The sequence below is a fragment of the Loxodonta africana genome, chromosome 19 (genome assembly GCF_030014295.1).
Source record: "Loxodonta africana isolate mLoxAfr1 chromosome 19, mLoxAfr1.hap2, whole genome shotgun sequence".
Classification (NCBI taxonomy): domain Eukaryota; kingdom Metazoa; phylum Chordata; class Mammalia; order Proboscidea; family Elephantidae; genus Loxodonta; species Loxodonta africana.
In genome coordinates this window covers 1,281,581-1,423,991 of record NC_087360.1, presented here as the reverse complement: position 1 = coordinate 1,423,991, position 142,411 = coordinate 1,281,581, and the positions used below count along the sequence as shown (strand labels likewise).

The 142,411-nt window shown below is 50.5% G+C and overlaps 1 protein-coding gene and 1 long non-coding RNA gene across 8 annotated transcripts; one reads left to right on the top strand and one right to left on the bottom strand.

Annotated features, from left to right (window-relative positions):
* The first annotated feature begins 28,334 nt into the window (after window positions 1–28,334).
* ADGRD1 (adhesion G protein-coupled receptor D1) lies at window positions 28,335–136,800 on the top strand. 7 transcript variants are annotated; one of them, XM_023540413.2, is made up of 27 exons: window positions 28,337–29,050; window positions 29,854–30,556; window positions 30,651–30,687; window positions 38,344–38,427; window positions 40,730–40,825; window positions 44,492–44,614; window positions 56,470–56,649; window positions 59,633–59,887; window positions 62,497–62,561; window positions 63,692–63,847; window positions 69,044–69,103; window positions 71,577–71,694; window positions 73,249–73,359; window positions 73,777–73,852; window positions 75,522–75,663; window positions 100,253–100,326; window positions 104,219–104,342; window positions 110,622–110,725; window positions 111,540–111,651; window positions 112,973–113,126; window positions 116,825–116,891; window positions 121,341–121,407; window positions 124,237–124,328; window positions 128,458–128,584; window positions 129,220–129,261; window positions 131,813–131,905; window positions 133,499–136,799. In XM_023540413.2, the coding sequence occupies exons 2-27, from the start codon at window positions 30,500–30,502 to the stop codon at window positions 133,592–133,594; spliced, it is 2,712 nt and encodes a 903-aa protein (XP_023396181.2). In that variant the 5' UTR covers window positions 28,337–29,050; window positions 29,854–30,499; the 3' UTR covers window positions 133,595–136,799. The 7 variants fall into 7 exon arrangements, with proteins under 7 accessions (XP_064128106.1, XP_064128101.1, XP_064128102.1 ...); XM_064272036.1 differs by lacking the exon at window positions 56,470–56,649 and having other exon boundaries at window positions 28,335–29,050; window positions 133,499–136,800; XM_064272031.1 differs by lacking the exon at window positions 129,220–129,261 and having other exon boundaries at window positions 28,335–29,050; window positions 133,499–136,800.
* On the bottom strand, window positions 52,739–58,273 carry LOC135228213 (uncharacterized). The gene is made up of 3 exons (XR_010318541.1): window positions 58,153–58,273; window positions 53,881–54,013; window positions 52,739–53,193 (listed from the first exon to the last, which is right to left on the bottom strand). It is a non-coding gene; the product is annotated as an uncharacterized LOC135228213 (long non-coding RNA).
* Window positions 136,801–142,411: the final 5,611 nt, after the last annotated feature.

The window sequence follows — 142,411 nt, the reverse complement described above, 5'->3', positions numbered from 1 at the left end:
CTTTGGACTAGTATTTTCCTTGTGTCTTTGTTTTTTTTCATTCTCCTTTACTCTGGACAGGATGGGATCAATAGATGTATCTTATATGGCCGCTTGCAAGCTTTTAAGATCCCAGACACTACTCATCAAGGCTGTAATCTTTACAGAAGCAGACCGCCACATTGTTCTGCCTTGGAGTGGCTAATGGGTTTGAACCACTGACGTTTTATTAGCAGCCAAGCTCTTTAACCACTGCACCACCAGGGCTCCTCTCTCTGGCTGATAGAGGGACCGAAGTCAGCGGAGGAGCACACTAGCACCTCCTCCACAAGGGGGCAGCAGACCAGAGGGCATGAAAAAACCAGAAAACCCAGTGCCGTTGAGTTGATTCCGACTCATAGCGACCCTATAGGACAGATTCGAACTGCACCATAGAGTTTCCAAGAAGTGCCTGGTGGATTCGCACTGCTGACCTCTTGGTTAGCGGCCGTAGCACTTAACCACTATGCCACCAGGGTTTCCAAGCGCCTGTAAAGCTGCCAAAGAAAAGTTTTTGTTGTAGAATTCTGGAACTGGTAGTCCTGCAGACAGAATTCTAAATATTTTGGGTCTTCTAGATACCCAGATAGAAGTTTCACACCCAGGGGCAGACTACCCAATAAGTAAGGTAAGCACGACTCACTTGTGTTTACTTACTAATCTGCAGCGAACAATTCCGCATGGGTGTGAGATAGTGAAAAACATGTGAAACTGTTCACTACAGATTAGTAAGTAAGCACAAGTAAGCCCGTGCTTACCTTGCCTTCTGGGTAATCTGACGTTGTGGACACCGTAACCAACAGCCCACGCCTACCTATTCATTCCAGTTGTCCCATTTCGACTCCATCAGGGTGGTTGGTTTCCAGGTGAAAATGATACGTTGAAAGAGTCTGAGTCACACCTCCTCCCTTGGATTATGTTGAATTTCATCAGAAACACACACACACGATGTCTCCCTGTGGAGCATAACTCCCATCCAGCTGTGTTGCAGGGCCCTGGGGACATACGGGTGATTTGCCGTCAGGATTGGAGGAAGATCCATTAACCACCTGTGACATGCAGGTGACACAAGTTTGCTTGCTGAAGGTAAAGAGGACTTGAAGCACTTACTGATGAAGATCAAAGACTACAGCCTTCAGTATAAATTACACCTTAACATAACAAAAATCCTCATAACTGCACCAGTAAGCAACGTGATGATAAACAGAGAAAAGAGTGGTGCTGTCAAGGATTTCACTTTACTTGGGATCCACAATCAACGCCCATGGAAGCAGCAGTCAGGAAATCACATGATGTTATTTCTTTGGGAAAATACGTAGAAGACCTCTTTCAAGCATCGCAAAGCAAAGATGTCACTTGCGTCTGACCCAAGCCTGGGTATTTTCGGCTGCCTCACATGCACGCAAAAGCTGGACAGTGAATAAGGAAGACTGAAGAGAATTGATGCCTTTGAATTGTAGTGTCGGCAAAGAATGCTGAATATACCATGGACTGCCGGAAAAATGAACAGATCTGTCTGGGGAGAAGTACAGCCAGAATTCTCCTTAGAGATGAGGATGGTGAGACTTCATCTCATGTACTTTGGACACATTCTCAGGAGGGATTGGTCCTGGGAGGGTCATTGAAAAAGAGGAAGACCCTTAATGAGATGGCTTGACACAGTGGCTGCAATGACGGACTTAAGCATAACAACGATTGTGAGGATGGCGAGGGACCAGGCAGTGTTTCGTTCTGTTGTTCACTGGGTCAGAGTCGGAACTGACTCAAAGGCATCTGTCATGGGTTGAATTGTGTCCCCCCAAAATATGTGTATCAACTTGGCTAGGCCATGATTCCCAGTATTGTGTGATTGTCCCCCGTTTTGTCATCTGAGGTGATTTTCCTGTGTGTTGTAAATCCTACCTCTCTGATGTTAGTGAGGGGGGATAGCTGGCAGTTATGTTAATGAGGCAGGACAGTCTACAAGATTGGAATGTGTCTTGAACAATTTCTTTTGGGATATAAAAGAGAGAAGTTAGCAGAGAGACGGGGGGCCTTATACTCCCAAGAAAGCAGTGCCGGGAACAGAGCGTGTCCGTTGGACCCGGGGTTCCTTCGAGGAGAAGCTCCTAGTCCAGCGGAAGATTGATGACAAGGACCTTCCTCCAGCGCTGACAGAGAAACCCTTCCCCTGGAGCTGACACCATGAATTTGGACTTGTAGCCTACTAGACTATGAGAGAATGAACTTCGGTTTGTTAATGCTATCCTCTTTGGTATTTCTGTTATAGCAGCACTAGATAACCAAGACAGCACCTAACAACAAACAATGGCCATGATGAAACCTGAATCGCCTACGGGGGATAGGGAGAGGACTCTGTTGGGGACAGGTGGCCACGTTTATCGCATGTGCTCTGGCCTCATCTTACCTTCTCGGCATTCGGTTGGTGGTCCTGGGCTCTGAGATGTTCCGTCCGTCCTACACTGGGGGCGGGAGTTACGGCAAACAGACCTGAGTTTAACAAGCCATCGCATTTCCTCCCCAGAGTGGAAGGAAATAACTTTCAGGTGTGAGGACTTAATACCAATAATCTATCTTAGAATTGTAAAGGGAGCTATTGGAGTCCAGCATGAGTGCGATTACTTTCTTTCCTTTTGTGAATTCGTTTGCTTCAGGAGAAGGGGGAGAGACAGAGGCAGCAGCGAGGCTAAGGTTGCCCCAAGCAGAGAAGGTGTCCAGTTTCCAGAACGTCATGGAACAGCCCTGCTGCACCTTGTCTTGGTCCCTGAACAACCACACCCTTCCAGTTCCCTGTGCTGAAATTGGGGTGGCCAGCTGGGGTCACAACTCCCACAGCTTGCCTGGACCTGGGCTCCCAGGAGTGGACCAGGAGGCCCATGGAAACACCAGTGTGTCAGGAGCACGTTTGACTTGACAGTTGGGGGTGGGATGACTGCTGACTGGCGGGTTGCACACTTCCAGCCTGGGGACCTGCTCTGCAGCCGTGTGGCAGGGAGTTGCTGCTCACCACCTGTTTCCTCTTCCTCCTGGGCACGTGTTCGTCTAATACCCTGGCTCACTGAGCAGGCAGTGTGGCCAGTGGAATGGGAGCAGCAGTGATGTGTGACATTTCCAGTCCTGACCCCTAACTACCTCCCGGTCTCCATCAGCCACTTCCCGTCTCTTTCCACGGCCTGAGGTGGGATGGCCTGGCAGCCTTGATGAACAACAAACAGTGCTGTCGAGTTGTTTCTGACTCGTGGTGCCCCCATGTGTGTCAGAGTAGACCTGTGCTCCATAGGGTGTTTCCTTCTGTTCTTTTAATAAATATTTTACTGTGCTTTAGGTGAAAGTTTACAGAGCAAATTAGTTTCTCTTTCAAAAATCTATACACAAATTGCTTTCTGACATCGATTGCAATCCCTGCTCCACAGAGTTTTCAGTGGTTGATTTTTCGGAAGTAGATCACCAGGCTTTTCTTCTGAAGTGCTTGCGTGGACTCAAACCTCCAACCTTTCTGTTGGCAGCTAAGCGCATGAACTGTCTGCACCCCCAGGAACTCCAACCCAGCTGCTGCCGAGTCGACTCCGACTCATGGCACCCCCATGCGTTTCAGAGCAGAACTGTGCTCCATGAGGTTTTCAGTGGCTGACTTTTCAGAAGTAGATCACCAGCCTTTTCTTCCAAGTCACCGCTGCGTGGACTTGAACCTCCAAGCTTTCAGTTAGCAGTCAAGTGCTTTAACCGTGCATACCACCTAGGGATAGCCATGTGATAAAAACGGAGCCACAGGATGGAAGGATCCTGGGTCCCTGAGTCACCACCTGGAGGACGTTTGCCGGCTGACTAGGAGCCCCGTTGGACTTTGTGTGTACACCCGTCCCGCCTGAGGTGTGTGTGTGTGTGTGGCTCGTTCACGCCAGAAGTGGGCACTGCCTCGCTTCACCACAGATTAGGGTTTCTTGTGGTTTCAGGGGCAGCAGTACGGGTAGAATGAAGCGGTCAGGCGAAGTCGTCTGGTGCTCTGGCATTGGCAGTCCCTCAGCGGGGCTCAGTTGATGTGACGCTGCCCCCTGAGAGCTCCCTCCTGTAGGCTCCCCTGCTGCCCTGCCCTCTCCAGGGTGGAGGTGGAGGTGCCTGCTCGGCCCTTCTGAAGGGAGAGCTTCTCTGACTTTATCACTGCCTCTCAGGAATCTGGGTTTGCTCTTAGAATTCAGCACAGCCTTCACAGTTTCCCTGCCATGGATATTTTATGGCCAAAGGATGACCAGGACTAACTGTTCAACTGCTGTAAATCCGTAAGACATGTTCACGGAACCTGGCCAAGGGCGTGGCCCCTTATATCAGGCCTAGCTGTGGGGGAGCAGCTTGGCCGAGAACACACTAAGTGTGAGTAAACAATTCTTGCCCTGGCGACATCCAGAATGTTAGTCAGGGAACTGGCTTTCTTATGCAAAAAGGGAATTTTTGAAAGAAATCTGAGGTTCACAGAACCACAGGGGTGGGGCTGGAGGGTCCGACTTGGAAAAGAGGAGCAGCCCAGGTGGCCTTGAAGGGCTGTGCAGACGGCAGGGACCACAACCAGGGTCACGGCATAAGCACAGATTGTATATTACCAGTTTAAGACTTGACATCACTGGGGAGAGGGGCATGCTTACCACACCTGAGTCAGGCCCTGGAGTGGGGTGTGGGATCTCACCCCTTCAGCCTCCAGGGTAGGGGGTAGCTGTTGCCTCTGATGAAGCCTATGTCCAACGGCAAATTTCCCCAAACTGTTCAGGGCCTTAACACCATAGGAGCTCATTTCTCTTCCATGTGACAGTCTGATGTGCTGTGCTGGTGGACGACCTTCCACACAGTGATTCCAGGACCCAGGCCCTTCCAATGTGGGGCTCTGCCATGTCTCAGAGTCCTTCAGGTGGGCGAGGACAGAGAGAGCGACCTGGGGCTTTGCCATGTCTCAGAGTCCTTCAGGTGAACAAGGACAGAGAGAGCGACCGGGGGCTGTGCCGTGTCTCAGGGTCCTTCAGGTGGTCAGGGACAGAGAGAGTGACCTGGGGCTGTGCCGTGTCTCAGAGTCCTTCAGGTGGTCAAGGACAGAGAGAGTGACCTGGGGCGGATGATGTGCATCACCTCTGCTCACATTCACATTCCCAGAGCCAGTCAGGTGGCGAACTAACTGCAAAGGATGCTGGGAGACACAGAGGAGTAGCGGGTGCTGGTGAGCCCCGAGGTTCTGTGCAGGGTGGGTGGCTCCTGAGCAGCCAAGAGAGGAGTCAGCTCCTGCTCCAGGGCACCTTGGGGGACAGTCCTTTCTCAAGCTCTGAGGACAAGGCTGTGGGGAAGAATGTCTGTTAAACGCTTTCTAAATGCCATCTCCTCTAACCCTGAGCACAGCCCCAGGGTAAAGTACTCTTCTTTCCAATTTACAAATGAGGAAACTCAGTTCATGAGTGGCAGAGGGGGTTGTCCAAGGTGACTCAGTTAGCAAGGGGCTGAGTGAGGCCTCACATCGTGTTGTTGTCTTTGCCGATGGTGTTGGCTGCTGTCGAGTTGGCCTTCACCCATGGTGGCCCTGTGCACCAGAGAACAGAATGGAACACTGTCCGGTCCTGTGCCACAACATACATTGGGGACCAGACTGCTGTGATCCACAGGACTTTCATTGGCTGATTTTTGGAAGTAGATTGCCAGGCCTTTCTTCCTAGTCCATCTTAGTCTGGAAGCTTCACTGAAGCCTGTCCAGCATCATAGCAACACACGAGCTTCCACTGACAGTTGGGTGGTGAATGCATGTGAGGTGCACTGGCCGGGAATTGAACCCGGCTCTCCCACATAGAAGGCAGGAACTCTACCACTGATCCACACCTCGTTCCGGTCTGTTCCAGAGCCCTTGTGCGCTTTCCATTTACCACCCAACTTAAGGCTAGCTGGACTCCAGCCGAGACGTGAAATATACTTTACTCTGTGCCGGGAGGCCTTGGAGTCAGACTCTACACATGAGATCAAGACAGCCTGCAGGCGCTCAGGGTATTGGGCAGGGCTCCGAAGTGGAATTCTGCCCCTCCAGAGGCAATTCTGGAAAAAGCTGGATGGGTTGGAGGGGCTGAGAAAGGGAAAGGAATAACCTGGTTCAATGTGAGCAGTTATCATCATCGAATATTTCCCTAATTGCAAAAATATTACAGGGCGGAGAGAGGCCAAGAAAATAAATCAGAAGTGTGCTAGGCGTTGGCCTTTCTGGCAAAGCAAACTTGTCTGCAATCACTTTTAAAAAGATATAAAAGGAATTACCTCACACAATGTAATCACTTAAGCCTGGCTTTTTTCTGTTTCTTCAGAAAAACATTTCATTTTGAAGGGAACCGTATTAGATGGTAAATTCGTCTGTTAACTGCTTTCCATTATAAATCTAAGCAACATTTACTGCCACCAGGGAATGCAAGATCCTCAGGAGAGCTAAAAGTAGAAGTAGGTTTTTTCTGAGTCAAAGTTCTGTTTTCCTTCCTAGTTGAAAATGAATGTCTTAAGGCTCCCAGAACGCCCATGTTGAGCCGCTCCGGCAGGGTTCTGGAGCAGTGATTACGAAGGTCCGGAAATCCTTCCTGGTTACCAGGTTTTATAAGAAGAACCTGAGGCTGACCGACTGACCCGCAGTGACGCCCAGCAATTTCGCCCCAATGGAAACGATTCAATCGTGATTAATAACAAGCCATCAGCTGCGATGGGCCTGGCCAGTTTGGCTCTATTTCCTTCGCCAAATCCTGTAAAGTTGGTCAGTACCTGTCTCCATGGGGATTGCCAGCTGGTAGCCCTCAGGGCTTCTTTGTCCCCGTGTAGATCTTTCCAGAGTATTTGTTTTACACACAAGGCTAGGTTTCCAAGTTCTTAAAAACCCACAAAAATCAGAAGGTCTTGCAAACCCGAGCCTTCGTTTCTTCCTAGCAGAAAGGACTGTATCCCCCAAATCCCTTCACACATTTTTTATCCTCTACAGCAAAATTGATTACTTTCTGGCCGTCCAGGAGCCAATCGCAGATGCTGCTGGCGATCCCCAACCCGCCTGCCCCACTCCCAGCAACGGGTGAGGGCTCAGATGGCGCGGCACCCTCGCCGACACTTGGGGCTGTTGGTCTGTAGTTGTATCCATCCTGGGGTGTGTGTGTGTGTGTATGTGTGAGTGACACTGTGTGTGTGAGTGTGTGCGAGTGTGTGTGTGTGCGAGTGTGTGTGTGAATCCACCTGGCGTGTGTGTGTGAGAGTTGTGTGTGTGAGTGAGAGTATGTGAGTGTGTGAGAGTGAGTGTGTGTGTGAATCCACCCTGGCGTGTGTGTGAGAGAGTTTGAGTGTGAAAGTATGTGTGTGTGATTGTGCCTGAGTGTGTGCGTGTGAATTCTCTATGGGGTGTGTGTGTGAGAGTGTGTGTGTGTGTGTGAATCCACCCTGGGGTGTGAGTGTGTGTGTGTGAGTGTGTGTAGTGGGTATCCCTGTCGCTCTGATTTGCATTTCCCTGATGACTAACGATGTTGAGAAATTGTCCAGGGGCACATTCTCTGTTTGCATCTCTTCTTTTGGGAAGAGTCCTTGCCCCAGAAGTGGCTCCCCACCCTGAGTTTCTCAGCCTCTTCCTGCACCCCACAACCAGCCTCATTACACCCTCCTCAGAGACATCGGCATCAGCTGGGAAGCGCCTCTCCTTGGAGGTCTGAGCCCCAGCCCCTGGGGAACCCAACCAGGGGCCCCGTTGGAGGCCATCTGAGGCCAGCCACACAGAGCAGGGCGGAAGGCGGCACCAAGCATTGGAGCCTTCGTTTTGTTTTGTTTTTTCATCAAGTGACTCCCAGCTCTGCGTCTGGGCTGGGTGCAGGGAGCCTGTGCCAGACAGCAGAGGTGGCGGGGAGAGATGGACAGCCTGTAAATAAGTACGTCACAATGTTACCCTGTTGCTGGGCTCATTGGCCATTTGTATATCGTCTCTGAGGAAATGTGTATTCAAATCCTTTGCTCACTTTTTAATTGTTTGTCTTAATTTTGCTGAGTTGTAGGAGTTCTTATTTTGTTGTTGAGAGTTGCCGTCCAGCCAGCTCTAACTCACAGTGACCTTACGTACAGCAGAATGAGATATCCCCCGGTCCTGCGCCACCTTCGTGATTGGTGGTGCGTCTGAGTTCATGGTTGTGACTGTTACGTCAATCCATCCCATGAAATGTTTCCCTTGTTTTCGCTGACCCTCCACTTTACCACCCATGATGTCCGTTTCTAGCGATCGGTCTTTCCTAACGACATGTCCAAAGTCAGCCAGCCAAGGTCATCATGGATATTACACCCTTACAACATACATGATTACCAAATATTTCCTCCCATTCTGTAGGTCGTCTTTTTGCTTTCTTGATAATGTTCTTTGATGCACTAAAATTTTTGATTTTGATGAACTTTGGGAACATTATGCTAAGTGACATAAAGCAGACACAAAAGGACAAATATTATATGATCCCACTTACACGGATAACCCGGAAAAGGCGAATGCACGAAAGCAGAAAGCGGTAGTTAGCGGGGCCTGGAGGTAGGGTCAGCGGAGAGTTACTGCTTAGCGGGTACAGAGCTCCTGTTTGGGGTGATGAAAGTTTTAGGGGCAGATAGTGATGATGGTTGCAAAAAGAAAAGAAAAAGAAAATTAGCCTACCATAGTATTGGGGCTCTTGTTCAATGAAATTCTCCAGGGAACTCTAACCAGAAGGCAAATAAAAATACTCATTGCCGATGCCTGTACCATCATAGCCTCCTCTCCCCTACAGATAACTGATAGTCAGGGAGAGATGTTCTCGAGCTGACAGAGAGCCATCTGCAGCTGCTAATTTACATGCCGTTCTTGCACGCTTTACTCTAGTTCCATGCCTGTTTATTCGGTCTCCCCAGCACGATGAGAACCCCCGGGTCGGGGGACCGTTTGTTGTACTAATCTGCGTTCCATCTAGCCCCCCACAGACCTGCACGCTGTGCCTGCCACTTTCTGATGGATAGCTGATGCCAGCAAGTGCCAACCAGGCGGTGAAAAGGAAGGGCCTTGGGGCCTTCCAAACACAGGCTAGCTCCCTCCTCTAGCAAAGGCGGACACTCCGGCAGGTCAGCTGCAGCTTTACCAAACAAGTAGTTATTCCCAGCATCTGAGGAGCCTCACGCTAAGTATAGCACTAAATAGAGGTCAGGAGTTTTAAGAACATGTGGCATTCTTTCTTCTGCTATTTTAAAGTCTTTAAAGTGGTCAAGAATATTCTTTGTTTTCTGATTCTCAGAGAAAGTAAGGGGAGGCGTGGTTTGCCTGGCGGTTCCGGAGGAAAGGGTGTTTCTATGCACTGCTCTCACTCAGATTCTCGAAAGCCGCTAAGGTGGATCACACACGTTGGAAAAACAACACGTGTGTGAAGAATTGAGTATGTAAAAAGAGCGGGACAACAAGCTGAGTTCTTAAAACAAGAAGCCCCAACATGTGCTCCAAGCTTTTATAGAACAGGATTTTACTTACATCCGTCATTAAGCGGGCACGCTCTGATGAGAACTGAAAACACTACGGTCAAGGCTAGAAGCGTCTCTGACTTCTGGTCCCTCTCTCCCTTCTCTTGAGGTGTGTCCTCTTCTGAATTTGCTGCCCATCTTTCCAGAACTTTCCTTATGCCTTTATATACGTGTGTATTTATGAGTTGCCATTAAGTCCGTCTCAATTTATAGCGACCCCACGTGTGCCAGAGCAGAACTGTGCCCCACAGGGTCTTCAATACCTGATTTTCCAGAAGTAGTCACCAGGCCTTTCTTCCAAGGCACCTCTGGGTGGACTCGAACCTCCAACTCTTTGGTTAGCAGTAGAGCATGTTAACTGTTGGCACCACTCAGGGACCCTGTAGAGTAAAGCCACAGTATGGGTGTGTGTGTTTTACATACATGATGTTATATTAATGTATCTGTAACTTGCTTTTTTCATGCAACATGTCTCAGAGATCTTTCCATGTTAGTACCTGTAAATCTTATTCACTCTTTTAAGTACTGCACAGTACTGCAAATTATGAGTGTACAACAATTTATTTAGCCACTTCTAAAGCTTTTGGGGATTTCTGGAGCCTCTAAAATTCATACAACTTGACAACTTGCTTCTATTACCTGGGATAAATGATCTTGGATCTCTTTAAGCTTCCTAAAGTAACCCCTGTTCTTTTAAGGAGTTTCCCCTAAATATTAGCAGTAATTCAGGGTTCCTTTTTGGAGCAATGGTTGAATTCTTCCCTGTGTGGCTCTCTGTTTTCTCCTATGTATTCATTTTCCTGAGTTAATCAGTTGCTATTCTCTATCCCCATAGGAGCTCTGGTGGCACGTGGTTAAAGCGCTCAGATGCCAACCGAAAGTTCAGCGGTTTGAGCCCACCAGCCACTCTGTGGGAGAAAGATGTGGCAGCCTGCTTCTTTAAGGGCTGGAAACCCTATGGGACAGTTCTACTCTGTCCTATAGGGTCGCTATGAGTTGGAATTATGTTAATAGCAGTGGGTTTGCTTTTTGTGGGTTTTTTTTTGTTTGTTTTTCCTCTATCTCATTCTTTGACAAAAAGGACCACAGTTTCTCTGATTCTTATCAGACTTCTTTGCTGGCGTACTTCAGTGGGCTAGAGAGGCATTCTAGGCCTGAAGCTGCTAGCACCTTTCCAGGATGGGAGAGAGTCTAAGAATACGGCTGACATGGGGGAGGGCAGACCTGAACATTCGAGTCTCTGGGTTCAGCTGTGCCTCCAGCCAGAAATCACCCCCGGCCTTTTCCTTCCACAGACCAACCCGTTTTCTTTTTGCTCACATGAGCTGGGCTGGGCTGGTCCTCACCAATGGAGCCCCCCTGCTGGATCTCACCCTGCCTTCCTGTAGCTCTGCGAACTTCTCTTTTTCCCTCTTGGATGCCTTGTCTCTCTTCACTTTTATTCTGACCTTGAAAAAACAAAACAAACAAAAAATCAGCCATCTGCGTACCTACAACTTAAACCATTGCTCGTTTGGCGGCATTAATGGTTACTTACTATGTGTGCTTATGTATTAGTTCATATTTGGCTTAGATAATATGACAAAAAACAAAAAAGACCTAGCAAGAATTCTTTTCTATGCAGCTATAGAAATAGCGTAAGCTATTTGGCAACACATTTTACGACCATTTTAACACAAATGTACTGGAAAAGTAACATATGGAGAAATTCTGCTTTGTCCTCATTACATTTATGTTTTCCTGTCTGCATTCGTCATCCCTGAGTCCCTGCCAAAAGTTTACGTCTAATTGCCCCTACTTCATCACTTTTCCGCCTCAAATAGCAACCCCCCTGTGCCCTATAAGCTGTTATAAATGCTTTCATTGCACAGTGATTTTGTTTTCTCATTCCACATGGACTCACAAATCTGAAATTCCTCATAAGGCCCCTTGGACTCTCTATTAGGCAAAGCAAAATGTGAGTGGTCCTATTTCTCTCTTAATGAGAACACTGCTGGGTATGTTGGCCATCCAGTCCCATTCTTCATTGTCGTGGTAAACAAGAGAGAAGGAACATCAAAACGTTCAAGCAAAGATGGAACAGCGAGAGGTTTTCTCATCAGCTGAAGAGAGGATCAGTCACTTGACAGGAAGATGCTCTCAGGCTGAAAAGGTTTCCAAAGTGTTTGAATTGTCACTCGTGAAATTATTAGAAAGACTTCGAAAGAGTGCTTTTAGCAGTGTGTGTGAACGTGAGCTGTGTGTATCTCTGAGATTATGTATGAGAGAAAATGGAATTGAAGGCAATCACAAATTGTGTGCTTGCTGGCAAATTTATAATTGTGCATCAATAGAATACAATAACAAGGGAATCAGGAGCTTGAAAATGTACATTTCATTTTTTTATTGTGGTGAAAAACTATATAGGAAAACATTTGCCAGTTCAGCAATTTTCCGTGCGTAATTCAGTGACGTTGGTGACGTTCATCACCCTGTGCGGCTGTCATCACTGTCCTTTTCCCAGTCGTTCCACCACCATTAGCAGAAGCTCAGAGCCTCCCAGCAAGGACCCCTCTTCCTCCTCCCTCCCATCCCTGGAGACCGTCGTAAGTTTTGGTCTCTGTATGTTTGCCTTTTTTATGTAAGTGGGATCAGACGGTATTTGTCCTTCTGTGACTGCCTTATTTCACTCAGCATAGTGTTTACAAGGTTCGTCCATGCTGTAGCAGGTAACAGGGCTTCCTTTCTCTTTATGGCTGAGTTAATATTCCATCGTATTACTTCCACTGTATGGAATATCCCATTTTGTTTATCCGTTCATCTGTTGATGGACATTTAGGTTGTTTCCACCTTTTGGTTATTGTGAATAGTGCTGCAGTGAACATTGATGTACAGTGTATGTTCCGTCTTTATGAAATACTTTACTTTTGGAATATTTACACCATACAGAGGCTGTATGGTGTAGTGGTTAAGAAGTTGGGTGCTGCAGTAAGACTCATGGGTTTGAATCTTGATTCCTCCACTCACGAACTAGTTGACCTTGAAAAACTTACTTCAGTTCTCTGGGCCTCAGTTTCCTCATCTGCAAAGCAGTGATTAAAAATAGCATATACAGTGAAACCTGTGAGAGCCGGAACTCAACGGGACTGCCTCTTTTTTTTTTTCCAGACCTCACAAGTTTTCTACCTTTGTCAGGGTGCAGTTGTAGCACTTTTCTATTGATCTCTGTTAGAGGAAAATGCTTGCATTTTCCTTCCCTGACAGGTTTCCACCTTACACAGGTTTTGGCTTCTGCAGGTTTTACTGTTCATTAGAGTTGTCATAAGGGTTCAGTGAGTTACTACATGTAAGCACTTAGGACAAGGTCTGCACGTGGTGAGTGCTCTATAAATATTGCTTTCATGACGATGATGATGGTAATGATGACTATGGTGGTGATGATGGTGATGCGGATGGTGATGATGATGATGGTGATGATGACAATGATGATGGTGATGATGGTGGTGATGGCAATGATGGTGATGAAGATGATGGTGGTGATGGCGATGATGGTGATGGTGATGGTGATGATAGTGGTGATGCTGATGGTGATGATGGTGGTGATGATGATGGTGATGGCGATGATGGTGATGAAGATGATGGTGATGATGATAATGATGATGGTGATGGCGATGATGGTGATGATGATGGTGATGGTGATGATGGCGATGGTGATGATGATGATGGTGATGAAGATGATGGTGATGGTGGTGATGATAATGATGATGGTGATGATGATGATGGTGATGATGATAATGATGATGGAGGTGATGGTGATGATGATGATGATGGTGATAATGGTAGAAATGATGGGTGATGATGGTGATGATGATGGTGATGGTGATGATGGTGGAGATGATGGGTGATGATGATGAGGATGATGATAATGATAATGGTGGTGGTGAGGATGATGGTGGTGGTGATGATGATGATGATGGTGATGGTGATGCTGATGGTGATGATGGTGATGATGGGTGATGATGATGATGGTGATGGTGGTGATGCTGATGGTGATGATGGTGGAGATGATGGTGATGACGATGAAGGTGATGATGGTGATGATGATGGGGATGATGCTGAGGGTGGTGGTGATGATGATGGTGATGATGAAGGTGACTACAAAGTACAGAATGTTGACTGAACCTACTTTTGCCGAAAATTTGCATTATCTGATAGTCTGCCTGATCGAGGAGTCTCTCATTATGAGTTCCCAGACAAAAATAAACTTCTTATTAAGAATCTGAACAGGACCCTGGTTTCAGGTATGTTTTCTCACCTGACAGAGTGAATTAGAGCCTCATTACTCTGACACCTTCTCTGTGGCACTGAGAGACCATGGGCTTTGCTTTCTCCGGTATTCAGTTCAGCAGCTGCACCGATTTGAGGTCATTTTCCTACTCACAGGAAGACAAGTTCTGTGGCAGGAGCAGTACTACTTTGGGAGTGAGGCTACATGCAAGGATTTTCCCTCCACCTGTTTAACGGCGGGCCCAGTAGGTCTGAATAACATGTGGCCTTCTCTACATCAAATTCTCATTTGCTTTGCTGGTTTATAATCAATGATTCATTCTTTTTTCTCTTTTTTGTGCAACATTCTTCCCAGCGCTTCATACTTCTTGTTGTCGTTTGTTACAGGAGAGTTGATTCTGGCCCAACCCTATATTCCAACTCAGAGTAGAACAGTGCTCCATAGTTTTCAAGGCTGTGACCTTTTGGAAGCAGATTGCCAGGCCTTACTTCTGAGGTGCCCCAGGTGGGTTTAAACCACCAACTGTTCAGTTAGTAGTCCAGGGCTTAGCCATTTGTGCCACCCAGGGGCTCCTTGTGTTCTTAGAAGTATTTTATTCTGATCCTTATAAATGATTTTGGTGGACAGATGGGGGAACGTTTTGCCCAAGGTTACACACCAGTTCTCAAAAGGACTTTGGCCAACCTTCCGTGCTCTTCTGCAGGATGTGGTTTGGAACGTCAAGCAAGTGCTCTCAGAAGACTACGCTGCTCGACACGTCATTAATCCAGATAGATTAGGAACGGTGACCTTTTCTACGTTTATAGCTATTACCTGGCATATTCCTTGTCTAGTAATCTCTAAATGTCCAAACACATGTACTAGGGAAATAAGGAAAGGGGCAGTTCCTGCCATTTTAGCAATAACCTGATAAAGGGACAGGAAGGGAGTAGGGCGAGAACCCCCGTAGCCCTGAAGCCAGCATGTTAACGTTAACAACAGCAGTCTGTAGTCACACCGCACTTTGGGTTCTGTTGTACGGAGGCCGCCATGAGTTGGAGTGACTCTGTGCCAGCTAACAACAACAGTTAAGGGTTCAAAGTAGCACGTCAGAGGCTGTGCTCGGGATTCAGGAAGGATGGCCCTCAGTGAGCTCGTTAATGGCATTGTGCTTGGGATTCAGGAAAGACGACCCTCAGTGAGCTCGTTAATGGCACTGTGCTCGGGATTCAGGAAAGACGGCCCTCAGTGAGCTCGTTAATGGCATTTTTTTTTCAGTGATGTGGGACAGACTTGGAACTGGTAAGTGGGAGGCAAACGGATGAGTTCAGAGCATAAAAACTTCATATTTCCGAAATTCTTCACATTCTGAGTTAGGCGATTTCCTAAGTGTGGTTTATAGACACCCAGAAAATAGAGTCAAAAAAAAAAAAGAAAAATTGAGAACAAGAAACAGTAACTATTTAGGTATTTCAGCTCCATCACCCAGATGATCAAATTCTGTGGAAAATATTTTTTAAAAATCCAATAATTAACATTAATCATCCCTTCACATATGTTTTCTGCTTTCCGTCTCCCCCCCTAAAGCTAGGGTGTTGAGCACTATTTCCAAAGTACGACTTGAGCATCTTCATCCTTACATCATTCTTCTTTCCCTCACCCCCTCTCCCCTTTACCCCATTTTTTTTTTAGCTTTGAGAGCCTTTGGTCCTTTGAACCTCTCCCCTAAAAACACCCTCATCAGCAAACTCATTCCAATGACAGCATCTTTCTTCATTCCCGTTTTAATGAGAGAAGAGTCAGAGACGTTAAACGGTTACTAGCATTTGTTGCTTTATTTTAGAAACTGTATGAAGTGAGATAACTAATCTACCCTGGAACTCTTAGTGGGCTGTTGATCTTTATGGGAAGTGAGGCAGAGCAGGAATAAAACCTCACAGCTGGGACGTGCTCAGAGTCTGTTTAAACTATTTTCTCCCAGGATTTACTAAAGATTTTAAGGCCAGAGAGGCATAGTGATCTCTTAGCCATATTATCAACTAAATTCCAAATAAAATAGTCTTTTTTTCCTTTTTAGAACTGTGGATTCTCTATCTTCCTAGGAATCAAGAGAATGAAAACAACCCTGATAGAGGTTTTGATAAATTCACTCCCCTCCCCTTTCAGTGCATCCACTAGCCAAAATAATATCTCATCTAATTGACTTCCAAGTGGTGTCATTAGAAAAGAAAGGGTTTGACTGGGTTTTGAGTGCTCCAAGCATGATTTTGGGTGTGATTGTGCTCCAGGGACTCAGAGGCAGGAGTGTGCCTTTATTCTGGAAAGATTGGTAGGAGCCGAGAAAGGAAGAGAAAAAAGAGGGTGCTTCCTACTCCATGTTTGCGGAGTTACTTTCAAGAGTTGGCTGTACCGCTGGCAGCCTCCTTCCACGTCTGTTCCAGCTGAATTGGCAAGAGAGGCACATTCCAGGGACACTTAGCAAAATACATGGAAAACAAATAAATACGGGTGAGCCCCAGAAAGAAGACACGAGGGAGGTGTTTGAGGGGCAGCGAGGGCTGCTTTTGTTAACTCCTGGGACTGGTAGCCAGGGAAGGTCACTACAGCCCCCAACTCAAGACAGAAGAGAGACTGAGGAGATACACACCTGATGAAGCCAACTGTCACTGGGTGCCATTGAGTCAATTCCGACTCACAGCGACCCCATGTGACAGAGTAGAACTGCCCTGTAGAGTATTCTAGGCTATAATCTTTATGGGAGCAGATTGCCAGTTCTTTCTCCCCCAGAGCTGCTGGGGGACGGTTTGAACAGCCAACATTTTGGTTAGCAGCCAAGCACTTAACCACTGAGCCACAAGGGCTCCTGGAGGAAGCTAACTGAGTGGTGGTAGGCCCAGCCCCTCGAAACTACAAGGAGCCTTTGGGTAGTGTAAACCGTGAATGCGTTAGCTGCTAACTGAAAGGTTGGAGGTTGGGGTCCATCCAGAGATGCCTGGGTAGAAAGGCCTCCAGTCTACTTCCGAAAGATTAGCCACTGAGAACCCTATGGAGCCTAGTTCTACTATGACACACACGGGATTATCATGAGTTTGGGTCGACTCATGGCAAGTAGTTTTTTTTAAAAAATTACCACCCAGAAAGTAAACAAGGGCATATTTGGTTATGAACTGCTCCTGAAGCGGTTCTTGTGGGTAACATGTAAGGTGTGAAGAAGTTTGCCACCCAGTCAGGTGGATAGATCAGGGAACCGTAAGATGAGGCTTTGACCTTGAGATGGGGCGACTGTGGGTGGGGGGTCCCTGCCCCTGCCATATAGCAGAACCGCCCTTGGATCTCAGGCGTTAAGCCTGTGCCCAGTGGGCTTCCAGGCTTTTTGTTTTGTTTTGCTTAGTTTTAGTTCTGGTAAATATATATGTAACAAAACACTTGCCTTTTCATATATACAGTTTAGTGACATTAACTGTGTCCACTCTGTTCTTCAGTCAGCTCCCTCATCCACTCCCAGATTTACCATCACCCTTAATGGAAGCCACGAGTCCTCCTTTCCCCCTCCCTCCCACCCATCCTGGTAACCACTAATAAGCTTTGGCCTCTATACACTTGCCTGTAATTTTTTTTTAATATTGTCCCTACACCCAGTGGGTCCCCTGGGGTCCAGACCATCCCGTAAGGACCCACAATGGCTGCAGGACCATGGCGTGCTCCCGTCTGCCCGAAGGACCCATACTGGCAGCCACCACCCACAGCTCCTGTGGGCCCCGGGAGGCAGGCCGTCTCTTAGTTCTGTTTCCTGTGGTTCAGGGCCTCCTTCCCCTCATTCTCCTGCTGTGCCTGCTTGCTCCCCTTTCAGCTTCTTTCTTTGTATTAAATCTCACCACCACCATCCAGTTGCTCAAACCAGAAACCCAGGAGTCAGTATCGACTCCTCAGAGGAAACCTGGAAGTCAGTATTGACTCATTAGACACCCTCCCTAGCCGCCTCCAGTCCAACATCGAGCTCTGCCAGCTTTATTTCCCTCAGTTTATCCACATCTCCCCACCCCCACCGCCACCACCCTGCCCGGAGCCCCCAGCCCCTCATGGCTGTGTGGCTGCTGACTGGTCCTAGTTCACCCACCTGCTTCCAGGCCCACACCCCCATGATCTGTTCAGCAGCCAGAACAACTTTTTAAAAATATAAATTAGCTCGTGCACTTTCCTCCCTAAGCTCAGTGGCTTCTCATTACACTTGAATCCAGTCCAGACTCCCTCCCTCATCTGTAGGGCTGTCTGTGGTCTGGCCTGCGGACGTCCGCCCTCCTGTGACCGTGGCCTTTGCTGACTGTGTTCTGGCCGCAGGCACTCTCCTCGTTCTCAACCACCAGTGTGCTTTGGCTCATGAGTCTGACCTTCTCTCCACCTGGCCTGCTCTCCCCGCAGATGCTTGCATGCCTGGTGCTGTCTGAGCATTCAGGGCTTGGCTGGGCATCACCTGTCCTGGGAGGCCTTGCTGGACCATCCGAGCCACGTCCCCGCACCCAGACCCTAACACACCGCAGTGTTTTGTTTTATTTAAAGCACTTCTCACAACCGCCAGTGTCTTATTTTTTGTTTGCTTGTGTGTTGCATTGCCCCCGCCTCCTAGAATACAAGTTCCTTGAGGGGGCAGACACCTTGTTTTTCCTGGTCACTGCTCTACCCCCAGCGCTCGGAAGACCGTCCAGTACTTAGTAGATGCTCAAGCCCCAAACCCAGTGCCCTCGAGTCAATTCCGACTCATATTGACCCTATAGGACAGAGTAGAACTGCCCCATAGAGTTTCCAAGGAATGCCTGGAGGATTGGAACTGCCGACCCTTTGGTTAGCAGCCGTGGCACTTAACCACTATGCCACCAGGGTTTCCAGTAGATGCTCAGCACGTGTTTATTTAATCGTGGGTGAATCCTCTGAGAGGGCTGTGGCAGGTGGACAGTGGGGAAGGGGCGTTTGCACGCGGGTCAGCAAAGCTGATGGGTGACAGGTAGAGGTCCAGGAGCCCCGGTGGTGCAAAGGTTAAGCACCCGCCTACTTAGTGAAAGGTTGGCAGCTCGAACCCACCCAGCAGCTCCATGGGGGAAGGACCTGGTGACCCAGCAGCTCCACGGGGGAAGGACCTGGTGACCCGCTCCTGTAACGATCACAGCCTAGGAAACCCTATGGGGCAGCTCTGCTCTGTCACATGGGTCGCTGTGAGTCGGGATCATCTCCACCATACCCACCAATAACAACAACGTGTGGGGCTTATCTGCTTACCGTCACCTAGCTGTCATTGAAGCTGTAGGGATGGAGTCATTAAAGCCCCAAGCACAACAGCGGAGGTGGGAGGAACGAGGTTGAGGCTGCAAGAAGGAAGGCTGGTGCTGAGCACAATCTCAGGGAATTTTCCTGACTTTTTTTTTTTTTTTTAATTGGGTGAGGTCAGCACCACCTGGGATTCCAACGCTTGCGGCCTTGGTGTCCTTCCCTCCTTCCCACAAAAACGTTCAGCCTGGATGTGGTTCAACAGAAAGTGGGATGCGACCTGGCCTTTGTCCTCTGGCAACAATAATCTGCTAATGGACACAAGGAGAGAAAGACTCAAAATTTGAGGCAGAATTTAATACCTGCCCCAAGACTGATGACGGTGGTGAAACCGTGACGTGCTCGGGCACCAGTTCAGGAGACAGGCTGCCTGGGCCTGATGTCCGTCCCCCTTTTTATTTCTTGTGTGATCTTTGTGTAGTTCTTTAACAGGTCTGTACCTCTGTTTCCTTACTTAAAAAACATAGAAATGACTACTGTCTACCTCGTGGGATTACTGGGAATATTAGATAGCATAAGGCAGTGAGACGTTTAAAACAGCATCTTTAATAGTGAGTTTTCAACATGCAGGACTGAGGATGGAAGTATATCGGCCTATGGTTGGGGAGGATTTGTGTTTAGAATGAAGATGGACAACGAAAATCCAAGTGCAATCGTATGAACAAAGGAGTCAAGGAGGGGCAAGGGAGCATGGACAGGTGGTAGTTGGATTACTTTGGCTGGAAAAACAGGAAGGGGAAGAGGGTAATATCGGGAAGCGGTGTGGAACTATAATGGCATGGGACACACTAGGAATCGTTCCTTTTTCTGGCGAGTAATTATATGTCACTGAAGATTTCTGAGCAGAGAAGTTGCTGAGATGCTTTCATTTCTGCAAAAACTTCCTTCTCAGAAAGCTTTGGCAGCATATAACTACTTTGCAAAACTTCCTTCCTTCTTTCTGCTTGATTTGGGTTTGTCTTGCTCTTCCTTTTCTCATTTCTTAACATACAGGCTTAGATACTGATTTGAGACCTCTCTTCTAAGTATTCGGTGCTATAAATCTCCCTCTAAGCACTGCTTTAGCTGTGCCCCACAAATATTGATAGGTTGTATTTTCATTTAGTTCAAGATATTTGCTAATTTCCATTCAGAGTCACTCTTTTATCCATAGATTATTTAGGAGTGTGTTTTTTAATTTTCAGGTAATTTTCCTTTTGTTTTCTAGTTTAATTTCATTATGTCCAGAGAACATAGTTTGTGTGATTTCATGTCTTTTCAGTTGGATAAAACTGTGTTTCAACCAAGGATGAGGCTTATCTTGGTGAAGTTTCATCCGCACTTGAGAAGTACGCGTCTTCTGCTGCTGTTGGGTGGAGTGTTCCATAAATGTCAATTAGATCCAGATGGTTGATTGTGTTGTTCACTTCTTCTATATCCTTGCTAATTTTCTGTCTCTTAGTTCTATCTCTTACTGAGAGGGGAGCGTTGACGTATCCGACTGTAACTGTGGATTTGTTTTTGCTGCATGTATTTTGAAGCTTTATAGTTAGGTGCATACAAGTTTAGTATTGTTATGTCTTCTTGGTGAATTGACTCATTTATATATGTATTATCCTTTATCTTTAGTATTTTTCTTTGTTCTGAAGTCTACCTTATCCAATATTAATACAGCCATCCAGCTTTCTTTTGATTAGTGTTTGCATGGTAAGTCTTTTACCATTCTCTTACTTTTAACTTGCCTATGTCATTTGAAGTTAACTTCTCAGGTAATTTAAGGATACTTGAGTCATCTTATAAAATCTGATCTGACAATCTCTGTCTTTTAATTGGTGTGTTTATACCATTTGTCTTTTAGTTATTGATAAGTTTGAATTTAGATCTACCATTTAAAAATTTTCTATTTGTTACATCTGTCTTTTGTTCCCCTCTTTCCCCTTTCCCGACTTATTTTAGTTTATTGGAACATTTTTTAGCGTATCGTTTTAATTTATCATATTGATTTTGACTATATCTCTTTATTTGATTTTTTAGTGGTTGCTCTAGGAATTACAGAATACATTCTTAACTTTTCACAGTTACTTACAATCAACGTTTTACTACTTTAATTTGAATGTTGTAACCTTGCCACTCTATAGGTACCATCACCCTTCTCCCTTTATGCTATAGCTGTCATATATTGCATTTACATACGTGAAAAATGCAATCAGACAATGTTGTATTTTTTGCTTTCAACTGTCAAACATGTTTAAAAGAATTCCAGAGAAGAATGGCCTACTATATTTGCCCAAATATTTACCTTTCCTGTTGCTCTTCCCTCATTTCTGATGTTTCAGGTTTCCTTCTGATATCATTTCCCTCCTGTCTAAGGAACTTCTGTTAGCAGTTCTTTCAGAACAGGTCTGCTGGATATGACTTCTCTTTGCTTTCCTTCATCTGAGAACGTCTTTATTTCATCATCATTTCTGAAGGATATTCTCGCTGAATATAGAATTCCGGGTTGATGGTTCTTTTTCTTTCACCTGTTCTTCTTCTTGCCTCCATGGTTTCTGATGAGAAATCGTTGGTCATTTCGAATCATTGTTTCCCTACAGATAATGTGTCATTTTTCCCCTGATTGCTTTCAAGATTTTTTCTTTGCCTTGAGTTTTCAGCAGTTTGATTATGATGTGTCTGGGCATGGACTTCTTCAGGTTTCTTCATTTGGGGTTTGCTCAGACTCTTGAGCCTGAGTTTAAGTCTTTCACAAAACTTGAAAATTTTATAGCCATTATGTCTTTAAATATTTTTCTAGCCTCGTACTCTCTCATCTTCCCTTCTGGGACACTGAGGGCTTAAATGTTAGACCTTTTGTGGTTGTCCCCAGATCCTTGAGACTTTGTCTTTTTGTTTCTTTCAATCTTCCCTCTGTGTTGTTGAGACTGGTTAATTCCCATTGACCTATCTTCTAGTTAACAGTGAGTGTTTTATTTTAGTTATCGTATTTTTTAATTATAAAATTTTCATTTGGTTCTTTATGTTTTTTATTTCTTTTCTGCTTTCTACTTTAACCTTTGTTTCTTTTGAGCATTTTCGTAATAGCTGCTTTAAGGTCCTTGTCAGATAATTTCAACATCCCGGCCATCTTACTGTTGGAGTCTGTTGACGAATCTGGAAAAGTTTGCTTTTAAGAAGTGGCAGCAGAACAAAACTTGAATAATTAGGAGAAGTGAAGACAATCTCAGGCAGAGGGAACAGGACATGAAAGTCCTTGAGGCAAGTGTGATCTTGGTGCAGAAAAGAATTGACGCTAGTGTTGTTGAAATAAGGTGAACAAGTTAGAAATAATAAGAGATGAGGGCAGACTAGGCCAGAGGAAGGGGCTGGATTTTGTAGACCTTTGTAGCCCATGTGTTTTAGTTATCTAGTGCTACTATAACAGAAATACCACAAGTGGATGGCTTTAACAAACAGAAAAAAACTTATTCTCTTACTGTATAGGAAGCTAGAAGTCCAAACTCAGGGTGCCAGCTCCAGAGGAAGGCTTTTTCTCTCTGTTGGCTCTGAGGGAAGGCCCTTGTCATTAATCTTCCCTGGTCCAGGAGCTTCTCAGCACAGGTGCCCTGGGCCCAAAGGATGTGCTCCACCCCTGGCTCTTCTTTCTTGGTGGTAGGAGGTCCCTCTTCTCTTGGCTCCATTCTCTCTTTTATATCTCAAAACAGATATATCTCAAAACTCAAGATACAACCTAATCCTGTAAATTGAATCTTGCCTCATTAACATAACTGCCTCTAATCCTGCCCCATTAACAACACAGAGTTAGGATTTACAACACATAGGAAAATTATATCAGATCACAAAATGGTGGACAACCACACAATACTGGGAATCAGATACACATTTTGGGGGGATACCGTTCACTCCATAACACCACAGTAAGGAGCGATGGTAAGCTATGGGAGGGCTTTAAGTCAGGAACAACACGACCTGATTTAAATCTTACAAAATCACTCTGGCTAATGTCTGCAGAGTGGATTATTAGGGGGCAAGAGAAAAAGGAGAGAAGCAAAGTTAGTGGCTGGTCCAGTTGTCCAGGTGAGAGAGGACGTTGGTCTGAGTGAGGGTGTTAGCAGTGGATCTCCTCAGTGTGTAAGGCCTGCTTCGCAGATCCCGTCTAAGGCACTGCCATGTAAAGCAAAGGCAGTGCTGAGCCAGACTTTTCCCTATGGAAGGATGGAGACCAAATCTTTAAAGGCCCAGCCTAGAAAACCCACTCAGGTTACTTGCCTTTTGGGACATTGCTATGCAGGAATCCATGCCTAAAATCCTACAAAAAGGTTAAGCTCAAACCCATGCTCTGGGAAGATTAACCGTGTGGAGAATGGACTGACACAGAGAACAGAGGTCTGGAGGCCAGGTGGGCCTGGTGTTTCTGCGGCATTCTCTAGTCACAAGTAAAATAACTTATTTCAAACTGACCTGAAAAGGAAGTTCATTGGCTCAAGCAACTGAAAAGTTTACAAATAGCTGGCTTCGGGCACAACTGGATCTAGGGGCTCAAAGGAAAAGTGGCAACGGTAGCTCAGTGCTACGTAGTGGACGTTGACTGGTTGCTCGTTCAACATTCATTCCCTCTTGTTTGAGCCCCTGCTAATTGTCATTCTACCCGTTACTGACTGTGTCAGTCAGTATAGGCTTGTATGCACTATTGTAATACTAGCTCCAAAGCCTCAGTGGCTTAGTACTACAAGAGTTGATTTATTTATTTTTTGCTGACATTGCATGTACAACTCAGGCTGCCACTGGGGTTCAGCTCAGTATAGTCGCTGGGAGATCCATGCTGATGGAGCCCTCCTGCCCTCCAGTCCCCACGTCACTGAGGCAGTAGAGGGAACACAGTCATTTGTACACTGGCTCTCGACACTTGTACCAGGACCTGAATGCATCACTCCCACACACATTTCATTGGCCAAAGCAAGGCACACAGCCGCACTAGCTTTGAAGTGGCAGGAAGTGAACCCTGCTGGGCGCCTGGAAGGAGAGCTAGAGAGATCTCTCCCAGTCCATAGATCCGCAGGTGGTTCTTTTCCTGGCTTGCCCTGTGTCACCTCATCCCCCTGGCCGCAGTGACGGGCTCAGGATGGCCCATGGCCAGATGAAGCACCATGGACATTGCCACTGGTCCCAGGGCACAAGGAGGTGCTCCCCATGGGCCACCTGGCTACCGTGAGGCACACACCTGCTGCGGATGGAGCCAACAGAAAGTACGCGGAGGCTGAGAAGCAAAGAGAAAGTAAATTCCTGATGCCGTTGACTGGATCCTGAATATGACCATGCTATGGAGCCCTGGTGGCACAGCGGTTAAGTGCTCTGCTGCTAACTGAAAGGTCAGTGGTTCGCACCCACCAGTAGATTCACAGAGAAAAGATGTGACAGTCTGCTTCCATAAGGAGTAAATCAAAAAAACCAAACCCGTTGCCATCAAGTCGATTCCGGCTCATAGCAATCCTATAGGACAGTGTAGAATGACCCCGTACGGTTTCCAAGGCTATAAATCTTTGCAGAAGCAGACTGCCACATCTTTCTCCCTCAGAGCAGCTGGTGGGTTTGAAACGCTGACCTTTCAGTTAGCAACTGAGCATTTAATCTGTAAAGATTACAGCCTTGGAAACCCTATGGGGCAGTTCTACTCTGTCACATGGAGTTGCTATAAGTCGGAACTGACTCGAGGCGATGGGTTTGGTATCTGTCCCCCAGCTTGCCACTTTTTGAGTAAATACATGCTCCCCTACCCCTTGCATTTCAGGTCCTTTTGAGTTGTGTTTTCTGTTACTTGCAACAGTGTTTCACAGAGAACTGTGCTCCATAGGGTTTTCAGTGGCTGATTTTTCAGAAGCAGATTGCCAGGCCTTTCTTCCAAGACACTTTTGGTTCAAAGTGCCAACCTTTCAGTTAGTAGCTAAGCACTTGGCCGTTTGTGCCACCCAGGGACTCCGCGACAGAAAGCACCCTGCTTGATACAGTTTTGGAAGAGTAGTTTTTAGGGAAGCGTATTGTGATAAATTTGTTTTCCGTTATGGTTTAAGTTACAGACCAATAACCAATGAGATAATTGTGGTGAAATTCAAATTTCTCTTCTAAGAATTTCTGTTGAATTCCATTGGTAGAACCTGCAGGAGATTCAGAATTGGAATACTTGTTGGTGTAGGCTTTCCCTGGAATGACCCCCTGGAAAGGCAACTCTATCTTGGATGTTTTTGTGGGGTCTCACAGTTACTCACCGAGACGGTGAGTGAGTATTGACGAACGGCTTGTTTTCTGCAGTGGTTCAGCATGATTTTCTAAAAGGTGCAGAATCACTGGTGTCTTTTTCCCCGCAGTGGATTTCCCATCCAAGGGGGCACAGGGATGTTTGCAGACAAGCTGTTTAATGCTCACGGGATGAAGCTGGTGGAGAAGACAGACGATGATTTAGTCCCTTGCTGTCTCTGAAGAGCCCGTCTGTTAGTATCCAGGGCTGCGTGCTCCTCAGTCGCAGGTGGATGAAGAGGAGGGTGGCTGCCGGCAGCTGCCCATGAGCACTGAAGTGGATGAATCCAGAGGCAAAGTAGAAAAGTCGCTCTAGACTGAAAGGCCATCTCTGATGAGCAGTCACGGTGAGTCCACATCAGCGTGTCATACCGTGCCAGGTGGAGACTATTTTCAAGTACACGTAACCCAAACCAGCTTGTGCTGGCCTCGCCACATGGAGGGACAGGTATGGCCTCTGCGAGATTCCACCAAGGACCCAGCTCCTTCTAACCTTTGGCTCTGCCATACTTCTTATTTTTGTTGTGTGCCGTGGAGTTGATTCCAACTCAGTGACCCCACGTAGAACTGTAGAGCTGCCCCATAGGGTTCCCAGTGCTGTCATCTTTATGGAGCACATTGCCGGGTCTTTCTCCCGCATAGCCACCGGGGGGCTTCAAGTTGCCAACCTTTGGGTTAACGGTAGAGCGCTTAACTGTTGTGCCACCAGGGCTTCTTCTGCCGTTCTTAGCCTATGGGATTTTTCTGGCAGGGTTATCAAGGCATAATTCATTTACAGGAAACTTCGCTCTTTGTCCAGTTCTGAGCTTCGACAAAGGCACACAGCCGTGTGACCACCACGGTAAGAACGGACTTGACCCCCAGAACCTCCCTCGCCACCTTTGTGGTGAACAACTCCATCACCCCAGCCCCTGACCACACCCATCTGTCTTCTGTCTCTGTAGCTTTGTCTTTCCAAGGATGTCCATAGGTGGACTCACATGGTGCGTGGCCTCTTGAATTTGGCTTCTTTCACCCGGGATAATGAATATGGGATTTATGGCGCCGTCTGTATCAGTGGCTTGTCCCTTTCCCAGCCGAGCGGCATTCCATTCTGAGGTTATGTCACAGTTGGTTCGTCCACTCACCAGGTGAAGGACAGCGGGTTGTTCCCAGTATTTGGGGACGGTGCATGAACCTGCCGTGAACGTCTGCGTGCAGGTTTCTGGGTGGACGTGGGCTTTTCATTTCTTTGGGTTAAGTCTTTAGAGTGGGGCTGGACACTGAGCCCCCACACTTTCGGGGAGGGGACTTCTGCATGAGGACGTGGCCGCTGTCACGTTGTGCAAGTTAGCGGGCTGCCTGAGAACCATTGCTGTTACGTTGTCGCCCTATGTGGAAGCAATATGCCAGCGTGCCCACAGGGCTTGCTGCTGCTTGCAGATGTGACGGCTCGTTGAAGGGTATGTGGCCGAGGGAGGTGCAGTTGGGGAGGGACTTGAATCAGGCGTTAAGAACTCACTGTCCTTGCAGCTGGTCCAACTCTCCTCAGCATTTGGGCTTCTCTGCAGAACTTCCATTATGTCCCAGCCTGTCCCCCGGGACGTGTGAGCTGCAGGGCACGCGGTAACATACCAACTGTGCACACGCCATCGACTGCGTGAATGAGCCAGCTATGTCCTGGGTTCAGCGGTTTCATACTTTGAGTCATCCCGTAAAAATGGAGAGAATAGAGCCTAACCAGAACGAAGGCCCCACTTTTAGCATTTGATTAGCCTCCACTTCAGTACACAACTGGATAATTTTAAGAAAGCGTAACGATTTTCCATCCCCTAAGTTAAGGACGGAGCCCTGGTGGCACAGTCGTTAAGAGCTATGGCTGCTAACCAAAAGTCTGACAGTTCAAGTCCACCACCTGCTCCTTGGACACTCGATGGGGCGGTTCTGCTCTGTCCCATTGGGTCGGTATGAGTCAGAACCAACTTGACGGCAACAGATTTTGGTAAGTTAAGGATGGGGCAGTGGTGATTCAGTGGTGCTAATTCCTGCCTTCCGTTCGAAAGACGCTGGAGCCCTGGTGGCGCAGTGATTAAGAGCTCGGCTGCTAACCAAAAGTTCGGTAGTTTGAATCCACCAGCTGCTCCTTGGAAACCCTATGGGGCAGTTCTATGCTGTCCTATAAGGTCCCTATGAGTTGGAATCGACTTGACAGCAATAGGTTTGGTTTGTTTTGGTTATGTGGGAGACCTGGGTTCAATTCCCACCCAATGGACCTCACGCACAGCCACCATCTGTCTGTCAGCGGCGGCTTGCGTGTTGCCGTGACGCTGAACAGGTTTCAGTGGAGCTTCCAGACTAAGACAGACCAGGAAGAAAGGCCTGGAGATCTACTTCTGAAAATCATCCATTGAAGACCCCGTGGAGCACACTTCTACTCTCACACACGTGGGGTTTCCGTAAGTCGGAGCCAACTCGAGGGCCACTGGTTTCTGGGATCTCACAGACACTAGCAGGGCAGCTTCTGTCACCTGGCTTTGCACCCTTTTTTATCACTGCCATTGAGTTGCTCATTACTTGGTGAACATTTCAGGATTCGTTCAGGCTTGGAAATGGCAGGTGCAGCGCAGATATTCAGGCGTGTGTCTAGCTCTTCCTGAGCTAAAACTGACTGAGAGATGTCTATGCCTGGCTGTCCCTTCTCCTGTGTCTTCCGTTTTCTCTCCGAGGGTGGGGTGGTGGCACGTAGAGGTGAAGTCGTCAGTTGGTCCCCCCCCTCTGAGGTGGGTCGTGCCCAGGTGACAGAAGAAAGGTCACTGTTGCAATTCCCGCAGCACCTGGGGCTCACAGGTCCCTGCTGTGAGGAGGCAGAGACCGGCTCCATCGAAGGGGGGTCACCACTAATCTGGAGTTGGGGGGCTTGCAGCATAAGTTCAGAATAATCCCCTCCCACTTCCACGTCACAGTTTCCCCTTCTGTGGACGCAGGGAGTCATCTTATCCTTGTTAGGAAGTCTGTTGGATCCAGCACTCTTTATTCCCATTTAAAGGCAGGTCAATGGCGCTGGTAATGCTACCTAACATTTACCCAGTGCTCTTTTCTGCTTCATAGTCATGATCACGGCTAACAGTTACTGAGTGATATTTTTTCTTTGTGAAAAGTACCTAACATTTATCGAGTTCTGGGTATTTTCTAGGTGCTGCTCCCAGAGCCTTGTATGTGTCCTCTGACTTCTCCTTACCACCCGGCAGGAGAGGAACCATGACTTGCATTTCACAGCTGAGGAGTTTGAGACACAGAGAGACTAAGGAACCTGCCTGAGGTGGTGGTTGGGTGCGGTAGAGTCACGTCCGATTCGTGGCAACCCCACATGACAGAGTAGAACTGCCCCACAGGGTTTTCTCAGCTGTAATCTTTATGGGAGCAGATCACTTTATGGGAGCAGGTCTTTTTCCCACGGAGCCACTGGAGGGCTCAAATCGTCGACCTGTCGATTAATAGCCGAGTGCTTAACCACTGCGCCACCATGGCTCCTTAGAGACAGGTGGTGGTTGTTGTTGTTGTTAGGTGCCACGGAGCCAATTCCTTCTCATAGCAACTCTATAGGACAGAATAGAACTGCCCCATGGGTTTCCAAGGAGCAGCTGGTGGATTTGAACTGCTGACCTTTTGATTAGCAGCTGAGCTCTTAACCGCTGTGCCATCCGGGCTCCAAAGAGAGGTTACTATTAGGTAAGTCACATAGCAAATGATAGCTGTGATTATAATCTTTTTTTTTTTTTGGCGTGTGTGTGTACACATGTATTTGGAGTAGACTGGCAGTCGGGTAAACTGAGGCACAGGCTGGCTAAGTTCTCTTTGTTGTCACATGAGGAGTGCTGTCCTGGGTGCTGTGGAGAGTGTGGGAGTTATGAGGTGTGGTGGGATGACGTGGGACAGATAGACCGACCACTCTGACTCACAGTGATCCTATGTACTATGTCACCTTCATGATTGCCGGCATGTTCAAGTTCACGACTGCAGCGATTGTGTTGATTCATCTCCCCAAGGGTCTCCTTCACCATCACTGACCCTCCATGCCACCAAACATGATGCCCTCCTCCAGAGGTCGATCCCTCCTGATGACCTGTCCAAAGCAAGTGAGTTGGACAATGGTCTGTTGTGATCCCTAAGGTTTTCACTGGCAGATTTTCAGAAGTAGATTGCCAGGCCTTTCTTCCTAGTCTGTCTTAGTTTTGAAAAAAGCTCCACTCAAATATAGCATTCATTTAACGCTGAAAGGGTTAAAGAGAAAAATGTGGCCAGCTGATGTGTCCGCTGAGTGGGTGTGGTCACTTAACTTTCTCCGTCCAGATATCACCTATTCCTGCTCTTGGCAAACAGGAATCAGACCTTAACAGAGTTGATGGGGCATTTTACATGCTGCATTTATTAATATTTGTGCTGACTGGGAGGGTGTGGGCTACGCAGGCATCTGTTAAAAATGCAACGTTCTCTGGTCTGCTTGTGAACCAGTTGTTCTCGCTTCGTGTTAGGGCCTGGGAAGACTGCCCCGCAACGGGGATAAGGAGAGAAGAGAAGAGAGCAAAATTTGAAGACAGCCTTACATCACCGGCCTCTCCCACCCAGAGAGCTGGGCGGCGGTGCAGGCGGGACCCAGACCCAGGCGTTGGTGGGAGTGGACCAGCCCCAGCAGGCGGGGCGCCAGGGCAGAAGGGCTTCCCAGCCTGCTCGTCCCCACACTGAGAAAGCCAGAGCCCGCTCCAGCCCTGCACGGGACAAACGCGGACTCTGGAAGTGAAGGAAGGCTCTGGACGTCCCTCTCTCCGTCTGAGCGCCTTCTCCCTCTGGCACAAGTTGCAGTCACTGTTTGGATGCGTTTCTAGGACAGCACTCGGAGCTAGGCTTCTCCACCGGCATCCCTGCTGCTCTGGTCTCTGTGATGTGTCACTGACCACCCCACAGTCTCAGCCTGGAGACCAGGAGGGGAACACCACCAGCTTGCCAAGACAGCTGTCCTCACAAACTTTAAAGAAACGGACTTTCTCTCTGTCTCTCTCTATTTCTCTGTCTTGGAACCTGTGGAAATGTCCCCTTGCCGAGGACGTGAGTGTTAGTGAAGACATGTCATCACAGCCAGACCTCAGGAATCTCATGTGGCCATCCTAACCTCTGGGTACCATGTGGCGGCCACGGCCACTCTACACCTGGTTGCTGCTGTTTTATTCCACTTCTCAGGTAAGTCCCTGACGTGGCCATTGTTGAAATGGGGCTGGATTTCTGCCAGGAGGTCCCCCCAGCTGTGTCTGACGATGTGGTGTTCTGTGTGCAGGTACATGGAGTCGACGCCAGGTCCCGAGACCATCCAGGTAAGAGTTCCCCTCTTGCCCTGCTCATACACGCCCTTCCTGTCTTCGTGGAGGTCCGGGAACGGCCCCTCATTCACCCCAAGTATGCGGCACCTTCTTCGGGCTCCTCTGAGGAGGGCTGGGAATCCCTGGGAGCTGCAAATGGTTCACATACTCAGCTGCTAACTGAAAGGTTGGAGGTTCAAGTCCACCCAGAGGTGCCTTGGAAGACAGCCCTGGAGATCTGCTTCTAAAGGGTCACGGCCATTGCAAACCCTGTGGGGCACAGCCCTACTCTGACACAGATGGGGTCCCCAGGAGTCGGGGTTGACTTGACGGCAACTGGTTGCTCCGAGCTGTGGGGGACACAGTCCGTGGTGCCCCAGCAGCTTCCTGCCCTGGGTCATCGAAGCCTTGTGATTAGGAAGTGCAGTTTCCCCGGGGTGGAACGTGTTCTGTCTCTCAGCCTGCATCCTCCGCGTGTCCACCGAGCCGCCTGGGGGCTTGCGTCCTCCTTGATCGCTCTGGTGCTCTGCCTGCAGGTGTGGCTTCTCCCACTGGAGGCCTCTGTGAACTCCAGCTGCTTCCCGGGGGGAATGTGTGTGGTGGGGAACTGGGCGCGGACAGGCCTGCCGTTCAGCCGTGACTCAGCCTGCAGGGATCGGGGCCCCTGTCAAGGCTCATACTCCCAGCCCACCCAAAGGGGGCCCACCTCTAATGGCCAGCCAGGGTCGGGGGCTCTGACCAGCATGCTGGACCAGTGCTGGCCACAGAGCAGGCCTGAGGAGGGGATGTCCATAGGATGGCAGATGAGGGCCCTGTGAGGAAAGAAGGGTGTAGTCAGACCCGAAGCTTTAGCTTCCAGCTTTAGGGGACTTTCTCTCACGATTGCTGCCTTGGTTTACCCACTGTATCCACATTTTCAAGGAGCAACTTAAATCTCTTGTTAAGAAAGGTGTGAATGCTGTCAATTTCCACATGCTCCCTTTTCCTCACCCCAAGTGCTGGGAGGAAGGATGAAGGCGTGCTGCGGATGGATAGCAACACTGAGACTTGCATGAAAGTGAGGCCTTACCCCATGGGGGTGTACCACTAATCCTACCCCTTGGGGCCCATGCTAGCTTTCCAGGGGAGGAGAAAGACAGGGTGGAGGAAGCAGGGGTCCCCAGGAACACCAGCAGAGCCAGCACCTCTCTGGAGCAGGCGAGGTTGTCACTGGCAGTCTGCTACCCAAGGGAAGAAGGAGCTGTCCTGAGGGGTCTCTGGACAAGGCCGCTCATGCCCTGCCTACAACCCTGAGGTCAAGGAGCTGCTTGAACTCAGTCTCTGTTCCATCCAGAAGCTTTGCTCCTGCATGTCCTGATTCAGGGTGGAAAACATTTCTTGAGCTACAAGCTACTTTATGGAATAATCATAATATCCGTAATAATAGAAATATGATGGAAAAGAAGCCATACACACGAAGCCTGTGCGGAAGGCTTAGCATTGCCTTTTTGACCATGTTCCGTGTCTGCTCGAGTTTTCTCTCTGCTCTAATTTTCCAACCTTCAGCGATCTCTCTTCTTACCCTCTGTTGCCTCCCTTCAATCGACTGCTTTTTAACTTCTTATTTCCATCTTCTCCTTCCTCCTTCCCTCCTCTTTACAATAATGACAAAAAAGCTAACATTTACTGAAGGCTTAATTTTTTCTCCATGGATGAAGCCAAAACCACTTGCATCAAATCTACTCCAACTCGCGGTGCCCACGTGTGTCAGAGGAGGACTGTGCTCCACACGGTTTTCAGTGGCAGAGTTTCTGGACGTAGATCACCAGCCTTTTTTCCGAGGTGCCTCTAGGTGGACTATTTTCAGTTGGCACCTGAGTGCATTATCGTTTGCACCACCCAGGGGCTTGGTCTTAGGAAGAAAAAAAAAAAAAAAATTTGTTTTTTTTTGGAGGAGTCCCTAAATAAGGCTGGAACCCTGGGCTCCTGAAGGCCAGTCTCGTTTCCACCAAACCTCAGCCAGCTTTCTGTTTTTAAGGTTCTAGCAGGACTGTTGTGGAGCCCTAGTAGCACAGTGGTTAAGCGCTTCGCTGCTAACTGAAAGGTCGGCAGTTCAAACCCACCAGCGGCTCCGAGGGAAAAAGATGTGGCTGTCTGCTTCCATAAAGATGACAGACTTGGAAACCCTATGGGGCAGTTCTGCTCTGGTCTATAGGGTTGCTATGAGTCAGAATCTACTTGACGGCACCCAACAATAACACAACAGGACTATTAAGCTTTTCCTGTCTTCTCACTGTGCTGCCCGGCCCCAGGAGGCCCCGATGAGTATCTGCTGTCGGCTCCAAGCACCTTCAGCGGGGGGTCTGCTAGTTGTCTGGTAAATTGAGTCAACACGGGACATTTGTATCACTTCACCTCCCAGGTGGGTGGTGGGTGCTTTGGCTTATATTACCTGGCCTGTCTGTCTACACTAGCCCAGGTAGCCAGATGTTTGCCAGGTCTTTTTCTCTACCCTGGTGGCACAGTGGTTAAGAGCTCGGCTGTTAACCTACAGGTCGCAGTTGGAATCCACCAGGCTCTCCTTGGAAACCCTATGGGGCAGTTCTTCTCCGTCCTGTAGGGTCGCTATGAGTCGGAATCGACTCGATGGCAGCAGGTTTGGTTTGTGCTTTCTCTACCAGGTAGACAGTTGTTTAGTTTTGTAATTGAAAAACAACTTCAAATCATTTTGAGCCTTTGTGCATTCTGTGTTTGTCTGTGACCTCACAGAAGGTACAGAATGTTGTAGTTGGGAGGATCAGCAGTGACCCTTTGAGCTGAGGCAGGCGAGGCCCGGAGAGGGGAGACCAGGGGCAGCGGAGCCTGGCCCACCCCTGTCTGAAACCTTTCCTGTGGCCCCAGGCTGCCCGGTGAGAACTCCGTGAAGCCCCGATGGTTGATTAATCGAAATCCGTAAATGGCGGCAGCCAAGAGACTGCAGGTCATGTATTTTTTTAGGTTTATGACCTGTCCTTTTGTAGACAACTTTTGTAAAGAGGAAAAAAGACCTTTAAAAAACCCATCATTATCCAGAAGTTTGCTGGTCCTGGGTCACTGGGGTCACAGGGGTCACAGGGGCGCTGGGCCAGATCCGCTCCCAGGAGGACAGAGGGCTCGTCTCTGGCCCGATTGAGACGTGTGGGCGGCCACCGGCGGCTTCATCATCATAACTGCCTGTACTTACACCGCGTTGTGTTTACAGAGCCCGGGCAGATCCACGGGCCACGCGAAAGCTTCATCGTCATCTCCCTTGTTAAAAAAAGAGTGTTTGTCATGGAATTTTTAAAAACAATGTTTATATCCTATTGAACAGATGGACATTTGGCTAATACAGATTTTTTTGGCACCAGAATTAGACAAAGATGGTATGTTGGTTCATCCATCTAGTCACTCGTCATCATTCTACCTGTGGAGTCATTATCTTTTGATGAATCGCGAACATTAAAACTTGGGGAGATTTCAAATGCAAAGTCTGGGCTTCCGATTTTATACGTATGTATGTGTGTGTGTAGTGTGTATGCACACATATATATCATACATGTATATACTCACACATTCACACACATTATATTCACTCACACATATATATTTATACACACGTATATATATTCACTATTCATAAGGGAATTCCAGAACACTTAATTGTGCTCATGAGGAAACTTTACATAGATCAAGAGGCAGTTGTTCGCACAGAACAAGGGAACACTGATTGGTTTAAAGTCAGGAAAGGTGTGCGTCAGGGTTGTATTCTTTCACCATACCTATTCAATCTGTATGCTGAGCAAATAATCCGAGAAGCTGGACTATATGAAGAAGAACGGGGCATCAGGATTGGAGGAAGACTCATTAACAACCTGCGTTATGCAGATAACACAACCGTGCTTGCTGAAAGTGAAGAGGACTTGAAGCACTTACTGATGAAGATCAAAGACCACAGCCTTCAGTATGGATTGCACCTCAACATAAAGAAAACAAAAATCCTCACAACTGGACCAATGAGCAACATCATGATAAATGGAGAAAAGATTGAAGTCGTCAAGGATTTCATTTTACTCACATCCACAATCAACAGCCATGGAAGCAGCAGTCAAGAAATCAAAAGACCCATTGCATTGGGTAAATCTGCGGCAAAGGACCTCTTCAAAGTGCTGAAGAGCAAGGATGTCACCCTGAAGACTAAGGTACACCTGACCCAAGCCATGGTATTTTCGATCGCATTATATGCATGTGAAAGCTGGACAATGAATAAGGAAGACCGAAGAAGAGCTGACGCCTTTGAATTGTGTTGTTGGCGAAGAATATTGAATATACCATGGACTGCCAAAAGAAGGAACAAATCTGTCTTGGAAGAAGTACAGCCAGAATGCTCCTTAGAAGCAAAGATGGCAAGACTGCGTCTTACATACTTTGGACATGTTGTCAGGAGGGATGAGTCCCTGGAGAAGTACATGATGCTTGGCAGAGTACTGGGTCAGCGGAAAAGAGGAAGACCCTCAATGAGGTGGATTGACACAGTGGCTGCAACAATGAGCTCAAGCATAACAGCGATTTTAAAGATGGCGCAGGACCGGGCAGTGTTTCGTTCTGTTGTGCATAGGGTCGCTGTGAGTTGGAACTGACTCAATGGCACCTAACAACAATAACAACAACATATGTATTCACACACCAAACTGAATCAGTGAAACATTAAATATGGTTGAGAAAGTAACCCTGAAGAATTGATTTATAATTGTGCTGATTGTAACTGTAGGCGGGAAATGCCTCTTTTTTTCTTTCTCTTCGGGGGTGGGGCTGTCTTGGCGCCCTGCCATCGCTTGGTTTGCCGTCTTGTCTGAGTGTGTATTTATTCTCTATAAGCGTTTATCTGGTGAAACCAGGGCGGCCATGTAACCAGCAGACCTCATATCACCTTCCTGTTGGCCAAACCCCACAGAGACTACCTCTTTCACATCAGAACGAGGTTTTCTTGTTCTGGTGACCGTTTCAGGGCTGTGGGCTGCTTACTCCTTAGGCTGCAAATGGGAAACCTGGGGGCCAATTTACCTCAGCCCAGTCTTGTTAGCACCACACGGTGCTTTAATTTAAAAAATATTAATTCTAGCATTGAAATTTGAGGAGATTTCAAATAAAAATGTCTGGGTTTCTGGCTTCTCTTTAAAACCAGGAGGCCTGGTCATACTGGGCAAACCTTCCTGTTATTTGGGCGACAGTTATTTTGTGCTGGAGAGCAGCTGCTTTCTTTAGTTAGGACATGGGTTTTCTAATTGGTCACAGCCAACCCACCTCACTGGGGGCCTCCCTCGCCCTCGCTGGCCGTCTACATCACCAAACTCAATGGCCTCCTCCGGCACTTGGTCCCTCCGGATGATGTGTCTAAAGCAAGGGAGTGGGGCAGTGTTCTGTTGGGATCCACAAGGTTTTCACTGATTCGTTTTCAGAAGTAGATCTCCAGACCTTTCTTCCTAGTCCGTCTTAGTCTGGAAGCTCAGCTGAAAGCTGTCTACCAGGAGTGACCCTGCTCGTATTTGATATCCTGGTGACATAGCTTCCAGCATCACAGCAAGAAGCAAACCACCCCAGTACGACCCACTCACTGATGGGGTGATGGGGCTTAGTGATACTAGCTGTCCATTTCCAGCACCTGGCCACTCAGGGCCTTGCCTTCCAGCCTATTGAACATCCTGTGCCCCAGCCCTGGCCCCGAGCAGGCTGATTTCTCCTGCCCGGCCTGGCCCTGTGGTACTGAGACTGCAACCCCTGAAATCCTCTTCCCCGTCTGCCTGACCGGCTCCATTTTGCTGCTCCCAAGACGCCTGAGGCAGCCCAGTGGGTGTGTTCCACTGGGCTGGAGTGCTATGATGTGGAGTCGCAGGCCATTTGGGACCCCAAGCCCCTCTTCCTACTCCTGGTGGACGCGACTGGGTTGAGATGAGTCTTTCAGTGTGAACAGGGCACCATGGGTTTAGTCTGCTGGTATTTCTGCCTGGAGCCCAGCATGACCTTTGCGAGTGGACACTGCAGGAGGAGACCTCAGCACCCAGGGCATGCTGTCCACAGGGCCTGTCTCAGAAGAAACGGATCCTGAAGACACGGCATCTGGTGTTTGTATCACAGATGTTTCCTTCTCAGACTGCCTCCAGATGAATAGCCTAGATTTTAGAGGGAAGCCTGGTGGAAATAAAAACGAATGCTTCCCAGTTTTTGCATTCCAGGTTCTCAGTATTGCCTTACAGCAGTAGAGGGCCCTCCCCCAGACATCAGCTGAAGTCCCACATTTCTCGCGGCATGCACACGGGTGTTGGTCGTTGCCTGGCTCCTTTCCCTTCAGCTCATGTTGTAGGACTGACTTTGTTCTCGGCTTGCATTTGGGGCTCCACGTGCACAAACTGGACCAGCAGATGCAAACGGAAAAACCAGACAGACGTCCGGCACCATAGGGACAGCAGTTCAGATGTTAGACGGAGGCCTTCAGTTTCATCTAAAGACTTTGTCTAGATGCTGCCCATGGTTATTTTCATTTCTAAAGCAGGTCTTGAAATAGTGTTTGAAGGGACACACGTGAAAAATTCAAATAGAAGAAGATAATGAAATATAAGTCTTCTCACGCCTGCCTCCCAGCCCCTCAGTTTTCTTACCCCACCAGATACTGTCCCTTCATTCCATCTCCTCCCAGACGTCTCTCTCTGTCTCTCTTCCTCCCTCATGGCCTCCCTCTTTCTTTCCTCCTTCCCTCCCTTCCTCTAAACATCTGAATTTTACACAAATGGTTCCTGGTATACACATTTTTTTTTTCACTCTTCTTTTGAACTTAACAATATAACTTTAAGGGCATCCCGTATCAGTACGTATCTGTCAGCCTCACGGCCACACCAGTCCACTGTGTGGCTGTATTTATGTCGCCAGCCCTCTGTGGCAGAATCGTGCTACTTCATGGCTTCCTCAACGAGGATCCTGTAGTTTTTATTCTTTTGTTCTCAGACTTTTTATCTTTATTAGTTGCACTTACAAAAAAAAAAAAAAAACTGTTCTATGATTTGTCAGCACCTATTTGTTTGAATATAGGAAAGCGGCAGACATTTGTATGTTGGATTTGTATACGCTGTCTTTCAGAATTCTTTTATTGTTCGTGATAGCTTTTCCCTGACCAAACTTTTTTCTTACTGGTAATAGTTTTTCTCTTTGTTATCAAGGCATACACCATCTGGAGATAATGATCGTATTATCTCCCCTTTCAAATTACTTTTTACCTTATTTCTTTCTCCTGCCTCATGGCATCAGTATTACCTCTCCAACAATGTTGAATAATGGTGGGATAATGGAACACTTGTCTTGTTTCTGACACTGATGAGCCTGCTTCTCCCATTTTCCCATTAAGCACTGTGGTTTTTGTTTTCTTGAGTTAAGAGTTACCTATTCCTATTTGTCATGTTTTATCCTTTTAAGGAAATATTCATCGATTTCTAATTTTTAAGAGTTTTTTCTTTGAACCAGGAATGTGTACGTAATTTTATCAAATTCCTTTTTCAGTGTCTCCCGTAGTCTTGTGACGCTTTTTTGGCCCTGCAATTCATAACGTATGCGGCATCCGGTTCCTTGTCTCCAGTCCTTCCCTTCCTCATGGTGACTTTGACTTTTTGTTCTTCTTTCCCCAAGGGTTTGAGGTCTTGGCTTCTGCATCACATTACTGGCCGCTGGAACGTGTGGACGGGATCCACGAGCTTCAGGACACAACTGGAGGTAGACGCGGCCGTGAGAGGCTGCAGATGTGGGAGCAGGTGGCTCTCGGGGCACGGGGCATCAGGAGGAGCAGGCGGGGTACAGCATCTGCTTCTGAGGCAGGAGGACAGAGATGGATACATATTTGTGAGGCTTCCCCCAATCATTGTTGCTTCAAAATATTTTATTAGAACATTTAGATGTTTTTATGATTGAAAGACAGAATTCATGATTCAAAATATTATTATAATGCTCATTTTCCCCAACAACCTTAAAACAGAAGCTGCCAGTGATGGGATGACCTGCATACGAATTCAGAAGTACGTTTTCTAGGCGGACAAAATTGGCATAATCCACACTCTGCCAAAACTCAGGGGCCTCTTTGAACCAGGTGCCAAAGGTCGTGCCAGCTAAAATCACCTCACCACCTCCCTCAGCAAAGACACCCCCACCTGCCGGGTGACTCCACCAGCTCACCAGTGTTGGCTCCCCTTGAAAATGTTAAACATTGTCTAAGATGCTTTTGTCTCTGGGTGGTGGAAATGGTGAATGCACTGGGCTGCTAACCGAAAGGTTGGAGGTTCCAGTCCACCTAGAGGTACCTCGGAAGAAAGACCTGGCAATCCACTTCCGAAAAATCAGCCGCTGAAAACCCTCTGGCGCACAGTTCTGCTCTGACATGTGTGGGAGCACAATGAGGGGGAACTGACTCCACGGCACCTGGTTTTTAAGATGCTTCCAATGGTACCCAGCAAGGTGGAGAATAAGGTCTCCGTCAGACATTTAATAGTAGGAGAGACCCAAGGTATTCCTGAAGGGTTTTCCATTCTAAAAGGAATGATTTTTTAGGTATCAATTCTGAATGATTTGAGGGTGCTTTTATATTTTTAATATAATTTGTTTTTGCTCTTGAGTATGTCACATGGCAATGTGTGCAGTGAGGGGTGTACTATACCCCAGTCGCGGCAATGCTCCAGTCATCTCTGACTGGGTCACATAATGGATTTGTGAAACACCCATGTATTGCCAATTACGGTGCTTTCCACACCAGCACACTGGGTTTGTCCCTATTCCCATGGTTTGATCTTCTGCCAGAAGTTGCCACCAAAGGCCCTAAAATGTTTCCCTTAAAACTTGTGACTCGAGAAGTGTTACAGCTGACGCCCGCGCCAATGGCGTCCCCAGAGCCCTGTGTCTGGGCAGGCCCTCGGCGTTGTTTCCTGGCCAGCATGCCGCGTGGTGATGTCGGCACAGCTGAACACTGTCCTGTGGTTTGATATTTTCTCCAGCCAGTCTGCTCCGCAGGAACGAAAAGAGCCCCTGTGGTTGCTTATCATATGACCAAGTCAGGTCCAAATAAACTGCTCTCTCTCGTCGTAATCTGTTTTTCTTTTCTCAGGCCTTTATTTTAAAGCCTTTGAAAAGGGCCATCACCTGGCGGAAATGAGTTGTTGAAATAGCTCGTTATTTAGGACACAAAATTAAAAAAAAAAAAATTAGTAGTTATTTCAAACAAGGGCTTGAATATCTGTTAGTGTCTGTCTTTCCCCAGCCCTTCATCCCCATTCATTGTTCTGGGTTAAAACAATAACTTTCAGTGTTTTGGAAAAGCTTTACCATGAAACATTCTTTTCATAAAGTGACAGCTACTCAAAGTCAACTGCACTGTGGTTGAATTTATTCACCAGATGAACTGACTTCCAGTAAAACCTTAAATATATTCACATTTGTGCCAAAACACCTGAACGATGAAGGCTTTGCTGCGTTTTTCTGCTGGGTCCGTTCTTCATGTACCCATGTGACGCTGGCTTCTTAAGAAAAAAGAAAGACCAGAATCTATCAACACGTCTTGCTGCTGGAGACAGTTAAATGGCTTTGGAAACAGTCCGTGATGTGCAGCTTTGTTACTTGTTGCTGAATTCCGTGCCATGTTGTCCATCTGTCATGATAGCATGCGATTATTTCACACGTCTGTGTCCCATCAGTTCTGTACCATCATAGCCATCCATCTTTTGTTAAGACTGTTATATGGCCGAGTTCAGCTTCGTATCTCTCAACCGGGTATTCACACGGGAGGTGGAGCCAGCAAATTGGGACAATTGTTTGTTGCCAAATTGGCCAGGAATAATGCCTTTGAGTGGTTATGGCCCGGGCCACCGGAGTTGGCAGTGATGTTGGGTGGAGGGTGGGGGCGAAGAGGTCAGGAAATGGCCCTTGGACAGAATGTTCACATCTTGGGCGAGTTGGGTTGAGAGATATGCTGTTTCCATTTGTGTTTTGTTTCACTCACGTGCTGTGCTTTTTCTTTTGTTGTCTCGTCCAGCCTCCCGAGCCCACAACCTCACTGCGCTCCTTCCCCATAACTCCACCTTTGTGTATACCAATGACTCTGCCTACTCTAACTCCTCAGCGACCGTAGGTGAGCGTGTACCAATGATTCTGCCCACTCTAAGTCCTCAGCGACTGTAGGTGAGCGTATACCAATGACTCTGCCCACTCTAACTCCTCAGCGACTGTAGGTGAGCGTGTACCAATGACTCTGCCCACTCTTAACTCCTCAGCGACCGTAGGTGAGCGTATACCAATGACTCTGCCTACTCTAACTCCTCAGCGACCGTAGGTGAGCGTGTACCAATGGTTCTGCCCACTCTAAATCCTCAGCGACTGTAGGTGAGCGTGTACCAATGACTCTGCCCACTCTAACTCCTCAGCGACCATAGGTGAGCGTATACCAATGACTCTGCCCACTCTAAGTCCTCAGTAACTGTAGGTGAGTGTATACCAATGACTCTGTCCACTCTAACTCCTCAGCGACTGTAGGTGAGCGTATACCAATGGTTCTGCCTGCTCTAAGTCCTCAGCGACTGTAGGTGAGCGTATACCAACGCTTCTGCCCACTCTAACTCCTCAGTGACTGTAGGTGAGCGTGTACCAATGACTCTGCCTGCTCTAACTTCTCAGCCACTGTAGGTCAGTGTACACCAGTGACTCTGCCCGCTCTAACTCCTCAGCGACTGTAGGTGAGTGTACACCAATGACTCTGCCCGCTCTAACTCCTCAGCGACTGTAGGTGAGCGTATACCAATGGTTCTGCCCGCTCTAAGTCCTCAGCGACTGTAGGTGAGCGTATACCAATGACTCTGCCTACTCTAACTCCTCAGCGACTGTAGGTGAGTGTACACCAATGACTCTGCCCGCTCTAACTCCTCAGCGACTGTAGGTGAGCGTATACCAATGGTTCTGCCCGCTCTAACTTCTCAGTGACTGTAGGTGAGCGTACACCAATGACTCTGTCCACTCTAACTCCTCAGCGACTGTAGGTGAGCGTATACCAATGGTTCTGCCTACTCTAACTCCTCAGCGACTGTAGGTGAGTGTACACCAATGACTCTGCCCGCTCTAACTCCTCAGCGACTGTAGGTGAGCGTATACCAATGGTTCTGCCCGCTCTAACTTCTCAGTGACTGTAGGTGAGCGTACACCAATGACTCTGTCCACTCTAACTCCTCAGCGACTGTAGGTGAGCGTATACCAATGGTTCTGCCCACTCTAACTCCTCAGTGACTGTAGGTGAGCATGTACCAATGATTCTGCCCGCTCTAACTCCTCAGCGACTGTAGGTGAGCGTACACCAATGACTCTGCCCGCTCTAACTTCTCAGTGACTGTAGGTGAGCGTATACCAATGGTTCTGCCTGCTCTAAGTCCTCAGCGACTGTAGGTGAGTGTATACCAATGACTCTGCCCGGTCTAACTCCTCAGCGACTGTAGGTGAGCGTATACCAATGCTTCTGCCCACTCTAACTCCTCAGCGACTGTAGGTGAGCGTGTACCAATGACTCTGCCCGCTCTAACTTCTCAGCCACTGTAGGTCAGTGTACACCAGTGACTCTGCCCGCTCTAACTCCTCAGCGACTGTAGGTGAGTGTACACCAATGACTCTGCCCGCTCTAACTCCTCAGCGACTGTAGGTGAGCGTATACCAATGGTTCTGCCCGCTCTAAGTCCTCAGCGACTGTAGGTGAGCGTATACCAATGACTCTGCCTACTCTAACTCCTCAGCGACTGTAGGTGAGTGTACACCAATGACTCTGCCCGCTCTAACTTCTCAGCCACTGTAGGTCAGTGTACACCAGTGACTCTGCCCGCTCTAACTCCTCAGCGACTGTAGGTGAGCGTGTACCAATGACTCTGCCCGCTCTAACTCCTCAGCCACTGTAGGTCAGTGTACACCAGTGACTCTGCCCGCTCTAACTCCTCAGCGACTGTAGGTGAGCGTGTACCAATGACTCTGCCCGCTCTAACTCCTCAGCGACTGTAGGTGAATGCCTGCACGCTGGTTTTGCGTCTGGGCGAGTTGGGATCTGTGATGATTTCAAAGGCCAATCCAGTTTGGTTCTAGATGAACCCACTCCACCTTGGCCAGCAAACAAGGAAACAGCCAAGAAAGGGGCAACTGCTCCAGGGAGTGAAAAACCACCTCTCAGGGTTAAGCCTGAAGGAAGTATCACAGGCCACAACCAGTTAGAAGGTGTGTCTAGCCTTTCAGGTCCCCAGGAGCTTCCAAACCAGCTGCTTTCAGACCTAAACAGACACAAGATGAGCTCTTTTCTAAAAATAGAAATTGTTTGGAATTTCAAATGGGGAGAGGAAAAGCATGCCCTTTTAATGGAAAATCAGACTTGATTTTAAAGTACCTCCTCAAAAATATGATCTCTTACCAACATTAAAGTCGTCATTTCTTCTGTAGCTGGAATTCTTTTTTTTTTAAATTGTGAGAAGCTGTTTTATAAAATACACGCCCACAAGGGTCATAGTTAATTAATATCCTCCAAAGCCCATGTATTTTGTATTTTTCCTGTGTGGCTCCAAGTGGGAGGGACATTGCTGTGTGGCCTTTGTCTGATCAGTGCAGAAGGCCAGTCCAGATAATTTACGTGTCCCCTTTGATCTTTTTCCAACACAACCTGATTGCTCTTTCAAGTGGGAGGGGTTTGGTTTCCAAAATCAATTTTTCCATGACTGGGGGCTTACATACCCGAATGCAGTCATGCAACCGTTAGTGATCCATTTAACTCTTCCATCCATAGATCCTCCCTAGTAAGAAATGAGCTAAAGGAAAAACAAGGAGGTAAAAACAGTAAGGGCCAACATTGGAGTCTGGCAGTGGTCACGGGACATCCGAGTCAGGGTGGCCATCAGGTCCAAAGGCCCCAGGAGCCTTCCATACGTCTTCAGCCAGGCTGATAGCTGGAAGAGCAACAGGGGTTCTGCCCCCCACACGGCGGGAAGGTTTCCAGGCTGCTTGACCCTGGCTAACAATAAATGCTCAATCGCTCCTGGATTTTATAGCCCTCACTTCTCTGTTCTGTAAGCCATTTACCTCACACCCATACCATCAGAGGCGTCTGTTCTGGGAACAGGACAGAACTTCACGGTGGACGGAGATGGTGCCTCTCTGCCAGGACTGACCACTGTTGTGGCCGGCGAGCCCCTCCGGCCTGTGCAAAACCTGACTCAGGCTTTCCCTTCTGTGGTCCAAAAACTCGCTCTTTTAAAACTATGGGTTCCCACGTCTAGGATTACCCAAGCGCATTATGCTAATTTTTTACATGTTGCTGTAAAAAAAATAGCATAGCATACTTAAAAGTACCTGGGGGAGGAGGGCGACGTTGGTAAAAAAAGTATAACAGGTGCATTATTTGGGTAAAATACAGTACATATAGTTTTATTAATAAACAATATATTATTAATATATTACATTAATCTGTGAATATATAATACTATTATAGTGTGTAATATTATAAATATACAATTACAAATGTAACTAATAATATTTACTAGAGCCCTGGAGGTTAAGAGCCCAGCTGCTAACCAAAAGGCCAGCGGTTCAAACCCACCAGCTCCTTGGAAACCCTATGGGGCAGTTCTGCTCTGTCCTATAGGGTCTCATGAGTTTGGAATCAACTCGATGGCAACAGGGTTTGTTTAACAATATGTAAGTTGCTTGTGAGTCTGACACACGTCTTTAAATGTTTTATCTCTTGAAGTCATGACTATGTAACATTGTGGTTTTCCTCACTTAGATATTGTAGAAGGGAAGGTCAACAAAGGCATTTACCTCAAAGAGGAAAAAGGAGTCACGCTCCTCTACTACGGAAGTGTCAGGAACTCCTGCATCAGTGATCCCAGCCAGTGCGGCCCCGAAGGTGAGTGTGGCCTCGGCCTGGAATTTGTCACGCATTCCCCATGCAGCAGCGGCTGCCCCTCTGGGCAGCGGCAAATGGGGCTGCAGCTTCTCACTGATGGCAGAATGCAAGAATATTTCTCGTATGGGTATGAGGCCAGGGGAGGAGGACGCAGGCAAGTAGAATTCCAACTGGCTTGAAAAAGAAATGACACAAGAGACTTGTCCAGAAGGTTAAAGTCAAAACATCGTCTTACAGAGAGATCTGAGGTCAAAATATTTGACCTTGCAAAGGAAAAAACAAACAAAACAGAACTCCATAAAAAGCAGGTACAGAGCTTCACACTGGGATTGGGCTGCTGTGTGTTTGTGGGAGGAGACTGGTGGTGCAGACGGGGTTATTCCTGGCTCTGGGGCATTGAGGATGGATCTGGGCAAGAGGGGCTTGTTCAGACTCACGCCCAGCCTTTGCCTCTCTTATACCCATAGAGAGTGGCCCGGTGGTGGGGGGAGCTGCTCCAGGAAGTGTTTGCAGGCCTGTGGTTAAAATAACCATGGAGAAAACACAGACTCACAGAAGAAAAGTCAGGAATATACTACTTTTAATTTGTGTGTGTGTGTATGTGTGTGTGTATGTAACTCGCTCTCTAGTCTCTGGGCTTGAGACAAGAGACATCTGGGCCACGTTGAACACTTGCTGGGAAATTATTCTCTGCCTCCCAAACCAGCTCAAAGCCTCCCAGTTCCTTTATCCTAGGTAAAATGAAAATTGTTATTTCTAAGGGAAAAGAGGGAGGCAACAGTGGATCAGTAATAGAACTCTCACCTTTTCTGTGGGAGACCCGGGTTCGATTCCCAGACAATGCACCTCTTGTATGGCACCACCTACCTGTCAGTGGAGGCTTGCGTGTTGCTATGATGCTGGACAGGTTTTAGTGGAGCTTCTAGGCTAGGCTAAGACGGACTAGGGAGGAAGGCCTGGCAATCTACTTTCAAAAATCAGCCACTGAAAACCCTATGGATCACAATAGTTTAACCCACAAACGATCATGCGGATGGTGCAGGACCTGGCGGTGTTTTGTTCTGTGGTGCATGGGGTCGCCGTGAGTCAAGGCTGAGTCGATGGCAGCTAAGACCAGCAATGGGGGAAAAAGAGAATTTAAAGAAAGACTTGTCTGAAAGCTCTAAAGGCTTCTTGGTCATCAAATGGCCTTATCAAAACAGTGCTGTGGTGACTTAATTGTAAATGATCCTGGGGCATTTCAATGAAAATAAATAAAAGCTTCACAAGGCCAGGACACTTGGGAGGATATGTTTTGGACTTGCAGAATCCAAACTTCTGAGAAATAGCTTTGAGGTCCAGAGCCCTAGCCAGGCTGACACATGTTGACTGTGAGCCGTCCCTGAGTTCGAGCAGCCCCATAAACACAGCCGGTGTTTATTTCTCTAAGTCAAAAGCCACCCTGGGCGCGGTGCTGTGGCTCAGAGCACAGGGAGGGCAGCCACTCTCTGCGCCACCTCTCCAGGCCTCACTTCAGGAAGCGGGAACATCTCTGTGCTGGCTCTCATCTGGGCTTCTAGAGAGTGGCTTCTCTTCTGAGCAGAGGCATCTCCAGGAACCCAGCTACTGCATATAGGAGGGGAGCGGTGTGCCCAGTGATCCCAGCAGCAGGGGTTGTGATGGGCGACAGGGGAAGGAGGTCAGGCTCTAGACCCGTGTGAAGTTTCGCTGAGAAGCCAGCTTGGGCCTGTGGCTGTGTTTTGTTTGGCAGCCATGGGTTAATTTTTTTTTTTTTTTTAATTAGCTTCTAACATTGGAAAATGGGAAATTGTCACATAAAAAATACAGATTTCCAGTTTCTCTTGAGAAATTATTCCTGACTCTAATTGGCTGGAGCTACATAGTGGTTTGTGATGCTGGAAGCTATGTCATTGGTATTTCAAACACCAGCCGGGTCACCCGTGGTGGACAGGTTTCAGTGGGGCTTCCAGACTGAGACAGACTAGGAAGACAGGCCTGGTGAACTACTTCTGAAAATCAATCAACGAAAACCCCATGGGTCACCACAGATTGTCTGACACAGTGCTGGAAGGTGAGCCCCACAGATTGGAAGGCATCACCACAGATTGTCTGACACAGTGCTGGAAGGTGAGCCCCATAGATTGAAATGCATCACCACAGATTGTCTGACACAGTGCTGGAAGGTGAGCCCCACAGATTGGAAGGCATCACCACAGATTGTCTGACACAGTGCCGGAAGGTGAGCCCCACAGATTGGAAGGCATCACCACAGATTGTCTGACACAGTGCCGGAAGGTGAGCCCCACAGATTGGAAGGCATCACCACAGATTGTCTGACGCAGTGCCGGAAGGTGAGCCCCACAGATTGGAAGGCATCACCACAGATTGTCTGACGCAGTGCCGGAAGGTGAGCCCCATAGATTGGAAGGCATCACCACAGATTGTCTGACGCAGTGCCGGAAGGTGAGCCCCACAGATTGGAAGGCACGAAGAATATACAGTGGACACAGCAATGGACTCGAGCAGACCAACAATGGTGAAGATGGCATGGGACCAGGCAGTGTTTCGTTCTCTTGTGCACGGGGTTGCCATGATTTGGAGCCAACTTGACGGCAACTAACAGCAACAACAGAGTGGCTGCCCCCTTGACAGTGGGCTCTCTCACCTCAGTTCACTCTGGTGCCCACCCAGCTTCATGAGCCTTTTAATCTTCCTGCCCGTTAATGAAAGGCAGGATCATAGCGTGGTCTCCAGAGCCAGACTGCCTGGGTTCGAATCCCAGTTCTGACTCATACTGCCATCCAACCTCTCAGAGTCTAGTTCCTTGTCTGTAAAATGGGATGGCAGAGCACCTTCCTCACTGAATGGTTGTGAAGAGCTGAGATGCTGTCAGAGGCTGCCTGGGTTTGGAGCCTCTGTATCACCTGCTCCACTAATCTTCCTCCACTAGGCTGATTTCCTAACAGGACACAATGCGCCAACTTTGAGAGGGACCCTCTGAGAGGGCCGACATGGTCGAACTTGCAATAACAGTGACCCATAGTAGGTAATCACATACTGCGTGCCAAATACTGTTCAGTTCCCATAACAGGTATTAACTCATTTCATCCTCAAAATGCTAACAAAGGCCATGGGCTTTGACTTCACGTCCCGCTCTGTTAATAACTTCTTGTGGGAGTTGTTAAGCGGAATCTTTGGAGATGGTTTCCATTTGGCCACTTTCTTTGTAGTAAGGCCAGATGTCATATGAAGCCAGGAAACCATAAACCAACCTTGGCTTGGTGAGATGATGCCAGAGCTGATACCAAAAGACACCCCAAAAGTCCTGAATACAAACCGTCTTGTCCTCGAGCTGATTCCGACTCACGGCAACCCCTTGTATCTCAGGGCAGAACTGTGCCCCATAGGGTTTTCAGGGCTGTGACCTTTCAGAAGCAAATGGCCGGGTCTTTCTTCCAAGGTGCCTCTGGGTGGTTTTGAACCACCAGCCTTTCGATTAGCAGCTAAGCACTTAACCATTTGTGCTACCAGGGACTTTATGCCACAGCTGATGATACTTGCTAGTTGTCTGTCTCCCTCACTAGACTCAGCTCCATGAGGGCAGGAACTGTGTTCCGTCTTGACCAGCGCTGTATTTCCAGGCCCACCGCTGCTCGGCACAGAGTAGATGCATATTTGCTAAATAACTACGTCTAGTCTGTCTCGACAGCAGTGGGTTTAGTCTGTCTTAGCTATCTAGTGCTGCTATAACAGAAATACCACAAGTGGGTGGCTTTAACAAACAGAAGTTTATTCTCTCACAGCCTATGAGGCTAGAAGTTCAAATTGAGGGCTTCAGGGGAAGGGTTTCTCTCTCTGCTGACCCTGGGGGAAGGTCCTTGTCATCAATCTTTCTGTGGTCTAGGAGCTTCTCAGTGCAGGAACCCTGGGTCCAAAGGATGCACTCTTCTCCTGGCAGAGGTATCTCTGGGAAGCCAGCTATTTTGACCCTCCAAAGAAGAAGAATGCGGCATCAGGATTGGAGGAAGCCTCATTAACAACTTGTGATATGCAGATGACACAACCTTGCTTGTTGAAAGTGAAGAGGACTTGAACCACTTACTGATGAAGATCAAAGATTACAGTTTTCAGTGTGGATTACACCTCAACATAAAGAAAACAAAAATCCTCACGACTGGACCAATAAGCAACATCATGATAATCCAAGAAAAGATAGAAGTTGTCAAGGATTTCATTTTACTTAGATCCACAATCAACACTCACGGAAGCAGCAGTCAGGAAATCAAAAGACGCACTGCATTGGGCAAATCTGCTGCAAAAGACCTCTTTACAGTTTTAAAAAGCAAAGATGTCACTTCGAGAACTAAGGTGTCCCTGACCCAAGCTATGGTATTTTCAGTTACCTCGTATGCATGTGAAAGTTGTGCAATGAGTAAGGAAGACGAAAAAGAATAGATGCCTTCAAATTATGGTGTTGGCAAAGAATATTCAATATACCACAGACTGCTAGAAGAATGAACATACCTGCCTTGGAAGAAGCACAGCCAGAATGTTCCTTAGAAGCAAGGATGGTGAGACTTCGTCACACGTACTTTGGACATGTTATTAGGAGGGATCATTTCCTGGAGGAGGACATCATGCTTGGTAAAGTAGGGGGTCAGTGAAAAAGAGGAAGACCCTGAAAGAGTTGGATGACACAGTGGCTGCAACAATGGGTTCAAACATAGCAACAACTGTGAGGATGGAACAGGACTGGGCAGTGTTTCATTCTGTTGTGCACAGGGTCCCTGAGTTGGAACTGACTCAACAGCGCCTGACAACAACATCTCAAAGTGTAGGAGGCCTCGGGTGGTGCAAAAGGTGAACACGCTCAGCTGCTAACTGAAAGGTTGGAGGCTTGAGTCCACCCAGAGGCACCTCGGAAGAAAGCCCTGGTGATCTAGTTTGGAAAAATCAGCCACCGAAAACCCTATGGAGCACAGTTCTACTCTGACACACATGGAGTACCGTGAGTCAAAACCGATGACAACTTTTTTTTTTAAATATGTTACTTAAAATTCTCTTGGGAAACAATGTCCAAGACCATAGGGTATAGAATTTTTAACTTTTAAAAAAGAAATATGTGGGTAGAAATTGCCATATCCGCCAGGACTATGCTGAAACATGAAGGTTTTGAAAGCTGCGTTTAGAGTCTTATAAACTCAATCCTTTACCTCCTGCCTCAGGCGCACAGGGAGCTTGGAACTCCTCATAACACTGGAGTTGAGATCAGTCTTCTCTTTGTTTTGATGGTGCCTCAGGCAGCATAGCTAATGCTCTCTGCAATACTCAGGTCCTCCTGGAATTGTGTCACACTTGCTGGGCTCAATGCCTGTCTTCTGGGCAGATTGCCTTCCCGCAGGAGGACAGAGCAGCGTATCGGGGTCTTGATATTCCCGAGGCTGGGACTGCGGCAGCAACCACGGACACTGATGGCCATTAGTGTCTGGGTCTTTTCGGAGGTCAGCCAGAAAGACTGCAGCCACACAGTCTCACTCTGCTCCACCTGGCTCTTGTGGGCGTGTGTGGCAGTCGGTTGTTATGTGTTAGGGACTCAGATCACACAGCTCCCCTGCAGAGGCCGTCCTGTGTGGAAACCCACTCAGAACCCTGTGGTTGGGAGGCTCTAGTCACTAGGCAAGGAGCCCTGGTGGTGCAGTGGTTAAGTGCAAATGGCTAACCAAAAGGTCAGAGATTCGAACCCACCTACTGCTCCATTGGAGAAAGACCTGGTGATCTGCTCCCATAAAGCCCTGTGGGGCAGTTCCTCTTTGTCACGTGGTGTCCCCATGAGTTGGAGTTGACTTGACGGCACCTAACAACAACGACAATGTTCACTAGACATCCTCTGTTCCAGCCAGCCCACTTTCCCATTCTCTTAGTTCCTTTACTTTAACTTTGTGTTAAACTGAGGCCCCAGTTCTGGGGAGCCTCTCTTAACCAAAACCGAGGAGAAAGCCCAAGTTTAGCACCCGAGATGTGCTGTAGAAATGGAAGCGGAATCAGCCAGGTCCCATGAGAGGTCTTCCTGGCCTAGCAAAATCTTTTTCTTCCTTTTTAGAAAACATTTTATTTTGCTATAACTGTCGATTCACACGCAGTCGTGAGAAATAACACAGAGAGGTCCTGTAGACCCTTTGCCCAGCTCCCCACGGTGGTAACCGCTTGCGTAGCTATAGTATAATGTCGTGACAGGACATTGCCGGTGACACTGAGTGTGCGTGTGTGTGTATGTAGCTGTGCGTAGGTGTGAGTGTGTGTAGCTCTGTGTGTGTGCGTGCATATGTGTGTGGTGTGGGGGCACAGCCTCTTTTCACCCAATAACTCCAAGGTTTTTGGAAGTGGTGGACTTAGCAAGACTTTGATTTCTAAAGATTTTTTCATTTATCCTTTGCCCGGTCTGTGGGGTGTCTGAGCACTCAGCTTTCCCCTTGTTACTTCCACCCAAAGCCTCAAAACTCATTGTTCTGAGCAGGGCTCCCAATGGGTTAGTTCGAACCCCTGCGGATAATTTGCGTTTCTAACAAGTTCCCAGGCGAAGCTAACGGTGCTGGTTAGGGACCAGTTCTGAGACCCACTAGGAGAGCAGTGATTCCTAAAACTTATTATACATGAGTGTCTTAGTCATTTAGTGCTGCTGTAATGGAAATACAGGTGGGTGGCTTTAACAAACCGAAGTTTATTCTCTCACACTCTAGTAGGCTAAAAGTTCAAATTCAGGGCGTCAGCTCCAAAGGAGGGTTCTCTCTGTTGGCTGGGGAGGAAGGCCCTTGTCATCAGTCTTCCCCGGACTAGGAGCTTCTCTGTGTAGGAACCCTGGGTCCAAAGGACAGACTCTGCTCCCAGCACTGTTTCCTTGGTAGTATGAGGTCCCCCTGTCTCCCTGCTCGCTTCTCTCTTTTATATCTCGAAAGAGATTGGCAGAAGACATAATCCAATCTTGTAGATTGAGTCCTGCCTCATTAACCTAACTGCTGCCCATCCCATCTCATTAACATCATAGAGGCAGGATTTACGACACACAGGAAAATCACATCAGATGACAAAATGGTGGACAATCGGGCAATACCGGGAATCTTGGCCTAGCCAAACTGATACACATATTTTGGGGGACACAATTCAATCCATGAAAATAAGAGTCAGCTGGGGAGCCTGTTAAACCATATAGATCCTGATACCGTATATCTGGGGTGCAAACCTGATACCGTATATCTGGGGTGCAAATGCAGATTCTCGGCAGGGGTTCCAAACCTGCTTCTGAGTGACCTCCATGGTGTAGGTGTCTGATTCTACCTGCAATGTTAGGGGCTTCTGGCACAGGGTCACTCGGCTTGGCCAGCAACCAGTGGACCTGCCTTTGAGCTGCTCGGGGCTCAGTGACGCTTGTCCACGGGCTCTCCCGGGTGGGGTTTGCCCACCGCTCACGCCTAGCTGGGTGATGGCTGTAACTGACTCTCTGTCCTCCCTCCACCTGGGGGAGGTGCAGGCAGAGGGGACCACCCTCCTGACGCTGACCACAGGCCGCCCGTTTCAAAGCCATGGGACATATCACCCTCCAACTGATGCCAGCGTCCTGGGTCCTCTTTTCTCCCTCGAAGGCAGGCAGGACAATGGCCCGTACTCAACTCTTCATTTGAGTTTTCAATTTTATTTTTCTTCCTGGGCAGAAAGACATTTGGCCACAATGGGATCATTTTGAGTTGAGGGAAAGGAATTTTTAAGTGAAGCAAAGTTTTTGGAAACGACTGACTTCCACAAGTCCTCCCAGGAATTCTTTTCATAACAAACATTTCACAATGTGCCATGCTTGCTTCCCCGTGAAACGGATGTTTCTGAGAACAGAGAGGCGCGTGGGCAGCTGGGGTTTGTTCTGGACTTGGAGCCCCCAGGGCTTGGGGCAGGTGGGTGTGGCAGGGTGTAGGCCTCTGAACCCCCTGCCCTGCAGCCATGGTGGGGAGCAGGCTTGGAGGCTGGAGTGCAGGGCTCCAACTTTCCTCTGGCTGGGGCCTCCAGATAGCACAGCCGGCCATCGCCCAGGCCTCATTGGTCTGTTCGTGGTGCCATCCCTCCCTTGTCATGACCCACATCACAGGGCACCTTCAAGGACTATGATTTCTCAGCCACCCCACAAACAGACCCTGTGATTTGGAGTTCTGCTGTGCTGCTTCTCGAACCCTGGGAAAGGTCCAGGCCCCTTGCGTTCTTTTGAGGTCCCTCTCACATTAAAAAAATAAAAAAGAGAGAAACAAAACAGATTCCAAACCAAGGTTATAAAAATCATGTTACATTTTATGTGTTTGTATTAATCCCCTGGGGCTTTGAACACAGAAAGCCATGCAGTGCCCTGTGCAATGCCACATGACTGTGGTGCTCATGGACCTCCACAGACCCTGTTACGCATATGTGGATCTGTCAGACGCTGCGGGGAGGGCGGTGACGAGACACATGCCACAGTCTGCTTCACACGGGTCTTCTCATCCTTCAGCCAGCGTCTCTCCATGACTGTGTCCACAAACACACTTGGAGATAAGGTGGTGCCACTGTGTAAAGAAGGTTGGGCAGATGGGTGGCTCTGATCATCTCCTCTCAGGAACTCCCAGAGGTCTCTCCCCTCGGGACGGGCGCTGTCGGAGGGTGAGGCGGCTACCTTTATTTCCAGCTTTCCCACAGGGTCCAGCTGGGCTGGCACGCACACGCACACACACGCACACACACACACACACATGCACGCACACACACGCACATACATGCACACACGCGCACGCATGCGCACGTGCACGCACTTGCGCACACAGATGCACACACATGCACACACTCACACGCACACACACACATGCACACTCTCACACATGCACGCACACACACGCACACGCACATGCACGCATGCATGGAAAAGGCTCGCGGGCACAGGATACTTGCAGAGAGGCAGTTTGAACAGCACAGGGAGCTGGCAGGGTGGGGTGGTGGCGAGCGCTGGCATCTGCCTACCTCCAGCCTGGTGGCCGTGGTGGCCATTCCCCCGGAGCCGGCCCTTAGAGTTGTCAGTGTGGCTGTGACTGTGGCAGGCGCTTCGCTGTCAAGAGTTGGGGTGCTCCTGGCTCCCCATCTGCTTCTCACGAAGCAGAGACTTACCACCTGATGAGGTCGCTTGCTCATGCCAACATTTTAGCAAAGATATTTAGTCTACAGGAACCCCCCAGGCCAACTCGTGCGGGATCAGCACTCACCGACCTGCAGACGGGTTTCTGGAAGGACACTCCAGCTGTGCCCTGCTGAGCTCCCCGCAGGCATGGGCGTCACAGCAGAAACCTTCGCACTGGGCGTCCCCTTGAATGAGACAGCCCCTGCTGGGAGTTTAGCCTATGGGGAGGTCATAAGAGAGGTGCAAGATGTAGCTTCAGTTCCGCTTGGAATGTAGAAAGCTGGACAAAACCCTGAGACCCAGCGACAGGGGTCACTTTAAAAAGAAATCATGGTTCCTGTGGAGCGTATGACACTAAAGTGCAGCCTCTGGAAGAGAAGGTGGAGACTGTCACCACGGGCATTCCCTGTCTGTCGTCACGGGCATTCCCTGTTGTCACGGGCATTTCCATTGGTTCCTAGGGCAGCATAACAAAACACCCTGAGTTGGGTGGCTAGGAGAACAGGACGGTATTGTCTCAGGGTTCTGGAGGCCAGGATCCCAGATCAGGGTATCAGCTGTGTGGACTCCTGCAGCTCTGAGGGAAAATCTGTTCCTGCCTCTCCCAGCTTCTGGTGGCCCCAGGTGTTCCTTGGCTGCAGCTGCCGTGTCACATGGCATCCTTCCTCCGTCTCCCTGCTCTGTGTCTCCTCTCCTCTTTATAAGGGACACCACTCATATGGGATTAGGACCCACCCTGCTCCAGCATGACCCTGTTAACCCTGTTAAGGCCCAATTATTTTCTGCCTTGCGTTTTCTGTTGATACCATATCTTTTCAGTAGTGGAATGCATGCTGAGCCATTGAGTGTGGTTAAATTTTTGGTTGGTAATGTAGATTCTGGCACCGTGGTGGTACAGTGGTTAAGAGCTCAGCTGCTAACCAAAAGGTCAGCAATTCAAATCCACCAGCTGCTCCTTGGAAACCCTATAGGGCAGTTCTACCCTGTCCTATGGGGTCGCTATGAGTCAGAATCAACTCAACAGCAACGGGTAAATATAGATGTTGAGAAATATTAAGTAAAATACATGGAAATACATGATTTGTGGAAGCCAGTCTGGGCTACCGGTCTTGGGTAGCAGGCGTTATTGCAGGGCGCCTCCCATTTGGGTACATGGGGCACCTCTGGTTTTGCCTAACACCCCAACAATTTTGCTTCAACAAATGTTTCCTTTGCATTTCCCTGTTACATGAGTCTCCGCTGTAGGGAAGCAAATACTTCCAGTGGAACAGGTACACTCCCAACGAACAAGTACACTCCCAAAGAACAAGTACAATTCAGAGATGATGTACACTCCCAGAAAACAAGTACACTCCCAGAGAACATGTACACTCCCAGAGAACGAGTAAACTCCCAGAGAACATGTACACTCCCGGAGAACGAGTACACTCCCGGAGAACGAGTACACTCCCGGAGAACGAGTACACTCCCGGAGAACATGTACACTCCCGGAGAATGAGTACACTTCCGGAGAACATGTACACTCCCAGAGAACGAGTACACTCCCGGAGAACGGGTACACTCCAGAGAACAGGTACACTCCCAGAGAACAAGTACACTCCCGGAGAACATGTACGCTCCCGGAGAACGAGTACACTCCCAGAGAACATGTACACTCCCAGAGAACAGGTACACTCCCAGAGAACATGTACACTCCCAGAGAACAGGTACTCTCCCAGAGAACAGGTACTCTCCCAGAGAACAGGTACACTCCCGGAGAACATGTACACTCCCAGAGAACGAGTACTCTCCCAGAGAACAGGTACACTCTCGGAGAACATGTACACTCCCAGAGAACATGTACACTCCCAGAGAACGGCAGAGGCACAGCAAGTGATTGGGAGACCCCATGTTCCACGAGTCAGAAAGGCTAGCTGATGACGTCTGCAGAGACTGATTTCCAAACAGGGCCACATTCACAGGGGCACGGTTAGGACTTCACGGCATCTTCCTGGGGGACACAGTTTAGTCTACACCGACACTGGAAGAAGCCCAGGATGTAGTCGTTATTTTTTATATGACATGGCTCCTGTCTTTATGACATGTGCCCACAGCAGGGGTTTCCTCAGGAGACACCATATCTGCACGTCCATGTGAATAAGAACCAAACCAAACCCATTGCCGTCAAGTCCATGCCGATTCATAGCCTCCCTATAGGACAGAGTAGAGCTGCTCCGCAGTGTTTCCAAGGAGCTGCTGGTGGATTCCAACTGCCAAGCTTTTAGTTCACAGCCGAGCTCTTAACCACTGCACCAGCAGGGCTCTTCTGCGTGAACAGAAGGAATAAAGCCGAGTGGTGTGCAGTTTTCAGGCTCTGGAGCTGGGTGCCTGGATTTGAATCCATTCATCACTTACCAGCTTAGTAACTTGGGGCAAAGTGGCCTCAGTGCCTTCATCTGCACAATGGGATGATGGCAGGGTTGTTGCAGTGTCTAGATGAGCTCGTTCATTTAAAGGTCTTAGAACGTGCCTCCTCCTTAGCAAGCATTAGCTAAGTTATTAAATACTGCCTCAGTTGGGTATGTTGGGCATACCTTGCTTTTACAATGAGAGGAAAATTGCTTTTTCAATGAAAAGCAAAAGTGGAGAGCTGCCTGCAGATCACAGGTGACTGACCAGGGCCTCCTCTCCTCAGGGGTCTCCTTCTCTTTCTTCTGGAAGACACAAGGAGAGCTGTCCAGGCCCACTCCCTTTGCCTATGGGGGGCAGGTGATCTCCAACGGGTTCAAGGTCTGCTCCAATGGCGGCAAAGGCTCTGTGGAGCTGTACACGCGGGAGAACTCCATGACGTGGACAGCCACCTTTAGCCCCCCAGGTGAGTCCGTTGTCAGCCCTGAGGCTCTGGCTGGGGAATCCCGATGGTGAGGAGACATGGACCTCGCAGCAGAGAGCACTCAGGGTCCCGACCTCTGGACATGAGCAGCTTGCTTCTGAGGGGCTGCTCCAGAAGACTTACCCATAGGGCAAGTCTCATCCTCAATGAGGAAGCTCAACAGAGTGGATCAGGGCCTGGGTCCCCAGCCTGGCGCCCAGTGCCATCTGACCTGCACTGACTATGGCCACATCCAGGCAGCTTGACTGTGCTGGGCCTCAGTTTCCCCATCTGTGAAGTAGACATGATGTCAATAGTGTTTACCTCACATTCTGGGGGAAATGAATGGAATATTGCCTGCAAAATGCTTACAGGGCGGGTATTGTTTCCTCTCCCCTCCTCCCGCCTCCTCTCTCCCCTCCTCCTTTTTCCTTCCTTTTCTCTTCCTTCTCCTTCTCATCCCCCTCCTTCTTTTTAAAGGTTTACATCTGAAAATGTCTACGAGCTGGTAGGGAAAAGCTGTTGGAAAAGGAGGCTGAAGACCCAGGGGAGGCAGGATGGGTGGTGGGAGCAGAAGACCCTGGGAGGAGCGGCTGGGGAGGCAGGTGGGGCGCTGTGGGGCGCGTGGGGAGGGAGCTCAGCATGGCCTGTCTGAAGACCGCTCCCTGGGAAACAGCGTGGCTGGTCATCTGTTGGCCTAAGGCCAGAGGTGTGGGGGAGGCAAGGAAGTGGGAGGGGGCTGGAAGGGAGCAGGTGGCCAGGGGCAGCCATGCTCTGGGGCAGCACTGGGAGGGAAGCCCCATCGAGGCTGACACCCAGAAGTGAAGGGCGAAGGTCAGGGGTGGGGCCTGGGGGACAGAACAAAGGCCAAGGCTCCCTCTGGTAGGAAGTGCATGTTTGAATTATTTAAGGAAAATCTCTTGTCTGGCCCATTAAGGGAGGTAGCCTAGCCTGGGTTCCAATCTCACCCTGTCATGTGCCATCATGTGACCGGGGGCAAGTTACTTGACCTCTGTGCTCAGCCTCCTCCTCCCTGATATCAGGATGCTGACAGTGTAACCTCACGGGGTGACTGTGCCCATCAGGTGAGCTGGCGCACGGTTAAGCCTTGGCTGCTAACTGAAAGGTAGGCAATTCAAACTCACCGTCAGCTCTGCGGGAGAAAGACCTGGCAATCTGTTTCTGGAAAGACTACAACCTAGAACACCCTGGGGGGCAGTTCTGTTCTGTCACGTGGGTCAGCAGGGTTAGGAATAGACTCCCTGGCACACAACCATAACAGCAAGAACAGTACACAAAGAGCCTAGGACACGGCCTGTAGCAGTACTGAACGTACGCTTTCCTCTTTTGCTGGGGCTCTGCGTGTGCAGACCGGCTGTGCCCCCACCTCTGTGAGCAGGGACATTTGGCCGACACGGAGTTTCACAGTCTTGCACATCTACCCCCCAGCCCCATGGCCTCACCCACCCCATGCTCAGCCACCGGCACCTTGCCCACTGCTCTTACCACGTTCCTCCTGGATCAGAGCGCTGTGTGAGTCTTAGCTCCCTGCTCCTTGGGGCTGGCAGCCAACTCAGCACCCGGCACCTGGGAGGGCCCAGGAACAGGTTTTCCGTGAATGTCTGCTGAACGCGGACTGTTTTCCCACCCAGAAAAATGCGGAGAATTGTAAACATCTCTGCCTGGCAGTATGCTCGTTATTTGTTCATTGGCTGAGTTTGTTGTTCTTGCTGTCCAGCTCCAGGGCAGTGATACTCTGAGCCCGTTTAGGGCTCATGTGTTCCCCAGAGGCTCACAACTATTAGATGGTTATGCAACGCCGAGCAAGAACCCCTGAAGTAACCCCTGGTGGGTTGAGATGACAGCAGCCTGGGGGTGAGGCGTGTCCCCAAAAGGGCTGCCCTGTTCCTCCAGCAGTGACTCCCACACTTAGAAAATACAGGGGGGCCTTTGTGGGGCAGTGGCCTGGAAGGCTGGAGAACATCCCTCCTGCTGGTGAGCACGGTTTTCTCCACAAAGAGAAGAGGAACGAGGAAGTCTGAGCAGACTCCCGGGCGAGGCAGACTGGCCGCACCTGTCATGGCCATGCCGGTTGTCATCTCTGTGCGACGTGAAAGCAGCGGTCAGCTCTGTGGCCTGGGGCTGAACCAGGCCCCGATAGGTTTATTGACCTGCACTGTGGCGGCCCAGGTGGTGCTTTCATTTCTGACTCAGTTTGGACAGTTAGTTATAATTTCATTTTAGAATCAAGGTCTTCTACCTTCTCTTGGAAATTAAAGAAACGGGCAACACGGGGCTCCCTGTCTTGTGGTAATGGTGGCAGCTGATCAGGGGCCGCCCCCTCGGATGGGGCAGCTGCCCTCACACCCCACAGGCTGCACAGAAATGGTGTTGTTAAGGAGAGCAGGACGTCGATTTTGCCGAGACCCCATCTCCGTCACGGGTTTGCCGGCAGCAGGGCCATGTTGGTTCTCTATAACCGGGCTTACCAGCTGATTGTAGGTGCCTGTGTCCCGCCTGTTGTCAGAGTACCCCCTTTGCTGGTTGGAGTTTCAGCCGTGGCTCCTGGGCTCAGACAGCCAGGCCACTCTGAACTGCTTTTGGAGACAGGGATATGGGCAAACCAAAACCCCAAACCCCTTGCCATTGAGTCAGTTCTGACGCGTGGCAACCCTGTGTGTATAACTGCCTCATAGGGTTTTCTTGGCTGTGACATTTATAGAATCTGGTTGCCAGGCCTTTATTCTACAGTGCTGCTGGGGGGGTTTGAACTGTCAGCCTTTAGGTTGGTAGTCAAATGCAAATCGTTTGCACTCCCTAGGCCCTGGGTTGTGAGCAGAGGGCAGTTTCCTTCCTGTGCCCCAGATGACTGAGGACAGGCAGGCCTGTGTCATGCCCTGTTAGGCATGATGGGGGACGGACTGAACCTGGAACCACAGGTGTAGGGGGGCCCCCCCACTCATTGCAGTGACATTCTCTCTTCCAGGCCCCTACTGGACGCATGTGCTATTCACATGGAAATCCAAGGAGGGCCTGAAGGTCTACGTCAATGGGACCCTGAGCACCTCCGACCCCAGCGGGAAGGTGTCCCACGCCTATGGGGACCCCAATGCAAACCTGGTGATCGGGGCTGAGCAGGACCAGACCAGGCGCTATGAGAATGGTGCCTTTGATGAGTTCATCATCTGGGAGCGGGCACTGACCCCGGACGAGGTTGCCATGTACTTCACAGCTGCTGTGGGTCAGTGTGGGCAGGGTGGCGGCGGGTGGGGGGTGCTGCTCCCGCTCCCCAGAGGCAACTTCACTGCCTCTGCCTCTCAGCAGCCAGCTCACAGGCATGAGACGTGTCCTAATGAACCTATAAAAACCCAAAAACTCATTGTCCTTGAGTCGATTCCAACTGATAGTGACCCTACAGGACAGAGTAGAACTGCCCCGTAGGGTTTCCAAGGCTGTCATCTTTATGGAAGCAGGCTGCCATGTCTTTCTCCCGTGAATCGGCTGGTGGATTCAAACCACTGACCTTTCGGTTAGCAGCCAAGCGGCTAACCACTGCACCACCAGGACTCCTTAACGAACCTATAACACCAAACCCAACCCATTGCCATCCAGTCGACTCTGACTGATAGATGCCATCATTTCTTTGGAATCCTCGGTACCTGAGAAAGAGTTAGCACTTTGCTGGAGGTGCTGTGGGATTAATATTCTCGTGCCGACCACCATGGGGCCGCAGGGTGCTCACAACAGGCACAGAGCTGTTTGAAGCCTGCGCTGTTCACAGATGCTCACGAGGGCCTCCGCGGCCTCCTCCGATGCGCAGTGCAGCCAGAGATGCCCCTTCCTGCTCAGCACAGAGCAGGTGTGAGCCGAGGGCCAGTGGACGTGGTTCAAATCCGACCCCCACCCCAGCCACGCTGAGTGGAACTTTGGGAAGACGCTTTTTTAAAAAATTGATGTAAAATTCACACAACATAAAATTAACTGTTCTAAAGTGTGCAGCTCAGTGGCATTTAGTACATTCACGCTGTTGTGCCAAATATTTTCATCACCCCAAAAGGAGACCCCATGCCCATTAGCGGTCACTCCCCACCCTCCTCTCCCCAGGCCCTGGCAGCCACCAGCCTGCTTTCTGTCTCTGTGGATTTACCTATTCTGGGCATCTCACATAAATGGACTCGTACAACACGGGACATTTTGTGTTTTGACCTGTCCAAATCAATTTCCTCCTCTAAAATCCTAAAACGCAGGAAAATAACACCACCCCTCTCCTGGGGTGTTCAGAAGACAACGTGCACCAGCCGTTAAGACCCTTAGTGCACTTTGTGCCAGACGGCAAGCGTTCAGTACATCTTAGTTGTTTTTGGAATTAATTTTTTTTTCCCCTGCAATTCCATTTTTGTTTTGCTCACGATGCATGCGGGTAAAATAACCTGCCAAAAAGTGATGGTCCCCACTTACACCCATCGTGAACATTTCCCTTCTGACTACCGCACTGACCCCAGAACAGCAGGGGTCCAGGACTAAGAGGAGAGGGGCCTGGACTCTGGGCCCACCAGTGCTGCAGGGGCTCTGACATCGAGCCCCTCACTTGTCAGTGACAGAAACCCCAAAATGACTGAAGCCAAGAGGGAATCTTTTATCCCACACAGTTGAAACTCTAGGGGAGAATATGCTTCAGGGATGGCTTGATCCAGGAGCTCAGATGACGTCACCAGGAATCTCCCTCTGCTTTTGACCCTGCTCTCTGTTCTGTGGCTACACTATCATGGGTCACCTTTCTTGTGGTGGCAGGGGTGCTGTGCTCCCTCCAGGTGACATCCCCACTGCTCAACAACCTCAGTAGAGAAGGGCTGAGCAAGGACACAGTGGTTTTGCGTTTCTCATCTCTTTCCCACATGGACATCAGTGTCAGGGTGGGCAGGGCCTCCCGGCTGGTCTTAATTCACCTTCTCTCAGATATTGTGGACTGAAGAGTGAGCTGCGAGTGTGATGTGGCTCCCCTGTAACTCCTGGACCCTGAGGAAGGACCACCCTCTCTGACTTGGCAAGCAGAGGGGTTTGGGCTCCAGGACTTTCAGCAGCATCCTGCCTTCAGCATTCTCTCCCTGAATGGAGGGCCCAGGGGGCCAGCTACTACTGAGTCAGCCAGGGGTGATGGGGCCATTTCCTCAGGTCACCCAAAGTCAGCTTAAAGGACTTTCGAAAAATGACTTAGAGTATCCCATTAAGGCTGTGTGATGTTGGGAAATACCAGGATTGGAAATATTGGGGGTGAATGGACAGAAAATGGCTTTGTCGTTGGTCTTAGATGTCTTCGTTGTTTTGACTTGTTCATGACTAACCAAATGGAGTCCTGAGTAGAAAGAACCACCAGCATCCATGGTTTGAGGGGCTCGGGGGGTGGGATCCCATTCTCACTTCATCCACTGAGGAGGAGGAGAGTTTCCCAGCTGCCATCTGCCTTATTCCAGTGTCTGACCACATTCTGCATTTTACCCTGGACTATTCCTGGCACCATTTAGGCCTATTTCTCCTGGTTCTTTATTTACTTGAAATCGGTAATAGCTTGCATAAAATCATCATTTTATATGATGGCTTGCATGAAGGGTGTTCAAAAGCAATTTAGAAAATAAATGGAAAAATAATTTGTCCTGGGAAAATCCATACAGTCTCCCCATTTGTTTGATTTATTAGGCCTTTATCTTTCCGGCAAGATTCCTACACAGAACATTCTCGGGTTATCTTCGATGCAGCTAAAGCTGGCACATTTTTAAATAAGGACAGGCCTTCCTTTGGGTGAAAAAAGGCGATCATGCTAGTCCTCAACGAAGCCTTATTTGTTTTTTCCAGGAAAGCACATGGCATTGTCTTCCACACCACCAAGCTTCCTTGTGACACCCACAGTGAGCGCCGTGGTAAGGAGATGCATTTTTCTCTTGATCCCTCTTGTTGATGTCTGGGCTACATGTCAGGGGAGTGGAAACTCCGCTAGGCTGTCTGTGCGCCCCCTTTTTGGTGGAGCGATGCCTGGGAGCAAAAATAAACAGAAGGGAAACCAACGACCATGGATTTTTGGTGCTAAGAATGACTGAGAGAACCCCCCAGTTCCTGTTGCCTGTAATACTGGACACCTAAAAAGAAGAACAAGTTGACTGTCTTAGTTACCTGGGGCCCTGTGACACAGATACCAAAAGGGGGTGGCTTTAAAGAACAGAAATTCATTACCTTACAGTTTTGGAGGCTCAAATTCCAAATCAGGGCATCAGCTCTGGAGGGGGATCCCCCCTTGTTGGTAGCCCCCGGACAGTCCTTGGCTTTATAGACACTCCTCCCATGGCTTCTGTCTTCCCCTGTGTGTGTCTCTCAGTCTGTTCTGACATCTCCACAAGACACCACTCTGAAGATTTAGGACCCACCCTACTCTGGGTATGACCTTGTTACCATAACAAAAGAAACTCCGTGTTTACAGCCAGGGCCACATTCACATCTGCAGGGGTTAGGACTTCAGCATATCTTTTTGGGGGACAAGATTTCAACCCATAACAAGCCCTCAGGAGCAAATGATTCCTGAGGTTGTGTCCTGGGGGAGGCGGCATTGTGAGGGGCACTGGCCACGACATGTAGCTTTTCTCTGTGACCCCAGAGAAGAGGCTCCACTAGTGAAGAGGACTTTGCCCCCTGGAATCGGCATCTGTGGTCAGAGGACTTGTCCTATTTGAGAGCTTTAGCGTAATAGTGAATCCTAGACTCTTGAACTCGTCCTCTTGGGCTCGAATCCCAGTTCTGCAACTTGTTTTTGCGTTAGGCTCTCTGTCCTTGGTTTTTTCATCTGTCAAATGGGTACCTATTTCATAAGATTGTTGTGAGGATGAAATACCCATACATGTGAAGTACACACTCACAAAGTGTCTGGTATGCTGTAGGGGCTGCTATCATTATTATTATGACCTGAGAAGTGTTAGACCCAGGGTGGAACACATGGAGCTTCTGTTGAATGTCTCAACTTTAGTTCTTGCCAGGAACTCATGGCCCTGATTCCTTTTAGATGCCCACGGATGCCTACCACCCCATCATAACCAACCTGACAGAGGAGAGGAGAAAATTCCAGAGCCCTGGGATTGTGCTGAGTTACCTTCAGAACGTGTCCCTCCACTTACCCAATGAATCCCTCTCACAGGAAACGGCCCGGAACCTCACCGAGGTAAGTGATGGAGTTCTGTGCCAAGGGGGTCAGGGATGGCCAGTGGTCAGACCACGGCCCCCGATGTGTTTGGTATGACCCACACAGGGTCCAGGAAGTCAGGGACTGTCACATGAAAATCTGGGTTTCCGACGTCTTCTGGACCGTCAGCCACTTGGCCACCAGGCAGCCCCACACGGCTCACTGGTGCCCCCTGTAGGTGGGACCACTCCTCCCCTCCTGGCTGCATCCCAGCGCCCAGCCTGCCTGGCCCCTCCATGCATTCACTGGCCCCAGCAGACACTGACTGTGCAGCCCTGGGCTGGGCTGGGACTTGGGCAGATGTAGGCACAGGCACAGCCCACAGTCCACGCACCGTGTGCCCCACAATGTGACTGTGCCCCATGGGGGTCCCAGAGGTGACCACAGTGCTCAGTGAGCCTGTGTTGATGGTGTTGAAGTCGCCGTGCTTTCTCTGCTCACACTCCTCCAAGTGCTATTGAATTGGGTTGTAAGGGTGACTGTGACCTGGTGCACAGCTGACGTTCAACAAATCCTGACACCAGGTGTCAGTATTTATTCAATACTCTCTGAGTACTCTCTAAGTATTATTGAATGAGATGATAAAGGTGACTGTGATAGATAGATAATACCTGGCATGCAGTCAGCACTCAATAAATGCTAGCGACCTGGTATTGTTGAGCTGGGCCGAAGGGTGACTATGACATGGTATGCAGTCAGCACTCAATAAATACTAATGACTGAGTACCGTCGAGCTGGGCGATAAGGGCGTCTGTGACCTGGTATACAGTCAGTGCTCAGTAAATGTCACCTCTGGGTCCTATCACCCTGACCTCCACACAGAAGCATTTCTATGAAGGGTCCTCGCAGGGCATGCAGCAGGCACTTAATTGAGGCTGATGACAGTGGGGCCTTCTGTTTGTGGGTGTGCAGGGACGGAGGGACCCTGTGAGTGGATTAATTACTTAATTGATTAAATAGATGTTTATCAGACACGGACTGCAGGCTGGTGGGTTACGTGGTGACGAGGTTGGTGGTTCAGTTCACCACAGTCGCACGCTCAGTGGCTCACGAATCAGTTTGTAATGAAGCCCCCGAGTCCCGTACCGCCTCCGGGCCAGGCCCGGGCAGGTGCTGGGACACGGTGTCCGTAGCCCACGCTGCCACTGCCCTCCTGGGCTTGTAGCCTGGGGTGGGTCCGAGTTCTCCCATGAGCTGGGTGCTGGCCCCAAGGGCACTCTTAGAACCTTCCAGAAGCCCAGGTCCTGCCCCAGGGGTGGTGTGGAGTACCAGGGCTGAGGGTAGCTGTGGGAAACCTCCACCCCAAACCCACGGGTGACCTGGCTCTGCGTTTATCTGTGGCCGATTAGAAGAGCCCGTCTGGAACCTAGTACGGTGGTGGCTTCAGATGTGTGATTGCGGCAGATGAAAACCTTCACTCCCGTCAGCCACGCATAGTGGGGAGCAGGCCGTGGGAGCTGGCAGAGCCCAGGAAGAACGGGGAGCACAGCTGCAGGAGTGAAACGGGGGACAGTCAAGTAAGCCAGAATCAGTGTCAAGGCCGAGGCAGGGACGCCCACAAGGCCAGGAGGACCTGCCCTCTGCTCAGCCCAGGCAGGCTAGTGGGGCCAGGGTCTTGTATCCCAGGAGGTGTTTAGAAGGCTGAGGCATCGCCATATCCTTCAAGGGATGTCTATGTTGGAACATAGATTTAATGGTGGTCTACATAGGAAATATGTTTTTAGACTTGGTGACCCCCTTCCTGCTGCCCCTTTTGTTACCCTCAGCTAAAGCTAGTCATGTCCAAGGTTGCCAACTCAAATGCCTTCAGAGGCCAGACAGGTAAAGCAGGTGGATGAAGTGTGCCAGACATAAAACAATAGGGAGAGGTGGAGGCTGTGACAGACGGGAAGATACCTAGCTCATCTTCGGGGTGACCCAGCTCCTCTTGATTTTAATCTTTAGAGTTACCACTTCTGATTTTTCAAGGGAAGCCCAAACCTGAATTTTGCAAATGGCAAATATCCCATCTTCATAAGTGAGCAGCTAACTGAAATTTAAAAAGAAATCCTGTAACTAGACCTACTGTACTGATTGAGACTGGAGGACTCCCCAACACTATTGCCCTGAGATACTGTTCAAACCCTGAACCAAAACTATCCCCTGAGGTCACCTGGTAGCTAAATAACAGATTGGCTTACACAATAATGACTATCACCCGTCAGTACTGGGCTCCTTTAAAAAATCACCCACACGAGACCAAACAGTCAACAATTACTTTAAAACAAAGATGAGAATGTAAAGGGGCAGGGAAGCTATATTAACGGAAACAGAGCCACCAGAACAGAAGTCATGAGAATGTTCACGCGTTGGGAAGAACATAACTGATGTCACTGAACAAATTGTGTAGAAATTGTTGAATGGGAACCTAAACAATAAAATATTACTAAAAAAAAAAAAAGGAAGTCACATACAGACCAAATAAAGGCAGATGCGGCCCCTGGGCCATGATTTTGAGACGGGCGTGGTGAGGTACCTGACTCCAGTGTTATGGGCGTGGATCACGCAGTTCTACCCAAAACGGACTCATTCCTGGGCTCTAACCTGGTGGGAAACTTGAGAAATTAAAGCCTTTGACATCCATTCTCCAGTTTTCATGATGTCCTGGCCTCTCACCACTAACCGAAGGCAGTCGGACAGGAAAATGACAGGGGTCAACTCTGCTGTGCTATCAGATACCCGTTAGCCACGTGTGGCTCCTGACCACTGGAAATGTGTCTGGTCCCAAGTCAGATGCATCGTAAGTGTCAAGCACACACCAGATTTCAAAAAACACAGTTAAAGCAAAAAAAAAAAAAAAAAGGGAAATTACTGGGGCCCTAGTGGCGGTTAAGAGCTGCGGTTGCTAACCAAAATGTCGGCAGTTCGAATCCACCAGCAGCTTCTTAGAAACTCTGTGGGCAGTTCTACTCTGTCCTGAAGGGTTGCCATGGATCAGAATCGACTTGAAGGCAATGGATTTGGATGATATATTTTTGGACATGTAGAAATGATAATATTTTGCATATATTGGTTTAAGTAAAATATATTATTAAACATAATCTCACCTTTTAAAAATTTTTTCTGATGTAGTTACTAGAAAATTAATTCCAAGTGTGGCTTAGATTGTATTTCCACTGGATGGCACAGCTGTAGATCGAGTTAGCAAAGCTATGCCCCTCAAGCCAAATCTGGCCCACTGCTTGCTTTTGTAAATAAAGTTTTATTGGAACACAGCCATGCCTGCTCATTTAGGTATTGTTTATGGCTGCTTACACATTGCAATGGCAGAAGTTGCGTAGTTGTGATAGAAACTGTATGGCCCACAAAGCCTAAACTATATGCTATTTGACCCTTTAAGAAAAAGTTTCCTGACGGGGGCATGAACTGGGGAGGCCATGTGTCAGCAGCTCCCCAGCCCAGCGGTATGGCACAGCCCGTCAAGGGGGAGCAGAGGTGGTGCATGTTGTCAGCTGCATGGGAGAGGGGAGGGGTGGGAGTGGGGAGAAGGAGGAAACAGCTGGAAGCCAGAAACAGCAACAGCAACAAAAGAATGGGGCTGGGGGAGCCGGCTGGTGGGGGCGGAGTGCGTCCCAGTGGTGGGAGCTGGTGTCTCCCCCAGAGATGCAGCCTCCCTGGAAGGCAGCAGAGGCTGTGCAGCAGGAAGACGGGTCGGGGGTGGGAGAACGTGTGTCCTGGTTCCCGGGTGCTCTGTCTGGGCTGGAAGCTCTGTGGGATTGCCTTCCCAGGCTCCCTGTCTGCCGTTCGTGGTGGCTGAGGGGTCCCAGATGGCGAGGCTGTGCTGCTGTCGGTTAGGGGACCTCCACTCCGTAGCTCTCCTTGCTCTCTGCTCTCTGTCATTTCCTATTCAGTTGGGTGATTAGTTGGGTTCTTTACGCCTTCGTTTGACACTTAAGGTTCCAGAATTGATGTTTGTCTGTTTTGCTCAGTTTTTCAGGTCTCTGCTGTGGAGGGACGGCGTGGTGCTTCTGTCTATAGCGCCATGTTGGCTCCGCCCTGAGTTTTTTTTAATATTGTTCACAAATGCACTGATCATCATCATACAACAAGAATATTAATAATAACCAGCAATTTCTGCCTATTTGAAAAAAAAGAAGGAAAACGTTCACTGACCCTTGCCCTAGATTGTAAACTACGCCTACTAGACCTCAAGCCAGTGAGGGCAGGGACCGTGATTGCTTTGTTCGTCACCGATTCTTAGCCTTTAGGGTCTTAGCAAGTAAATATTTTTTGAATGAATAATTAGTGAAGGAGTGAAGCACTGTGATGACTTGTTCTCTGAATATTCACTTGTCTAAGAGTATGATTTTTCATGGAAGCGGCTGTTGGATAGAAACATGGGAGATTTAGGTTAGGCTCTGGGTATATTCCTGGTATTGATAGTAGGACACAAACAGTTAAGGTCTGCATGAGTAAAGTAAATGGGCAAAACAGGCTAGGTGTAGGGCAATAGGGAAAGGTGGGGACTGGGGCAAACTGGGGGACACATGCCTGGCTAAGGGGGCAGCTGCTATTCAGCTTTAGCCAGTTGTCGCCATATGGGAATGTAGGCCAGGGGTTGTCCAAGCGTCTACTTTTTCCAAAAGAAGCAGGAAACCCACATGTTTTCATTTTAAATCTCCCAATTTGAAAATGCTGGAAGCTAATTTCAATTTTTCAGAATAATTTGTGAGCCAAACCAAATATGGTTACAAGATGATTTGACCAAGGGTCTCCCAGTAACTTCTGCTTTCTAGGAAGGTAATTTCCAGTCACAAGTGGTGACAACGGCTGGACGTCTCACCCCAAGAAAAAGCATGTTCAGCAGGTCACGATTTGTTCACTGGCTCACTCAGTCATTCATTCATCCAGCAGCCATTCGGAGGGCCTCCTCTGTGGCAGCACTGCGCTGTGGGCTCCTGGGAGGCCTGCAGTGTTCCTTCTGACATCTAACTGCCGGTCAGTGGCTTCACAGGGCCGCCCAGGGAGCAGCTGTAAAAGGGCTTTGTGATGTATAACCTGGTATACTGCTGTGTGCTGTAACCGTCTACTACTCTATGCAAAAGTGAGCCCGTGGCTGCAGACACACTGGGAGCTGCGGGGAGCCCCAGGATTAAGGCTGTATGCTAAGCAGTGTCCTTTTGTATGTCTTTTTAGACCTTCTTAAAAACCGTGGGAGAGGTTCTTCTACTGCCCAGCTGGACTGACGAGTCAGAGGTAAGAGAAAAGAACATTCTGGTTTCCTCAGGGACCATTTCATCTTCCCAAAGTGACGTAATGTGGCCCAGTTCACATCTATAAAAGGAACATTGCATCTCTCAGCCCTGAAATCTGGGAGATCAGAGCTCATTTCGACCGGACAGTGAACGGGGCGTGTCTTGTCGATGGCTCCAGCATGCTATGAGCCTTCCATGGGGGACAGGCCGATGCCCTCAGATATCAGACGGGAAGTGTTGGATTGTTTCGAGACATCGAGGCTTGTTTATTATGTTATGTAATTAATATATTTCTACCATCACATCGTTCTTGGATGGTAATAAAAACACCGTGTTTGACATTTAAGATCGTTGGATTAAGTGAGAAAAGTAAAACACACAGCAATATGTACTTTATGTTAAAAAAAAAAAAAAAAGCTTCTCATTTTCTCTGTACTCCAAATAATTAGAAAGAATGGAATCATTTTTTAAAAAATAACTTTAATTGATTTTACTTATTTAAAAAATAAGTTAGAGAAAAGTTAGAAAATGCAAATAATAAAAAAGTATATTAAGTGGACATCACCTAAAATCATAGGGCTGCGAGAGAACAAGTGCTAACTAACACTTTTACGTGTACCCCTTCCAATCTGTTTTTCAATCTTTTATGTACATGTGTGTTTTACATACTCTGCACCTGATTTATCCTGCTTTCCCTCAGTTATGTCAAGGACGTCTCCCAGCGATATTAAGTACTCTCCTGTACCACTGCCTTAGTCAGGCTGGCCCACGTTAGGCTGCAGTAACAAGGAGGCCTCAGCAGCTCAGCTCAGCTCAGCTCAGCAGCACTGCAGACAGCTCCCTCTCATGCTTGCAAAGACCATGTGGGCCGCGGGGCCTCTTCTCTTTCCAGGGATCGGGAATCCTGCTCTGCCCATCTTCTGAGGCTGCTGCCTCAACACATGGCTCCCAAAGTTGGGGTGCAGGGGCAGAGAAGGACTCGTAACCGCCTTAGCTCAGAAGGGCCCCAGCCACACTGTGGGATGTTAAAGTGCCGATTTTCCGGAATAGATAAAAATATCTGCCAGTTCGAAAGGCAGGAACGGTGTTCCATTCTCTCATGATTAGTGAGATGGCATCAGAGTTTACATTTGATGGACTTGTTAAAATTTCAAATGGAGTCAGATCGAGCATAAGGTAGGAAAAGGGATAATGAATTTAAGACTGACAGAATATTAACTAGAGACAAAATCTTATTTTAAAAATGCAGCCCTCTGGAGTTCATAATTTCAAGGGGGACTCTGTGCTCAAAACTGCAGCCTGGGGTCACCCAGAGCACAGCCAGAGGACCCCAACAGACATGATTTCTGCCTCATTTTAAATTAACTTTCTCTGAATGCTCTGTGGTAAGATATGAATAACCGTGAATGTGTGAGGGCTTAGGCGGGCTGTGACACACATTAACAAAACAGATCCTGTAGCCGCTATCTGACAGACCACAGGCCAAACCCCACAGTTCTCCAGGTGCCTCACTGCGTCTGGCCGATTGTGATCAGCTTCTCTCTCTCTCTGTGTTCGTACACTGAGGGCACGCCACAGCCCATGGATGCTTGTTCAGGAAGGAGGGAGGGTGCAGGTAGAGACAGCGGCCCTGTGTCCGGGGCTGGGGGCCTTCCCTGTGGGTGTGTCTCATGATGAGGACAGTCAGCCTAGGGGACTCAGGCACGAGGCTCTGAGCACCAGCTGTGGAGCTGGCTGAGGGACATGGGGGCATGGGGGCCCTGCCCTCTTGGGGGACAGCGTTGTCCACAGGAGCCTCTCTGCCTGGGCCCAGGATGAGGGCGGAGGGCCCGGGAGAAGAAGACAGACTCCAAGCATGTCCAGCAGGTGGAGACGATATGAGGTGCTAAGACCCCCCCACAGACCCCTGCCCTTCATGGAACAGAGGGACTGCTGACACCCTCAACCGAGGGAACCTGGGGGTTCAGTCCCTCTTCCCTCAGTGCAGGGCCACGATGGGGAGGGGCCAGGTCAGAGACCTTCGAGTTTGGAATTTGGACTTGGTGGGTTTGGAGCAGCTAGGATTAGGGCTCTGAGTGTGGCCCCAGTCCTGGGTCCAAGCACGGAGGCTCTGGAGCCAGACACCTGGTAGCTGGGCCAGCCTAGGTGCCCCACCTGCTCAGGGGCACAGTGGGTGTGTCCCCTCTGTGGTCACTGCTGAGCTGGACATGGTGGTGACATCATGACCTCCTCGTCGGGCTGTCTGAGGACGGGACCTGGCCATGTAATCTCACTCCATTTGAAATTTGAACAAGTCCATCCAATGTAAACCCTGGTGCCATCTCACTCATCATGAGAGAATGGCACTCCGTTCCTGGCTCTCAACCGGACAGACATTTTATATTTGGGGGGTTGGCGGGCAGACACAGAGCTGGTTCTGTGCGATTCCTGAGCAGGTGTGGTTCTCATGATTCTCCTTCCCTTTTCGTCCCCAGGACCAGGCCGCGGTGCTGGGCCTGATTGACACCATCGACACGGTGATGAGGCACATATCTGCCAACCTGCACACCCACGAGCCCCAGGTCACCATCGCCGGCTCCTCCTCCATGGCAGGTAGCTGGTGTCGGCAGGGGTCGCACGAACCACGGAGGGCATCGTTGAACCCCACTTCCACGGCAACCCCTCGCACTCCCTCATACACACAAACGTGCTCATGGTCCTCAGTGTCTCTGTCTGTCTTACACTACGGGGGGTCTTACATTCTGGGACAACCCCATGTCCATCAGTAGATGATGGATAAAGAAACTGTGGTCTCTGCAGAAAATGGAATAGTTCTCAGCCATAAAGAGAAATGAAGTCCTGATGTATGCCACAGCATGGATGAAACTTGACAACGCTGCGTTGACTGAAATCAGTTGCAAAAGCACAAATCCTCAATGATCTTACTTACGTGAACTGTCTAGAAAAGTTTAGTGGTTACGGGGGGCAGGAGGGGAGGGCTGGGGGAGGTCTCGCCTGGGGACACTGAGTTTCTGCTAAGTGCAATGGAAAACTTTAGGAAATATCGGTGAGTGTAATTAGTCACTGAACTGCACACTTAAAAGTGGCGAAAACAGCAAACTTTTTGTGGTATGTATTTTGCCACAATAAAATCACATTCTGGAGGAAAACGGGTGGTCAGACTCAGGGCAGGAGCACTACGGACCATGTGAGCGTTTCAGCGTGACTTGGAAGCCAAGTCTGGACCGTGCGCAGTCATCGCAGTCCAGAAAGGAGCCAAGAAGCTGTAGCTCCTTAGAGTGTTTGCGGGGAAAAAGGGAGACAGCCTTGTTTTAGAAGAGTCAGTGGCGCTCACAGGTCCAAGTCTGTTCTTCTAAGGCCAGTGTCATATGGTCCCTAAGGCCAGTGTCATACAGTCCCTAAGGCCAGCATCGTACAGTCTCTAAGGCCAGTGTCATACAGTCCCTGCACCAAAAACAAACAGGTTTCTGTCGAGTTGACTCTGATTCGTGGTGACCCCGTGTGTGTAAGAATAGAACTGTACTATGGGGGGGTTTCCAAAGGCTGATATTTTGGGAAATAGATTTCCAGGCCTTTTTCCTAAGGAGCCTCTGAGTGGACTTGAACCTCCAACCTTTTGGTTAGCAGCTGAGCGCATCAGTTAACCATTTGCACCGCACAGGGAGCCGTGCAGGTGTGGGTACAGCCTTTGTGTAGAAGGTAGGGTGGGACCAGTCCTGTTCTGCTGGGCAAGCTGGGGAAACAGACTTAGCTGACCACGAGAGTGAGCGTCAGGCCCCCCAGCCACATCATCCCAGGCAGTGGTGCCTGTGCCCAATGACTTCAGAGCCTTGGGGCGCCAGTGTCTGCACCGAGCCCAGTGGTCCAGGAGCCCCGAGTCATGGCTGACTGCCTGATGATCATGGTGGGAGAGACTGGGGGCTTTGGTGGAAGGTCTCTGGGCCGAGAGCCCCCTGGTGTGGGCTGCAGGCTGGCAGCCTGGCCCAGTTACTTCCTGAACCCTTCTGGCATGGAGTTGTCACTTTCTCAGGTGGTTGAGATCTCCAGGAGCTTGTTCTGGGGGTGAGGAGAGCAGATGGGTCTCACAGCCAGCATCCCTCTGTGGCTGTGAGGCTTATTGATTGGCCCCTCTCCTTCCTCCTACAGAGTACTCAGTGGCCAAGGTCCTCTCCGGAACCATGAATGCCTCCCACTACCGCTTCCCAGCCCAGGGGCACAGCTACGTCCAGATCCCCCACGAGGCCTTCCACAGCCAAGGTGAGCAGGCGGAAACTTCCGGAGGGGCTGCCCTGCCCTGCCCTGCACAGCTCCCAGGACCCCGAGCTGTGGGGTCTGTTGGCCCAGAGGCTGGCACTAGCCCCTCACCCAGGCCTGTGGGAGTGTCCCCAGTGCCCGCCCCCCATGCCTGCGAACAGGACTGAGGCCCAGCTAGGCCTACTGAGCCGGAGTTTGGGGTGGGGCTGGGACTCTGTGTGTAACACACTCCCTAGGGGATTCTGGTCCACCTGAAGTATCTCTTGTCCCTGCAAATCTGCCTTGGGAGTTGCACAAAATACAGGTGGCTGTCTGCCCACTCCTGGGCACAGCATACTGCTGGGTGGGGGCTGGGCCGTGAGGCACACAGGGCATGTTGTTGGGTGGGGGTAGGTGGGAGCTGATTACATCTCTCCCCAGCCTGGACCACCATCGGGGGCCTCCTCTACCACACGGTACACTTCTCCCTGAGCAACATCCATCCGGACAACACCAGGTTAGTCTCCGAGGCACCCAGCATGGGGTGGGGTGGAGTGTGTACTCGTGTGCAGTGATGGGGGCCATCTTGTGCACACACGTCCTGTCCAGGTGCCGGGGGCCATGACACCCCTCCCCCAGCCATCACACATCCTCTGCACACAGGTCCTGTCCAGGTGACGGGGGCCGTGACACCCCTCCCCCCACCATCACGTCCTGTGTGCACACATCCTGTCCAGGTGATGGGGGCTGTGACACCCTTCCCCCCGTCATCACACGTCCTGTGCACACATGTCCTGTCTGGAGGTTCTCTGTCCTGAGCTGGCACTCACTGCGGGAGTAGGTGGTCACAGCCCTTTGGAGAAGACTGGAAGCAGCCCCAGGGGGCTGGGGCAGGCAGGGGGAGAGCACCAGCCCCACCCAACCTAACGGTGTGGCCCAGACAAGGGACTCGCCTCCCTGAGCCTCAGTTTCCATGTCTGCAAAATGGGGTGGTGACAGCACCTGCAGGGCTCTGTCGGCTACAGTGGGAGAAGGCAGCAAGGGCATGAAATTAAAGGGGACCCTCAGTCTCGGGGGCCACTCAGAGGCCACAGATGCAAAGCCCGATGTGTGGTGCCTGCTCACATTTTGCACCCAGGCACCTCGCTTGCCTCAGCTTAGCCCGGCTCTAAATATCAGTCCATCCTCACACCTCCACGAGACAGGGCTTTAGGTAGCAGGTAGGCTTGCGTGGTTGGCTCATAAGTGACTGAAGACCCAACCTGAGGTGTCCTAAGCAAAAGGGAAATTTTTGGCACACGTAAGCTGAGAGGCCCATGGCACACAAGCTTCAAGAGCAGTTTGATCCAGGGTCCTGTTGATGTCACTGGGATCCACCTCTCAGCTCCACTTCCTGGGTGGGCTCCCTTCTTGGTTGCTCTTACCTTGTGACCATGTCCTATGGGTGGAGCTCCTGCAGAGAGAAGTGGGCGTCTTTGGGCCCACATCTCCACCCACACCCTGTTACATCTTGTTGGATGTGACTGGTCACGTGCTCACCCCCAAACATCACTGTGGCTGGAGGGGGCAGAGAATGGGCTGGTGCAGACCTGGGTACCGGGGTTTACTCCAAGTAGCGTATGGGTCCCCACAAAGTGCATGGGCTGAAAGTGAGGGACGGGGTCACCTGGAGGGAAATCGAGGTGCCTTCAGCAGGAAAGGAATGAACAGATACTGGTGGCAGAATGACAGATGTCCACCACACTGTTACTATGGAATCGTCTTACAACGGGAAAATTAACGTCCAGAGAGGGAAGTGACCTGGCCAAGGCGGCACAGCTAATGCAGCAGGATTGCTGAAATTCAGATGCAGGTTGTCTTGACTCTTTCTGCCCTTCACCCTGCTTGAGCCAGCTCACCTTCCTCTGCTAGGCTATAGGCTCCTTGGGGTCGGGTTTGTCTCGCCTCTGGTACTGGCACCCAGCAGGAACTGAATGACAGAATTCAAACCAGAGCATTAAAATGGGAACAAGAACTGATCTGCGGGTACTGCTCTGAGCCCTACAGAGAGCAGCACTGCGTGATGGAACCCAGAGTTCCGTCCCAAAGTGATTTCTGTGTCAAGGACATCCAGGCCAATGTCCAGTTGCAGACCCAAACTCTAGCTGAGTGCTCCCTTCTTCTTCCCATTTCCCTTGATTTCCAAGGATTGCCGAGGCAGCGAAGCATCAAGGCTGCCTGATGTCAGCCGCCAGCCCCCTGATCTCCCTGGAGGTCTCCCCACCACCTGCTCTTGCCCAGACTTTGTCGGGGTCTCCGCTGGTCACTGTCCACCTCACACACATACTGGTGAGTTACATGCCTGGCTGCAGTTCCCTGGTGTGGCTCTGTGTGGTGGGATATTTGGTTCTCTGTGTGATTGTATATAGAAGTCAGGTGTTGTTGGTGCCGGCCCAAAGGGATGTTTTTCTCTCCCTGGGATTCCTTTTCTTTGTCTTTGTTATTGGACTCTAGTGGAAAGGCCATCAATGGCCCTTGGGGTCAGCCATGCAGAACTTAAGTTGTGTCACAAGGCATCTGAGGCCAGACCTTGCTTTCATGTGTGTGTGCGCAGCAGCCGTGGGCATTTCTCTGACTTAGAATAAATGCACCTGGTGGAGAGGTGGATAAATTGGCCAGTCTCAATTATCTTGCATAATAGCCATTAGCAAGATGGAGGAATTTGTCCTGCCCGAGAGGAGCGGCTTGCAGACCTGTAAGCTCCCACTGTGAGCAAGGAGCTGTCTGTCCCGAAGCTCCTGGCTCCGCACTACATTGATCTCCTTTGGTGGTAATAACCACGGAGCCACTGGACTGGATGGATGTGCCCTTTCCTTAAAGAAGGGAAGGTCTCAGCTGCCTGCCCTTTGAGGTGCAACATTGATTTCACATTCTTCAGCAGTCCCAGCCAAATGGGGATGATTTATATGTTAATGAAATATTGACTCGAAGGCTGTGATTTCTCAAGGAAATTATTGAAGAACCCAGTACATATTTGGTTGCTGGAAGCAATATTAAGAAGTTTCTTGCCAGGGTCTTCTGTTCCATTTTACTCTGCCCCTGTTTCACCATGAAGTGAAGGCCTTCTATGTGCAGGGCTCTGGGCCAGGAGTCCCCTTTGTCCGCCCACCCAGAATTACCTCCTTGTTCCACACCTCCTAGGAGACCACCCTCTGGGGGCTTGAGTGAGGTGGAGGGCTCCAGACTGGCCTCTCACTGCAGCTCCTGACCCGCCCCTGCCCTCCTTCTCAGTGTCTAGCTGATCTTCCTTCCTGGGGCCCCAGCTCCTGCCCTGGCCCCTGGACCCCCTTCCCATGGTGTTTGAGCCCACCCCACTTTGGGATGGTGACAGCATCTGGAACTTCACCCAGCAGGTCAGCGCCTCTGGACACTAGCTGCTCATCTCTGCTCCTTCCTCCTTTCCTCGCAGGGTATCTCACCCTTCCCCAAAACCAACCAAACCCACTGCTTTCAACTCATAAAGACCCTATAGGACAGAGTAGAACTGCCCCATAGAGTTTCCAAGGACCACCTGGCAGATTTGAACTGCCAGCTTTTTGGTTAGCAGCCGTAGCTCTTAACCACCACGCCACCAGGGTTGAGCTGCTCTTTTTCAGAGCTGACCCTCTGGCTTCCTCTTACGACTTCCTCAGGGTGAAGTCCACTCTTGCCACCTGGTCTCTCCCTCCCACTGTGTCCCTCCATCCCCTGCAGAGAGACCCCTGGCCCAAGAGGGCTCATCTCCCCACCCCCTTCCACCCTTTCAGCCCACCTCCCTTCACTTCTTCTTCACTTCTTGCAGCTCCTTAAAGTCGACTTTTTCTGTCTCCACTTTCTCACCAACAACATCAAACATCAGGAATGTTTTCAAAAGTCCCCATTGACCGTGGCTCGCCTGACCTGATGAGCTTCTTAGTCTCCATCAGCGTTGATTGTGGAAGGCGTTGGTGGCATCCGACCATCGACACCTCTGCCCCCAGCGCCCCCCCACTCCACTTCCAGGACACGGCACCCTCCCCCATGACCTCCGTCTCTGACAGCTTGCTCTCCCTACCTGAGGCGCTGGGTTAGCTCCCTAACACCCAGGGAAGCCACAGGCCAGCATCGCCTCCACGCAGATGGCACTGATGGGTCTGTCCATCAGGAGTGACCAGAGAGGCCAGTCACTGGAGAAGGGCAAAAGTGGAAGAAGGTCAAGCAGATGGCCAGGGAAAACAAAGGAGACCTCAATGAGGTAGACTGACCCAGTGGTCGCAAACGTGGACTTGAGCAGACCAACAATTGTGAGGATAGCGCAGGACCGGGCAGTGTTTTGTCCTGTTGTTTGGTTAGATTCGTTTGTGATTGTACTCCCTCCTGGGTGCCCTCCACCTGTACTGGCTGGTTTTATTTACTTATCTGGGAGCATGTGAAGCTCACTCCAGGTGCCCAAGGTGTCCTCGGGAAAGCGGCCCCCCACCCGTCTCGAGCCTACGTCTCTGTCCCCATTCTTCCCGCCCACTGCTCCAGATAAACAATACCACAGGTATCTGGTTTATCCTTTCTGTATTTTTCTTGTGCCAAAGGAGCAGATACGAGCATATTTTCTTCCACCCTCTCCCTTCTGCACTGTGCGTTCCCCACTTCACAACTGCCCAGAAGGGTTTTCCCTCATTGTGTGTTCCCCACTTCACAGCGTGCCCTGGGAATCCCTCCCAGCCCACTCATGGAGAGTGGCCCCAGTCCGTTTCACCGCTGCCCAGAAAGGTTTTCCCTCGTGGTGCGGTTTGTTCAGCGCCCTCCACGCACAGGCGTTGAAGTAGTGTCAGCGTTTTGCCATCACAGCACCTGTGCTTCCCTGTCGTTGGAGGCACGGCCTCTATTCCCCGTGCTCCAGGAAGCTTGAATCTACTGGAAAATGGACTCTCCCCCATAAGGCATTCTCTCACTCCTTTCCTGGGCCCTCCAGCCATGCTGAGACAACGGAGTGACAGATGGGCATGAAAAACAAGTATTAGTCCCTGGCATATGTAACTGTGAGAAGGAAGGCTCCCAGCTGGAGACAACCTTTCCATGGCCTTGCTCCTGGCCCAGCGTGTGTGTTTAATTCACTTCTGAATCTGAGGCACGTGAGCTGTCAACCACAGATAGCACACGGTGCGCCCGTGGACTAGATTATCACCCAGACTGCCCGTGGAGTCAGCCACCCCAGGAGGAGAGCAGGGAGGCAGGGACGAGGCAGTGCAGGATGTAGGCATCTGTCCTGGCCAGCTGGCCATGTCCCCCGTGAAGCCCAGGTGTGGAGAGGCCAGTATGGGAGGGCTGAGCGCCCAACGTGGGTGCCAGCTGCCGTCAAGTCGACCCTGACTCGTGGCAGCCCCATGTGGATGAGCAGAACTGTGCTCCATGGGGTATTCAATGGCTGTGACCTCTCAGAAAGAGATTGCCAGGCCTTTCTTCCAAGGTGCCTCTGGGTGGACTTGAACCTCCAACCTTTTGGTTAGCAGCCAAGTGTGTTTGCTGTTTGCACTGCTCAGGTGTAAGGGCCAATTGTCAATTCACAAGCCGCCGGCCCCCACTGAAGGAAGGTGGACGGTGGCTTTGAATGGCATTTCCAGCCAGGAGCCCTCATGTGAGGCCGGTGCGGCAACAGATGGGACAGATGGGGTGTGGTGTGCTTTTTGGAGACACTTTTCCTTGGAGGGCACCCTTCAGGCCTGCAGGCATGAGGAGCTCAGGAGAGAGAGTCCTGGAAGGCATATATGCCTAGAAAGGCTCCGGGCCAGGCTGGTCCCTGTGACATGCGTTTGACCAGCGGTTGATGCCTGCTTTCCCCATTGGAGGTGAGCACTGGGAGAAGCCAACCTTCTAAAAACACCTCCAGTATGAATTATAGGCTCTCCTGGGCTTGGTGCTGTTGATGGACATTTGGAAGGAGTCCACATGTTTGTCTTCTGTGAAGAAAGAAAGGTGGCAGTTTGGAAACCAGAGAAAAAGAAAGGGTGGGTGAAACACAACCTGTGTTTCAACGGTTGGTTACTGCAGTTATTTTTAAAGGAGAGAGCCTGGAAGGAGGACTGGTGTCTTGAGGAGAGGCAGAGAGGAATTTTTATCATACCAAAGGAGGGTGGTAATTAGAGCCTGTCCTTGCCAGGCGTTCTCTAGGGTTTTGGGGGTTTTTCTTTTGAAGGTTGCGTTTACATTTCTGAGGACGTTTTTTGGAGACGTGCTTTTTTGAGTTAAAATGATCTGTCTAATGGGAAACATTTTCTGTGGAGGCCCCTCGGGAGTGCGCTTGTTGCCCCCACCCCTCTGCTGGGGAACCGTGGTTCTGAGCTGCAGCAGCTGTACCCACGTGGCAATGCGGGAGGGGTCTTTTGCCGGTGGAGGCACTGGGTAAGTCTCTGAGGGATGGGGAGGGCACCCAGATAAACCCAGGGATGCAGGCAGGCCTTCTGAGCAGCCCTGGCCTGTACCAGGAGAGCCCTAAGAGGCTTGGGCGGTGCTTCTGGGCATGACACTGTGTTGCTGTGCCCAGGCCGTGACTGAACACCCTGGGTCCTGCTGGCTAATGCATGCAGGAGGTAGGTGACTGGGGTGCAGGAGGTAGGTGACTGCGGCTGTTGGACCCTTGGCTCATGAGCGGAATCTCCATGTGAAGATGTGGAGGTCCTGAGGGGGGACGAGGCCCTATGGGGACTCCTTCAGCTGTGTGTCACATCCACGTCCTAAGAACAACCGTCCGATGGCCACCTGCAGCTACAACGTGGGTGCCGTGTAGTTCAGCATGTAAGTCTGCAGTGCTCACAACCACGTGGAGAAGACAGCGTGGGTGCTGTGTAGTTCAGTGTGTAAGCCTGTAGTGCTCACAGCCACATGGAGAAGACAACGTGGGTGCCGTGTAGTTCAGTGTGTAAGCCTGCAGTGTGTAACAACCATATGGAGAAGACAGCGTGGGTGCCATGTAGTTCAGTGTGTAAGCCTGCAGTGCTCACAGCCACATGGAGAAGACAGCATGGGTGCCGTGTAGTTCAGTGTGTAAGCCTGCAGTGCTCACAACCACATGGAGAAGATAGCATGGGTGCTGTGTAGTTCAGTGTGTACGCCTGTAGTGCTCACAGCCACATGAAGAAGACAGCATGGGTGCCGTGTAGTTCAGTGTGTAAGGCTGCAGTGCTCACAACCACATGGCGAAGACAGAATCAACCAGCCATTAACCCACCTCTAAACCTCACCATTCTACACAATCTGGAATTTGCTGAACTTAGCACATCTGTGGAGCACCCACTCAGCGGGTGGTCCTGTTCTGGGGTCACCATAGTTACCGGGCACCTCTCATAACATATAGCACGTTGTAACTGTGCAGCAAACTCCCCCCCCCCCCCGGATAATGAGTCCCAGAACACACATCATGGCGTGTGTCTGCAAACCGACAAGCAGAGTGGCAGCCAAGGTGTTTGAAGTCGCTGGGCGAAGCCTGGGATGGAGGATGGGTGAAGCTCCAGCTGGTGGCCGGGGCTCTGCGTTGAACTGGCGGGATAGAATATCGGGTCCTGTGCTGCCCACTTAACTCAGTTCCTGCCTCTGCTGCCTTCAGCAGGGCTCTCCAGCTCTTCCCCAGGGAGAATGGCAGAGGCTTGTGCTGCAGGTGTTCTGTCTGTCCTTCCAGCCCTTTCCCGTCCCTCCCCACCAGCCTCCTGTGTGGTGTTCCTGGGTTGAGGCCTCTGGTGGCAGAACCAGCTCTGTCTAGGGAGGTTCAGGGCTACACGTTATTGTCCCCAGTTCAGCTAAGAATCTGAATTCTGGTCTTACTCCTTCTAAACCCAAAACCAAACCCCTTGCTGTGGAGTCCATTCTGACTCAGCAACCCTGGAGGACATAGCAGAACAGCCCCATAGGGTTTCCAAAGAGTGCCAGGCAGATTTGAATGGCCGACGATTTGGTTAGCAGCTGTAGCTCTTACCCACTCCACCACTCCTGCTAGGCTGGGTTTCATCTCTTCCAGGGTCTAAGCCTGTGAGTCTCAGAGGATTTATGGCTTTAGGTCAGTAGAGACTGTAAGACACAGCTAGAGTGGGGCTATATTTTGACATGTTACTCCGTGACTGGTTCCACCACTTGGGACGTAAATACAGTCACATCATACATAGGGCTTCTTTCAATTAATCACCCGCCACATGCTGCTAGCAGAATGCCCACCAACTGCCTCTTGTGCCTCCCTGCCTCTCCCCCCGACGTTTCCATGATGTGTGGGGTCTTGCTCTGTTGTCAGTCCTTGTCCAAACACCAGGAGAGAGCACTGGGTCTGATCAGTCCACTGCTGTCATTGCATTTCACTGCCACAAGAGGTCACTCTTGAAGATGTGTCCTGTGCAGCTGGGTGAAGGATGGTGGCCACTGGCTGCAGGTTCTTGCTGACTTGAGTAGCGCACAGACAACAGTGATGCCCTTCACTCAGCCTCCAAGGTCCAGACCCCAGGTTCACTCTCACTGTTTATCTGCTCCTCTGACTCTCAGCCATGAAGAACCAGCACTTGTGATGCTGAAGTTTTCTGATTTCTGTGGGCGGAGCCCTGTGTTAGTCTCCTTGGGCTCCCAGTGATAAAACACCACAAACTGGGCGTCTTTATAAACAACAGAAATTTATTTTCTCACAGCTCTGGAGGCCAGAGGTCCAAATTCAGGATGTTAGCAGGTCCATGGTCTCTCCAAAGGCTCTAGGGGAAGGCCCTTTCTTGTCTCTCCCAGCTTCTGGTAGCCCCAGGCATTCCTTGGCTTGAGGCTGCAGCATCGCTCCCTCTCTGCCCCTATTAGCGCATGGCCCTCTTCCTTTTGCTTATCTCCCTGTGTGTCTTCTCCTCTGTCGTAAGGACGCGACTCAGATGGCATTTTAGGATCCACCCTACTCTGGTATGACTCGTCTTAACCTGACTGATAACATCTGCAAAGACCCTGTTTCCAAAAGGACACATTCAGCAGTAAGGGGGTTAGGACTTCAGCCTATCTTTTTGGGGGACACAATTCAATCCATAACAGACCCCTGAAGCCATATCCGGATGGAACTGGTCTTTACTTTTGTGTGGCAGGGGTTTGGGTGGGTGAGTGGTAAAGAGTTTGAGGAAGCAGAGATCTCCAGAGGTAGCATTCTCCTGGCTGACTTAATATTGGTCTGCAGCCATTGCAAGCTGCGGTGTTGACATTCATTCACTCATTCAGCAAGTATTGATCAGCGCCACACCTGGGCTCTGTGTTTTCACAGCTCTGGGACACAGAGGTGAGCAGGGCAGACTCGTGCCCACATGGCTGGCTGTCCTCCCTGCTTGGAGAGCAGGTGTCCAGCACTGGCTCGTCTCTGTCTTCTGGGATGCCCTGAGCTCACAGGATGCTTGCTGGGTTGGGCTGGGCTGAGTATGGACAGCGATGAAGGCATCGAGAAAGGCAGTCTTTCAACGCAAAAGCGGGCGTGTGTCCCTGTCGCCCTAGCTAAGGGGAGCTGGCTGCCTCCCGTCATTATCTGGAAGGATTGTGAAAGGAAGTCACCCTGAGTTCACGCTCCCTGTGATGGAAATGGAAGAGAGAATCAAAAACAGACCAAGTGAGTCTTGTTCCCAGGAGAGGTTTCAAACAAGGGACAGCACAGAACACCTGGCCCTGAGAGGCTGACGTGTGTTTATTACAAAGGAGTAATTTTACTTTGTGCAGGTTTTTCTTTCCAAGCTGTTTCCATTTAAAACACAGAGTGGGCCAAATCCAAACCAGCCACTCATGTGAAACATCTTGGCTTGCGGTATCTCCTAAACCTCCGGATTTCTGTCTGCCCTTGGGGCCTGGGAGACACTTCCACACCCCCAGTCAGCTTGGCTGGGGCTCCCACCCTCTTCAGGGAGGGCACACACTCTGCGGTCTCCAGGGCCCCAACCCAGCTCCCGTAACCCATTCTCATGACCTCCCAGGCCTGCATGAACTCGAGTTTGAGACCCCCAGCCACTCTTACTCCCAAAGGCAGGCTTAATGGTAACCCCACTGCCCAGGAGGCGCTTTCCTGAGGTGACAGGGGTTCAGACACTCAGTCGGGCAGCTGAAGGGGGGCCCCTGTGCTGCTGCTGCTGCTGCTGCTGCTGGTGCTTTTGTCCTTCTCCTCCTCCTGCTCTTCCTCCTCCTCCTGTCTCACACCTCCTCTTCCTCCTCTTCTTTCTTCTCTTCCTCACTCAGAGAGAGCTGATACACACTCACTCACCCACTCATGCACTCACCCACTCATGTAAAAGAAACTGGAGTGAAAAGCTCCGATTCTGAATTGTTGGGAGAGGAAGGAGGAAGCAAGGCAAGAAGGAAGCAGCTCCTCCTCCAGAGCTCACGGTCTCGGGAGCCAACCCTGGACCCTCGGGGCTAGTTACAGGGAGCGGCTCTGCACTGAGAGCTGACCACTTAGTGCTTGCAGGTCTGGTGTCCTGGTGGTGAGACACAGCCACGGGGGTCTTTGCTGCAGGCGGGTGGGTGGAGAGGGGTCAGAACTCCCTCCTTCCACCATGGCTGCTCTGAGCGGGGTATGTCCTTGTGCCTCACTCGGGGTCACCGCTGATGCTGAGGGTGATGGAAGGTGGAGAACAACGCGGAGGGACACAACTCTGTGATCACTGTGCTGGGCCGAATCGCGTCCCTGGAAATCCACAACCCCCGGTGCCTCAGAGTGGGATCTTATTTGGAAATAAGGTCTTTGCGTATGTGACTGAGGTGAGGGTTGAGATGCAGTCTTCCTGGATTAGTTGTTGTCCTGTACTGTTGAGTCGCTTCCAACTCAGAATGACCCCGTGCGACAGAGTGGAACTACTCCATCGGGTTTCCGAGGCTGTAATCTTTACAGGAGCAGATCACCAGGTCTGTCTCCCTCGGAACTCCTGGTGAGTTCGAACCAACAACCTTGGGGGTAGAAGCCAAGTGCTTAACCACTGCACCACGAGGGCTCCTTAGCTGGATGAGTGTGGGCCCGAAGTCCACTGAGACTGTCTTATGCGGAGAGCACCCAGACACACAGAGGAGATAGCCCTGTGAGGATGGAGGTAGAGGCTAGAGAGATGTGACCACAGCCAAGGTTCGCCAGCACCACCAGAAGCTGGGGAGCATGGGCCAGCTTCCCTTCAAAGCCCGAGAAAGAACCAGTCCTGTGTAGACAGGTGACCTGGACGCTGGCTTCAGACCCCGGAGGGGACAACTGTCCGTGTGCTTTGTCCTGGGCTCAGCCCCAGGACATTGACAACCAGAGCTCCACTGGCACCAGGCCACTCTGTCCTGGGACTGAGGGCCCGGGAATGAGGGATGAGCTGGGCGGCAGCTCTCCCAAGGCTGTGCAGGGTGGTGGATGGCAGTAGGAGGAGACCCTGGGCCACGTTGAGCGTTCCCTCTCCCAGGGGAGCCCTTTCCTTCAGCTTGTCCTACAGCTTTCGGGAAGCAGCGTGTCACCGCGAGCTGGAAGCCCCGCCCGTGCTCCCAGGGCAGACCAGGATTGCGCCTGACTCCATCCTCAGCTGTGCCAGCGTCAGGCAGCTCAGATGTACAGATGGTCTTTCCCAGATTTGAACCCACACCCTCCGGGAAGCATGAAAATGGGTGGTGTCTGGGTGATGGCCACAGAGGGAGCTTTGGTGACCTGGGACTCTTGTATCTGCTGGGTGGAAGGCTAGACCAGGCCCCATCCCTGCCAGCCCAGAGCTGACGCCAAGATCAGTAATTTAGTTCATGATGATAACATGTTGTTGATCCAGCAACTTTTTATAGTCCACATCAAAGACTTGCCCTCTGAGAAGCCATCCCTCATTTGTGGGCAGAGATCGTTCTCAGATGCTGGTACCACCCTCCTGCACACCATAAACACACTCCAGGGGTCTCGTCTTCTGGGGACAGGTCTTGTCCTGCCCAGGACTGTGGAGAAAATCAGCCTTCCCCTGCTCAAGTCTCTCCATCCTCCACCTCATCCTGCTGAGAAGTTCCTCAGGGCTCAGGGGTGTGGGGGCTAAGGGGGGTGCACCAACTGCCTTAGTGGCCCTATCCTGGTTGGGGCTTAGCAAGGCATGGTGCAAACAGTGAACATGGTCGGCTGCTACCTGAAAGGTTGGCGGTTCCGGTCCACCCAGAGGTGCCTTGGAAGAGGCCAGGCAATCTACTTCCAAAAAATCAGCTACTGAGAACCCTAAGGAGCTCAGTTCTGCTCTGACACACATGGGGTCGCCGTGAGTCAGAGTCAATGGCAACTGGTGACCAGTAGGGCAAGAGAGGCAGATGACAAAGAGGACAGCAGAGCACGGGGGTGAGAGGAGGAGAGCTGGTCGTGAGGGGTGGGGGAAATAAATCAGACGTGAGCACAGAGAAGTGGACGACACTGTGTGTTGTTTGAACACAGGCTTTGGAGCCTGCCCAGCTGGGTTCAAATCCAGGCCCATTATGTGTTACTGTGTGGCGTAGGCAACTCCCATCACGTCCTGGGGTCTTGGTTTCCTCCTTTGTAACATGGTGTGTGTGACATTGTCAGGGTTGATGTGAAGATCGGATGGGCTCATGCGGTAGATCCTTACACAGTGCCTGGGGCGGGGGAGGCTTGTGGGGTGCCAGCTGGATCTTATGAAGGAGCAAATGGGGGGGCCCCAATGCCTTTCCCACCTGACTCATTAATGTCCTACTTCCTGTTTTCCCATATCCACCTACCCCAGGTACTTCTTTGTTTTTACTTTGACAAGCTTCTTTTCAACCTAAATGTCCACTCTACTCTCCCTCTGAACAATCATCGCCAGGAATTACAGGAATAAAATGCTGGTTATGTATTTTCCTAATCTGCATTAAAAGGCATGCATGACTAAAAGAAATGGTTTGTCCATGTACCACCTAAAACCATCACATACACCAGAAGCAGTCAGGTGAACCATCTTCTGGTGAACGCTGGCTTAAGGGGACCGGCTGCTCTACCGGCTGACCCACATGACGAAACCATGAAAATTAAATCCGTGCTACATGGGCTGGATATGAAAGTGCGGGCTGTGCAGTGAGGGAAACCTTGGAGAAGGTGAGCCTGGTGCCTGGCTGGTAGGAATGAGCTTTGGTGGGTGAGAGAAAGAGTCTGAGCCAAGTCGTCTAACAGGACTGGCCATGCCTTTCTTGGGTTAGTGGGGAATCTGGAAGACCACCCAAAGTGGAGGGCTCTGGCTGGAGGTAGGAGCAGCAGGAGATATAACAGGAGAAGACCCTGGTTGAGCACGTAAAGCCTGGACAAGTCAGGTAATTGTTTGCACCTTACAAATGTCACCCTGGGTGGTCCAGGAAATGTCTTTCCTCTGTGTTGGCTTGGTCCTGTCCCCGTGAAACTCTGGGCAAAAATGCTTCATTTGCAAAGTGTTTGGAGCATGGATTGGATACACGGTGTTCCGGGAAGCTGGGAATTCACGGGTGTCCCAGCTGGGACAACACTCACTCTTTGCCTGGTGGTTGCCCACTGTGTCACAGACTTCCCTGTCCCTTAGATGACAGTGGCAATCGCCACCATCATCATCATCACACTCCTCAGGGTGTGCTGGTGGTGTTTGTAGCCAGGAAGTGCCGTTGAGCAGGCCAGGTGTTCCTGGAGTGGCTAGCTGGCACTAAAATCTGACTTGAATTTTTCCGTCCAAATTTCCAGGGCTCCTGAACCATTCCAATTGTAGCACTGCTCCAAATGTTTCCCGTCTGTGCTCAGCCGGAGGGATGAGCGTGTAACTGTCCTCTTGGTGGTGTTCTAGGAGACATTCATACCTGTACACAGTGTAGGAGTGTGTTGATATACCCCAAGAAGCAACCAAACAAAAAAAAAACCAAACCCAGTGCCGTCGAGTCACTCATAGCAACCCTATAGGACAGAGCAGAACTGCTCCATAGAGTTTCCGAGGAGCGCCTGGCGGGTTTGAACTGCCGACCCTTTGGTTAGCAGCCATAGCAATTAACCGCTATGCCACCAGGGCTTCCCAGGAAGCAACAGGAGTGTCTTATTTCCTTCTACTTCATCAACAATACCAATGGCACACTTCACTTCGTTTTCATTCCTGTTGTTTGATTTGAAACAGAACTTGGGTGTTTGTATGGTAAAGTTCCATCAAAATTCTTCTGCTAAAACAAATTGAGAAATTTCAGCAACAACACATAATTTTTTGGGTTACAAGACCTGTGGCACAGCAGTGGGTATCTGCCTCCCTAAAGCTTCCTTACCGCTTCTCGATCAATAGGGGACTATTAAAACCAAACTCACCGCAGTCAAGCCGATTCTGACTCAAACTGACCCTACAGGACAGAGTAGAACTGCCCCATAGGGTTTCCGAGGCTGTAATCTTTACAGAAGCAGACAGCCACGTCTTTCTCCCTCAGAGTGGCTGGTGGGTTTGAACCACCCCCCTTTTGCTCAGTAGCCAAGCACTGTAACCACAGTGCCATGAGGGCTCCTTATTTGAAGGAAGAGAGGGTTTCTTTTTTCCAGGGTGGCGGAGATAGGGATTCAAGCCTCACAGGTGGAGGAGCTCCGACTTGTTTCAGAAAATTCTTCCAAATTCCTCCCCGCCCCCACCCCCCGCCCTTTAAAAATAAATGGTTTGCCTTGTGGCCTCCAGGTCTTGTGTGACGGGAAACACATCTTTGTAGCCCTACACAGAGAGCTCTGATCTGAGAGCTTCTAGATGCCTCCTGGGGTCTCTCCGCATGGGACCGTGTTATTAGACCAGGACAGACACAAGGTCTGAGAGACCCCTGCACCGAGTCAACCCTGCTTCATGGCCTAGAGAATGGTCCTTCTTTGTAAATGTGTCGTGCGCACTGAAGAAGATCGTCCACTATTTTAGGGTGAAACGTTCTATAAACGTCAATTCGATCAAGTTAATTGATAGTGTGTTTAAGTCTTGTAGCTTCTCGGTGATTATTTGTCTGCTTGTTCTGCAGTTATTGAGAGACAGATGTTGGAATCTCCGACCATAATTGTAGGTTTATCTCTCTCGCCTTGTAGTTCTATCAGTTTTTGCTCCACATAGTTTGAAGCTTTGTAATTAGGTATATACACGTTTAGAATTATTATGTAACCTTTTTTTTATTTTTATCTTTATTGTGTTTTAAGTGAAAGTTTACAAATCAAGTCAGTCTCTCATGCAAAAACTTATACACACCTTGATATGTACTCCTAGCTGCTCTTCCCCTCATGAGATAGCACACTCCTCCTCTCCACCCTGTATTCCCTGTGTCCATTCAGCCAGCTTCTGTCCCTCTCTGCCTTCTCATCTCACCTCCAGACAGGAACTGCCCATGTTATGTACTCTTGATGCCCCATTTTTCTCCCTTTGTTTGGGTTGAGTATTTTTTATGATTCTGTCTTCCTTCCTTTATTTACTTCTCATTAGCTATATTCCTTTTTTTTTTTTTTAAATTTTAGCAGTTGATTTGGGTTTAGGGAGCACTGTCTGGCCCTGCCTGATGTCCAGTGTCTTGGGAACATGTATTCCTGTCTTGGGGTTCACGTATTCTTCCTTGTGTTTGCATCGTTTTGGTTGAGTGGGTAAATCCGGTCCTGTCATTCCGTTTTGGGAAGAAATCTCAGCCGCCCTTGTTACTTTGTGCTTCTATTCCATTTCTGGTACTTGAAAAGGTTTATCTACATCCTAGGCCTGGCCATGTGATTTTGGTTTGGGAAGGTAGATTTTTCTTAAATTGCACTTAAATTGTGTAGGGGAAAATTGTGAGACTTTGAAATAGACCACAAAGGAGACTGAGCGCCTTCGGTGGAAAGCTAGGCGTTCTCTGGGTTATCTGACCCCTTGGAGGTTTCCCCTCCCTTCGTCTTCACACTGTTTCACAGCTCTGCATGTCACAGAATACTGATGATAATTCACATGGTTCTTGTCCACAGAAATGTAAATTCTGTCTGGCAGAGGCTCCGTTGATTATTTCCCCGTGGACAGTGATGAGCTTTGCCAGCTTTGTGTTTGTTAAGCACATTTATTCCAGCTTTCCTGACGACCTCGTGTCTGGTGGTTCTTTGAATTGCCCTTTGAAGTAATCGTGACATCTGGCTGGCTCCCTGATTCGTGAATGAGCTAAACAACAACTTTGATATGTGTTCATTTCATATCTGTATGAGAACCTTCATTGAAATTTTAAAAATAATTATCCTTTGATATGTGGGAACTGAGTTTGAAGAGAAAGGCTTTATGTATTCTCCATGGACTTAAGAATCTTTTTTTAATTGTGGTAAATACGTATGTAACAAGACATTTGACATTTCAACAATCTTCATGTGCACAGTTTGGTGGCATTAATTAATTGTGTTCATCGTGTCCAGTTATCACCACTACCCGTTCCCAGATTTTTCTATCACCCGTAACGGAAGCTCAGTGTTCTCCGGGTACTGTGTCGCTCCCACCCTTCATTTGCCTCTTCCACCTACCCGTCTCTGGTCCAAAAATAGCCCATTGCCATCCTAGCGACCCTATAGGACAGAGTAGAGCTGCCCCAAAGGGTTTCCAAGACTGTAATCTTTACAGAAGCAGACTGCCACCGCTTTCTCCCACAGAACGGCTGGTGGATTCGAACTGCTGGCCTCTCAGTTGGCATCCGAGCACTTTAACCACTGTGCCACCAGCGCTCCTTCCCACCCCTGGTAATCACTAGTAAACTTTGGTCTCTATGTTTGCCTCTTCTAGATACTTGACAGAAGTGGGATCAGACACTATGTGTCCTTTTCTGATGGACTTACTTCGCTCGGCATAGTGTTTTCAAGGTTCACCCGTGCTGTGGCATCCATCAGGACCTCGTTTCTCTTTATGGCTGAGTACTATTCCATCGTATGGATGGAGCACATTTTGCTTATCCATTCCTCTGCTGATGGACATTTAGGCTCTTTCCATCTTTTAGCTATTGTGAATAGTCAGAAAAGAACTTTTTGTGTTCGAGGCCTAGGGAAATCTTATTTACTGACTTATATAGCAGAGTGGCCAATAGGGAGAAATGTGAGACAAAGGAAATAATAGGAATACGAGTCACTGTGAAGCTGGTGAGTCAGGGCCATTCACCTACCCCAAGTTCTCTTAGACTGTTCCAGGATACGAACTGTGGGGTCTTCAATTCCTACTTTACTTTCTCCACAAACTGCTCCTCTTTCGTGGAAAATAGCTTCATTTTAATGTCGTTTACAAGAGCTTTAGTGAGCACAAACATAATTTGTTATCATTATCAGCCGCAGAGCCAGGCTGTAAAATAGATCAGAATTTTACAGCCCTTTAAAGCCATACCATTATTCTGAGAGAAGTAAAAGGCATCACACTCCCCGGGAGATTCTGGTGTGGCCTCCTGGGGCGGGGATGTGGCCTACGTATAATTGGAATGTCCTGATTATCAGCAAATCACCCAGCCAAAAAGATTATATAGAGGGTTCTGTTTAGCAGCTCGTGTTATGAAAACATTTTTCTTCCCAGCTAAGCATCACTGATACTCACAGAGGCAGCGTTTACTGTTCTCACTGTAAGCTCTTTTTCAGACAGACGTTAGAGGTTGTGCTTTTGTTTATGACAGGGAAATGGTTTTCCGGCTATTGGAAGCCTCCTGAGCTACGGCATTGGAAACAAGAACCAATTAGGGTGATTAATTTAGGGACCACTGCTCATTCCCTCTGCCCTTATAAATAGCATCTCCCTCACGCTCAAGCCAAGCCTCCTTGGGGTCCTGCTCCGTGTCAGATGCTTCACAAGCTGGGGCAAAAGGTGGAGGATTTATTCAGGCAAGGTGAAGTGGATCTTGGTTGAAGCCATATTTTAAGCTTAGCTTCTTTTTTTTTTTTTTCTTTTTTTTATCTCTCGCATCACAGTATGCTACTGTTGCTAGCTGCCGTCGACTTGGCTCCGACTCGTGGCGACCCCATGCATGCAGAGTAGAACTACTCCGTAGCATTTCCAAGGCTGTGACCTTTTGGAAGCAGATCACCAGGCCTGTCTTCCGAGGCACCTGTGGGTAGATTTGAACTGCTAAACCTTTCGGCTAGTAGTTGAGCACTTAACCGTTTGTGTCCCTCAGGGAATCCATATCACAGCATAGAAAACATTAAAATGAAGTTTGCAGGACATCTTGGAGAAATTCAAACCAGATGTCTAAGGGAAAACAATTTCTAACACAAACATTCCGTGAGCGAGAGGCGTATGGGAAGAAAAAGACCTAGAGAAAGATTTAGAGGCAAACCCTGACCACTTTGATGTGGGGGTGATGGAGTCCAACACGGGGAGGGAGGCCGTGGTACCCTGGGTGGGTATTCACCTCCACTGGTTCCAGCCCAGACCACACAGGAGACATGATGCATCAAAGGGAAAACCGCAACAAAACCCCCACACCTCAGGATGCAAAGAGGGGCGGTAATAGTGGCACTGGGGTGGAGAAAGCAGGAGGAAGTGATGTCCCCTGGGAAGAACTCAGGACACCAGCATCTGAGGGTCCAGGGAGACCTTGGCTTGGTCGTTGAGTTTAGAGAGTCCTTTACCTTTTCTAGGTATGAGTCCTGTGTTGGATATGCGGCTGGTAAATATTTTCTCCTAGTCCGCAGCTGGTCTTTTTATCCTCTTAGCAGAGTCCTTCACAGAACAAAAGTTTTCAATTTTGATGAAGTCCAAGATATTGATTCTTACTTTACATACCCTGCTTTTGGGGCCATAGCTGAGAACTCTTCCTAAAGCTCTGAGAGATTTTCTCCTGTGTATTCTTCTGAAAGTTATATGTTTTGCATCTAACCTGTTACCCATTTTGAGTTAAGTTTTATATAAAATGGGGGGTTTAGGTTGAGGGTCATTTTTTTTTACCTTCGCCTGTGCATATCCAATAACTCCAGCACTGTTTGTTGAAAAGACTCCCCTTTCTGCATTGAATTGGGTTTGCCCCTTTGTCAAAAATCAATGGCCTTACTTGTGTGGGCCTCTTTCTAGGTCCTGTTCTGTTGCGTTGATCCATGTGTCCACCCCTCTGCCAAGGCCACACTGTCTTGATTCCCGCAGTGCTTTAATGTCTTGATATTAGGTAGGGTTGCTCCTGTTGTGTTATTCTTCTTTTTCAAAACGGTTTTAGCCATTCCTGTCCCTTTGCCTTTCTATAAGAATTTTAGAATAATCTTGTCTATATCTACAAAAAAAAAGACTTCTGCTTAGCTTTTTGTAGGAATTGTGTTTAATACGTATCTAAACTTAGGGAAAATTTATCTCTTCGACATGTTGAGTCTTCCAGTTCACGAACGGGGTGTGTCTCTCCATTTATTTAGACCTTGATGTTCCTCCTTCAGCCTTTTTTTGCAGCTCCAGCATCCAGATCCTGTACATACATGCTTTGTGAGAGTTACACCTAAATGTTCCTTTTTTTTTTTTTTTTTTTCTGAGAGATTGTCAATATCACATTTTCGATTTTGGTGTCCATGTGCTCATTGCTAGTATATAAAAATACAATTGATTTTTGCATATTTATCTTGTATCGTGGGACTTTGCGGACCTTGCCTGATATTTCTAGGAGTTTCTTTGTAGATTCCTTGAGATTTCGTACATAGAAGATCAGGTCATCTGCAAACAGAGATCATTTTATTTCTTCCTTTTCAATCTGTGGGCCTTTTCTTTCCTTGTTGTACCAGTAAGGACTCCCGGTACCTTGCTGAACAGCAGTGGGGAGAGTAGACACCTCACCTTGTTCCAGGTCTCTTCCTGGGGAAAGCATCGGTCTTCCGCTAGTCAGTTCGTATGACATTAGCTGCAGGTTTTTTGTAGATGTTCTTTATTAATTTGAGGAAGTTCCCCTCTACTCCTAGCTTTTTGTTTTTGTTTTTTTAAATCATGAATGATTAAAGGATTTTATCAAGTGCTTTTTCTGCATTGATTGACATTTTCTTCTTCAGCCAGTTCACGTGGTGGCTTGTATTGACTGGATTTCAAATATCGAAGCAGCTTTGCTCCTGCCGCGTTCCAGTTGCAGAATGTCAGGATGTATTTCTTTCTGACCCTTCGCCCTGCGTGTTAGGGAAATCTGGTGATGCCTCCTGGGCACACGCAGAATTGATTTTGTGAAACACCGTCAGGAGAAGTAATGGCACTTGGCTTTGTCAAGGAGTGTAATTTCTAATAAGAGGATATAATTCAAGAAAACTGAGGATCCCATGTTTTCTGTAGAAAAAAAATGTTTGCCACTCGTGTGGAGTGTGGATTTTTCTTAATCCAGACAAATCCTAATAGGTGTCTCAGCTCTGGTATTAGAAACAAAATGGCAGGGAGGGTTTTCTTTGAGAGCTTCTTAGTGGCTAAGTGTGGAGATGCTTCCTTTTAGGTACAGCTGGTCTGGGTGAGTTTTCCTGCATAATATGCAAATTAATTCCATCCTAATCCTCAGCTCTTGAGCCAAGGGGCCAGAACACGAGGCAGGATAGATAATTCTAGGCTGGATTTTACCTCAGCATGCTCGCTCTCTGTCTCTTGCTGAGTGGAAACCCCAGGTTCTGTTCAGCGTGGCTCTTCTCAGCCAATAAATGAGAAACCAAGGTGGGAAAGTAGAAAGGTCTTTATTTCGTTGCCCAGTGAAAGGAGCAGTTGGGGCGGTTGCTGCCAAGACTGCCCCACGAGGACAAGGGGGAAAGTTACTTTTAAGGGGTTTACAAGTAGAAAGTTCACACAAATTACGTCAGCAACATTCTTAATCACGCTATGCGGGGGCAATGGGGTTTACATATAACTTCATACATCGCATGTTCAGAAAATGGCAGTTGAACTCTACCCAGAGGTGGGGAAGTTACTATGTATGAGGTATTTAATGAGATAAAAGGTTATCTCGAATGTCAACATGGCGCCTAAGCTGGTTTCTGCCAATTTCCTCTAGTTTTGGGCAGCAGTTAAGGAGAGGGGAACCAGGATTTTAATGTAAAGCTACATGGTATGCCAAGCAAAGGAATCAGGGTTCTAACGTAAAACTATGGAGTGTGCCAAGCAAGCTGCTTGAGGCAGTGGGATTTTCTGCAGCCTGGGGACCTCTGTCTTTTTCTCTCTCTCTCTCCATCTCATCTGACTCTGACACTCCATCTCATATCTTCTCCCTCTCTGTCTGTCTCTCTCTCTGTGACTCTCCATCTCATATCTCTCTCTGTCCCTCTCTCTATGACGCTCCATCTCATTTGTCTCTTTCTCTCCCCCACTTCCCCTCTGTTTCTCTTCCTGTCTCTCTGGTTCTCTCTTCTTATCTCCCTGTCTCTATCTCTCCCTATACCCTCTCTCTCCTCCTCCCCCTCTGAATACATTTGTCTCCCACCTTCTTCCCCACCTTCAGAAGTCCTTTCCTCAGTAAATCTGTCTCTGGCTCCCTTAGAAGCCATTCAGCCACCCCCTGGCCCGCATCGATGTCATAAATAATCTGCTTTGTGGTGTCAGGGTTTCAGGTGGTTTTTACTGCGTGCCAGGTGGAAAGCTCAGCAGAGGTAAGAAAATACCACATGACAGTGCTTGGGAGTGATCAGATTCAGAGCACGCCTCTCGGGATTGCCTGCGTCTGGTTCAATTTCTCAAAAAAGAGTGAGAATTGTCTGGAAAGCAAACCAGTCAGGGAGCAGGCGCAGGCCCGGCAGTCGCAGACACTTCATTTCCCATCACATGGCTGAGCCAGGCAGGGAGGGCCATCAAGGCAGCAGTGGGAAGGGGCCGGTCAAGGGCTACTGTGGAGACGTGGGGTCTGTGCTGCCGGGGGCCAGCTTGCTCCAGAACCAGAGCTGTGGCCACGTGCTCGTGTGTGAGTGTGCATGTGTTGTGTGAGTGTTCATACCTGTGTGCAAGTATGTCTGTGTGTGCACACTTCTGTGCATGTGTCTGTGTGCACACTTGTGTGTGTTTGTCCATGTGTCTGTGTGTGCACGTGTGTGAGTGTGTGCCCTGAAAGTCCCTCAGTGACCACCTCCCCAGGTATGCTGGACACCATTCTACCTGAGTGTTTTGAGGAGCCCAGAGGAGAAAATACTTAACGCCACTCTGAGGAATTGGGGAGGCTTCCTGAGATGGGAATTTCAGCTGGGTTCTAGAGGACAGGTAGGAGTTTGCCAGGCAGGCAGGAGGGGAAGGAGCTAATTCTGGGGAGATTTCTCCCTGGTGTATCTCCTGCTGACAGACCTACCCAGGGCCCTGCCCACACCAGACACGACCCCAGCACCGCATGGACACGTCCACAGGCACTAGAGGCAGCAGGCAAATGGCCACTTGTGTGTGGTGACCATCCTTTCATCTGCATGATGACCAGGGGTTTATATTCAGCAGAGAAAGGGGAGGGGCGCATAGCTGAACAGGCTCTCACCTGGGCAGTCCTCTAACCTCTTATGCCCTTCCCCTAAGTACTGACCACAGCCCTCCCCTAAGCCCTGACCACGTCCCTGGCCTAAACCCTGACCAGAGCCCTCCCTTAAGTCCTGACCACGTCCCTCCCCTAAGCCCTGACCCCAGCCCTCCCCAAGCCCTGACCACACCCCTCACCTAAACCCTGACTGCAGCCCTCCCCTAAGCCCTGACCGCACCCCTCACCTAAGCCCTGACCACAGCCCTCCCTCCCCTACAAACCTGGCTTCCTCCTGTGTCTCCTGTCCTCCAGCCTGCATCCCCCTCCCCCTGGGGTCTTGGCCCAAGTGCAGGAACAGGACGGGGGCCTGACTAGCATTGGGCTCCAGCATCTTCCAGGGAAAACTCCCTGTGTTGACTCGTTACCTGGGGCAAGAGGCGGCAATCTGAAAACATACTGTTCAATTTTGAGGCTCGCTGTTCTACTTCTAGAAAAAAAGAAGTAGAACATCTAGAGACCCGTGTAATTTCAGAGGGTTTTTTCTTCCTTCTTGTTTTTTGCTCCAGACATCAGAGCAGTTTCCTCTCTTTGTGACATTCCCTTACCTGGGCTTGCAGGTGTTCACTGTGTGTGAAGGAAAGAGCGAGAATGAGGGACTGTGCCTGTTCTCAAGTGGACTTGTGGGTTTAGCCGAGGAGAGATGGGTTTGGGGAACCAGGAGGGGACACAATCTCAGGGGGTTCACTCAGGTGGGGGTGCTCTGCCACCAGACCAGAGGGTCCACATGGACGGTAAGTGACAAAGAGCCCACATTCCAGGACTTATGTGGACAGCATAAGTACGTCCTGGAGCATCCAGCCCTGCTGTGTCCCAGGTGGCCGTGACTGCGCTGACCGAGGTGCACTGGGGGGCAAGCCAGGAGGTCGGGGACCCTCTCTGGGACTGAGGAGGACGAGCATCAGCCCTGTGTGGGGCCATTTGGCCTCCTAAGGGGTCAGGACTCAGCTGCTGCCGTGACAGAACCCACTGGAGCAGTGAACCCCAGGGGACTCCATTGGCCTGAGGGCCTGGAGGGGGCTTAGGCATCATTTAGATGGAGTTGCAGGTGTAGGGACCCGCAGTCAGGGCTCTTGGGGTTGTCCTAGGGTGACACGCTGGAAGGAAGGTGCCCTGGTTCCAGGACATCTGGACGCACGGCTGTTCCGTGGAGAGTCTGGGCGCCGTACCTGTGTGTCCACGTGCCCTGGGCACCTCCTGCCTCCCTGTGGAGCCTTCATGCCTGGGTGCTCCTCTCCTGCCCGCCTTTCAGCCCAGTGCTCCCTCGCTGCCCGCTCAGCCACGCTTGGGCTCCCTTCTCAGGCCATGTCTCAGCTGCCCCTTCCCAGGGTCATTGTCCCCTGCACCCCCCCACCAGTGCTGGAGCCTGGGCCTAGGCTCCGTCTGAGCGTGGATCACGAGGGGCCGCCCTGCCCTCCCTGGGCCGCTTTGTGAGTCTGAGAGCAAGAGACAAAATCAGAAAACAGAGAGCGAGGTGGCTGGAGGCTTTTCTTCACCCCCCAGCCCCGCCCGCCCCGTGTGTGACACCTGCCTCTCCCTGTTGTTGTTGTTGCGTTGCTAGTTGCCGTCAGTCAGCTCTGACTCACGGTGACCCCATGGACAACAGGGCGACAAGCCTTGCCCTGAAGGTGGGTACTCCAGCCGCTCAAAGCGGCCTTGCCTCGTGGTGAACGAGCTGACTTGGAGCTGACTGGGTGGCAGCGGGGGCGGAGGAGACGCTGGCTGAGACCCACGTGCACCTGGGAGGATCTGTTTCCTTTGGGGAGAAGCCAGTGGAATTAACCAGTTTACTGAGCCTGTTTCGGGAGTGGACCGTCCGGTACCTTGTACTGCTCCACGCGGAGTAAAACCAAGGCCAGGCGCCACCTAGTGCTTTGTTTAGAACCAGGATGGACAAGCGTCTCCCCCTCCCAGCTTATTTATGGGGAAAACTGCCCTCATAAATAAAGAAGAAGCTGATTTTTAAGCAGGATGTTGGCAGGCTGTTACCAGGTGTCACATTGTTCTCCACTCCTGATGTGCATTTCCCGGAAGGAGCCACCTGGGGGCCTTGCTTAGGAGCCAAATCAAAACCAAACCCGTTGCTGTCGAGCCGATTCAGCGACCCTATAGAACACAGTAGAACTGCCCCACAGAGTTTCCAAGGAGGGGCTGGTAGATTTGAACTGCTGACCTTTTTGGTCAGCAGCCTGAGCTCTTCACCTTGCCACCAGGGCCCCTTGCTTACAGACAATGGACGATAAACAGTCACGTGACTGATTCCATTTGCTTCTGTGATGTGTAAGGGAGGCCCGGGTCCGGTGGGGTTTCCTGAGGCCTGTGGATACACGTAAGCCTGCAGTGAGAAGATGAGTGACCTAATGCACAGACAGTTCTCCGTCCAAAGGACCTTCCCCATCAGCCACAGAGCTCAGTGAACCCAGCCTGAGAAGGTTCAGTGTTGCTTTCCCCAACCTCGAGGAAGGCGTCACATGGGCTATCACCTCCTGTTCCCCACCACCTGGGTGACCAGCTGGACTGGTTTCCTCTCTCACCTGGCCTGTGGGAGGCTGAGGGGCTCCCCCCATGTCCCCGTGAATTTTGGCAGCTACACAGACGACTTTCCTCTATCCCAGCAGTGCCCTGACCCCGGTCTTGGAACTTCCTAGGCCCCCGCTTTTGGAGACTTGCAGAGAGACTTTGTTCACGTTCCTTTCTAAACTCTGACCCTTAAGGAGCGGCTGCCCTTCTCCCCATGAAGCGGAGCCCACAGTGGAGCCTGTGGGCCGGCGGGCCTCCGGTGTCGGGGTGTGGTCTTGGCACACATGAGCACCCTCTGCCTCCTTCACCCTCAGACCACACGCACTCCTGGCTTTGGTGGTTGCAGCTGATTTTTACATTTTCTCAGAAGTGATTCAGACCCGGGTTCCAGATGCTGGGTCTCCGGAGGCCGTGCAGCCTTTGCTCTGCCTCCAGGTGGGACCACCCCTGCCCCAGCTGGGGGCGGAGGGACATGTTAGGAGGAAAGGGGGGGAGCTCAGGGACCCCCAGTGCTCGGCGTGATATGTGTGCATCTGGCGGCAGGCTCCTGCTGGTCACTGACTTGCTTTAAACTCGTCTTTTAAATTATACAAGGAACGCACAAATGCACCTGCTTGTTAAAACAAATTACATTTAAGGCTCTATTCTGGAGGGTCTGGGGCTGGGGCTGCCTGGGGCCAAGGAAGCCTCAGGACCGCCGGTCACAGATACAGGTGTTGCCATCACCGGATTTTATTTGTATTTTTGACTACATGGGTTTTGCTTGTTGCAGTTTCTCTCCTGCTAATGACCTTTGTAAGGAGTCCCGGCGTGGCGCAAAAGGTTAAGCACTCAGCTGCTAAATCAAAGGTTCGAGTTCACCCAGAGGCACCTTGGAAGAAAGGCCTGGTGATCTGTTTGTGAAAAATCAGCCATTGGAAACCCCGCGGAGCACAGTTCTACTCTGACACGCACGGGGCCACCGTGAGTTGGGGTCTACTCAACAGCAGCTGGTAACTGGTATTATTGACCGAAGCCCACGGTTCACACAAGGGCTCACTCTGGGTGTCGTGCAGGCCCACACTGGTGTTGTTGTTAGGTGCTGTCGAGTCAGTTCCGACTCATAGCGACCCCCTGTACGACAGAACGAAACACTGCCTGGTCCTGCAGCATCCTCACAGTTGTTATGCTTGAGCCCACTGTTGCAGTCACTGTGTCAACCCACCTTTCTGAGGGTCTTCCTCTTTTTTGCGGACCCTCTTCTTTACCAAGCATGATGTCCTTCTCCAGGGACTGGTCCCTCCTGACAACATGTCCAAAGTACATGAGACGAAGTCCTCTTGGTTGTGACAAGTGTGTAACGTCCCATGCCTATCATCATGGTATCTCAGCCCGAGAAATGCCCTGTGCTTCGCTTATCTTCCCTCCCCTGGCCCCTTCGAGCCCTAGTCCCTTCACGGCCTCTGCAGCTTTGCCTTTTCTAGAATGTCCTGGACTTGGAATCACACAGTGCAGAGCCTTTCTGGGCTGGCTTCTCCCAAGCAGCAGTCCTCGTTTGAGGCTCCTGCACAACTTCTCACGGCCCTCAGAGTTTTGCAGGGGATTTAGAGGGGTTTGTCTGGGAGGGCACCATCACTGTTGGTGTGGGCACTTGTGAGTGCCTGGTGTGGGTGCTGGGGAGAAGAGCTGGTGGGGAGAGAAGGCACAGTGCTCATCTCTCCTGAGGAGGGCGGTGTGAAGGGCGGCGTGATGGTGGTGGTACGTGACCCTGAGGTGAGGGAGCAGGGGGTCACTCTCGGGTAGGAGGGCTCCTGAGGGCCGGCATCTGCAGGTCGGGAATGCTGGTGCTGAGTCGTGGCTGGTGGGGTGATGTGGGCAGAGGAGGGAGCTGTGTGAGACAAGCCAGATCATGGGGCCCTCACTGACCATGACAGGGACTTAGAAGTCAGTGGCATTGCATGTCCCCACCCCAGGGGTCCTGGGCTGTGAGGGCACACGCCCCTACTGCTCCATCCTCCTCACAGAGCATATCCGTCTTCTTTCATTCCAGACACAGAAGCAGTACAGCAGGGCCACCAATGAGAGCAACCAAGTCTTCTGGTACTGTGCCTTCTTGGACTTCAGGTACTGGGTTCTGTGAGGGAGGCGCCAGGCTCCATGAGCAAGGGCAGTTGCGGGGCAAGGGAGGTGTCCATTCCAGCCCTGGTCCGCATCACCCGTTTCAGGAGTCAGTGTGGCTGCACCATCCATAAATGCTGGGGACGCCCAGGACTCCTGTGTCCTGGACACTGTGTCCACCTGTGGGCGTCCCTCCTCCCAGTCCTGGCACCACTGACCTGTCTTCTGTCCCTACAGCTTTGCCTTTGCAAGAAGGTTGTATCAGTGGACTCCTAGTATATGCAGCCTTTGAGTCTGGCTTCTTGCATTTAGCACAACAGTACCCTCGTTGCAGTGTTAACGATTCATTTGCTTTCAGTTTTTAATTGCTGAGTAGCCTTTCACTGTATGGATGTAGCAAGGTTTGTTTACCTGCTCTCCGGCAGTGGGACATTCGGGTCGTTTCCTGTTTTGGGTGGTTAGAGGTAAAGCGGAATGTTGACTTGCTGACATTCCCGGGATAAGCCCCATTTGGTCACAATGTATTGTCCTTTTTTTTGTTGTTGTTGTTGGACTTAATTTGCTGGAAATAGTTGTGTCTACATTCATGGAGGATATCAGTCTGTAGTTCTCTTTTTTCGTAAAGCCTTTTGTATCGGGGTAGTGTAGCTCTGTAAAAGGTACATTTTCTAATGTATTTGGGAATAGTTTGTATAGAATTGATACTACTTTTTCCATAAATGTTTGGTAGAATTCACTAGTGAAGCCATCTGAGCCTGTAGTTTTTTTGTTGTTGTTGGCAGGTGTTGAACTACACATTCGATTTCTTTAATGGATACAGAGCTACTTCGGTCATCTACTTCGCAATTTGTGTGTGTGTGTGTTTTAATGTGCACAGTCTTTTTTATTTGGACTTTTAAAGACTGCTTCTGTTTTCAAGTTTTATTTTGCTGTTGTTGTTGAGAACACACGCAGCAGACCACACAGCAATTGTACAGTTTCTACGTGTGCAATTCAGTGACATTGATTATGATCTTCGAGTTGTGCAACCATACTCATCCTCCTTTTCCGAGTTGTTCCTCCCACATTAACCAACTCACTGCCCCCTGAGGTTCCTGTCTAATCTTTGGAGTTGCTGTTGTCAGTCTGATCCCACATAGATAATTCTTAAAAGAGTGTAATGCTCTTTTTTCACTAGTTCAGCTAAACTAGTGTTTAATTTTAGGAAGACTTCAGGGGATATTTTGGCAGTTAGTGTTTTTCAAGGAATCTGTCCATTTCATCTAATTTGTTTAATTTACGGGCATAAAGTTGTTTGTAGTATTCCCTTGTTAGCTTTTTTCATGTCTTATAGGGTAGGTAGTGTTGTCCCTCTTTCATTTTTGATATTTGTAATTTGTGTCTTCTCTCTTATCTTGGTCACTCTCACTAGAGACTTATCAATTTTATTGATTTTTGTCAAAGAAACAACTGTTGGTTTCATTAATTTTTCACTATTATGTTTCTGTTCTCAATTTCTTTAATTTACCCTACCTATGTCTTTTTTTTTTTATGTCTTAGTTATCTACTGCTGCTATAACGGGAATACCACAAGTGGATGGCTTTGACAAAGAGAAATTTATTCTTTCACAGTCTAGGAGGCTAGAAGTCCAACTTCAGGGTGCCAGCTCCATGGGATGTCTTTCTCTCTCTGTTGGCTCATCAACCTTCTCCAGTCAAGGGGCTTCTTGGTGCAGAGACCCCAGGTCCAAATGATGTGCTGTTCTCCTGGCTCTTCTTTCTTGGTGGTATGAGGTCTCCATGCCGCTCTGCTCAGTTCTGTCTTTTATATCTCAAAAGAGATTGACTTAAAACACAACCTAGTCTTGTAGCTTAAGTTCTGCCTCGTTAACATCGCAGAGGTAGGAGTTATAACACAGAAAAATCACGCAGGATGACAAAACGGTGAACAGTCACACAATACTTGGAATTGTGGACTTGCTGAGTTGACAGATATTTGGGTGGAACACAATTCAATCCATGATACTCTCTTTATTTTTAATTTTCTTCCTTTTGATTGCTTTGGGTTTAATTTGCTCTTCATTCTATAATTTCTTGCTAGCTGTTAGAATTTACCATCTTGCTAACTGTTTTCTAATTTTGCCATCTTTGTCTCTTATATTCTTTTTCTGACTTCATGTGGATTTTTGGATATTTTTTACGATGCCGTTTTATTTCCAGTATTGCCTTCAAGTTTATACCTCCTTTTATTTTTTTATTTTAGGCTTTCTCTAGAAGTTACAGTGTATATCTTTAATTCACCTGCCTCTGCCTTCAAATGACATTATACCACTTCACATGGAATGTAAGGCACTACAACAGTGTTTTCACCGTTCTTCCTGCCCCTCTTTTGTGCTATTGTTATCAGATATTTTACTTTTACAGATGCCGTAAACCCACGATACGTTGCTATTTTTATTTAGACAGTTATCTTCTAGAGCAATTAAACATAAAAAAAATAATAGTTGTATACTTATCTTCCTTTATTCCATTTCTTGCTCTTTTTATTTCTTTGTCTATCACCTACAAAGATTCTGGAATCCTATACATACAGGCTATTCCAAAATACAGTCAGATACCTGTCTGGTATCTTATTCCTTTAACCTTTCTTGCGGTGTAGGTCTACTGACAACAATTTCAGTCTTTGTCTGAGAAAGCCTTTATCCTCCTTCACTTTTGAAAGATATTTTCACTGGGCTTAGAATTCTGCATCTTTTTTTTTTTTTCTCTGAGTTTATGCTTTAAGAAGTGATAAACTTTCACCTAAAACACTTTTTAAAATTAAAAAAAGGAATTATACAGGTAATACATATGTACATTATTCTTTTAAAAAGGCAAAACACTATAAAAATTAATGACCCTTTGACCTTGACATCTTATCCTGATCTCCTTCCCTTCCCCAAGCAGTCATCACTGTGGGGAGCTTTTGTGTCTTTTTTCTCAATAATTTATGTATAACTTGTATTTATGTTCATAGAAAAATATGGCCTTTTTTTCCCCTGTTCCTTACATCATTCCATCACGTTGTTTTTGTGTTTTACTCATGTTGATTCATATTCCTTTTAGTGTATGGTATTTATAATATATAGTATAGATAGATGGATAAAAGAGCCCAGGAAGCCCACCACACAGTCTCCTGCTGTCGTTTCTCTGCCATCGCTTCTCGAGCTCTCTCTCTGTCTCCTGGTTCCAGGAGCTTCTCAGTGCAGGGATCCTGGGTCGAAAGGATGTGCTCCCCACTCCTGGCTGTTCTTCCTTGGTGGTGGTGGGACCCTTTCCCTCCTGCCTCTGGGTTGGCTCATTTCAAGCCAGCAGGATGGCAAGGACCAATCCCCTTGCTGGACTGCAATTACCCTATTTGCACAGTCCCACTCAATCACTGGGGTGGGATTTACAAGACCATGGTGAGAAAGGCCACACAAAAGTGGTCTGCTGCACCACATACTGATATATTTATATTTGATTTATCCACTCCCCATAGACACTGCGGTTGTTTAGAATGGCCTCTGGTGGGGCCATCACCCACATGCCGTTGTCTCCTGTGCGTGTTCCCAGAGGATCCCTGGCAGTGGAGACACTGGGTTGCAGTCTTTGTACATTTCATTCTTTATTGGATATTGTCCAGTCACGTCCAACGTGATTGTGCCAAAGCAAGTGGACTGGCCCACTCCCGCCAGGGGCCCTTGCTTCCTGGTGCTGACTCCAGACGTGAGCACATTCTCTAGCCCCTGCCACCAGACTGGCCCATCCGTGGTGACTGGGGTGGGGGCACCTGCCCTGTGCCGGGGGACCTGTGGGGGGCAGGGTCTCAGCCCACTGGCCAGGGTGGGGTGGTGCCTGGTTGAGAACTTCCCGCTGACCATTTCTTGTGTGTCCGCAGCTCTGGAAAAGGGGTCTGGTCAAACGAGGGCTGTGCCCTCACAGAGGGGAACCTCAGCTACTCTGTCTGCAGCTGCACTCACCTTACCAACTTCGCCGTCCTGATGCAGGTGGTCCCGCTGGAGGTGAGAGGCTGCAGGGCTGCAGATAGGCTGGGCGGAGGGTCGGGAGAGGCGTTTAGTCACAGCCGGGGAGGTCCTCATGGCTGAGGGGCATTATGAAGCTTTCCTGCCTGGTGATCCTTTGGCAAGAACACCCTTGCTTCAGGTTCCAGGGGCACAGAGCAGACCTGACCCCCAGGGCTCGGCAGGCAGAGGGGAGGTGGTGGCGCCAGCCTGTGACACCCTTCGTGTGCTGTGTGGCTGCTTGGTGGGGCCTGTTCAGCCACAGAGGGAGGTCCTGGTTGTGGCCGTATGCACATATCCAGGGCAGCTGTCACCAAAGCTGCCGGTGCAGGATGGCAGCCATACTTGTGCCCAGCGTTTCTGCCGGTGACGGGGTGCAGGGCTGAGTAACCTCATTTCCAGCCTGTCACTACCACACTGGGTGACAGGAGGGGGACTTCCCCGGCCTTCTGCCTCTTCCCAGTAAACGAGACTGAGGAAGTGGCTCTCTAACCGGGGAGAAGCCACCAAGGTTGGGTTTCTCGCTTCAGAACGCTTCGTCTTTCTCACCTGCCCGGCTGGCTGTGTGGCGGACGTTGGGGTTAGAGAGTAGTTGCTTTGGTTTAAGGCAAACATAGTTTGTAAAAGAAAAAAAAAATGTAGATGCCCCTGGGTAGGATCCCACCTCACTGGGAGCTTCTAGGCCCCCAGAGGAAGCTGAATTGGTAAGGTGGGGGTGGGAGGTGCAGCTGGCTCTGGGGTTACCCCGTGTTCTGACTGCGAGAAGAGAAGCCAGGGATCCGGGCTTTTGTGTGTGTGCGACTTCCTGACCTGTGGGTGTTAGTCCTCACGATTCTGAGCTGAGAGGTCACTGTGTGGCCGGGGCACCGTGCCTGGGCAGTCTAACGCCTCATCAGCACTGCTCCCTTTCCTCCTCTGGGAACCTCTGGGGTCTTGTGAGAGTGTAGACCCCATCCAGCGGGTCTTGGGGGAGGGGGTGCTGGGACTGGCATCTCCTACGAGGCCAGGGTGGTGCCCTGACACTAGTCTGCAGAGCACACCTGGTCTACAGAGTTTGTGGGCGTTGAGTGATTGAGGCAGAAGGTGGGAGGGAGGGAAGAGGCTGGTCCACTAGGTTAAAAACTGGATTGCAGAGGTGTTCGTGATTGTAGGTACCTATTCCCCAAATCTGTCAGCACTCGATGTAGGTGACGCCAGATTTAGACTGTCTGTGGGTGTCTTCGTGGGAGTAAAATGCATCCACTCATTGCCAGGAAAGATTGAAGATGGTTTAAAATTATGCATGCTAAAAAAGAACAGTTCCGTGAATATAACAGAATTAAGGCAGGTATCCAGTTGCTGTCAAGCCCGAGGTGGGCTTGGAGACCTGACCACAACATCCTTACGTGGTTGTAGGCATCCTGGGTCCGCGTCCTCCAGGACCCACCTTCCCCAGTCTTTGCTGTCCTCCACCCAGGTTGTCTGCCCCTCTCCCCTGCTGCCGGCCCTGCCAGGCCCCTCCTCAGTGCCCCACCCTCCCTTGCACAGGGGCTCACCTGGGCAGGACCTCACCTCGGCTGGGCCTCACCTGGGCTGGGCCTCACCTGAGCGGGGCCAGAGACAGGTGGGTTGACAGGGCAGGGGTCCGTCCTGGTCCAAGGGAGACCATGTGGGTGCCCAGCCCTCAGCTCCAATGTGGCCTCGGCCAGCTGACTGCTCCTGCGAGGTGGTGGCAACCGCGCTTAGAGGCCCCCTCGGAGTGTCCAGGAGGAGAACTCCGCATCTCTGCTCCCGTGCAGACACCCTCCGCTCCACAAAGCCTTACAGGAGCCCGCCCAGAGCCACTGCCCTGTCCCACCAGGGCTGCGTCTGCTAGACGAACTTGGGATTTTCTTTTCTTTTCTTTATTTTTTAAGTTTGCTTATTAGATTCAGTTTGCTGAGAAGAGAAAAATGTAAGTTCTTCATCGCAGGAGCTTTTGGGTGGGAATAATCTATTTTAATAAACTGAATACCTTTTTAGCTAAGAGGAAATAGGCTATTTTTTCTTTTTTGGTAATGCACATTATTTTTTTTTTCCTTTTTTTAAATTGTACTTTAAGTAAAAGTTTACAGTTCAAGTCAGTTTCTCAAGCAAAAAGTTACACACACATTGTTATGTGACTCTAGTTGCTCCCCCTACAATGTGACAGCACACTCCTCCTCTCCACCCTGTATTTACCATGTCCGTTCAACCAGCTCCTGTTCCCTTTCTTTATTTTTCTTAAAATAATATTTTATTGTGTTTTTAGCAAAGGCTTACACAGCAGCTTAGGTTCCCATTCAACAATTTCTACACAAGTTGTTCAGTGACATTGGTTACGTTGTTCCCAACGCATGAACACTCATTACTTCTGTTCTGGTTGTTCTGTTCCCGTTAATCTAGTTGCCCTACCTCCTTACATTCTCATCTTCGTTTTAAAGTAATTGTTGACCGTTTGATCTCCTGCGGGTGATTTTTTAAAGGAGCGCAGTACTTACAGGACTTTGGATCTTGTTAAATGCACTTGCTTTTTGCATAAATTTTTTATTTAAAAAGAAAACCGACATCCGTGTAGAATGCAGCAGCTGTGCACTGGAAATACCGCCATGGACTTCACTCACCGCTCCCAGGACGCATGGGTTTATCCCGTTTTGTGTTTCTCTGAAATCAGGAGGGAACTCGCTATCGCGGGCACGCCATGGGTTAATTGGCAATGGTTTTTTCTTGGTTCTTCCTTAGTTTTTCTTTCTTATTCTTAGTAAACATAAAATAATGATGCACCTTACGACCAACAATGTTTTACATTCTAAACAGCACAGCAGTTCTTGACAATAATTTTCAAAGTATCTGCCCGTACTGCTTAGAATCACCTGGTGTTCGCGATGGTTCTCCCGCACCGTGGGAAGCTCCGCCTGGCCGAGCCTTGGACTGACTGGGGGATTTGTGGCCCAGCAAAGTCTTGATATGGACTGTGCACAAGGCACCCTGTCAAGGTCCAGGACGCAGAGATGAGTGCACAGCTGGTTGGCCTGGGCTTGGCTGAGCAGCACAGGCCTTATAATGTAGTACAGAGACGGGCACGTGAGTCAGATCCCAGCTGCTGCGGGTCTGAGACAGAAGACAGTCTCGGTATCCCCGTCTACCAAAGTGGGGAGCAACTGCAAGGTGGGGGGCTGGTGCCTGGTCCATCTCACCTTATTCACTCTCCCTCCTTATGCGTGTGTATATGTTTGGATCCATCTGTCCACCCATCCTTTCACCCATCCATCTAAGTATTTGTCTCTGCAAGTGGAGACTGTTTCCAGGGGCTCCCCTGCCCTACAGCCCCATGACCTGCACCAAGAGTCTGGGGTGAAGGCGTTGGAGGCCGCCAGGCTTGTATTAGTGCCTTTCTGTGGCTGAGAGGACTAGAGAGGAGACCCTGCTCTCCAAGGTGTCCACCCCGGGATGCAGCCTCCTCTGCTCCCCCAGGCCCTGCTGCCCCTCCCTCTGGAAGGGAGCCCCCTGCCTGCTGTCTTCTCAGGCCCTCACTGGCTCTGTAACAAACAGGCGGTCGCTGAGGTGCTCTGCCCGGGCCACAAAGGGTGGGAGCATGTGATCCCATTTCGGGTCACACATGATGCTTGTGGGAAAGCAGAGGCCCCCACAGGGACTGACTTGTAGCGGGAACTTACAGAATGGCTGGGCAGGAATGTCTGGACTCTCAGGATGGGGGTGAGAGCAGGACGGCACTGTGGCCGTGAGTCTGAGACAGTGGGTGCCTTGGTGGCATTTCACTGCGGTCCCACCGCCCTCTGCACACCGGGCCAGCCGCCATCCATCATCACACTTTCACTGTTGCTCTGCATTTAGGCAGACAGTACAGCATCTCTCGTTCCTATCCACAGTGGGGTGTCACACTCCCTGCAGGGCCCCTTGTTATCCACAAGTGGGGACACAGCGTTTCCGAGAAGAGCCTCTCTTGTTTGGTGATTGTGTGTGCAAACCCCCAATGCCGCCTGGCCCTGTGTGAAGTGCTTCTCTGGGGCATTTGAGTTTGTGGTCTCTGATTCAAAGACACCATGTCCTGAAACAAACTCCAGGCTTTTCTGGGCATTTCTAAATCTAGCCGCGGGGTTGGGAGGAAGGGCATGGCCGGGGCACCCCACGCCTTCCTGAGCCGGGCGGGCCGCTTCTCCACCATCTAGCCATGCCTCTGCTCCACTCAGGGTGGTGATTACGGAACAACACTTGGCAGTTACCCCACCAGTCCCCCCAGAGGCCCAACTGAAGGGGGTTGCAGGGAGGGTATGGGTGCAGATTACCCAGTGGCCAGTGCAGTGAAATGCCCAGTGCTCATCTGAGCTGTGCAGTGGGCGAGCACGCACGGCTGTGTCCTTGTTGGCGCTGTGGAGTGGACGCCCTCCGCAGGCAGCAAGCTCCCCCCCAGGGCCTCTCCGCCTGGGGGTCACTTCCCATCATGCCCACTTGTGCAGCTTGGTCAGGTCATGGGGTGCGGCCAGCAGCGGTCCCCCTCCGTGTCCAGGCCAGTCAGACGGATGACCACTCTGCCCCTCAGCTCCTCGTCTGAGAAGTGGGCGAGGACCCCACCAGGCAGAGCTGCAGTGGGGTCAGAAGACTGGGCATGCCCTGCCCCCAGTCGGGAGCAGAGGGAGCCCCACCTGGGCTGTGCTGGTGGGTGAGCTGGGCTCCAGCCGTCCTCTGTGGCTCGGCAGCCGCTTAGCTCACCGCAGTTACTTGTTTATGCTCCACCTTATTTTTTATTTATTTTCACTTTTCTAAAGATAGCTTTATTTAGACAGTAGTCCAGCAGCTGCATCTAGAACGTTACTAGAGGAGGTGATACTGGGCGAGGAAGCACAGCCCCCCCAGAGACAGCAGGCAGCCGTTCTTGAAGACACTGAACCGCCACCGTCTGAACGGTGTGCTTTACCTGGTAGCGAAATAATGTTTGCAGTCTCCAAAAACACTGAGCATCTTCTCTGTCGTCAGCATGAGGTGGATATCGCCATTCTCACTTTAAATACGAGGAGACGGAGGCTCAGCGGGGTGAACAGCTGTGCCCGAGCTCCAAGCTGGATGAGGAAGAAGCATTAGGCGGCATCTTTTTGCCTCTACAGTACTCCAGTGGCTGCCTTTCATCCTCCAGAAATCCACAGGGGGTGGACTCCCGGTCTTACAGATTAGAAACCTGGGGTGCAGAGAAATGACCCGCCTCGCTTTCAGAGGTGCTGAGCTGTCAGACACCCTGCAGGCGGCATCAGTGCGTTCCCAGGGAGGTTCCTTTGAGGCCTGCCGTGCAGGCCTGGGGTCTCAGCAGCTGCCGGCACTGCTAAAGCCTGCAGCCCAGACCAGACTGGGTGTTGGCCGTCATGGCAGGGTGATGGCATCAATTTCTGTCTGAGGCCCTGCTCTGTGCAGCTCGTATGCATACACACTCACGTACCCTCATACTCCCCCTGTAAGGTGAATGCTATCATGGTTTCACTTTTACGAATGAGTAAGTCAGGGCAGAGACCTCAAGTAACTCATCTAGGTCACTCAGCTAGGAAGCTGCTGAGCTGGGATTTGAACCGGCGGTCAGCTCCAGGGCCCAGCCTCCTGATCGGATCCCACTCCCCCTTGGCGGCTATGCCTGCTGCATCTAGACAAGGTGGTCAGAGGCATGGGGGCAGGAAGTGGGTGAGCTGGGCCTCTGGAGGATGGAAGAACTGTACCATCCCTGAAGGATGGATGGGGCTGGACACCTGGACAGGCAGGAGTGGACACCTGGACAGACTGGAGTGGGCACCTGGACAAGCAAGACTGGACAGGCAGGACTGGACACCTAGGCAGGCAAGAGTGGACACCAGGACAGACAGGTCTGGACGCCTGGACAGGGGGGACTGGACACCTGGACAGGTGAGACTGAACACCTGGACAGGTGGGTAGGCCCCCTGCTTGGAGTGGCGTGGTCAGGTCGTAGCAGGAAAGAAGACTGGAAAGATGGAGGGCTGAGCGATTACAGAGCTGTTTGTAGCATTTGCAAAGCCAAGGGCTGGAACCCAAGGATCAGCCAGTGTTGTACAATGGCAGGGCATTTGGGGGCAGGAGTCAGTCACCACGGACAGTGGCTGCCTGTACTTACTGTAGGGTTAGCCCCACCCCACAACTCCCCACCAGCCTAGGGCCGGCGCCGCCCTCTGCCCTGGCACCCTCTCCCGTCCATGCCCCCCCCGCCACCAGCCGCCTGGCACCCTGTCCCACCCCGCCGGCTGACAAGTCCTGCACCCCACACAGCTGGCACATGGACACCAGGTGGCGCTGTCGTCCATCAGTTACATCGGCTGCTCCCTGTCTGTGATCTGCCTGACCGCCACACTGGCCACTTTCGCCGTCCTCTCGTGAGTCCCCCTCTGTTTGCAGGTCAGGGGTTCCACAGCCACTGCAGGTGTTCACACCCCCCAGCTGTGTGCCGTCAGAGGGCACTAGACCTGGCCCTGGTTGGGCTGTGCCAGGAAGGCTGCCCCAGCCCCTTTCATGTCAGAGCAGGTGGAGGCAGGGGTGGGGGCCCAATGGCCTGGTTGGGGGGAAAAGCTGCTGGATTGGGCACCTAGCTTTGGGGAACTTCCCTGCACCAAGTCCCCCCAACCCACAAGGGGTTTCTGGCCCTGTGACATGCCAGGTAGGAGTCGTCACCAGGAGCCCCTTCCCCTCAAGAGCATCTCTGAGGTCAGGGCTGTTGGCCTGCAGAGAAGAGGATGCTAGGAGGGTGGGGAGGTGTTTCCTGGGAGGATCCCTGGCTGACACACATGAGGTATACCACAGCCAGTAGACAAAAGCATGAGAACGCCTAGTGCTCTGCTCTGTGGGGCTCCGAGGGTTGAGAGAGGGGAGGAGGGCATGAGTCAGGGTTCTCCAGGGGGAGCTGTGAGCTGGGATGGTGAAGGAAGGTGCTGTGCCCAGGTCTCTGCCAAGAAACAGCAGGTGCAAGGCCCCAGGCTGGGGTGCACAAGCCACAGAGAGGACACAGTGTGCTGGGAGAGGGCAGGGTCAGCTCGTTCAGGGCCGAGTGGGCTGGGAAGAGGCCAGGAGCCTTGGGAGCAGGGAACCCATAAGGGTTGGGTGTTATAACCCCCTTTTCCTGACATGGGTGTGGGGGCAGTCACGGGGCTGGGCCAAGTCGGCCCTGATGGCCTCACGCCCCTCTGCCTGCAGCTCCGTCAGCACCATCAGGAGCCAGCGCTACCATATCCACGCCAACCTGTCCTTCGCTGTGCTGGTGGCCCAGGTGCTGCTGCTTGTCAGCTTCCAGTTCCATCCGGGCACGGTGAGTGGGCCACCATCCCCCCATGACCACGCGGCGCCTCTCCCGCCTCCCTCCAGCGACCCTGAAGGCGGCACCATCTCCTGGTGGTTTCTCTGAGTCCGAATGTAGATCACACCCCAGGTGGCCAGGGCTGTGGCCCTCCCAGGAGGAGTGGAGAAAATGAGTTCTTTATCCCACCTGGGACAAGGGCTTCTCCTGCCCACTAGCTGCTCCAGGACCGAGATGGTCAACAAGGGCTAAGCCTGTGCCACATCACCCTGGCATAGGTGAGCTGCCAGGTCAGCCTGGCACGGGCGAGCCCCCAGGTCACCCTGGCACAGGTGAGCCCCCAGGTCACCCTGGCACAGATGAGCTTCTGGGCTGCACCGACCTTGAGCCTGGAGCACCTGCTGGGCCATCTGCACCTGCCACGTTTTTGTCAGGGCAGCAGTCGAACCTCACGAAATGCTGTTCTGTAGGTCAAACAGTCAACCCGCTGCCCCGGGCCCTCAGGTCCTGGCCCGGAATTCATTTCATCTGCCCACATGCTGCTCATGGGTTTGCATTTTTGAATTGCAGTGAGAGTCACACGGCATAAAATAAACATTTTAAAGTGAACGATTCAGTGGCAGTTGGTGCGTTCACAGTGTTGTACAACCTCCACTTCCTCTTAGTTCCACGACTTTCATCAGGTCAGCATAAACCCCACCCCGTAAGTGGCATGGGCTTCCTAAAAAGCAGTATTCTGAAATGGGAGGGTTCTCACAGCCACACCCACATGCATTCACACAGGTACCTACACATGTGCGTACACATCTACACACTCTCACAATGCACTCACGCATGTGCACACATGCACACACATTTGCACATTTACTGGCATACATGTGCACACGCATGCATCCACACGCCCATACTTAGGTACACACACATACACACACAAAGTATTCATATGCATGCACATACATGTATACGTACACACACATATATACATGTGTGTGTACACACACACTCCCAGATCTCTGACTTCCTTTGTAAAATCACGAAACTGCCAAATGTAACTGGGTTCCAGCAGCAACTCTGTGCTGATTGGGCAGGCCTGGTCCCTGAGCCTCCCCTGAAGCAATTACCTGGGAAATATGTGCAGTGATTGGTTAGTCTGAGTCATTTGCTCCACCCAAATCGCTTTAGTCTGGGGTGGGGAGCATTGATTTCCCAGGAGGAAATGGGGCCATGTGACCAGAAGATGGCCATGAGGAAGGAGGTGGTGGGAGGCTAGACAACAGGAAGTGCCCAGTGCACATGCCCAGAGGCATCTCACCCTCTGTGTCTTTGCTTCCAGACCCCATGCAGGGTCCTGGCCGTGCTCCTGCACTACTTCTTCCTGAGTGCCTTCGCGTGGATGCTGGTGGAGGGCTTGCATCTCTACAGCATGGTCATCAAGGTCTTTGGCTCAGAGGACAGCAAGCACCTCTGCTACTACGGCGTAGGATGGGGTAGGTGGGGTGTATTCTCCTCTTTGTGAATTTTGTTCTTACAACCTCTGAGGCCAGGATGGAAAAGAAAATCCCACTGGCCAACTGATGGCGCAGACCTCACCCCGCAGTCAACACCTCCTCCCTGTGTCACTGACTAGGCTTAACTGTGGAGATTTTCTTAAAGAACCGACTTTTGGCTTTGTTGATTTTGTCTTAACCATTTCATTAATATCTGCCTTTAATATTTACAATTTCCTTCCTTCTGCTTGCTTTAGGTTTAGTTTGCGCTTCTTTTTCTAGTGTATGAAGGTGAATGGTGAGGCTATTGATTTGAGATCTTACTTCTTTTTTTAGTATAGGCTGTTACAGCTATGAATTTCTCTCTCAGCACTGCTTTAGCTGCATCCCATGTTGTGGTGTGCTGTGCCTTCCTTCTCATTCATCTCAAAGTATTTTCTATTTTGCCTTTGGATTTTTTCTTTGATGTGTTGCTTATTTAGGAGTGTGTTGTTTAATTTCTACATATTTATGGATTTTCCTATTTTTTTTTCTGTTTATTTCTAATTCCATCCTGTTATGGTCAGAAAATATACTCTGTGTGATTTCAGTCCTTTTAAATGTATTGAGACTTGCTTTGTGGCCTAACATGTGGCCTATCGTGAAGAACACATGATATTCTATGCACCCTTGAGAAGAAGGTGTATTCTAGTGCTGAGTGGAGTGTTCTATAGACGTCTGTTAGGTCTCATTGGTTTTTGATGTTTTTGAAGTCTCTATTCCTTGCTGTTGTTTTGTCTACTTGTTCTATTGATTTCACATTACTCAAAGTGGGGTATTGATGTCTTCAACTATTACTGTTGAATTACCCATCTCTCCATTCAATTCTGTCAGTTTTTGCTTCATGCATTTTGGGACTCTGTTGTTAGGTGTATATATGTTTATAATATCTTTTGCTACATTTTTACTTTCAACTTATTTGTATCTTTGAATATAGGGTATGTCACCTGTAGACAACATATAGTTGAATCCTTTTTTTTTTTTATCCAGTCTGACAATCTCTTTTTTTTTTTTATTGGATTGTTTAATTTCTTCACACTGAATAATGTTATTGGTATAATTGAATCTACATTTGCCATTTTACTCTGTTTTCTATATGTCTGATGTCTTTTTTTTTTTTTTTTTTTTTTGAGCCCTGATTGCACAGTGGTTAAGAGCTTAAACGCTAAGCAAAGGTTGGCAATTCGAATCCACCAGCTGCTCCTTGGAAACCCTATGGGGCAGTTCTACTCTGCCTTATGGGGTCATTATGAATTGGAATCGACTCCAGGGCAACTGGTTTGGGTTTTCTTGGTTTTGATGTCTTTTTTGTTTGTCCGTTTCTCCTTTGCTGTTTCCATCTCCCTGCTGCCTGGTGTGTTTGCCAAGTGTTGCTCCTGTCCACCCTGACAAGCGTCAGCGAGCTTCCTGCGGGATAGCTGACGCTGCTGTTGCTGCATTTGCTGTGAAGCAGTGGCCCTGGCGTCAGGGACCTGCTACTTGCTTCTGGACGTCTCCCAATTGCTTTAATTTCACCGTTCTCATTATGCAAGGAGCAGGGAAGCATGTTCACGTTGTGCTTTGAGCTGGAAATCCTGTTGACCTGAGGATGGAGTAGATGTAAACGATGTACCCCACAGCTTCCCTGGGGAGAACTGGGGAGACTCACCAGGTTCTGGAAAAGGGCGCTGGGGCCTCCACGTCCACCCTGCTTTGGCACACATGGGAAAGTCCCACGGGGCCACTGCTGACATCCAGTGGATGCCCAGGATCCTGAAGAGGCTCGCTGCTCCTGTGGCACTTTTTAACCTCCCACACCTGTGCCCAGGCCAGGCCCTGAGGCCGGGTGTCCCCTCCACCCTCCCCTCGGTGAGCCCAACTCAGGTGTGACATGTGACCAGCCCCATAAATCCTTCCCTAGCTCCTCTAGAGAGCAAGGTTGCTCCTTTCTATTATTTATGGCTATATTTAGTAAGCATTTGTAGGACCGTATGTGACCAACCACTATAGTTTACTAATTTCTTTATGAATTCAGTCATACGATTTAGGCGCATGCATGTGTATGCGTGCACGCACGCACACACACCATAAGCCACAAGTCAAGCAAATTGTGTAAAAAGTGCTTGTGGGATTTGTTTCTATAGCAAGAGGGACCTCATGAGTGGAAGCCCTCACTTTGTTGCCAATAAAATGGTGGGGGGTCATATTCCAACCTAATCTAGCCTAGAAATGTGTTTATTTGGTCTACAGAATATTGGAGAAAAAATGAATCATTTGCCAATATTTAAAAATTGAGAGATTTTACGAAAAGTTGCAAAGTTCCTTTGGAACATCAGAAGACCCAGAAGCACTGAGGTGATATTCCCGCTTGACGACATTGGCAGGAACTGTGCGGTTGCTGCATCAACACAGCCCCTGATAGAAGCTTTCTGCAGATGCGTAGTGCTGGGCTGGGTGCTGGCCGTGCCGCAGCCTCCATCCGTCTTCTCGTCAGCTTTCCCTTAATTAATTTTATTATAAGCACTTGAACTGTGTCCTTCCTTCTGCCCAGTTAGAGCTGGCACTGGGCCTGAGTAAAGATGGTTGCAGGCAGCTGTGCCCTCTCAACTCTCAACTGTTACTTATAACACAGTGAGACCAGAGCTCAGGTACCCACGCTGCAGGGACAGGCCTCAGAGGAGGCAGGCTCTCTTCCTGGGCTCTCACCCTGCTCTCACTCCGTCCTCAGAACGAGGGCATTTTGGGGAAACGTAGGGACTGCAGCCTGCAGCCGGTGGTGGTGCCAGACCAGCCACTTCACTGACTTACTGCTGGGTGCCCGAGGCCCACGCTCGGAAGATGGGGCAAACGGAGGTGAGCAGAGTGTGATCTCTGCTCTCAAGAAGAGGAGCTAAGTGATGACCGTCTGAGAGTCTGCACATCCAGGCAGCTGATGGGAATCCCAGCCCCCATGCTCACAAGGGGAGACATGACTTGTTGTATTTTTTTTTGTAATATGAATACACAGCTAAAACCACAGCTGGAGCTGTACTGAGGGAAAAGAACCCCAAGGCATCACATTGGAAACCAAATGCTTGCCCACAGGAGACAGGTGTTACTTCTGCCCACAACTCTTGTCCAGAATGAGCCCACTGGCCCAGCAGCCCCAGGGCACCAAGCACGCTCCTCCAGGTGCCCAGAGCCAGCCATCCAGAGACGTAGCCAGTCATGCTGATGGCTTCCCCAGGGGCAGCGGTGTGTCTCCTGGGATTGCCATCCCTCATCCTTGTCAGGACATCCTTGTTTTATGCCTGGCTCTTTGTTTCTTTCCTGTTTATTGGGGACACTGGTCAGATAGACCAAGCCGAGCAGCCTTGCCAGGTCAATGGTTTTGAAAAAGACCCGTACCTGTCCTTGTCCAGTATATTCAAGTGAGAGTGTGTGTGTGTGTGTGTGTGAGAATGAGTGTGCTTGTGTGAGTGTGCTTTGTGAGTGTGTGTGTGGGCACATGCATGTGAGTGTGCATGTGTGTGAGATCTCTCTCTGTCCAGACTAAGTCCTCATGGGATAGGAGCTGCTCTGTGTCCGCAGCACTGGGCACCTAGTTCTCTGTATATACCAGGTATGAAATGAAGAAATGAATGACTGAATGAACAAAACTGGAGCAAGCTCACAGGATAGTCTGCTTTGACTCTCTGCAGGTTTTCCTCTTCTGACCTGTATCATTTCAGTGTCATCTGCCATGGACAGTTACGGAGCAAGTGACAAGTAAGTGCAGGGCTTGCCTTCATTGTGACAAATCCCTACAGCTCAGCTGTGTCTCCCTGTGTTCCTCTGGGGTGGGTGCCGTGCGAGACATGGGGCAGATGGAGTGAGGAACAACCCCAGTTGTGCTCTGGGCTTTCCCAGCCTTGGAACTAGCAGCTACGGTGTCACATCCTTCCAGGAATGATGGAGCGGCTGGTAGAAGTTTTCTATTGGCCCTTCTTTACCCATGGGGTCGTCCCAGCACAGTTTTGGTCACCCACAGAGCCCAGTTAGCATGATGCCTAGTTCACAATAGCTTCTCTATAAATTACAGTCAAGTGACTGTATGAACGTACAAGTGAGTCTTGTCTTGCATGCACCTGGCAGGTGGGTCTTAGGGTTCCCATTGCTTGGGTGGCAGGGGATGGGACTTTATGTGGCCCAAGATCTGGTGCCGCCATTTTGAAACTGCAGCTGGTGGGTCCACCGTTGGATCAGGAAGAGGAAAGAATGGAGCTGTGTGACTTCCAGGCTCCAGAAAGGTGTTATTATGAGAAAAAAAGGCTTTCCCTCAAATGCCTTTGGGAAGCTATCCCCCATCTTCTTCAAGCTGGGGTGCCTCTGAGTGAAAACACAAAATGGGAACATCATTGGGCATTTTGAGGAAGAGAAGGGGAGGTCAACATTCTCACAACGTCAGGAGGAGATGTCTCTCTAGCTGGGTTGCTGAACGGGGAGAATCCAGCCTCTTCTACATTAGAATGACAAGTTACTGAAATGACACATTAAAGGAATCATTGTCTCATTGCCAGTGGAAGCAGAAATGATTAAAGGACCATTGTTCTGGCCCCTTCCTTTCCATCCTGGATGGTTTTAGAAGTTGAGGAGCTCACTAAGGGAAGAACGCTCCTCTCACAATCATCTCAGTGCCGCCTGTTCCATTTTCTCCCCATCTGGGGCTTGGGGACAAGTTCCACCCACAGCATGTGTCTCAGCACCAGTGTTGTCTTCATCCAAGGCCCCCAGTCATGGCCGAGAGCAAGGCAGCCCAGGCAGAAGGTTAGGGGGGCTCATGGGGTTTCTGAAGAGGGGAGGACTCAGGAGATCCTTATCCTTCAAATTCTGCAGGAAAACTTTGGGAATCGCGAACTTTCTCTGCAGCATCTTGGCCTTTCTGGGAGCCTGGGCTTGAGTGCAGATAGAGGCAGGGATTGGAGTGACCAGACACACAGGAGAAGCCATGTGAAGATGGAGACAGGGATGGAAGTGACGAGAGACACACAGGAGAAGCCGTGTAAAGATGGAGGGGTGGATGGGAGTGACCAGAGACACACAGAAGAATCCATGTGAAGATGGAGACAGGGATGGAAGTGACCAGAGAGACACAGGAGAAGCCGTGTGAAGATGGAGACAGGGATGGAAGTGATCACAGACACACAGGAGAAGCTGTGTGAAGATGGACAGGGGGATTGGAGTGATCAGAGACACACAGGAGAAGCCGTGGGAAGATGGAGGCAGGGACGGGAGTGATCAGAGACACACAGGAGAAGCCGTGTGAAGATGGAGGGGTGGATGGGAGTGACCAGAGACACACAGGAGAAGCCATGTGAAGATGGAGACAGGGATGGAAGTGACCAGAGACGCACAGGAGAAGCCGTGTGAAGATGGAGGCAGGGATGGAAGTGATCACAGACACACAGGAGAAGCCGTGTGAAGATGGACGGGGGGATTGGAGTGATCAGAGACACACAGGAGAAGCCGTGTGAAGGTGGAGGGGGGGATGGGAGTGACCAGAGACACACAGGAGAAGCCATGTGAAGATGGAGACAGGGATGGAAGTGACCAGAGACACAAAGGAGAAGCCGTGTGAAGGTGGAGGCAGGGATGGGAGGGATCAGAGACACACAGGAGAAGCCGTGTGAAGATGGAGGGGTGGATGGGAGTGACCAGAGACACACAGAAGAAGCCGTGTGAAGATGGAAGCGTGGATGGGAGTGACCAGAGACACACAGGAGAAGCCATGTGAAGATGCAGACAGGGATGGAAGTGACCAGAGACACAAAGGAGAAGCCGTGTGAAGGTGGAGGCAGGGATGGGAGTGATCAGAGACACACAGGAGAAGCCGTGTGAAGATGGAGGGGTGGATGGGAGTGACCAGAGACACACAGAAGAAGCCATATGAAGATGGAAGCGTGGATGGGAGTGACCAGAGACACACAGGAGAAGCCATGTGAAGATGCAGACAGGGATGGAAGTGACCAGAGACACAAAGGAGAAGCCGTGTGAAGGTGGAGGCAGGGATGGGAGTGATCAGAGACACACAGGAGAAGCCGTGTGAAGATGGAGGGGTGGATGGGAGTGACCAGAGACACACAGAAGAAGCCGTATGAAGATGGAAGCGTGGATGGGAGTGACCAGAGACACACAGGAGAAGCCATGTGAAGATGCAGACAGGGATGGAAGTGACCAGAGACACAAAGGAGAAGCCGTGTGAAGGTGGAGGGGGGGATGGGAGTGACCAGAGACACATAGGAGAAGCCTTGTGAAGGTGGAGGCAGGGATGGGAGTGATCAGAGACACACAAGAGAAGCCGTGTGAAGATGGAGGCAGGGACGGGAGTGATCAGAGACACACAGAAGAAGCCGTGTGAAGATGGAGGGGTGGATGGGAGTGATCAGAGACACACAGGAGAAGCCGTGTGAGGATGGAGGCGGGGATGGGAGTGATCAGAGTCACATAGGAGAAGCCGTGTGAAGATGGAGGCAGGGATGGGAGTGACAAGAGACACACAGGAGAAGCCGTGTGAAGATGGAGGCAGGGACGGGAGTGATCAGAGACACACAGGAGAAGCCGTGTGAAGATGGAGGCAGGGACGGGAGTGATCAGAGACACACAGAAGAAGCTGTGTGAAGGTGGAGCAGGGAATGGGAGTGATCAGAGACACACAGGAGAAGCCATGTGAGGATGGAGGGGGGGATGAGAGTGATCAGAGTCACATAGGAGAAGCCGTGTGAAGATGGAGGCAGGGATGGGAGTGACAAGAGACACAATGGAGAAGCCGTGTGAAGATGGAGGGGGGAATGGGAGTGATCAGAGTTACATAGGAGAAGCCATGTGAAGATGGAGGCAGGGATGGGAGTGACCAGAGACACAATGGAGAAGCCGTGTGAAGATGGAGGGGGGAATGGGAGTGATCAGAGTTACATAGGAGAAGCCGTGTGAAGATGGAGGCAGGGATGGGAGTGACCAGAGACACTCAGGAGAAGCCGTGTGAAGATGGAGGCAGGGACGGGAGTAACCAGAGACACACTGGAGAAGCTGTGTGAAGATCTAGGCAGGGATGGGAGTGATACAGCACCGAGCCGCGAGATTCCAAGGACCTCAGGCACCACCAGAAGCTGGAACAGCAAGGAAGGCTCTTCCCTGGAGCCCCGGAGGGAGCACGGCCCTGCCAGCAACACCTCAATTCAGCACTTGTGGCTGTAGACCTCGGATGGGGGGATGTCTGTGTTTGCCCACAGTTTGAGGTCCTCTGTGTCGGCAGCCCCAGGTCACTCTGTCGAAACAGGAAGGGGGCCCCTTGCAGGGATGTCACTGGGCACCCAGGTGCCGGAAGCCTCGGGGAGGAGCGGGCAGGAAGGCAGTCACCTGACCTGTCAGGGTCTGGGTCTCTCCACTTGCGGGATGGGAGCAGGTACCCTGACATGATGTAAGATGAGGCAGGCCGGGTGCTAGGATGTGGGCAGTCGTCAGTGAGGGGAACAACGGCAGCTCTCGGGGGTCCCTATGTGAATGAGGACCACCACATGGGCCTGGCCAGACCCTGGTGCTGCCGCAGACCCTGGAGACAAAATGTCCTTGGGGACCTGGGCTCCCAGCCATACCGATGGTTTGGGAAGAGACAGCATCATGAGGAGCAGGCTTTCCTGCCTAAGTCCCCAGGGTCACGTCTCTGAGGCCAGGAGGGACCCCACATCCTGGAGCATACCTCTCCAGGAAACACAGGGACCCTCTCGTTGATGGCTCTGCTGGGGTGTGTGATGGACAGATTGTTACAGATGGAAAGGGCTGTGCGGTACCCAGGACCAGTCATTGATATGCTAACCCCTGACAAAGGCACCTTTTAGGTTGTTGTGTAAAGGCTCCCAGAATGCAAGCTGGTCCTGGGCAAATGTTTATTTTTCACCATGAAATGAGAATCTGCTTTGGATTCTGGCTGGACTCCCCAGGGGCTGATATCCCTCTACGGGGGCCTGTGGGCCTTCCCCTCGAGGATTCTGTCTGTAAGCCTGGCAGGCCCTTCCCAGGGGGGAGGCGTTCACAGACACAGAGGTGTGGTGGGTTTAGGAAGCTGCCCTGACTGCCCTGGTTTAACCCCAGAGCAAGACAGTCGGAGGAGCCAGCAGTGGGCAGAGGCCCTGGACCCCAGCGGCGGGCGGCTGCTGACATACCCCTCTCCTTCCTCCGCAGCTGCTGGCTGTCCCTGGGGACTGGCGCCATCTGGGCCTTCGTGGCTCCTGCCCTGCTGGTGATTGTGGTACGTCCCTGACCCCCGTGGGCACAAGTCGTGGTGGGCACAGAGCAGGGAGGGGCTGGGGCAAGGGTCCTTTTGAGGACACGGGGTGGGGTAGAGACGGCATGGGCCCTCCTGTGGGCCTGCCCTGAGCAGGGGCACTCCCCATTACAGCCCCCTGCCCTCTGGGAGTGTGACTCAGCCTTGGAAACTCAGGGAGGGGGGGGTCTCCAGTTTCCAGGCTGAGTGCATACTCCTTTCAAGCCCAGGTGCTTTTCTAGCTGAACCGGCAGGTGTGGGGGCCTGAGGAGCCCCTGATTTTCTCTTCTTCTCAAAGGGCCCTGGAGTTTCTAGGCTGCAGGGGAAATAGCAGTGAGGGCCTGGAGGGAAACACACTCTGGTCACAGGTGACAGAGAGCCTCACACTGTTTCCAGCTTGTCTACTTCAGGGAGACAGTTTCCTGAAGATTAGATCCCTGCTAACTTAAAGGTGGGTGGTTCAAATTCAATCAGCAGTGCCACAGAAGAGAGGCCTGGCAACCTGCGTCCATAAAGACTACAGCCAAGAATAATTAAATGACTCTTTCAGTCCCCTTCTTTTCCATCCTGGATGGCTTTACATGCTGATTTCTGTCTTCTCCTGAAGCTACAAAGGCTGTTGACAGCATGACCATTTCTGGGTGGTCTGGTCCGGGGAGGTGTAAGGCCGAAGGTGGACACAGCAGCTGGGAGGGGCTTCATAGGACAGGTCGTTCCTACCTGTTGTGACTGCCGACCTGGAGGCTGAGCTGCCGCTGGGGCTGAACCCGACCTGGAACAGCGTCCTCGGCCCCGGGGTTCAACTGAGCTTGGTGGGCTGTGAAGCCAGCAGGGGTGGAGCAGGCCCAAGGCGTGTCCACCTGCCACCTTGGCTGATGGGAGTCCCCTTCCGGCAGGGCCTGGGGCGGCAGGCCTGTGCTCAGGGCCACCCACTGCATGAAGGAGCAGCTCTGAGCTCGGGCACTCTGAAATCACATTGCTAAAGAATCCCTGATAACGCCCCACTCTGAGCCGGACAACCCACCTCGACGGACAGAAGGTACAACGGTCTCTAAAGCAGACGTGGCCGGTGTTCCGGCGCCCAGCCTTTTGGGACAGTGCTCCAAAGGCAAAGCCGTGACGGACTCTGCAGACAGGGACAGCTGCGGTTTTAAGGTGGCTGCATTCCTTGTGCTCGTTCTCTCTCACGTCTGAAGCCCTCTGAAGTCGGTGGGGGTGGGAGAGGGGGCTGGGCAGAATCGGCCCAGCCCAGACGTTCCCCTGTGACTTGACTAACCTAGGGGTGCGATGCAGATAAAATCAGATGCAAGTACACACCCAGGCCTAGTCTGTGCTGTCCCCCAGTATGGGGGCCCTGCCTCGGCCCCCCGCCAGCATTCTTGGGCTGCTTCGCGGCTGTGGGGTGCCCTTAGAGTGGACGGGGCCCAGGCACCCACTCCCCACCCCAGCAGGGGCTGGTCAGGTTGATGCCAGACCTTGGCTGTTACAAACAAGGCCTCAGCTTCCACCTGTGTGAGGTACCTGGGGTTTACATTTCTAAACTGGTGGTGGGATTGAAGCTTTGCTCACGGGTCTCCTCTTTGTGGAGCAATAACTACACACTCGTGTTTCTAGGGGATCCTGCGTGGTGTAAAGTCAGGAAAGGTGTGCATCAGGGTTGTAGCCTTTCACCACACCTATTCAATCTGTATGCTGAGCAAGTAATCCAAGAAGCTGGATTATATGAAGAACTCAGCTTCATGATTGGAGGAAGACTCATTAACAACCTGCGTTATGCAGATGACACAACCTTGCTTGCTGAAAGCGAAGAGGACTTGAAGCACTTACTAATGAAGATCGAAGACCACAGCCTTCAGTGTGGATTACACCTCAACATAAAGAAAACAAAAATCCTCGCAACTGGACCAATGAGCAACATCATGATAAAAGGAGAAACGACTGAAGTTGTCAAGGATTTCATTTTACTTGGATCCACAATCAACGCCCATGGAAGCAGCAGTCAAGAAATGAAATGGCACACTGCGTTGGGCAAATCTGCTGCAAAAGACCTCTTTAAAGTTTAAAAAGCAAAGCTGTCACTTTAAGGACTAAGGTGAACCTGACCCAATCTATGGTGTTTTCAGTTGCTTCATATGCCACTGAAGTAGACCTGACACCTTTGAGTTATGGTGTTGACAAAGAATGTTAAATATCTGTGGACTACCAGAAGAATGAACCAATCTGTCTTGGAAGAAGTACGACCAGAATGGTCCTTGGAAGCGAGGACAGTGAGACTTAGTCTCACGTATTTTGGGGATGTTATCAGGAAGGACCAGTCCCTGGAGAAGAACATCATGCTTGGTAAAGTAGAGGGTCAGCAAAAAAGAGGAAGGCCCTCAATGAGATGGATTGACACAGTGGCTGTAACAATGGGCTCAAACGTAACAATGATTGTGAGGATGGCGTAGGACTGGACGGTGTTTAGTTCTGTGGTACATAGGGTCACTGTGAGTTAGAACCAACTTGATGGCACCTAACAGCAACAGGGGCTCCTTACTTTAGTCACTGTCTCAGCTGAAGGGACGTGACTGTTTTGCAAACCTGCGGAATGTACAGCCTCCCTGACTTGAGTGTAGTGAAGCTGCATTTAAGAGACACACTGGTCTGTGGCCCCTGTGGCCTCCCCTGATTCTGTCCAGTTGAGTGCGGCCTCTTGCATTTATGACACAGAAGCCTTCGTGGCATGGGTGGCTGTGGGTGGGCAGCACCCAGGTGGGATGAGCTCTGCAGTGCAGCCAGCCCCCTCACCTGCCTCCTGTGGCTTTCCCTGGGCAGGTCAACGTCGGCATCCTTGTCGCCGTGACCCGGGTCATCTCTCAGATCAGCGCCGACAACTATAAGATACATGGAGACCCCAACGCCTTCAAGTAAGTGGGCTTCTGAGCAGCCAGCCATTGCTCCCACAGAGGCCCTCGGAGGCACGGGGGCTGCGCCTGCCTTACTCCAGCTCCTTGCCCTGCTTCTCGTTCTCGGGTTTCCCTGGCTCAGCTCCTGGGATGCACCCCTGGGCCAGCCTCAGTGCCTGTGTACAAGAGGAGTTGACCAGATGTCCCCCAGGGACAAGCCACCTCACAGGGGAGGCAGCACATGTCTGGAGCAGACCACTGCCCTTACACCTGGGGCCATGAGAACCACTTAATCCACGTATCAGGGCTCTGCCGTCACAAGTGACAGGCCTGATGCTCCCTGGTGTGGGCGAAGGGGAGTGTGTTCACCCGGGGACCCTGAGGCCCAGAGAGTGGAAGGGCTGATTTGACGTCGCTTTGGGACAGCTGTCCCTGAGCTGGTTTCGTCGTCCCCTGTGTCTCTGAGCCCCAAGTCCTTGGTGTCGGCATCATGCTGGGTCAGCCTTCCCCTCCTGGTGGCAAATGTCAGCAACAGGAGGTACGGGTCCAGGATGGCCCTTCTCCCACTTGTGCAAACAGAGGCACTGAGCTGGGGGCCAGGACTCGGGGTTCACACCCACACCAGTTGAATGGAGTCCTGAGCCACAAGGTCCACAGGCCCCAGATTCAGTCTGCACCCCAAACACTAGGCCAGAGGCAGAGGGTGCTTCTCACTGGAATCGGGGTCGTGGGTGTAAAAAGGGGGTGCAGACGCTGGCCACGGAGGTGTTAGAATGGCACCCTGGGCTAGGCTGTCTATCCAGAACCATAGGGGCACACAACCAACACCCTGGATGCCTGTGAACAGGGTGCAGGGCCGCTTGACCACGAGGCTGTGCTGGGGGAGTAAGGCGGGGTTGAGGGGCCCGAGGCTGCACTGGAATTTTGTTGTGGACGGTCATTTCGATTGCACTGATTTTAACTAAAATATTTAAAGTGCAACAACTTCCAAACGTCCAAGGGCTGGGAAAATTAAAGTTACTTTAGTTACACTCAGTCTTTTCTGATCTGTAAGGAAAAACAGTAAATATGTCTGCAGCAAAATCGATGAGGTAATTATTCTGTAATGAATTCTCAACTCTGGGAATTAAGCTGACTCGCGGCCCCAGCCCTCGGGGCTGGTCCAGCCTCAGGAGGACTCTCAGGGCTGTGCCTGGAGGGAAGGTGCTTGTGGGGTCAGGTCACCTTCCTCTCCCACCAAGAGCAGGGCAGCGGACCCGGGAGGCCCCATGGAGCCCAGCCAGGACCCCTGTCTCTCCTGCCCCAACCCCTCAGCCCCTGAGGCCACACTACCACGTGAAAGGCAGCCAGTCTGTCAGACCCTGTCCCCAGCAACAGCTCTCCCTGCCTCTGCTGAGCCTGGGCCCCAGGGAGACAGCATCCTCAGTGTCCCCAGAACACACCTGTGTCCCATACCTCTGCACCCCATCTCCAGCCCTGGCTCTGCTCTGCGCTCATCACAGCCTTCCCCCCACTAGTCAGACCCAGTGCAACTCCTGTTCCTCTGGTGTTGCCTAGAACGCCTCACACGCTTACCATCAGCACATACCGCTGACAGGTGACAGGTGATAGGTGTGAAGCACCTGGGCAGGTGCGAGCCAAGCCTTCTCTAGAGGGTATCTCCATGGATTCTCCCAACATTCCGCGAGACAGGACCACCATGTGCATGCATAGGTGCTTGCATATGTGCACATGTGTGTTCCTGTCCGTGTGTGTTTGGTGGAGTGTCAATGTGTATGCATCTGGTGGTATGTGTGCATATGTGTGCTTCTGGTAGTGTGTGTGTGCATGCATGTTCACGTATGTGCACACGTGCATGTGTGCACGTGTGGGTGTGGGAAGCACCCGTATATTCATCTAAAATATTTATCGAGATTTACCACATCCCCACGGCCTAGGCTCTGTGAAGGAACAAACTGTCTCCGCTCTCATTCTCCTGCAGCGACAGGTGGTAACAAACATAATGTAAGGAATTATGCTTAGAACATGAGAAGTTGGTAAATCTTTGGGGAACACAGAGCAAGAAACAGGCTGTGAGTCCACGAGGCTGGGGGTCGTCCCATGTGCATCCCCAGTCAGGCGCCTCCCCGGGAAGGGACACCTGGGCAGGAGTGCCAAGAAGGGCACTTAGCACGTGGGCTGTGGGTGCTCTCCAGGTAGGGGACAGCTGGCTGGGAGTCACAGACAGATGAAGAGGGAGTCTGGCACAGAGGAGGGGAGGTCACACAGCCTCCAGCCAGCACTTCTGCCAGTCTCAGTGTTTGAACTCCCACCCACCAGGTGCCAGTGAGTCAGCACTGACTCCTAGTGACCCCATGTCTGTCAGACCTGTGCTCATGAGGTTTTCAATGGCCGGTTTTTCGGAAGTAGATCACCGGGCCTTTCTTCCAAGTTGCCTTGGGGTAGACTTGCACCTCCAACTTTTCAGCTAGCAGCTAAGCATGTTAACTGTTCAACCTTCTAGAGGAGACACATAAGCGAAGAGATAAGACATTTCAAAGCAGCAGAAAGAAAAGGAAAACTTGTGCTGTGGTAGCGTGGTAGCGTGCATGTCAGGAAGGCCTGTGGGAAGGGAGAAAGCCCCAAGCCCCATGAGGAGCTGAGGTGGGGGCACCCAGGCTCCAACCCTTCTCCAGGGCAGCTCCCACGTGGCACTGCCCCTCCAGAGCCAGCATCCCCTTCTGTGTCCCGGCCTGTCTCGTCAGCTCCTGGTCTGTAAGGGCCACGTCAGGCCCCAGGCAGCACATTCTCATGCCGTTCAGAAACGGTCCACAGGCCAAAAGCCGGTATCCTTGGTACAACACTGGCCCCCGGGCTGCGGAAACAGGTCAGGACGACGGGGCAGCGGGAAGGGGACAGCCTTAGCATGGTCAGGAGCCTTCTCTGGCGTGTTCTTAGTCTGCGTCTCCTGGTTTCAGCCTTGTGGTTTTCTTCGTGCTGAGCGGCAAGATGGGCTCTCAGTCAGCATTCAGCCTCCCGAGGGCCGTCCGTCGGCACTCAGCTTCCTGAGGGTTGTCAGTCAGCACTCAGCTTCCTGAGGGCTGGTCTGGCTTTTTAAAATCTGGATTTATTGATAGTGATTGCAGACTCCCCACAGAGAGAGAACCTTCTGTTTTTGTGAGTGGGATCCAGGATCCTGGGGGTGGTGATGAGAAGCCATGAAACACACCCATGAACAGGGGTGTGGGGTAGAGACTGGTTCAGGGGTGAGCCCCCCTCCAGGGGTGAGCCTTCCCCACCTGCAGGGCGCCACCTGGCGCAGGGACCATGCCCTGGTGACTGACGGGAAGCAGACACTGGCTGCTCATGAGGCCCCTCAGAGCCCCCACTTGACACGTCTCCCCAAGAGCAGCTCTTCATGCTGTTTGTAGGAAAAGACAAACCATCACTTTAAAAGGAGCGATTTTGAACCTACATTTCTCAGTGACTGCTCTTTTCAAATACAGTTTTCCCAGGATGCAAAGATTGTGGCTGAATAATTCATAATTCTTTTTCTGGAGACAGGTGTTCATTGTTACCGTGTTAATTTTGCGAGGCGCTGGCTGCAGGCCCTGAGCTCTGAGTGGGGCGCGGCCATCGGTTTTACAGCTGGTAGTGCCAGGACCTGGGGTTACTGAGAGGAAGCTCACCATGGGGCACCCACCTGCTCCCGAGGGCACTAGTCCCTGTGCAGCACTTTTCACATCACCTGTGTGCTCGTCATTCATTCACTCACTCACTCACTCATTCATTCATCCATCCACTCAGCGACCTCTTACTCAGACCCTGGGGGTGCCGGGCACTGAGCTGTGGAGTTGACCTGCAGGTGGGACCTGGGTCTCCCCAGTGGGGCTGTGTCTGCCCCAGGTCCCCCATCAGAGGCCTTGTAGCTACAGGCAGGTCCTCATGACCCCTGCCCCCCACTCTGCATGTCCACACCCCAAGTGCCCCCATCCTGTGTGCCCCCACCCCACATGACCCCACCCCACGTGCTCCCACCCCGCATGCCCCCACCCTGCGTGTCCCCACCTTGCACACCCCCCACCTTGTATGCCCCCACCCCCCATGCTCCCCACCCTGTGTGCTCCCATCCAGCGTGCCCCGTCCAGCGTGCCTGTGGCTTCTCTTCCAGGCTGACTGTGAAGGCCGTGGCGGTGCTGCTGCCCATCCTGGGCACCTCGTGGGTCTTCGGCGTGCTTGCAGTCAACGACCAGGCCGTGGTCTTCCAGTACATGTTCGCTGTGCTCAACTCCTTACAGGTGCATGTGCTGGGGTGCGGGGGTGCTGCCGGGGCCCCTGCACATCTGCCCTCTGCATCCCCCACACCCCAGGAGCCCACAGGGGGCCCCCAGCTGAGGATAGGGCACCAGTGGGGCACACTGGGGGCTCCCAGCAGGCAGAGCCTGTGGGGTGAGGAAAAAAGCCTGCATGGAATTGGTTCTGGAAGCCCAGGTCTGGGCTGGGATCTGCCCTCTGCATGGAGCAGCAGGGGGGGATCCTCCTGGAGACCAGAGGCTTGGGGTGCCCCGAGTCTGAGCCCCCAGAGAAGGGCCAGGGTAAGGGGCACTTCAGCAAGAAGCACAGCCCGCACTGCAGCCAGAGTCCAAAAATCCCATTGCCATCAAGTCGGTTCCAACTCAGAGCGACTCTATAGGACAGAGCAGAACTGCCCCATAGGGTTTCCAAGGAGCGGCTGGTAGATTCGAACCGCTGACTTTTTGGTTAGCAACTGAGCCTGCATCTGGGTTAGGTGATGGGTTCCAGCACCACGAGACCTGGTGTCTCAGCCCCCAAGTCCCTCAACAGGGATCATGCCCATGCCCCCCAGAGCCCACGCAGGCTTGGGGAAGATCTTCCAGAAAGGGCTCTAGCTCCGTGTTCTCCTCCTTCCCAGGGCCTCTTCATCTTCCTCTTCCACTGCCTCCTGAACTCAGAGGTACGTGCGCTCGTCTGTGTGTGAGCGTGGACTTGGCATTCATCCACAGCGCTGCCCCCCAGCTGGTGCCCGGGGTGCGGCCTCTCGACCATGGTGTGGGCGGCTAGGCACAGTGGCCATGGAGTTGCTTGAGTCGGCTGTGGTGTAGGTGCTGGGTGCATGCTGACCGCAGTGGCTAAGCGATATCTGAGTGTCCTCCCTCCCCAGTGTCAGCAGGCTGGCCAGGCAGAGTTGGAGGGGAGGGCTGAGCAGGGGACCAGGGCCTCAGATGGGCTCTGATGGTACCGTGGGGCTGCCTTGAGTCAAGGGGAGGCCTCCCGTCTGCAGGGCGGGGAGGGGCTGCGGAGTGTGGTTCCAGGGGCCCCGGCGCTGGAGCAGCTCGCCTTTTCAGCGCAGTCAGGTGGTCCTCTGTGTGGGAGGACACTCAGGACCCTCTGTCCTGGAGAGCACTATAGTAAGTAGGGCATTCGGGGCTGACCAAGGAAAAAGAGAAGACCCCGAGATAACATTGCATAGCCAGGTACTTACTGACGGCACAAGTGGGGCAGTCTCCCAGCAGAAGGTCTGCCAGAGGCCAGCAGTGAAGGGAGCCCCCAGAAGAGCAGAGAAGGGGGGACTACACGTGTGGTCGCATGGCGTCCTTTGGCAGCCGGGTGTGAGTCTCTGGGTCAGGATCTCCAAGAGCAGAGAGAGCTGGGGGCCCTGATAACCACAGGGTTCCTCTTAGCTAGGCAAGCAGATGCTGGGTGCAGGGTCGTGAGCTGTGCAAAGCAGGCAGGCTCTAGGTGGCTAAAAATCTCTTTATTTGGGCTATTTTTTTTTTTATTGTGATGAAAATATACAAAACCTACGACATCTCAACAATCTCTCCATGTACAGTCCAGTGACACTGATGGCATCCTTCCGTTTGTGCAGCCATTCTCTCCAACCTTTTCCAGATTATTCCACCACCGTTCACATGAACTTACTGCCCCAGAGCAAAACTCCCCTTCTGTCCCTTCCCCTGGTAACCACTAATAGACCTTGGTTTCTGTGAGTTTGCTTATTTCATACAAGTGAGATCGTATAGTATTTGTTCTTTTTCCACCTGACTTATTACGCTCAGCATGGTGTTTCCAAGGTTGGTCCATGCTGCGGCCTGCATCAGGACTTCATGTCTCATTACGGCCGAGCAGTATTCCATTGTGTGTGTATACACCACGTTTTGTTTTTCCGTTCATGTGTTGGTACACACTTGGGTTGTTTCCACCTTTTGGCTGTTGTGAACAGTGCTGCAGTGAACACTGGTGTGCAGGTTTCTGTTTGCGTTCCTGCCTTCCTTTCTTCCGGGTGTGTACCCGGGAGTGGAAGTGCTGGGGCACGTTCGAGTTCTGTGTTCAATATTTTGAGGAGCTTCCAAATTTTTCCACAGAGGCCGCACCCTTTTACATTGCCACCAGTGATGGACGAGGGTTCTCAGGGCTGTTTTTAAAACGACTGGATGTGTACACATTTGAGTTTGGCACTTGCAGGTTTTTTGGGTGAAGTGGAGGGGGAGGGGGCATTTATGAGGACGTGAACAAGCTGGGCCAAGGCACAGAGGCTGCCTTTGGCTCACTGTGTAGACAGCATGTCTCCTGAACGTGGGCTGGTGTTCTGCACCCCTGCTGGGCTGCCGTCGTGGACGGTGCTGTCGGGAGTGAGCAGGCACCGGGCAGAGGGCCTGCCTGGGCCTGGCCAGTGAGGGCCGTCTGTCTGCACATGGATGCCAGGGAGGAGGCAGGGCGGGGGCGGGGGCAGGGAGGGGTGCAGCCCACAGAGGCGGTGACAGAGAGGTCACGTGGGTGCAGAGACCTGGAGCTGACCCAGCAGCCCAAGACAGGGGTGCATGTGGTCGGGGGTGCCTGGTCAACCCTGTGAGCATGTGTGTCTGTTCACATCCCCCTTGGGGTCCTCGATGCCCATCAGTGTACTCTGCCAGCTGTGACATTGAGCTGAGTGCATCCCGTCCCCCATGTGGAACTGCACAGAGGCCACACCGGGCCAGATCCTCATCCCCGTGTTGGTGGGAAGGCAGGGGAACAGAGCCCATGGCTGCCACATGAGCCAGCACCTCGCAGCTCAGTCTGTCCTGACCTGGGCTCGCCTGTCCTGCCCACTGCCCTGTGTTTATGAGACAGTGGTGGCTTAGGGGTAGAAATATTGCCTTCCGTGCAGAAGACCCGGGTTCAATTCCCGGCCAGTGCACCTCATGTGTAGCCACAGCCCGTCTGTCAGTGGGGGCTTGTGTGTTGCTGTGCTGCCGAACAGGTTTCAGGGGTCTGACAGACTAAGACAGACTAGGAAGAAAGGCCTGGCAATCTACTTCCAGAAGATTGGTCAGTGAAAACTCTGTGAATCACAACAGTCAGATCTGCAACCGATCGTGGGGATGGCGCAGAACTGGCAGCGTTTCATTCCATTGTGCTCAGGTTCACCATGAGTCCGGGCCAATTCCGTTTAGAGTTACATCTAATCGTTGCTATTTGAGCCTCAGAAGCTACTTCTCCTGAGCCCCGTCCTTTTTCCAAAGGTGAGAGCTGCCTTCAAGCACAAAACCAAGATCTGGTCCCTCACCAGCAGCTCTGCCCGCAGCACCCACGCGAAGCCCTTCAGCTCCGACATCGTGAGTGGCTTCAGCGCCTCCTCTAGGCCCACCGTCTGCTTTGACTGCTCAATGCCCCGTTCCATCCCACGCTGACCTGCTACCTGGTCTGCCGCTGAGGGTTGTGCTTTCTGTCTGCTGCCCTGCGAGGTGACACAAGGCTGGCTCCTGCCTCCTGGGGCCTCGCAGCCGACGCAGGCTGGCTCTTAACCCCATGCTCCCCTGCCCTTTGTAGTCCTGCGCTGGGCCAGCAGCAGTAGTGGCGTGTTATGCCCTTCATGCCTGATGCATGCCTGCAGGCCCCATGTGCACAGGGTAGGGCCACCCGAGGCAGGTCCCCAAGGCCAGGCCGCTGTGCTCCCATCAGCTGACCAGGAGGCAGACCCCGACATGCTGATAGAGCCCCATGGGGGCACAGCAGTCCCAGCACAGCCCTCCCTGGGAGAGTGTGACCTCTGCATTAGCTTAGGGACACCTGAGAAATCAGGTTCCCATGTCCGAGGGTCTCAACAAGCCTCTCATCTTTCAACCAGTACACTGACCCACCCTCTCCTGCCCTCCAGATGCAGGCAGGGCCCCTTGGCAGCCTGGTGCAGATGCGGTCATGCATTCTCACTACACAGCGCCTCCTACCTGTCACTCAGGTCCTCCCTCAGGTGTCCTCAGGAAGCCCTCCTGGACCACTTGGTTGAAGGGGGCCCCATCCCATCTCATCACCATACTTCTGCCACCACCTGGAGTGGTCTATTCATTGGTTAATGGCCACTATTTGCCCCCCACCCTGTGATGTAGACTCTGGGGCAGGGGGCAAGAATCTGGTAGACTTGTTCCCACTGTAACCCCATGGCCTGCAACAATGCTCAGCACAGAGTATGCTGTGTACATGAACATGGAACAAATGTATGGACAGATGGAAAGAGGAGCAGATAAATGAACAGATGAATGAATGAGTGAGTGAAGAGATGAATAGATGAACGAGTGGATGGACAGATGGATGAATGGATGAATGATTAGATGGAGACATGAATGAATGAATGAATGGATGACTAGATGGATAATTAATGAATGAACAGATGGCTAGATGAATGAATGAATGGACAGATGGATGAATGCTTAGATGGGGAGATGAAGGAATGAATGAACAACAGAGAGATGGATGAATGAGTGAGTGATGAGATAGATGAATGAATGAATGGATGGACAGATGGATGAATGATTAGATGAAGAGATAAACAAATGAATTAATGAGTGAACAGATGGATAGATGAATGAGTGAACGACCAGATGGATGGATGAGTGAATGAATGGACAGATGAATGGATGAATGATTAGATGGAGAGATGAATGAATGAACAGATGGACAGATGAATGAGTGAATGACCAGATGGATGAATGGATGAATGGATGAATGAGTGGATGCAGACCACCTTGGGGAATTAGAGTCAGAAACAGGAAGTGAGAGGAAGGGAGATGGTGCAGGATCATGGAGAGATGCCCCTCAGGAGAACATTCCCCGGCAGGGAGGACCCCCAGGGCTCTGGCCTCAGGGCTCGTGCACTCACAGGGCAGGTCTGGGGAGCAGAGTCTTCACCCTCACCCCTCTGTGGTTTGCAGATGAATGGGACCCGGCCTGCCACAGCCTCCTCGAAGCTCAGCCCCTGGGACAAGAGCAGCCTCTCCTCCCACCGTGTGGACCTATCTGCTGTGTGAGAGGGCTGCTGACCGGCCATCCCCCCAAAACAGCCCCAGAGACTGACCGTACCTTCGAGGGGCCTGGAGCGGGGGTTACAGCCTGGAGACAGTGTCACCTGTGACCATTGTGTGGGGTGCCCGTGGCTGCTGACTCAGGGGCCGCATGTCCAGGAGGGGCTGTGGGCCGTGGCTTCCTGAGGAAGTGACTGAGGACAGGTGGCCAGCTGCAAGGCTGTGCCTCCCATCACCAGGCTGCATCATGGTACATGCACTGCACACAAGCCCCGGACGCCATGACCACTGGAGGGAACTGGACATTGAGCAAGAGGCGGTCTTTGAGTGTGGCTGAGGTCCCCACAACCCCACAGGCCCCCATGGGACGCCACATGCCCTGCAGGCCAGCCAGGCACAGCGGGGTGGGGAGTGGAGGAGTAAATACCCCATGCTCCCCACACCGGGCACCTCACCCCCGTCACGTCCTCACAGTTGTCCCAGAGAGTGGACACCCGGCCAATGTGAAGACCCCCTCCGCCCCTCCCTGGTGCCTTTGACTCCCAGACCCCAAGTCAGCCTCCAGCACCCCATCTCCTGGCTCCCAGTGCTTTTGTGCACAGTGTCCCCAGCTGACTCCTCCTGCTCTGGGCCCCCTCCACATCACTGAACTTTCTAAACCCCACTCCCCAGAGCCCACTCTGTCCCAGGGAGCAGTCATAGTGGGGAGCGGGGGGAACAGACGTGCCATTTCATGCCAAGGAGAGGCCGCCTTCTCCCCGGATGGCCAGCCCATGCTGAGGGAGCACTGATGGTTCCCTCACCCTTGGCTGACCAGGGCAGGAGGTGTGACAGTAGCCACGTCTTGGGTGTCGGTGTTAATTATGGGCTCACCCCTCAGGGGGCGGGATCACTGCTATGGCCATGTGTGGGTGAGCACCTGGGGTACAAGGGCGGGTCTGAGGTGGAGCCCGAGAGCCATCACTGTACTTGGGAATGGGCTGCGGAGACTCATACTGTGACCGTGGCATCAGTCAGGTTTGCAAATACGCGGATGAGACGCAGGTCCCTGTTTTTCATACTGGAAAATCCTCCTTTAGAACTGTGAGTGGATGTCGCCTGAGCCCCTTCCTCACCCCCACGCACCTGCCTGGCTTCAGGTGCACCTGGGGACCTTTCTATTTTTGTGCGGTCAGCTCTTGGTGTGACTTACCCTGGTCACATTGAGTGTTCTCGGGGCTAATCTTTGTGCGTTCTTCGGCACGGAGCCTGCATGAAGTGGCCCCTTGTGCATCAGTGACCCAGTGCACTGAGATACCATCACCCTGCTTGGGCTGAGGGGAGTCCTGGCCGATGTAGCGGAGCCCCTGTACAGACACCGTAGCTCGTGGGCAGTGGGAGTGGGCCCAGCCCTGCCCCAGGCTCCCCTGCGATCCCAGAATTGAGTGTGGCTCAGTGTTAGACCCTCCGCATGCCTGTGAGTGCCTGTAAGTGACAACACTGTATTCCTAAGAGTTACGCTTGGGAGTTCTTTCTCTTATTTAGTTTTATTGTGAAGCAAATCAAGTAAGGAACTGCTTTCGTTTCAGACAATTCTTTATGTGTTTTAACTCTCAGCATGTCCACTCCACGTAGCTAATAGATCTAGAGAAATAATGAATGAACCCTGCCTAAACCTGGTATTTCTGATGAATGGAAGTAGTAGTGCACTTTATTTATAAGCTGATGTATCTTGGCTTCTGCAGTAGTTTATTATCCACACATCATTTGGCCAAAGATAAGAAGATAGGATTGTGTATAGGACATAGATTGTAAACGGGGAAGATAGCGAATGCCACTAAGTATCAAAAGTATGTTGTGATTTTATCAAATAAAACCTTGCCGTTCTTAAAATAACGTGCGGTCTTTAAAGTCTTTTGTAGTGGAAGGTGGGTTGGACGGTGAGTCTCTGAACGAAAATCTAAAGGCAAGCACACATGGGTAAACTCCTAGACGCGTATGGAGCACCTACCGAGTACCATCCAGTACAGTGCTAGAAGATGAGCCCCTGCGGGTGGAAGGCACTCAGAATACACAGCGGTCCAGCAACAGAGATCATGAAGACCGCGCAGGACCGGGCGACATTTCCTCTGTCATACTTACGTAGTGTCGCCGTGAGTCAGAGCCAGCTCTGTTGTAACTAACAATGGAGTACCCAGCACGTTCTAGCTCTGGGGGAGCGGAGGGCACCCATGGACTCTCAGGACCTTACCTGTCAGGGAGGGGTGTGGACATGGACCTGTGGCAGACAAGCAGGCGTGGCAAGGAAGGGGAGGAGGAGGAAGGAGAAATGGAGGGATCTGTGAGGCCCTTTGTTTGCCTCAGGTTTTATTTACTGCGCAACGTTCTGTTGCTTCTTCAAAGGAGACAAACAGAAGCTGAACTGTACACCACTCCCCAAACATATTTGCTTTACCACGTCGCGTTTGCGTCCTTGTCCACAGGCAGGCGTAATCTACGTGGTCCTACCTCAATGTCTGCTGTTCAACCACCTGTTTAGTCTTCTCTCAGAGACTGTCTTCCGCATTACTATAGGTTGTTCCTGATTATACAACCCCTTGACACTGGAGTGCATGTACAACATTCAATTAAATATCACAAGTTATTGCAGCCTTGCACTATTTTACAGTTAGGTTATTTCTGTGGGGGTGTGTATGTGTAGGTATCTCAACATTTTCTATATACAAGAACGTGTATTTTGTTTATGTATGTTTATATATGTTATATGTGTACCTTTTATACATGTGGATATTGATGTTCTTGTCCTTCTGGCTTTTTTTCCCCCTCATGTTTGTTATTTTCCAGGTTAAATTTCAGAACTGGGATTCTGCATTAAAAAGAATATATGATTTCACAACTCTTGAAACATCTTGCCAAATTGTTTTCCAAAATGATTCCTGGCCCCATTATCACTGCCAGTGGTAACTTACTGATACTCTCTTTTCTGGAAATGTTACTAGCAAAGAGAGTTATTAATATGCTGATTCAGTTTGTATGAAATGCCATGTGTCCTCAGGGAGGACTCCTGGCTCTATCACTCACCCACCTGCCTCAGTGTCTCAGCTCAAGTCCCCTCTGACCTCCCTGTTCTTCATCCTCCCAGCTCGGGCCCGGTTCCTTAGCAACACCCATGTCTAATTTCTGCATTGGTGGGCTATCCCTTCCTTCCCTGCTCCCCTCTCTGGACAGGGTGCTCTGAGGGCAGTGCTGGCTCTGCCTTGCTGCTCACTGGGGCCTCGGTGCAAGGACAGAGGCTGGCTCCTGGTGGAGCGCTTGGAGTCCATGTGGATGGCCTGTGACCAAGCTCGTCTGTGCTGGCCACATGGGTGATTACACACTGTGGGCACGGTGAATGGGCAATGTTGTTGTTGTTGGGTTCTGTAGAGTCAGTTGTGACTCATAGCAACCCCATGTGACAGAGTAGAACTGCCTCATAGGGTTTCCTAGGCTGTGATCTTTACAGGAGCAGATCTCCAGGTCTTTCTCCCCCAGAGCCCGTGGTGGGTTCAAATTGCCAATTTCGGTTAGCACCTGAGCATTTAACCGTCGTGCCACCAGGGCTCCTTGAGCAGAAGTAACAGCCCATCATCATCCCCAGAGAGGAGACGTCCTTCCTTCTAAACACACTCAAACATGACGAGCTTTAATCCACACTTGACAGCATCAGTCTGCGCTAAGATCGTACACGAGAACAAGAACGTGGACACTGTCTTAGTCATCTAGTGCTGCTGTAACAGAAATACCGCAAGTGGATGGCTTTAACAAACAGAAGTTTATTCTCTCACATTCTGGGAGGCTACAAGTCCAAATTCAGGGCTCCTACTATTTTTTTTTTTTTTTACTCCAGGAGAAGGCTTTCTTTCTCTGTCAGCTCTGGGGGAATCCTTGGCATCAATTTTCTCCTGGGCTAGGAGCAACTCAGCACAGGGACCTCAGGTCCAAAATATGCACTCTGCTTCTGGCTCTTCTTGCTTGGTGGTATAAGGTCCTCCTGTTTCTCTGCTCACTTCTTTCTTTTATATCTCAAAAGAGATTGACTCAAATTACAACCTAATCCTGTAGATTGTGTCCTGCCTCATTAACAACATAGAGGTTAGGACTTACAACACATAGAAAAATCACATCAGATCACAAAGTGGAGGACAACCACACAATACAGGGAGTCATGGCCTAGCGAAATTGACACACATTTTTGGGGAACACAATTCAATCCATAACAGAGACAGTGCCTAGAGGGTCTGAGCATTTATAATGCAAGGTTGGAAACCCTGTATCACCTTATCTTCCTCTCCATATGGAAGATCTATGACTACATTTCTTAGTCCCTCTTTATTATTTCAATGTTTTCTTCTTTTACATAATGCCGTCACCATTACTCTGTTTTGAGTTTTTTTTTTTAAATCTTGATTTATTTTTTTTATTTCCCTGTCTGGGTTGACTTCTTATTGTTCTGCCCAGTGTTCTAGTCTTGGGTCGATACCTGATATTGATTTTCTAATGGAAGAACTCCCTTTAGTATTTCTTGTAGTTTTGGTTTGGTTTTTACGAATTCCCTAAGCTTCTGTTTATCTGGACACGTCCTAAATTCACCTTCATATTTGAGAGACAGTTTCGCTGGATATATGATTCTTGGCTGGTAATTTTTTTCCTTCAATTTTTTATATAAGTCATCCCATTGCCTTCTTGCCTGAATGGTTTCTGCAGAGTAGTCTGAGCTTATTCTTATTGACTCTCCTTTGTAGGTGACTTTTCGTTTATCCCTAGCTGCTGTTGAAATTCTCTCTTTATCTTTGGTTTTGGCAAGTTTGATTATAATATGTCTTGGTGACTTTCTTTTAACATCTGTCTCATGTGGAATTTGATGAGCATCTTGGATAGGTATCTTCTCATCTTTCACGATATCAGGGAAGTTTTCTGCCGACAAATCTTCAACAATTCTCTCTGTATTTTCTGTTATCCCTCCCTGTTCTGGTACTCCAATCACTCATAGGTTATTTCTCTTGATAGAGTCCCACATGATTCTTAAGGTTTCTTCATTTTTTCAAATGCTTTTATATGACTTTTCTTCAAATATTTTAGTGTCAAGTGCTTTATCTTCAAGTTCAGAAAGTCTGCCTTCCACTTGCTCAAATCTGCTTCTCTTTCTTTTGAGTTGTCTACTCCTGTAATTTTATTGTTAATCTTCTGAATTTCCGATTGCTGTCTGTCTATGGATTTTTCCAGCTTATTAAATTTTTCGTTATGTTCCTGAATAATCTTTTTAATTTCTTCAATTGCTTTATCTTTGTGTTCCTTGGCTTGTTCTGCATTTTGCCTTATTTCCTTCCTGATATCTTGAAGGGTTCTGTATATTAATCTTTTGTATTCTGCCTCTGGTAATTCCAGGAATGCACCTTCATCTATAATATCCCTTGATTCTTTGTTTTGAGAGCTTGTTGAGGGGATCATGGTCTGTTTCTTTATGTGAACTGATATTGACTGTTGTCTCCGAGCCATCTATAAGTTTATTGTATTAGTTTATTTTATGTTTGCTTACTGTGTCGTAGCTTCTAGCTTTGTTTTGTTTTGATATGCCCAAATGGGTTGCTCGAGTGAGCTAGCTTGATTATTTTCACCTTTGGAGCTCTGACGTCCTGTCCCCAGATGGCTAGAGCTGTTATACGGTATATCAGTCTAGGAGTCCATTCACTTTTCCTGTACGAATTGAGCTCAAGTGTCCAGGTAGCTGATCATCAAGTGTGGGATACAGGCTCTGTCCTACAGTCTTAGAGGGGCAGGGGTGATTGGTGTAGGTACCAGTATCTGGTTGCAGCAGGGGGTCACATTCTGAACAAGGCAGGGGGCTGAGAATCGTCCCCCACATGTCCCTGAGGAAAGTGTGTCCCTGTTCCCTAGAGCGTACAGGTGGGTGGGTTCTGCAGACAGACCATGGGCACCCAATGTTTTTGGTTGTAAGGACTGGGAGGTACCAGTTATCCTTAGACCCCTGTTGCAGGTGGTTGGGTGACCTGAGTGGAGCTACCAGTCCTTAGGCCCCTGATGTGGGTATGTGAGGACCCTATTTAATAGGCAAAGCAATGTCAAACATCAAACACCCGCCTCTCCACCACAAAGCTGAAATAGTTGGAGCCTGCCAACAAGGGCCTATTCTCCTGAAATAGGCCCACACAGGTCCATGCAGAGGGGAAAGGTACTCAAAGTCCACGGACTGTTTATGCCTGGACAGGAGCCGCTTCTGTCCTGAGCTCCCCCAGTTAGTGAAGCTGACAAATTGTCTTTTCCCGCAATTGCAAATTTATTCCTTCTCCAAGGCCGAGAGGATGGCTCTAGGTGCTCAACAGTGCCTATCTCAGGCCTAGGGAATTCAGCCGCTGAAGCCAACTTGGGGGTGGAGGGATACACTAAAATATATGCAAGTACTTAGCTTTTGCCCAGAGCGCCGTTCTTCTCTGGTTCTGGAGGTGTGAGTAGGCTGGGTGGCTGGCTGCTTCTCGCTGAGGAAACTGTGGCCAAACGCTAGCACCAGCCTGCCGCCACTGCTCTGGGAATGGTGCCTGAGGGATCCCCATGATTCAGTTCCGGTAACTCCTTTCGCTTCTGAACCGCCTTTTCCTCCCCTGTCCCTCGGTTTGTTTTCTAAGCTTGCCTTTGATGTTCAGGGCTCCTAGCTTCTCATAAATATACTCATTTCACTTGGCAGTTTGAATCCACCAGGTGCTCCTTGGAAACTCTACAGGGCAGTTGTACTCTGTCCTATAGAGTGGCGATGAGTCAGAGTTGACTGGACATCAACGGGTTTCATTTTTGGTTTTAATCACCATGCCACTCCACAAAATGCTTTCAGTTCCTGAAAACTGAAATTGACTTTGATGTCTTCTGAGAGCCTTAGTGCATTTTTAATCCACGCAGAGCCCCTTTCCCAGTTCTCTACTCTCCAGGAGAGCATTGGGCCAGCACATTTCCACTCCCAGCCTCCCCCCTTCCCCTGGTCCTGGGTCCACAGAACAGCAGGAACTTTTGTTCAGGGGCTCCTTCTGCAACAAGACAACTCCTATGTTTGTGCTGAATCCACCTGACCCTCACCCAGTACCGTTCTGGGGGAAAATGGAACATGGGGGCCAGCACCTTCTCCCTGGCCTCTTGTCTGCACCATCTAGTAAGTCAACAGGGGCTTGGCTTCACCTTCTGTTGGTAACAGACCCCACCCTGAGGGTCCTGGCCTCACCCCATGTCAGTAACAGACTCTGCCCTGAGGGTCCTAGCCTTGCCTTCCTGAGCTTCAGGAACATAGGAACGAGATGTTCCCATCCAGGACAGCTCATCCAACTCCTGGAGATGCCTGACCTCTGGAACTGGGGGTTCTTCCACATCCCAGGTCAATAGTTACAGCCCTACACCCAGGAAGGGGGAGGGCGCTGGGGCAGGCCTTGGCAGCAGGCCTCACTAGGAAAGATTTATAAGCAAGTCAAACGAGGAACTTCCCGTAAGCTCTTCTTTTATCTAAGAGATAAAGGCTTCATTGCAAAATATTTACTGCACCCGTGAAGCCAGGAAAAGGAATCGACTCACGGGGGTAACTTTATTTAAACATCTTGATGCTTTTCTGTGGGAAAGATGGAAGGGTGATGATTTAGAGTTGTGAGGCCCTGCCCAGAGGAGGGTCAGGCCAACGCAAGACCCCACCTCTCTGTCAGGGCCAGGCTCTGGAGCCCCACTGACCACCCTCCTCCACCCCCACCTCTCTGTCAGAACCAGGCTCTGGAGCCCCGCTGACCGCCCTCCTCCACCAGCACCTGGTTTCCAAATGCATGGTGTTTCCCAGAACATCCGATGCGCAGGCTAGATGGGACTATTGGGCCTCTGTCAGGTCCTTCCAAAGTTTTATGTCTGGGTCTGGGTGCTGATCATCCCCACAATCAAGATAATAGACATACCCATCACACCAAAAGTCCCCTTAAACTCCTTCCAACTTTTCTCACCTGTGGGCAGACGGGAAGTGCTGGTAACGGACACCTCCCAGGCAAGCCCCCATCTGTGAAGAACAGGAATTGGGGTGTCAGTACCCCAACTCCCTCACCTTGGGAGAGGGTAACTGTGAGATATAGGACCCACACCAATTCACAGGTTTCCCAGCGGGATCATGCCCCCATCCTGTCCTCTTCCCCTGTCCCATCAGATTTTCCTGGGGTTTCCACCAGGCACTCCTTACCCTTGAATCTCTGTCCCAGGCAGCACTGCCATATAGCATGGGTTGCATGAAAGAGAACCTTCCAGAACGGGGAATGCAGTGAAATCCCGATGCTCCCACTCTCTGGACTCTTGCTCACAACCCCAGCAGAAGGGCCGTGGACGCGCATCCAGCGTTTCAGTAGCCCCCACGTCATGCTTCCCCAGTGGATTTTCCTGGTTAGCCCTCAGCGTTGGAAAATTTCTCTCTTGTCATCTGTCAGCAGTGATTGTTCAGATAACTTCCAGCGAGCCCATCTGCCTCTGTGGCACGTCCCTACACTGGCCAGGAAACAGTGCCATTAGCCGCCTCATTTTCAGTCGCACGTGACTTTATTAAAAGTTTCCTCCTGGGGATGAAGGTTTCGTGTGCAGTTTGCACCCGATGGTGAGTTCATTGCAGAGTTGAGTTGAACTTTTTAGTCTTCTGTGAGTTAAGAGCGTGTGCGCTTCTTACCAGGAAACAGACTTCTGCTTTCCTCCTGTGCACACCTGGGAGTGCTCAGAAGGTGTTCTCCGGGGAAGGCTGACGGTTTCTTTCCAGATGCGCAGACTGTCTCGACACGGAGGGCTGAGAGT

Bases quoted from the DNA above. Each gene is read 5' to 3' on its own strand.
- ADGRD1 (XM_023540413.2), top strand. From the start codon at position 30,500: ATGTGGCGGCCACGGCCACTCTACACCTGGTTGCTGCTGTTTTATTCC. The intron at 30,688-38,343 runs GTAAGAGTTCCC...TCTTTCCCCAAG, and splicing joins CAGGTCCCGAGACCATCCAG to GGTTTGAGGTCTTGGCTTCT. The intron at 104,343-110,621 runs GTGAGAGGCTGC...CACCCCACACAG, and splicing joins TGCAGGTGGTCCCGCTGGAG to CTGGCACATGGACACCAGGT.